Source organism: Balearica regulorum, chromosome 3, assembly GCF_011004875.1.
Source record: "Balearica regulorum gibbericeps isolate bBalReg1 chromosome 3, bBalReg1.pri, whole genome shotgun sequence".
NCBI classification, from domain to species: Eukaryota; Metazoa; Chordata; class Aves; order Gruiformes; family Gruidae; genus Balearica; species Balearica regulorum.
The window spans coordinates 71,691,909-71,836,087 of NC_046186.1; the positions used below are offsets into that span (position 1 = coordinate 71,691,909).

The following is a 144,179-nucleotide window of genomic DNA, read 5'->3' on the forward strand; positions in this document are numbered from 1 at the left end:
ACATCTAGGACATACCCTCCTGCCTCTGCCAGTGACCAGTGCACCGTGCTTCTGAGCAAGGTGACCCTCACTTTTCTGCTGTCTCTTGCCTCTTCTGCACTCCACACACACAACCGCCTGCTTCCTTTCCCCCGAGTCAGCTGTATGATCTCTTTATGACCCGTGGAGATATCTGATATCTTGCCCTGTGGCATTAGATTTGATTCTCTTTTTCATTAACTTAGCTCAGATTGCCACCAATGTTATTACTGCTTATGAACTAGCCTTTTGAAATCCAACAGTACAGTGGGTAATACAATTACATCCCTCAGCAATGAAAGCACAAGGCAACAACGCACAATGCAATAAAGTAATTCTTTCCATTTGTCCTCAGTATACCGCCCTTCAGTTGCAAGCTCCTTGTATTTATATATTACAGGGCAGAAGAAATAACCTAGCAATAGGCAACCTCATTCATTAATGCCTTTCTAAATGGAATAATCCATTTATTAGGATATGTGGTACCAGATAAACCATTATTCATGCTCAACGGGACAATAATGGTCCTAAAAATATTTTTGATTTCAGAACATAAATTTTAACCTAGAGACTAATTTACCCCCAGATTCATACCAGAAGGAGCAATTTGCTACTACTGTACCAATGTTACCAGCATGAACATGTAGGAGTGAGTTTACCCATGACAGGAGTCTGGTAGAAATTAACAGTGCTACTCATTGAAGTAAAGTTGCATGGATGAGTTTTCAGGAACTGACTAAAACTTTCAGCTCTCTAAACAGAGATCCTGAAAACATCACTGAACTTACATGAAAAACCACCAAGAGTCTGCAGATAGCACAGACCTAGAAAGTTATTTGCCCCAGCTATGGGGATGCATAAATACATAAAGGCAAAATAGTATTTTTCCATAATCATTTTTAGGTATAAACTCATTATAGGCTATTTTAAAATCTGTTTTATTCTGTGAGCTCCTCCATGGGGAAAGAGTAAGAAAAAAATAAAGGACCATTTCTGAATAGCCATGTGGAAGGTGGGAGAGCACAGCCTCATAGAGGCTATTATAACCTCTTCAGATCTGGGGTGTTTAGGGAAGAGGAAGGAGGGGTAGCAATGCACCCCTCCCAATAGCCAGCAAGTTGCGAGTAGCCTCCTCCAGCTAAAATATCACAGCAAATTAATTCTCTGCATATGGGGCCAAAGAGGGAAAGGCAGGGGCAAAATGCAGAGACAGCAATTCAAAAGGCACACTCTGCATGTCCACGCTGCCCGAGGCATGGGGCCAAAGCATGTCTATAGGTAGACCTGAACCAGCTCCATGATCAGAGCCAGATAGTTATGATGACGCCAGAGCATGAGGTACCAGCTTACCCACGACCGTAGGCAAGTGCTCAAGCGGGTCCTGGTGCCGGCACCCTGCAGCTCTCCAGCCTTCACCCCCAGGTACACAGAGCCTATACGCGCTCTGCCCAGGCTTCTGATTGCAGCACAGGCATCTGCCCAGATCTCTCTTCCTCATCAGTCCATGGCACAGGGAATGAGTGAATTTATAGCAGTGCCCCATATGATCAGACTTTTCAAATCATGATGTGAAGTCAAGTAACTGTTAGCAGTAGAGAATGATAACTAGATATCCTTTGTAGCTGACGTAAGAAACATAGCTATTGGTTTTTTTTGATGCAAAGAAGAAATACAGAGGGGAAAAAAATGGTAAAAAAAAGAGAAAAAATTACCCACCCCTCCTACTTTTCAGAGGTGGATTTTTATTTCCAGTTGCTAATATACTTTTCTTTTGTGTACTTACAGATAGGGAAATTGTCTTTCATTCCACGCTGTTATGACAGGACAGCTGAATGGCAGCATGCAGTATTTAAAATCAGCATTTCAAAGCCTCAGCTATTCCTGGAATAGCTATTCCTATTACTTCACTTCTTATTTGCACCAAATCAAAACACGGCTCGCTTATTTGAAGAGTTTCTTAGCTGATTACATCTGAGCCTCTAAAAACTTCATCTAGGAGAACAGTTTCTAGATATAAACATGAAGGAAGCCTTAAATTCCTATGTAATCATAAATAGCCATGTTCAAAGGGTTTGGGTTTCTGTGGGGGTTTGGGTTTTTTTTTTCTTTTTCTTCTTTTTTACGTGCTTTGAACGAGTTTCATCTTCCAGCCTCCTAAGGAAATCCATCACAAGGCTGAAGCCCTGTCCTTACCACAGAGGGCATCCGCATCCTCCTCTCCTCCATGGGGTGGGTCTGCCCACACATAGCTCCAAGCCCCCTCCGGCTTCTCTCCTTCACAGAGGCTACCTCCTTGTCATCTACAGTGTTGCCTGGACAGTGTATTGGCCACACAGGCTCCTCGCCCAGCCTAACAACGAGCATCTCCCCTTCTTTGGTCTCCCTAAGGGGCCTTTGCAGCACCCCAGGAATACCTCTAAGCAAAACGCTTCCTCCCTTCTGACCAGTAGCATCAGTGACCAAACATTAACCATCACCACGACTCTGGTTCAGCTGCATCAAGGATGATGCTATTCCAGTATTTCCCTCTCCCTTGCTCCAGCATTTGTTGTTTGCAAAGAGAAGCTGGGAAGGGAAGATGGCCATGCCCATGCATGCACAGGGTCTAGATCAGCACATATCCTGAGCCAGCTCTCGGGTAAACCACACAGGTATCAGACACCGTGGGAGACGTTTTCAGAGTGTCTGACAACGTGAAATACCTTGGTATCCAGGGAGGGTGGGATAGCTGGCTGGTCAGGTTGGCATGCACCACAGGGGCCCTGAGGTTGGAAAGCCTCATACCAAGGGACCCAGGATTACAGATCTCTTTCCCATTTCAAGTCACCCTTTTAAAGAGCAATCCCAAGCACACAGAGGGTTTAAAAGACCACCACAGAGAACCTGACAAAGATATTTTTGCCCTTTTCCCTAAAGCCAGAAAAGAAGTAATTTTTTCCCCAAATCACTGATCTGTGGCTTCAGGAGATGCAGATCTGTTGCCCAACTCTACTGTTACTTTTGCCCTGTGCGTAAATATTTATTTCATGATCTGTCACATCAGCTAATCAGCAAATCACTCCTCCTCGGTTGCAGTGCCACCACCTGACAGACTGCCAAGGGGTGATTAACATTTACCGTCTTCCCTTCTGGAGGAAAAAAGCTGCAGTTTTCCCCGGCTGGTCTGCAAAAAGGCAGCATTTCTCACAATGACACTTAGTTCAAAGCCCCAGCACTGTTCAAACAATTCACTTTACTAAGCTAACACTTCATTACAGACAGTCACTCTCTGAAGTGAAACTGGATATTAGTGGACTGTTTGAAAAATACGACTGTGTGGCACAATTAAACTGTTAGAGGTTTGCTACTCCACCAGCCAGTAGACTTTACATGTGGTTTCTCCAGTGAGCTTAGATCTGATTTAAGCATACAGAGCTTGCAAATAGGCTTGGCTGAGTTTTTTCCTTGGGATCTTAGGGATCTAAATTCTTTGAAAAGCTCAGACTCTAATTACATAGGCAAAATCCACTCCGCATCCTTCTGTGAAAGTCTTCTCTTTGTTGTCTGAGCAAAAAAACATAAAAGCTCAGGCCATGACAGCCATTTGAAAAGATCTACTTTCTGACTGGAAAAAAAAAAAAAAAATTCTCTCATTCCTTCTAAAATAGGAATGTGGTCCTTGACAACAGAGGAAAAGTTCACAAAGGCAAATGATGATCAGTGTTACGTGAAAGATCTGGAGGATCTCACATTCAAATCTTTGCCCCACCACAGATTAATTATGGCTGCAGCCAGTGGTACAAGGAAGAGAAGGCTCAGGCTCCACAGAGGTTATTTTACTTAAAAATTTAGGTATGGATATTCCTAAATAATATTATGCACACCATGACCGAGTAAACTCAGAGATCCAGGCATTCTGCCAGCATCCTTACCCTCACCTTGCCATGTCACTGATACAGTGACAGAACAGGCTGCTGCCCTCTCTGATGTTCCCAGGCTATCTTCCAGCAACAAGACTCCCTGTTTGCTGCACATTAAGTTCAGTTTGGGACAGCTCTGTGTTTATGTCTGATGCTCTTTTAAAGATCACTAAGGTCCTGCCCCAAGACCAAGCGTCTTCCCCCCAGTGATCAGTCATATCTTACCTTGCAATCAGTGCACTGCAGTCCATTACAGTTAATCAATGCTGGAGCATCTTCTGTGTCCAAAGAGATAAGTAAGCTCATTTTTCAATATTGACTGCAATTGTTTACTTTTCAGCGTGATTTCACTCCGAAATTAAAAAAGAATTAGCACCTATATAATGCTTTTTCTGCACTAGGGACACACACACACACACACACCCCCCCGCCCCTGCTAACCATGAGGTATTCTGTTATCATGGAACATGCTTTGCCATCAGGTACACTCACAGAGGATCCTGCTAGTCGTGGTTTTACCCCAGCTGGCAACTGAGCACCTCGCAGCCGCTCACTCACTCCCCCCCCATCGGGATCGGGGAGAGAATTGGAAAAGTTAAAGTGAGAAAACTCATGGGTTGAGGTACAGACAGTTTAACAGGTAAAGCAAAGGCCAAGCACACAAGCACAGCAAAACAAGGGATTCATTGACCATTTCCCATGGGCAGGCAGGTGTTCAGCCATCTCCAGGAAAGCAGGGCTCCGTCGTGTGTTAATGGTTACTTGGGAAGACAAACACCATCACTCCGAACGCTGCCACCCCCTCTCTCCCTTTTTCCCCAAGCTCCTTATACTCTGAGCATGACGTCACATGATATCCCTTTGGTCAGTTTGGGTCACCTGTCCTGTCTGTGTCCCCTCCCAACTCCTTGTCCACCCCCAGCCATCCCGCTGGCAGGGCAGTGCGAGAAGCAGAAAAGGCCTTGGCTCTGTGTAAGCACTGCTCAACAACAGGTCCATAGAACAAAAACATCTCTATATTATTAACACTGTTTCCAGCACAAATCCAAAACATAGCCCCACGCTAGCTACTAGGAAGAAAACTAACCCTCTCAGCTGAAACCAGGACACTGCTTCAGCCGTTTGCCAGCAGATTTTTGTAGCTTAAGAATCCAATTGCTCATTTTAGTCAGGTTCTTCTCAGTAAATGAAAAAGTACAGAGCTTTATCTATGACGCCAGGCAGGGACCCTGTCCTAGCCCTGCTGTTAATTGAGGTCACCCCTGAGTAGCTTTACCTCACACCCAGCATCAGCTGCCTTTGAGGTTGTGCTGACAGCAAAAATAGAGCTGGTATGTGACCAGCACTTGGTTATTTCCCCTTCCTCAGCCGATGCCTTATTATACAAGGCTCTGAGGGATGTGGATCTACAACTAACAATCTGTGAAAGCATATTTCCCCAGCGGTTCCTTCTGAGCAGCACGAAAGTGTCAGATGAGGACAGAAGCTGGCATTATGCTACTGGCATGACTGAATCACAAGAAGAGCTCTGTTGTTAACCATTTAACAGTCTAAACATATCGCACAGCACTGTCCCCTCTCGTTTCTGCCCAGCATTATTCCTATTAGAGAAGGTTCAGGGAGCTAATTGTCCAGCAAAACTATGTGATGGGCCTCTGAACAGACACCAGACTGACAGATCCAAGCAACAGTCCAGCTGTTCCAGCATCCTGGCGACAGTGGCACAAAATGCCTTGGATTATGCTAAATCCTCATCTGCTTCAAAACCTCGTCCTTTCATGGCTGTGATTCCTGCAGATAACTGTGATCTCTGAAAATATGTCAGTTTTCCCTTCAGAAGGTAAAAGCTTGAATCACCATGACCCTTTCATTGATGAGCTTCTTCTTGTGCCAGTAGGTGGCATAAGAAAAGGTTTCTTTTCCACATTGTTCATTACACTTGTATCAAACCCTCCTGGGGACATGCTGACAACACGCTGACACAAGCTGACAACAGCAGTCATAGCCCAGGGGAAGGCAGGAAGTTCAGGCCTCCCAGAGACAAGTTTCTCTTCCCCTATGTCGTCTTCTGGGAGCAGCTCCACTCAATTACTGCCTGCCTGCTCATCTGCTCTGTGCCCCCCCATGCTACCCTGCTTCTCTATCTTCCTCTTGCTTCAGTTCCCCACCTCTTCCCTCTCCTTTTATTCTCTGCTGTCCAATTCCATAACACATTTTCCTTTTCAGCCTCCATCATGCATCCAAATACTCTTTAACAGCACAAATATTGCCTTCTCTTCCAATTAGGACAAAAGAGTTGGAGAAATCCTAACCTGAGCTGTCTGGGTGCTGGCAGAGGAGCTCACCTTCACCCGTACCACAGATGCCCTCTAGTAAGCACCGCAGGTTCCCCAGAGCTGCACCACCTGGCAGGAGACCTCCTCCAAGCAAAAGAAGGAAGACGGCACTAATGAAATGCCTCTCCTTTCATCAGTCCCCCATTAAACCCATCCCATAACTCAAAAGGGTAAATTAATGATGACATTCAGGGTGGGTGAGGCAAACTTAAGGCAAATTCTCTTGTCACTGTTAATTTGGGGACCTCTGTTGGTTTCAGGAGGGATTATTCTAACATTTTGCTGATAAATCTGACAAGAAATGTATCACACTCTCCTTTTTCCAGCCCCCCGGTTTACAATTATGTTGGTCTCATTATTTCCACAGTATTACAGCTTAGTGCATTGCACTACCTCCAGCTACAGCAAGATTAAAGGTACTAAGAATATTAACCTTATATTTCCTTGCTCTTGTCGATTCAAATTAGCTACACAATGTCATTATGTTTTTATATAATATGGAAAAATAAGTTGTTCTTTTATTATTCCTCTTAACTGAATCCATTCCTTTTCTAGGCAGATAGTAAAATTAATGTCTGTTCTCATAATATTTTATGATCTTGAACATCAGATATTCCCTGGTCACAGAATCAATCAGGATTCATTGACTGCTCCTATTAATGGTTAACAGGGCACTGTGTTCTTCAAGCACACATTCATAATAAGGCTTTGACTGTGTGAAATCATGCTAGATAGCCAGAAAGTCATTTAAGATACGTGCAAGATCTGGTTCGCAGGAACTAAGAAACATGAATAAATTTCTTTTCTTCAATGCATTGATGTGGAAAAGCAGCCAAAGTCCCCATAGCATAACTTTAAAATATGATGTCCTGCCTTCATTGCTTTTGTATAATCCCTTTTATTATTTGGTTGCATTTCAGGTAGATAGAAAAACAGACGACCTCTCTGGTCATCCTCTGACACAAGACATGAGGAAATTTGGGGCCTGTAAATTTTCAGAGAATATTTTTAGGAAATACAGTTCTCTAAGTGGAACATTCCCATTGGCAATTTAAATGGATTCTATAAGCGATAATAGGGACATCTTCGTTTAGAGTTACATGCACTGTTGCACTTACAGTTATACAGCTGATCATGAAAAGCCCTGAACAATCTCGCTGGATGCTTTATAAACAAAAACCAACTCTTTACAGAAGCCCATACAACTGCCATTGAAATGTGGCACTAATAGGAGACATTTTATGGACATTTTATTTCTTCTACTGATAACGTTTAAGAAGCAAATTAATTTATCTATCATCTCACTTGTGAGAGCAGCATCACCAGCTCCAGTGGTAGTTAGCAGTGTAAAGCAAATAAGGTTTGGATCCCTGCACACACTGTGCTTCTCAGAATATGCGTTTCAGAAATAATTGCTCTCTTGAAAGAGTTAAGAGCCTCTGCCCCTTTCTAAATGCGGCACAGTAAAAACATTGCGCGCTCTCTCTCTCACTAACAAGTATGGTTCAGTAATTGTAAAGTAATTTTAAATTCTAATTCAAAGTAATTTGATTTGCAGGAAATGGCAGTTAATTATTCATGCAAATGCCTCTGTTAGGTGTGGCTGGACTAATACGCAATCCACGAAGTAGGTGAAAGCACACACTTCAATATGTGCCTCACACAGTCTGTGATATCTTCCATAATACTGAGTAAAACAGTTGTGAGGTTTTTTCTGCAGATCACTACCCACTGAAAGTAATTTCCATGTGGAAGTTTAAATTAGAGGTGTGGTTCAACATAAGGAGTAACTGTACTCTAGCCAGTTTTAACTACTATTTGCAGACTTGCAGCCAACATGCACCTCTGTGACAGTCCAGACCTGCTGCTCTGCATTTCACAAGGCCTGGCCCTTTCTGCCATCCCAGTTCCACCTCCAGACCATGCGAACTTCCTTCTGGTCACCGACATGTCCAAAAGTATGGGTTTATGATCCTAAGCAGGGCCCAAAAGTTCACATAAAAGGGGTCGAGTCAGACAAAAAATTGCCCTGTTTGAAAAGTTCTACCTAAAGCAATGTTTTGGCAAGAGAAACCAGAGACTTTTGCTTGAGGTGGGGCTGACCCTGCTGCACTCAGCCAGGGCTTTCCGACTCCCTCCCCGCAACACATTCCTTGCGCGTTAGCCCTCGCTCCGTCACGTCACACAAGGCTAGCGACACTTCGCTGGCACTATATGCACACTCTCCCACCTATTTTTTGCTCTACTATGGCATCAATTCCAGTAGTAAATAAGGTCCTCACTGTTCGCGGTCTATTTATCCAAGCCTAACACTTGAGCTAGGAAAATACCACTGCACCCATGGCACACGCAGGGGAGAGGGTCAGAGAGAGACCAAGCCGCAGCACAGCAGGGACTGAACACCTCTCCTCTCATGTGAACGCTCAGCCTATGCTTCCTGACTATGTTTAAGATAAAAGATGCTGCACAACATGCCTGGTAAAGCCCTTCTCTCCGAGCACACGTTTTTTTCACTTGAGAACAGTGTGATGTGTCCTCATAGATTGGCCAGAGAAGGGGCCAGGATGCCAGCAGGGTGCTGAGCTCCTGGAGAGCATCTTCTCAGCTTCGGGACGCATTGCAACATTCAGTCACAACTATGGGTGCAAGTGACATCAATTTTTAGAAAAGCGTCAGAAGAGAAAAGGGAAAGGTAGCCTGACCTTTGAACCAAGACAATTAGGGGAAGTTGTAATAAAGACTAAAATGAGGGGGGGATCTAGAGAAGCACAGTCTACTTGGGATGATCATGCCAGGAAGGGTTAGTATGGCTTTTATTAATGAGAAGGTCTGCCTTGCTTTCCCTGGAGACCTGCAAAGGGATCAACAAACCTGTGGATAAGGGTGATCTGGTTGACACAGACTGCCTTGATTTTCAAAAATGTCTGTCAAAGGCTTAAAAGAAACCAAGCATCCATGGAAGGTCCTAGCACGGTTGGGAAATACAGTAGTAGCATTTTCTCTTAGTCTGAAGACTAAGCAATGGTTCAAGAGGGGGTCTGTGATGGGACCAGTGCTGTTCAATGTATTTACAGGCAATTTAGAAAAAGGTGAAGTGAGAAAGCTTACCAAGAATACAAAGTTATTCAGGGTAGGAGGGACTAGCACCAACCGTGAAGAAGTGCAGAGGAATCATATGTGACTGAGCAAGAAAATCCCTCAAAAGTTATATAGCAAAACTGGCAAACGTTCAGAGAAAGGCAGAACAGAAGATGAAAGGCAGAGAAAGCTGCTGTACAAGGAACAAATCAGTGAGGTAGGACACAGCCGTCCATGAAAGAGGTGACTTGTGGGTACATGAAAAAAAGTCTGCAAAACTGTGACTGGGTGTAAGGAGGGGTGGGTAAAGACTGGTTGTCCACTTATCTAACAGTACCAGCACTAGGTACATCAACTGAAGCTCATAGGAGCCAAGTTCAAAACAACAAAATAAAAGGGCAGCAGGAACACCTTGACAAAGGGCGTTGCAGATGACCTAAGTTTCTGTGGCTTCACGGGAAGACTGGACATATTCTTACAGAGGGGAACTCCCCAGGGACCACATCTAGCCATAAAGTCTCTGAGCTCAAAAATGTGGAGGCTGGAGAGCATCGAGTATCACACATACTTGTTTTGCTTGGTGTCTTCCCTAGGTCTTCACTTACGGACACTGTTAGGAACAGCACTCTGGGCTAGGTGAACCTTGGGTCAGGCTGCACATCACCAATGTTACCTTCTAAAAGCACTGAAATGTCTCCTGCAACAAGCTTTCAACATCTTTATGGATTAACTCTCTTCTGGGGTTCTGTATTAAATCTGCCATTTTCCTTAGATCCTTCCCCAAATTTTCCCCAGATAATTCTATCTGAATTGCACATTTTAAAAAATTCATAGCTCTCTTCATAGCAGAGGCAAGCTTAGCTGCACCTCCCAGGTTCAGAAATAAGAGCACAAACACAGAAGAGCACAACCACAATTTTAACTTAACTCACAACTTCTAGGCTACTCTCCTGATGATTTTAAGGCTTGGCAGCAGCAACAAAGCTCTGTACGTAGTTCAGTCTAAACAAAAAAACACCTCACAACTGGAAAATCCTGGCACTGTGACATGCTGTCTCAAGGATGCAAAAATGCTCTGAGAAAGAACTGTGTGGCACACATAAGGACAAGGGAGATCTCGCAGATGTCCAAGAGATGATTTGTGAGCTCTGTTTCAGTTGTTCTCCTCAGCTAAAGGTTGAAAAGAGGAAGAAACACTATTCAAATGTGACAATATTTTACACGAGAAGTGTTCTGAGATCTGGAGAGAGAGAAAAAAAAAGAAATGAAGCAGTAGAAGTCCAGTCATGATATAGTGCTGAGCAAGGCCTGCTTGTACTTAATCTTAATGATTTTTTCCACTGAATTGCTGCCTAGATTCTCCAGCAAATGAGTATGCCAGGCAGGGGAGAAACCATACTGCAGCAAGAAAAGAAGAAAAGGAAAAAAAAGACTGTCATTTTGTATTTGCACATTTCTGATGCAAAAGGAGACATACCATAGAAGTAATCCCTTAAAGCAGAGCTCACTTGGTATTTTTGGTTCCCTTCTCACAACCTTCACAGGGAAGATAATAAACAAAACAGCACCAGGCAGAGCTTCTGCAGGAGCAGCTGTAATTGGAAGACATCTTGTTCCTGCTGAGCAGCAGCATCTCACCTTCTTCCCCTGAAAAAAAAAAAAAAAAAAAAAAGAAAGAAATTGAAAAAAAAAGAGAGTTTAAAAAATCCTGAGGCAGTTACAGGTCATGACTGTGGGACCAGGTGGCCCCTGTAACTGGATGACAACCCTGGTCACAGTCACAGGTACCAGCACGGCACGGACATGGTGGTGTCTGAGGAGCATCGCACCGAGATACAGGAGAGCTGCAGTGCCCAAGCATCCCCAGGGTGCCCTCGCACAGTCCGGTCATGCCTTCCCGGCCCTGCTTGCTGTGCTCTGTCAGCCCTCTTGCTTCCTCATGCACTTTATCAGCTCAACCAAGGGAAGGGGCTGAGGAGGACTGAAATATTATTTTGCATTCTTGACTGTTGAACCACACATTAAAACTGTCCACATTAATTAATTCCCCATCTCCCTTCCCTCACACAGCATTGACCAGCTGTCCCCCTCCCTACAAGATTGTTAATCTGTTAATCTGACAGGTTTCCTGTCAGTTGATGTCTACAGCCCCAGCAACTTCCTTGTCCCAGCACACCACCTCCACTCTGTGGCCCCCAACCACAATGATCCCCTGGAGCCTCCCCACATCCTCCCGGCAGTCTCCATGTCCCTCCATCCCATCCCATCCTGCTCCCCTCCGGCAGCCGTGAGGGGCTGAAGCCCCACGCGCTGCGCGGGGAAGTCGCTGTGCTCCTGCAGAGCCTTCTCGTTCCTCCCCTCCGACTGACCGCCTTCACAAAACTTGGAACAATCTCATGTCTTTTGAAACACTGTGCCTCCTTTGGATTTGCTCAAGTGACCAGTGGGCTCAAAAATTACCCCTGGGGGAGGAGGGATAGACAACCTGGAAAGATAGCATGGCTGCTCAAGTTTAATCTCCTAGGGAAGTTTGGCTCATGCTCTTACCCTTTAGGTCTGGAGATTTCATTCAGCTGATCATCCAATATTTAGCACTCTGTGAATTTTTTAAGGCTAGTATTCCACAAACTTGAATACTTTCTGCTTCCCTCATGCTTGAATATACTCTGACTGCTTGAGTTCAGACAAGGTTAGATTTTGGTGATGTGTTGGGTTTGCGTGGCAAGGTTTTGGTAGCAGTGGGGGCTACAGGGGTGGCTTCTGTGAGAAGCTGCTAGAAGCTTCCCCTGTGTCTGACAGAGCCAATGCCAGCCAGCTCCAAGATGGACCTGCCACTGGCCAAGGCCAAGCCAATCAGCACCTCTGTGATAACATATTTAAGAAAGAGAAAAAACAGTTAGAGAGCGCTTTTGCAGCCAGAGAGAGGAGTGAGAAGATGTAAGAAACTCTGCAGACACCAAGGTCAGTGCAGAAGGAGGGGCAGGAGGTGCTCCAGGCGCCGGAGCAGAGATCCCCCTGCAGCCCGTGGTGAAGACCATGGTGAAGCAGGCTGTCCCCCTGCAGCCCATGGAGGAAGGATGAGGGGGTGTAGAGATTCCACCTGCAGCCCATGGAGGACCCCACGCCGGAGCAGGTGGAGGCACCTGAAGGAGGCTGTGGCCCCGTGGGAAGCCCACGCTGGAGCAAGCTCCTGGCAGGACCTGTGGACCTGTGGAGAGAGGAGCCCACACCAGAGCAGGTTTGCTGGCAGGACTTGTGACCCTGTGGGGGACCCCACGCTGGAGCAGTCTGGTCCTGAAGGTCTGCACCCCATGGAAGAGACCCACGCTGGAGCAGTTTGTGAAGGACTGTAGCCCGTGGGAGAGACTCACGTTGGAGAAGGTCGTGAAGGACTGTCTCCCATGAGAGGCACCCCATGCTGGAGCAGGGGAACGATGAGAGGAGTCCTCCCCCTGAGGACGAAGAAGCGGCAGAAACACCGTGTGATGAACTGACCGTAACCCCCACTCCCCGTCCCCCTGTGCTGCTGGCGGGGGGAGGAGGTTGAAGCTGGGAGTGAAGTTGAGCCCAGAAAGATGGGAGGGGTGGGGGGAGGTGTTTTAAGATTTGGTTTTATTTCTCATTCCTCTACTCTGTTTTGCCTAGTAATAAATTAGATGAATTCCCTCTCTCAGTTCGGTCTGTTTTGCTTGTGACGATAATTAGTGAGTGATCTCTCCCTGTTCTTATCTCAACCCATAAGCTTTTCATTGTACTTTTTCTCCCCTGTCTAGAGAAGGAGGGGAGTGATAGAGCAGCTCTGGTGGGCACCTGGCCCTCAGCCAGGGTCAAGCCACCACAGGTGAGCAACAGAAAAGACAATAATTGTCCTCATTTTCCCATGTATTTTCCTTTCAAAAATCCCAGTAAAAATAGAATTCCCTCAAGGAGGCTTCAGGAAATACTTGAAGTGCTTTATTGCAAATTGAAAGGACCTACAGAAAAAAAGACAGACATTTTTCATTTAGAAAAATGACATTTAAAGAAAGAAACTTGCAAAGCTGCAAGCAATCAAGCCACATGCTCTTAAGGCCATGATTACACTGCTCCTAACTTCAACTGAAGGCCACTTTACTGAGATGCCTGATTTATTCCAATGACTACTGCTTAACTTGAGTAGTACTAGTAGAAGTCCCATATAATTGGGGACACATTTAGCTGGAGCCAATGGACTGTATAATGTTTAACCAAGTATTAAGCAAGTAAGGAAGTTTAATCTCTTTTTGATTGATAGAGGAAGCAAAGTTCCACAAAATAAGGACAGGCAAAATGCAATGAATTTCACTTTTACTCTTGATTTATTTTTAACTCATTTATTTTATTTTCATGACCTTCAGGTTTACTCCATGGGAGTAAGCCTGAAGCACAGGAGGTCAGACTAGATGGCCACATCAAGCCCTTCTGAAATTGAAGTCTGCAAAATTCCAGAAGACACAATACTTACCTCACTCAGGCAGCGTTGGGAAGGATTTGCATGCACATAAAACTCATACAACAGGCTGGAATGTCTACTCTCCAGCATGACAGTGTGAGCACCTGCCAGCTTCACCAGAAAACAGGGGCGTGCTTTGAAGAGCCCAGAGCTGTGAGCTCTGCCTCTGCCCCACAAAAACTCAATGGAGGCTAAGCGGGTTAACCGCCTCTTAAACCTCAAAAGTACCCTCTATACCCTAAAGAAACTGATTCATAACCTTGGGTAGATCAACAACAAAAGGAGGGACAAAACCCTGAGGGTAGGAGATAAAAAGAGTCAAAGGGGGCTGAGGTATAAACACATTGTCCAGTCACGGTAACAGACAGTGCAGCCAATAGACAAGACGAAGACCCAAACGAGACCCTCTTCCAGATTCAGCCCAAGAAATCAGAATGTCACTGTATGTTAAAAGCACAGCTTGCTTTTAGCAGGGAGAGAAAACACCCTGGGTTTCAATCTTTTGTGGAAAACTTCTTCACCACGCTAGCCCTCAGTCATCTAGAACACATCCACATGCCTCTCTCCCCAAATCGCGCTCTCCTGGTGCTGCAGCCGTCTCCAGCGGAGCAGGGCCCTCAGCCATTCCTGCTGGCCACGGGAAGCGGCAGAGCCAGCACCAGCCTCTGCGGCACGGCCTGCAGCAGGCAGATAGGCAACGCCACCGATTCTGTGTGGAAAGAGAGAACACAGCGAGCAGTAGCAAAGAAAGAGAGAAAGTTTACCATGAAATAGAGGAAGGGGGAAAGAACTAAAAAAAAAAAAAGCTTAACAAAGTAACCATTAATATGCTGTGCATTGCCTCTGGAAAAGGCAGTGTGAATGCGGTGTATGTAATGAGCTAGTCTGGGCTGGGACCCAGAGGAGCTTTACACAAGCATACAGGACAGGTCTGCCTGTCCAGACATCTGCAGCGGTCTCTCCCTTAAGTTGCCATTTTCATGCTCCTGAGTAATTGCACTCCTATGGATGGCTTTGTTGGAAAGGAGGAGGAAATGAGGTGACATACTGATGCTGCTGAAAGATGATATGTACACCAAGGGAACATGTCATTTTGTGTTTCTACCCCATACAGCCAGAGGATGTGAAAAGCAGTCCACAGGAGACGTTCACATTGCACTGGAGTTCTTAAGATGTGAATAGCTGATAAACGACGTAACTGTTAAGGTAAGCAAAGCTTAACCAGCTGCTGACATCAGAGTCCAGCCAGGACACACAAAATGAAGGAAACACTGGACTGATTCAAAATATGTATTTCCTTCTATGTCTGCATTAATCATAAGCACTAAGGCAAATCTCCACAAGATGGATATAATCATGGCCTTTAAGGCTCAACCAGATATCTGCACAGAGCTAAACATCAACATTAAATTCAGTGTGAGAGGTACCAGCTCCATTCCTAGGGTATAAGCTGGACTGATGAGAAGGGAAGTCAGCAAACAGCACAGGTTCACTATAACAAATGTTTTGAGAGGCACATGCATCATCAGATGTAGTCAGAGCATTCTTGAAAAATAAAATAAAAAAAAGTTGTACTGAACAAGGTGCAGAAACCTGTTGGTTTCACTAAAGTTGGGGTAAAGGACAAGAGAAACAGTTTTGCACTCCCAGGGGTTTAGAACATCCCTGCTCTGATGAATACAGAACCTTAAAAGCTCCAAATGGTATCAGAGAGCAAGGACTGGTACCTGAGTCTCCTTCATCCCTGCATAAATACACTTTGCATCCAAAAGCTGGAATTTTGGCATGAAACCATATGCAATTATGAGAATTATGAATTTTTAAACACAGTCAAAACATTATGTTTCTAAATCGATACAGAATTAAATCAGGTTTCAAAAGTTGCCTTGATACTAATTGTTGCTGCCCTAGTAGTAATGAGGAGCAGCAAACCATCTCACAGGAAGCCATGGAAAATTTGGCAGGGAAAGATGGGTGCTGTGGAGATGTCCACAAGTTATTGCTGTAAGTAATTTGAGGGGTGGCAGATGCAGGGAGGAGGGAGTTGGTCCTTTGCTACTTTTTCTGACGTTTTCCGTCTCAGCTGATGTTTCATTTCTTACGGGATTCACTCTTTTATTGCCTGATTTTAAGATTTGTTATCTTTTCTAATGATTTTTTTCAGGCTTGTTTCAGCTCTTCCTCTATCAAGTGCGCACACACGGCTGCACATGTGCCAGCCTCGCCTTCCTCCAGCACTTCAGCTCCTCTCTGCTTTCAGTACGTTTTGCTTTCTCTCCCTTGCTCCATCTCTTCTTTCCAACTTGTTTCTGTCTTTGTTCCAGTCCTCTCCCTTGACAGATTATTTTCCTCTTCTCTCCACTCACTACATTTTTCTCTCATAGCCTAAGATTTTAATTTGTTTTCCTTTTAATTTCCTAACTTTTCCTGCCTTAATGTTCCCACCTCGCACCCCCAGTATCACACACAGAGCACCACAGGAACAGCCCTTTCACCCCAATGGGCTCCCTCATGATAAAAACTTGCAAAGGTCTGGACTAACTCTATTTAAAATGTGTCTTTCAGAAGCAAGGGAGAGGGCTTTAAAAAAAAAAAAATTCCCTTGTTCCTTCATTCTCCTTAGCCTTATCATCCATCAAAGCAATCAGCCCTTTATAAAATGAGCTATGAGGGGAGCATGTTGGCAGGGAATCTGCTCTGGCTGGGAAGCTGCCAAAGGCTGCAAAAGCACCGACAAACATCACGGGAGAGAGGAGGAAGCTGTGCCCAGTGTCTCAGAAATGGGTTAGTATTACAAAAGGGAAAAAAGGCACAGAGACGTTTCAGAAAGAGTTAGTGTTGCTAATGCAAAGCGATCGCATTTTAGAAAAAGATTTAGAAATGATTGCTTTTCTCAGCAGTTCCCAGTCCAGAGCTAACACCGCTCCTCTCCCCTCCTTCCAGCCTCAAACACAATCAGCAGCTGCTGTTCAAATCCCCACAATGTCGATAGAGCAAGAACTCTGCATCAACCAAATTCTCTCCACTTGGAAAACACCCTTCTGTCAATAAGTATTTGCGAGAACAGATGTAAAGAGTCTCCTGGGGGTGACCAAATTATAATATTTAACTCCCTCTAAGTCCTTTTATACAAAATTCCACTTGGGTGTCGATCAATGTGCCACATGCTGGCATCCGGGGAGAAAGTGAGTAAAGCAAGTTAGAGAGGTGATATTTGTATGCAAGTACTACAAATCATTCAAAGCCACTTAGTTACATTTGCTGCTGGCCTGCAAGCGTACATCTGTTTCCATGGCTACTTTTTCCATTCGTGCTTCTCCTTTCTTTTCAGTAGTTTGCTGTGTCCATTCATAGTATCTTGGCTTCATCAGGCTATAAACAATTTGGCAACCCCTGCCCAGCACCTGGCAAACTGGGACTTCAGCACTGACAGAAGCCTGGGGTGCTATAACCATATAGACAACTGGTGAAATAGTATGACATTTACTAATGAAAAAGATGTATTTAAAAAATAGAACCTGAAAGTAGAACAGCATTTAACCCCACTCCCTTTCTTTTTCTTCTCCCTTTATCGGCATGAAGAAAGAGGCTCAGGTGAAGCACATTTTCAGCCTGCATCCCGAGAGTTTTCTGTATGCTTTATCCCAGCGTCAAATCAGTGTGAAGTGCTTCTCAGTCAAAATGGTCTCTCCATTATCTATAGCAATAGCAGCTGTGAATCACTCTGCCCCAGAGTGTAAGGGATTACATGAGATGAAGGTGGGGACACTTACATACTGGAGAGAAAACTCATAGTATATCTGTGGTTTTCAGCTTATCAGGAAGCTGGTTTGACAAAAGCCCAGTATCTGCAGAGGCTACCCAAAGGACTGTAAGGTTGATCTGGCTTTAAACAGGAGCAACCTAAAGGGTGATTTGGAAGGCAATAGCAGGTGAGCTTACTTTCCTGTCTACAAATAAATGCAAGAACACTCCACATGCACGCAAAACAAACCAGCAGAAAGTTCTAGGCCCTTTGCCTCCTCCAGCAGTTTGCAGAGATAATATCACTGGGTCGCTCAGGTCTAGGGCCCTGAAATAGAGCAATAACGAGAGCAGCACCTCAGGTACGGACCTCTGGATCCGCTGATGGCTAACAAACAGGATATTCCTGGTACCTCTAAGCCTATAGATGCTATGTCAGTTAATCTACATTCACATGTCACCTTCCTTTGGCACTAAATATTTTCCCTTTCCATTTCAAATTTGAAGGACAGAAGTCAAGACTCAGTATGCCACCTCTGCCAGCTCCTGCTGTGCTCATGGACCCTCCAGCCAAAGACAACAACATGAAAAGCTGCAGAAGTTCAGTACTGAGTAGATGTCCACAGGGCAGTTGCATCCCACACCTGGCTGTTTCATACAACTAGTTGTGCTCTTTGTTATAGCATAGTTATATTTGACTGGGCTTATGGTATTTCTTTCTATCCTTTAATTATTCCCAAATGATCCTTAATTTCCTGAAAACTGTCATGCTTCATATTGGCCGTCCTCTTCAGACAAATGCTTCTTCAGCATAGGGACTGTTCACCAAGTGAGAGATAACCTACTTCAAATTTCTCAATGGCAAGTCCCTAGCTGCTTAAGTCAGGAATATGGTTCTGCCCTTTTATAAAATATGCTGAATGTTTTTAAACATCTCCTAACATAAGTTTCTGAACAAATAACTTATGACACCATCTAACAACCTTCCCTTTTTACAAAGACTAACATTCATGCTGATTTGTATAATATTCAGGCTATTTTTTCCTTCAAAATTAGTTTGTATTTAAAACAGATCATTGTGTTTCTACATATTTAATGACTGTGACTCATATAACCTATTTCATCTGAGGGGGTTTTTTTGTTATTCTCATGCGATTTTGCTGCTGTTATTTTTGACTACCAAACAAGCCTAATTTTGGTGAGGAAAGAAACACTGAGTGTTCTGGACCTCACAAACATTTTAAGAAAAGTTAGTGTTCATCCAGGTATACATGAATAATTCATAGTGCAGCCTCATTTTTAGCACCATCACAAAGTCAGCCCATTAATTTGCAAATCCTTTTTTACATTATTCATTTTCATCTAATTGCAGAAAATCTTAAATAAAGTAGGGAAACATTGCAGTGCTAGGAATTGTTAGAAGTTAGAAACAAATATTTTTCATTTAGAATAAAACCAAGAACAAAGGGTCATTTTTCAGTTTGTGATGTTTGACCTCAGGACTAAACACAGCTTGACCTTCTTAGCCCAATTTTTTGTGGAAACACGGCTAGTGCAATCACCTTGTGTGTAAGTGTGTATGTGCTAGGGGTTCCTTAAACCCACAGGTCAAATTCAACCAAATTTGACAAAAGAGCAAAATGCCCTTAAGCAGGCTCAGTAATTTTCAGCTATTTCAAGTTGCATGAAAATAGATAGCCACGATAGATAGCCACAAAGAAAAAAGACGTTTTCTTGCTCTAGCTGAATATGCATTCAATTAGAAACTAGGGAAGCCCTCTAGAAGGGAGCTAAAAGATGCCCCACTTACAAGAAAAGCTTGTTCAGCTCTCTAATTTCAAAGGCTGCTGTCTAGATCAGCAAAGAACATGTATATTGACAAGCATCAACTTTGAAATATATTCACAAACATCTGGTAAAAAAAAATCAATATTGTCTGGAATAAGGCAAGCTACTACATGTAAAGGTAATGCCAATAAGAGAGACTTAGCCTAGTGATCTTCACCCTCTGATTTTAGTTGCAAGTATTTCTGTCTAAAACCAGTCAAGCAATTCATATTATTCCTCCAATATCCTGACCCACTAAAGCTGGATGTCCCAGGTAACTGCTGCTGAAGGGCAGGTCAGGCAGGCCAATGACTCCTGATAAATCTCTCTTGTTGGCCATCTACCTTAAGCCCAGATAATGCCAATTTATTGTGGCAGTTAAAAAAAAAAAAATACAAAAAAAAAAAAACCCACCAAAAACCAATGAAGCGTGGCTTTGCAACCAAAGTAGTGCTCCTATAAAATGTTTCGTGAAGATACTTGTCTCTTACAGCACTACCTCAGAATTACACTGTGTGGAGATTTGCTGCCCCCCTGCAGAAACATTTCACCAAGAAGCCCTACAGAAAACGCACAAGCAGAGTGCTGGCAAGTCTTGAAGAACTCCAAGCATTGCTTTCGAGAGAGTGGATAAATACCACTTTGACTGTTGCAATTGTTCATGACTTATTTAGCAGCATCTCAGAGGAGTCAAGACGTGTGTTCAAATCCAAACAGGGCTGTAGCCGTATGAAGCTATTTTGGCAGCCAGCCAGAGCTACCAGAAAGGATTGATATACGTGTACTCACAGGCCAGCTGTGAAAACTTGTTGAAGGTGCTGGGGTAGGTATCAACTGCATTTAATATCTGACCAAAAAAAAAAAAACCAACCCCAAACCCAATAATTTTAACAGGCGTTGAAAGCTACACTTCAGCTCTGCAATATTGTCCCCACTGGCATCAATGGCAAGATTGCAATGAGACTGAACGGGATCTTACTTTGGGCCAGCCGTGGGTAATTTTCCTCACAGGTTGCACAGTGGGGTCAGACTTAGTGTAGCCTCTGCCTGTGAAATGAGGCCAGATTTCTGTTAAGACCAAAACATTCATTATTCGTACAGATTTTGCATATCATGCTAGCTGTTAACAGTATGGATTTTGTCTCAGTTGTTCCATGAAGAGTAGCATATAATAAAAATGTATAATAAGAGTGTCTGAAATGTAAATGATCCATATGGGTGTATATCTAATAAGAAGTGGTACATTACTTGGAATCTGGCCCTGTAGGTCTCTATTTTAAAGAAACAGTGAAGCTGGGAGAACTCTAGAATGTAACAGGGTTGTTACTGGTACTGCGTTGCTGCAATGCTACAAGCACAAGGCAAATAATTTGCCTTTTATTCCTTTCAGGGAGGCTGGAGCTGAGAAGTAGCACTAAGTGCTCATAGTCCCAGGCTAAATGTCCCTTCCCTGCAACCTGGTCTCTTCCAGTTCAAAATATCTCTGGTTTCCCTCTAAGTCAATATTAAGCTCATGCTTTGAGATAGCATTTGGAAGAAGCTAAGTGCAGCTCCAGCGTTAGGATTTTGAGCGTTAGCTGCCACATTTTTTTTTAAAAAGAGGACTGTTAAAATTGATTCTCTTCCTCATTGCGCAGCTCCCACCAAGGAGCATTAGGCCTCAAGAGATATGTCTGAGGATGTTTCTAAAGTTGTACTTAAAACCCAGATTTGGGTTCTATAAGGTAGTACCAAGGCCACAGCTGTAGACATTTCCAAATAAAACTTTTCAGGATATGATTCAAACACAGAGCATGCCATCCACTTTGTCCTCCTGCTTTCTTCTCATAGACAGCAGTAGGAGTACCAAACTCTGAGACCAGCCCCAGCATGAAGAACACTGTCCACCAAAATGACTTGGAGGGCATCCAGGACATACCCTGTGTGCACACATGACAAAAACTAGGTCGCCACTGCTCCTTCCTTCCTTTTTTCTTCTGCAGGCGCTCTGCAGTGTGAGGTAAAACTCTGCAACGAGATCAGCAGGATAACAGCATTACAAAACCCATCAATAGATCAAGTGCTCAGGGACATAGAGGTCTAAAACACATTGTGAGAGCCCTTTCTTAGCCAGCAGTTCTCCATTCATCTTATCTACAGTTCAGTGAAGCAAAGTATTCAATCAGAATTAATTCTTACTATATAAAAAATGAAAGACGGTACATTTAGAAAAACCTTAGTGGAGCTTTATATCAATAACAGAGGCAAGCAACAGGAAGTTTCTCTGCGTTAGGTGCAAATAAAGGAAAAAACCCCAAACCCATCTCTAGTCCTTTTGAAAGAGCCCTTCAAACTAGCTACATTTGGGCAAAGCTGGGGTCTTGCCTCAGAATATGCTCCATTGCCACCCACGCTAGAAAAACCCTCATCAAGAGCATCTTTCCTGTTACTAATAAATGGGGCAGATGAAATATTTCTTCAAGATTTTAGTGCTTTGGGATTACTTTCTTGGGATGTGAAAATTCCCTGTGCTGAACTGCAGTTAGAAACATTCACCAAATGATTGGGGAAGGCGTACTGCTCATACAAGGGTGACTTAGGTTAGCTGTCATAAAAGTCAGATTTCTTCTTATTAGTAGAAAATGAGACACAGGGTCTGGGCTGCGCTTACTCCGCACAAATGAAGCGGGCTTTTATGCCTGAAGGTCTGAACCTCTCTGCAGTCTCCAAAGCACTGAGAGGCCCTAAGTGGACCCCACGGTATAGCTGAGGACACCGCCTCATCGTGCATCAGTGAACTCGGCCACAGCAGTCACACTGCAGCCTCAGCTGCCAGGGACCCCCCTGAAAAAGCAGCCATGCTGAGAACAGGGTTGTTCACCTAGCAATCCTGCCCTTTTCCTGGCCATCAAATTTCTCTCTGCTCAGGGCACACTAACTTCCCAAATTTTGCCCTGTGTTTTCTTAATAGACCATTGACCATTCCTCTCCTTTCAAAATCCAGCCTCTTTGATCCTGTAGATGAGTGATTTCAACAAAGCTCAGATTCCTTCCTGCACACGAGGAGAGTCAAATCCACACCTTTTACATCCCAGAAGACCATCATCGCTGCAGGGGTTTCTAGGATGACAGGATCCTAACTTTACCTTTTGGTCTAGTTTTCAGGAAGCAGTTGGATATTGACTGTGCCAGAGGCAGAGCAGGGCTGTCTTCCACCTGCCCAGGAGCTCCTTGGGTTCTCCAGCCTCGATCCACCACCTCCGTGGTGGTGAACTCAGACTTTTGAGGTGGCCTGCTCTCTGATGGAACTTGAGTAGTCATCATTCCCCACACAGTCTGGCCTCTGGGGCCTTGTCTTCACTAAGCATCGAACCTGGTAGCAGCATTTTGCATGACTTCCAACTTTTCCTTCTTGGTTAGTCTGAGGAGGAAAACCCACTCCGTGTTGGCTTAACCACATGTCTCCATGTGACGCAAGTGACAGGAGGAGAGAAGATAAAGATGAGGGATTCAAGGAGATATAAAAACACCCCTAAAAACCTTAATGCCAACTTGGGAAAGGTCAGAAATCCTATATAGAACTGAAACACAGCTGAGCAGGTAAAGCTTACATACATTTTTCTGCTCAGCTGGAAAAGAACAGAGGTCCAAATCATATTTTCTGATACAGGTATTGTACAGGGAAAAAAGCTTCTTGTACTTATTCCTCACTCCACCCTCCTTTCTGTGCGTATGTGTATTTTCTGGGAGATGTTGGGGGGATTTTTTTATTTTTCTTTTAGTCATGTAAGTAGTGTTTACTGAATTTTAGACCAGAAACCCACATCTACGGCATCCCAAGGGCAAGCTGAAAGTTGAAGCAGAATGCTTCAAAACGTGCCCCTTTTCCTCCTCCTCAACTCATCTCTGCACACACCAAACCTGTTAAAAAAAACATATTAAAAATTTTCAATGCTTGAAACTGATCAAACTTGGCACCGAGGACAAGGGGTGGTACTCAACCTTGCTTCATGGCTGTGTGGGGCAGGTCTGCAGGAAGCAGGTGACACGTTGCAGCGACCACAGTGTCCACTCTTCAGCACATCGCACAGGGTGACCCAGCCGGTGGCTACACCTGGAAGCCACAGTCCTTAGGAGAGTTACAGGCAGTCCCAGCCAAATACCAGAACTTCTGTGCTGGGTTATTCTGAAAACTCATCCTAGTCGTTTCTTCACTCTATTTGATTTGCCCTCTATAGTAAAGCCACCAAAGAAGAAAATCTTATGCAGCGATCAAAAGTGGAAGGTTCACACTTGAAATCTCTTTCAATCATCTGCAACTTCTACTTTTAAAAAAAAAATAATTTCAGATTTCTTAACAGCTGCTTGGTGCTGTTCAGTGAGCGTCCTCCATGTAAAAACAGTTGTCACCACACCAGAGGGATGTGTTGGGAATCTGTCTCTTGCCTCGCTTCAGGTCAAAACAAACCAGTGGTTAAGGTCTGAATATGCTTGGGAGGAGGGATGTGTAGTAGCGGGCTGTTTTCTGTTCAAAGATTTCTGCTTATGGTGGGAGAAACTTACTTTAAATAGTACTATTCAGTTGCCCAAATCTCTTTGAAATTTAGTAGAATTTGTTAGCATACCCTAAAAATGCCAGCCGTGGTTAAGTAAATGATATATATGCATTCTACAAGTATCTGAATCTGAGGTCAAATGTTATTTTATATACAAATCCCTCTACTATATGGCACCCAGCACGTGGAAACAAAAGTACTAGAACACTTTTTCTGATGCTAGTCAGATATACTGGAAGGCAAGAACAACACTCCACATACATACAACTTACAAGCTCTTCACACAACAATCCTCGCTTATATACTCATCGTTCAAGAACCTAGATATTGAATGCATAACATGAACATAACATTTGAAATGACTTCATATTGCATTTAAGGAAAGCACCAATTTCTCTCCCATTAGCAGTTCCCATAGTAACTAATGTTTGTGAAGGAGACAGAAATCCAATGCCACAGGAACCCAATGTTTTCACATAGGCAAAAGGGATGAAGATACAGACAATACAGCTCACTGCCAGTGAATAAAAGTTTGTCACAAGAGTTTAGCAGGGGAAAAAAACCTGGTCATATAGTTGCATAGCCAGTCCTGCAGCCAGGACAAGGTGACTCCCCCAGCAGACTTGGCAGAGCTTTGCCTGAAGGAGCCTCCAGTGCCTTTCCCACCCTTCAGGATACAGCACCCTGCTCCAGTCAGGTTTTGTGACTCCTGGCTATTGCTTTAACTGAAGTCTTGAAATGCAATAGATGACCTTATTAAAAATAGAGCAATAATAATTGCTTTAGAATATACACACTTGTGTAATACACTTCTACTATTAGCCATACTGAGAAACCCAGTGTTGTTGATGGCCTTCACTGTAGAGCCTAGTTATTCCTAGCAGAAAGCTAATCTCCATCTCAGGTCCTTGAAGCAGGCAAAGAAAGAGACTGCGCAGAAGTAGACGGAGGATTTGACCAGGATGCAACCGAATGCAGGAGCTAGTGAATCCCAGGGCACAGGTCCATGACACAACCCCATGCTCGCTTTTGAACAGGTGTATTTTTCAAGTACGCACAGAGAGCACAAGCCATCTCCAGGAAGCTTCATGCGGATCTTGCTTCCTTTCCACTTAAGCCTCGTGCTTACACATAGAGCACCTGATAGGAATTGGCTGATAAAAAGAAAACAAACTAACCTAACAGCCAAGCAAGCTGAATAACAGAGTGTCTTCGAGTGCCCTGTCAGAGAGCTGCAGCACAGGAATTGTGGAGCTCATCCCGTGGCTCCAGTCAATGGTTGTTCCACATGTCAAAACAGAAGATGCAAAAATAAGAACCTATAAATCAGGCATCTGAGCAGGGCTCTGCCACAGGCATTTTCCTGTCTTGCAGCACTGACTTCAAGAACTGCAAGAAGTTAGAAAGGGTTATCGCATAGACACTTCCATCCAAATTAATTTACTGTTTTTTTAAGAGCACTCAGCTACCATAATTAAGCTGACAGACTATTGCTAGCATTTAATTTATCTAATAATACTATTGCCTATCAAACATATTCTGCACTAAGTTCAACTTGAAGCCCGGCATACAGGTGGTCTTGGAAAATTTGGAATAACCCTTACTGTGAAGGGAACCATAGCCTCAATTATTTAGCAGTCATCGACTCAATATATAATTTGCATTACTTCAGTGCAGATATTTAAGTCTAAAGCACTGTTCTTGTGATCAAGTAAAATGCACTGAACAGGCCAACAACATGGTTGCAAAATGCTGCATCACATTTAACACAGAAACAAGTAAGATCCAGGAACTTAAACAGGAGAAGCTAAAGACCACTAACAATGTGAGACAAGCTCTGTATCATTTCCTGTGAATTAAGCTGGCAGAAGTTGCTGCAGAGGTTGGAGCACACCTCACCCGTTCACCTGTCTGAATGCGGTGAAATATATACAGAAAGCATACTGTTCCTTTATTTGGCTGCCTTATCTCTCCTGAAGAAAATGCCTCCAGACTCCTCTGCGCGTCTCAAGGTCAGTGTACAGCGAGTTCTGAATATGCATCATTCCTCCAACAAAATCACTGGCTGTCCCTGTTTCCGACACATCCACAGGCATGTGAGCGCGCACCCCCTCCCCATCCCTCTTGGGTGCCAGCAGTGCTTGCTGCTTGCCCCAGAGCTCTGCCTTACAGCACAGGCTGAGCCCCGTGCCCTGCGCCACCCCCCTTCTCTCTCGAGATTGATATCTGAACCCTAACATCCAGTTTCTTTTTAACACAAACAGAAACAAGCCTTGCACAGGAGCAGATCTGGTTAAATCACACAGGATGGCATCGGTAGCGGGAGGGATTGTGCCTGGAATTGCAATGGATTGCCCAGAAGAGCATCGCAAAGTGCCAGTCCGGTGGTTTTATGAATGCAATCCACAGAGTCCCCTGACTTCTTGCTTCTTCTAAGGCATGCTGTAAATCACTGCCATCTAGTTCAATGCACACACTGAAAGAAAAGGTCCAGCACTGCCTGAACAGCATGATACTCCCGAGGGCTAAAGGAAGATATAATGCATTCATGCAGAGAAGTATTGTAATGGGTGCTAATCAAAGCAAAACCACAGAATGGGGATACACTTGCTTGCCTGAAATCATTGAATGAACATCTTATTATAACACATAAACGGCCTGGGGTATTTCCTTAAAAAAAAAAAAAAACAAACAAAAAAACAAACAAACCAAACCAAAACAAAAAAACAACAACAAAAAAAAACCCCCAAAAAAACACCACCAAAACCCCCCAAAAACAAGTGAGAGAGAAAAAAAAGAGGCTTCAGTGCCAAAGAGCTCACAGAATGGTTTCTCAAGTCAATTTAAATCATATTTAATGATGAATGCTAGAGGGGAAAATGCCTTGACATGCCTCTTCTATAGTAACCTTAAAATGCCATCTATAAAAGAAGACCATTCATTGAGAAATAGGGTTGTGTGGAGGGAAATATGTTAAAATAATGCTGTTCAAAGTGGGGGGGTGGTCTTGTCCATTTTTAGGATGTAAGGAAGTAAACTCCCTGTTGCAAAGAACTAAGCAACACAGAAATAATTTTCATTTCCCCAAGTTCAGACATTTTGATGCCAGCTGTGATCTCTATAAGAACGTCAACCTCGGAATTCATGTCAGATGCTACTTTGCTATCCCAAGTTGCTGTATTTTAATCTCTGTTGCCTCTGACTGCCATCCTCCTCCTCCCCCTCTGCCTTGAGCCAGAAACAGTCACAAGAACTGACTCACGGAAAAGAGGTGCTCAAAGTTCCCCCTCTCTCTACAAGAGATCATACAAATTTGGCCTCTGTGCTCCCATCTTACTGGTGCAATCCACATGCTCACCCCATCCTGGTCCCACACAACAGTTCCCTGTTCTGAACAGCAGCAACCTGGATGCTCATGTTCTCTCTACAACCTGTTTTCTGCACACCCTGGGGTACAAGGATATGAGTCCTTTCCTTTTGTAACTATCTGTTATTTTGCCTTTAGATAAGGAATGCAATTGATTTGCATTTGTTAAGGAGACTAAAGATCACTACCCATCAATGTCTATTATCTATCCTTGATACTTCTCTCTACAGCAGAATCTTCACAGGTAAGCACTGATTCTTCCTTTATTACTGAAATCATTGATCAAAACTAGCAATAAGGAGGGCATCAATGTTAACGCTCTCTCCAAGACAACAGCATCTGCTGAGCTGGTTCATACTCCCTGATGAACATTACCACTGCAGCGTGAAGACTAAACAGATGCAACCATACATCTACACCAGAGCCCTTTCTCCATTCAAAGCCACTCTGCTGAATGGAGAGCCTTTTGTTGGCCTGCCTTCTGCATAGCTGTGCAATAAATGGACTGTGCAGAGAATAAAACCCCTTTCCCGCCCATGTGCATCTTTCTAAAAAGCTGCCTCACCAGGACAACAGTGGCAAGTCTGACCAGCCACTCCAAACCAAAGGGCGAAGGCTACCTACAGTGTCCCCAGAGGAGGGATTTACCAGTGGACAGGCAACTTTCCGGTGAATTTAGCATTCAGGACAGAGACAAGATTTTTCATGGCCTTCAGCAGTTCAAAAACTGCTTCTGGCTATACTATGCCCAGCTGTCTGCTTGTCCTCCCTTGGAGCTGCTGCCCCTGTGCTGGAAACCGCAGAGAGCATGAGGTGACTTAACCCTCACTCACTCTTGCAAGCAAGCTATGCCCAATCTCATGAGGACATCCTGCTAGCTTCCGAGGCAAGAAACTCCAACAGAAGGGCAAGGCAAACAGTTTAGGACTGTAATATCTTTATCTGCCTTTTGGCAAACTTATTTTGTCTTCTACAGCCTTCATCAGCACAGAGGTGCGGCTGGAAACAGCCATCCCCAGGGCTGCCAAGGTGACCAGTGATGCCAGCGTCTCAGATCTTCTCACCTGCGCTCTGCAACACCTGCACGAGCCATCCAGGCACGTAGCTGCGGTGGATGAGGCGTGGATGTGGTTTTGCTGCCTGTTGCAGCGTAGCGGCTGCCTATGCTTTCTGCTTATGGGCATCAATCGCACTCATATTTCATCCTTTAATTGGAAACACCCCATATGAGTGGTGAGACACCCTCCTATGGCTTTTTGATAGTCTACTTTAAGCAGGTGGAGCTAACATAAGTTCCCTATGTCTCACAGATGAAAACCTTTTTCGTAAGCAGAACCAAATGGCTGAACAGATTTGGAAGCAATTTTTCCAGGCAAAACTTCCAGGTTATGGTGACAGAAAGAGCTACAGATGCTTCACCACACTATCTCATGACAGAAAGTCTTATGGAAAGCTCAATACTTGCCCACAGAAAACAGAAACAAGTGGTCTCACTGCTCTGCTCCTAATAAGAGGGAGAGGTAGAATGGGCACATGCTGGTTAGTAAAGGAAAAAATATTACCTTGGGAGTAAAATGATGCACACTGGAGACCAGACAGCAGCCTTTTATCCATCTAACTTTGCCATATTTATGTCTGAGCAGAAGGAAACAGCTAAGTCAGTTACCAATGATGTAAAGATCTCTCCAACTTCACTAATTACATGAAGTTCCTCCATTAATTAGCCCAGGCAACACTGAGGGAAGCCTTATGCTTGCAGAGGGGTAACAGGACTGTGCAAGAACAGGTAATGAGAAATGCCTTGCTAATACACTTAGTGGCTTTGGAGAACAGAATACAACAGGAGTAGGCAGAAGGCATGAAGAGTAAAGTACGTGAAGGGTAGAATCCTAAAAAAGCCAAGAGGTATTCAGAAAACAGTGAAAAGTATTCCTAATTCCTTAATTATTTGATGAGGTTTTCATCAAATCAGTTGTGCTTCTCAGTGATTATTGTGTCAAGTATGAGACTGTTTTTGCAGGCTAGGAATAAAAGTGTCATGCAAACAATTTCTAAGATTTTGAATTGGCTAAAACAGAATAGCAGAGAATTTCAGAGAAAGTATCACATCAAAGAGAACACAAAATAGAGCACAGAAGGAGGAAAGCAGTTCAGAAAAGGTTTTCTATTTAGAAATACTAAATTAGAACAACATAGGATAAGAAGAAAATGGAGTCTCAGAATCACCTTGTATCTCTATCTTTTCCAGGACAGATTTGGCTAACCTGTCCTAAACACTTCCAGCAATGAAGCATCACCAGCATTGCCACTCTGGAATCTATTCCAGTCCTTCGCTGTACTTATTTTAGAAAGATTTTCCTAACGTCTAATTTGAACAGTCCCTGCTGCACTTCCAGTAGAGTCAAACCCGCTACCTCTTGCCATAGCTACCATAACTATGGAAATAGCGTATTCTCCTCCTCCTTGCGAGAACCTTTCACATATTCAAAGACTGTTCCCTTGTTCCCCTCCATCCCCCTGCTTCAGATTAACCAACCTCCTTCTTTCGTCCCAGTAGCTGATGTTTTCCATCCCTCTAATCACTCTCACAGTTGCTTCACATTCATCCTCCCAGGCAGTCCTCATTTTTCTTTAAGCTTACCACCCAAAATGAGGTGCAAAGCTCTAGCCCCAGCCTGGCCTATTCAGAAAAAGCAGCAGGTGTCTGGCTGATTCCTGGTGTTTCACTACCCTTCCCCTGCCCCACCAGCTGCAACATCAGCCTTCTTCACATGGAGCTGCGGATCCTGTTCAGCCTCTGCTCCTCTGCACCCCCAGAGCCTCTCCTGGCAGGCTGCTACCTGGGCACCTGCCTCCCTTCTCACCCCCTGCATCGACTACTGCCCGAGTTGACAGACGGCCTCGGGACAAATATTGACTGCTTCTACTTACTAACTACCTCTGGGTAGTACCTTGCATTTGTTCCCATTGAACCGTCTCCTTTATTTCCCAGCAATTTCTTCAATTTATCAAAATTACATTTTGGAGCCCAAAAGGAAGAAAACACAATATATACTACCCAAATCCCCACCTGATCTGCCTTCCACTTTGACTACAAACCTTTGACACCACCTGAGAAAATGGGTACTCAGTAAGTTTTGATCCTACGCTACAACAGCTTCATTTTGACCATTTTTCTGTAGTTTACTTATAAGAATATGGGAAATAATGTCAAATGCCAGCTCCTGCTGATTCTTTCCTACCTGTAAGACATGTTAACATTTTGTAAAAATAATTTAGCCTGGCTTAGCACACACTGTTCTTGACAAATTCATAATGGATACTACTTATATTCTTGTTATCTCAAGGGTGCCTACAAAATACTGCATAACTATTTGTTTCAGATGTTTTCAGAGAACTGAAGTAATTGGTTAAAAATAATTCTCCTCCTGCTTGCCCTTTTTTAAATTATCAGTATCACACTTGTCATTTTCCAGCTGTCCAGGATCATGACTGTCCTGTCATCTCTTCTTCTCTTCCAGGGTTCCACGGACCACATTGTTTCATGATCACCATCATATAAATTGCTCTCCAACATAAAATTCTCGACTCTTCCTACTAGTAAGAAATAAATCTTTAAGGACTTTCCCCCCAGTTGCTTTCACCACCCTGTATCAAAACTCTTCACCAGCACACTAAAACTGGATGAACTATCTGTGTCCTGTCACATTTTGCTTTCAGCAAATGCCTGGGTAATTAAACCCTCATTAACAACACATCCTGCTCCGAAGGATTCTGTGAGTCCATTTTTGCTGTGACATCTCTGCCAATCCTTAGCAGCAAGCAGATTACATTCGGTGATTTGTCAGTCCAGGGAAATTAGCTGCAAGCTCTCCAGGATCAGATCTAGTTTTTCCTCTATCCAGCGTCCAGGCAAAATGGGAGAAAGGAGAAATAAACATTTATCTGCATTTTTAAGCAGGTAGACCCTAAGAGGAGAAAGACTGCGGTGTCACATCACCAATCCACAGCAGCTCTTCACTTTGCACAGTGCCCTGAACCATAGACTTCATTCTGTTTGCAAAGATTCACAGAAGTTTAAATCTTGTGTCTGAGAGCATAAGAAATGCCCTGTTGGGTTAGAGCAATGGTCCATCTAAGGTTGGCATGCTGAATCTGGAAGATCCAAGCTACAGTGTGCCAACTAGAGCTTCCTCATCCATGTTCTCTGATGCATATATAAAACTTGAGTAGAAGAGCAAGGTGGGATCTCACTGCAGTAATGGAGACTTTCCATTAGCTGTGTTTATCCACACTTTCAGTGATCTCGTTCTTTCTTACACTAACTGGCCAAGGGTGGAAGTCAGACTCACTGCTCTGTACATCCCTGGATCCTCTCCACTCTAATTTTGTAGGTAGGAATTACATGGCCGATCCACCAGTGTGCTGCCATAGAGGCTACTTGTATCAGGGCATTGCACAGGCAAAAGTTCAGTAACCTCACCTTGGAAGAGCCTTCAGAAGTCTAGGCTAGATGCCATCTAGTCCCAGAGACTTACTAACTTACCTGCTTGGCCAAACATGATCTGGCTCCTATGACCTTCCTGCTGTGAATAAAATGTTGGGTGTAGGAATCTCCCCAGCAGCAAAGACCAAGCTGAGCTTCTCGGGTATGATGCACTGAGCACTCAGTTGCACCAAGAGCACCTTTCCCCTTTGGCCAGCAAGTGGTCCCACTGACTCCATGTCTGGCTTCCCAATTCTGATGGGTTTGAAGAACTCTTCAATAGCAGCTCAAGCGTCCTTTGCAAGGCTCTCCAAGTTTTAGGGTTTTTTTTAGTCCTCCTAATTGCCTATTTACCTGTCATAATTTATGGGCTCTCTTCATTCAGGCAGTTTTCCCATTTTTTAATATTGATCCTCTCCTTGTGATAGCCTTGACTTCTCTATTAAGGCTTGAAGGGATTTTACTGGATTTATGTTTTCTTTTTACTTGCAAGGCAAAATTTACCTAAACTTCTAATACAGTAATTCTGAGAGGCCTCCAGTTTTCTCACTTCCTAGACTACTGCTTTCAAGGTTGCTTTATTTTGGTTTTTTTGACAAATTACCTCATTTTCACAGAGTTTCCTTTCCTGAAATTGAATATTCATGTTCTGAATTCATTTGGCTTGCTTTTGCTGAAATCTAATCATGTTGAGACAGCTGTTACAGAGCAGGTCTCTCACAGCTACCTCTTGAAGTAGGTCTCATGCACCACTTGGGACCAGACACAGATCAGCACCTTCTCTTGCAGGTTGTTCTAGGAAGCAGCCACAGAGCACATCCAGATTTTTTACCTCTACACCTCACCCTGACAAGGCATCGACCCAGTGTATAAAGGGATGTTATAACTACTGACTTTACTGTCTGTCTTACAACTGCAGCTCCTCTCATCTCGTGTAGCATTTCCTGGTCATGTCATGATTATCAGTCCCTGTCCCAAGTAGGGGATCGTCAGTACGATCCTACTGTGACTCCTTGTTATTAGGGGTTCCACTGCACGCCTTTTCCTTGGAACATTTTTAGGCTGTTACACTTCATATTATCCTTCAAATACAGTGTCACTCCCCCGCCAATATGTCCTGCTTTCTCATCCTGCAAGGTTGGTAGCCTGGCAACACTATATCCCACTGATTATCCTCCTCCCACCGTGTCCCTGGGACAACTGCTTCATCGGGGTTGCCATTTGAGTGCAGGAATTCTTATTCCCCCATCCTAATTTTTTAAACACCAAGCGCTGCTGTAAAAGCATGGGTATGTTTTGCTCTAGCTCCATTGCTCAGCATTGCTGGCCAAGGGGGACTGCAGGCAGTCTCATCTTCCTTGTTTATTATAACTAGGCTATTTCCCTCCCAGCCTTTTAAGAGGTGCACAGCCTGGCCTCATTCTAACCTTGCAGTCTGCATAGGTCCCTTTTGTCCCAGAAACTTCCTCATTTCCCCAAATCCTACCTTTCTGCCCCATCACCTGCTCTGTGCATTGGGACACTGGCTCTTTGCTTGCCTCCTAAGCTCCATTCATGGCCCCGGTAGTATTTCAGACAGTGCTACTGCAGAGGTCTGGGACACCAGTCTCCTGCTTCCCAACCTGAAGACAGCCCCCAGAACATCCCTTTATCAGTACCAACAGGGACCACCACCACTAGCTTCTCCCAGCACCCCCAAGTGAAGAATTCAAACCTCTCATGAGGTTCCCTACCCTTGTGCATAGCAGGCAGGTTATGATGCAGTTCACTCAGCCATCATCTAGTTACCATTTTGCCTAATATTTGAACCTCCCTGTCCATCATCTGCCCCTTCCTAGCCTTGGAGGCCTCCTGGGTTGCAGGAGCACCCTTGGTACAGGAGCCCATTGTGACACCAGCCAGGGGGCTGGTCTTCTCTACAGGGTTAGACCCAGCGAGGGAGCTCTCTGTCACTCCCAGCTGCTCCAGCTCAGACTTTGGAGAAGGAAACTGCTCTCCCAGGGCCACGGCCTCTCCACAGTGACAAAAGCTGCCCCAGGAGGTGATCATGCATAGTGCAGCCTGTGCAATCTCGTGAGAAGCCACCCCTCTTCTTCTGGCCTTCTTCCCGCACCTTGAGCAGGAAGGTCTGCTTGCTGTTTTGAACGCTTGTAGAAATCTAGCTTCTCTCCTTTAATTAATACACTATCCCTGTACCTTACTATGCCCATAGTAAGCCAGGTAGCAACAGGCAAAATACACCAAAGCAAGTATAAGGATCCACGCTAACCTGAGAAACTCAAAGTTGAATCCTCACCGGTGTCAACAGCCTTACCCACCGCACTCCCCAGCTGTTCAGCTGCTGGTTTTACCCGCTCTGGGCCCAGGTGTTGCTACCCTTTTTCAACATCCAAGGGACCACTTTCCAGGTCTGCTCACACATCCAAGGAGCACCTACCCAGCACAGCCCCCAGTTGCTCAGCACCCTCCCAAATACCAACCCGAAGCTCACAGCCACTCCCAAAGGACACCAACCGATCACAAAAGGCAGAAATTCAACAAGATTATTTGCTTTCCAGGACCCAACCACCCTCCTCCCTTTTCTTCTTCCTGCTCCCTTCCCTAGCAAATCTGCCCCACAAATGGCCCTCTTTGCTCTCCCCTGTTCATCACCCAGGCAGGGAAGGACAGCGAGACCTCTCGCCTACGGAAACTGCAAGACAAGGATGCTAATAAAAGTGTAAGCCTTACTCATCTGTGTGGCGCTCACTTTCACACCTGCACAACTGGATACACCAGGATAGGTTGGGTCCAGTTCTGCTGTATAAATGTAGGGGGGTCCCTGAGATACCCCACTCCAGCTGCCCCTTGGTAGGGTACAGGCCACCGGTGATCTCCACGTCGCATCTGCCCGTGCTGCGAGACCTGTCAGAAACCCTGAGGCACTCAAACAGCACTAGATGGCTGGTTTTTAGGCAACTGAACTGAGCTCCTTAGGAATGTGAGATCTGCCCTGGAACAGCAGAGAAAGGATCCCAAACCAGAAACACAGAGGTGCTTTGGCACAGCTAGTTGCAGTATACAATATGTGTCACTTCCTCTGAGGAAAGTAAGGAAGAGTAAGAAAGAATTAAAGATTCTTTTTTCAGACTAGAGATATTCAACTTGATTCTATATGCAGCTGCTAAAAAAAAAAATAAAAAAAAATATTGTCCTACAATAGCAGTGAAAAAGCAGCCAGAGGTTCTGGGCTTGGTGCTTTCTCTTGGGCTGCTCTCGAGCACACACCTCCTGGCAGGAATCAGCTTTCCTAAGCAGGGCAGCAAAGCAGGGAAAAAGTCCCCAAACTCTATGTCAAGCCGAGAATGCTCTGGGGTTTGACATTAGAGTTTTGATCATCCCTTTCCAGCAGGTTTTAGTTCCCTGAGATCGAGGATGTTACATGCTACACGTTTTGTTATTAGCCACAAATTCTTTGCCATGAGGTTTGTAGTCACTTTTGCATCATATGTTGTTTTAAGCATGAAATACGGGATCTCAAACAGAATATTGGGGAGAACTATTTCTAACCTCATAATTAAATATCCTTCAAAGCTTTAACTTTCAGTATACAGTGACTGAGGGCTTTGTAGGATAACTTCCATGCTTTTGGAGGCATTCAACATCTACAGGAAAGCATCAAAAGAAGGCAATCTTGCCGAAGAACGTGTAATCTAATTTGCTTTGCCTTTTCAAGCAGCTACAGTTTCTGTATGTCCCTTCCAAATACAATATAAATTTGAAAATGCATCGGTTTTCCCCCAGCAAAAATGCTTTTCTGCATGACCAAGGACATTGTCTAGTGCCACAGTACGTTGTGCCACACTCTTGCATATTGTGTAATTCCTTTTCCATTAAACCATTGCATGTTTTTTTTTATTTGGAGTCTAGCTCCAAGGCCAGAGAGAGGTGTACACAGGTCCTGCTGGGATTTCTCCCAGAATGTCATGGCGCATTCACTTTACATTTCAGTGGTTTAAGACATCATTCACTGATGTCTTTTGCGGGTGTCTTTACAAGAAGTGTGTACTTATAGCTTGTGAAATAGCCCCTTTATGGGATATTCAGAGTTACACATTGCAAAATATAGGACAACTAAAAGTAAAACTTTTCCTTGAAATGATGTAATACCACAGAGAACAGGGCAATCCATGTTTAAGTATGGATTAATAAAAATGAACTTAAAAATGGACTAAATACATAAGTACGTCTGATTTGAACGTGACTGAGCTCACAGGTTCTCCAGGGACAAAATATAAATTGCACAGCCAGCCCTGGAAAGTTGATGTGGCTATGAAGCAATGATTCTCTGCACATCTTACTGACTCAGATTATATTCTTAGTTCTCAAGCATATCATAATTAATAAAGTAATGCACAAGGAGACTAAGTCCTCTTTGGGACTATTTTTCAGTGTCGGTCTTTTGACTTCTGTGAAATTATTCCTGATCAACATCAATTAAAAAAGAATCCAGCCAAGGGTGGGCCCTGTATTGTATGAGAACAAATGTAGCAGAGAAGAACAAATGAATTCCAGCCTCGATAGGAGACTGCCACACTAGTTATTCAATTTAAACAACACATATTCAGGCACTTAACAGAACTGGGTTTTAATTAGAGAGGTCTAGGCAATATAATTTTTGCCCTAAGCCAACATCCAAACAAGTCATTGGATACTTTTTCATCAGTCCTTCATTACACAGACATATTTTTCATTAGCAAGAACAAAGAAATGCCAGGTACTGCAGAAAAAACCCAAAATGGTGCTAGTGGTTCAGCAGCAACCTTCGCTCCACACCTGTGCTGAAATAAAGCCATGACACTGGGCCAGGAAGACCTCCTGCCCGTTGTCGTCCATGCTGAGAGAAGTTAACCCTCGTGCCTTGGGAAAACTGCAGTTTGAGTTATTAACATTCAGCCCACACAAATCCTCGCTGTTGTTACGCTTGGGCATTGCACTCCCTTCACTGCATCCCATAAACTACTGCGTAATGTTGCAGCAAAATGTTCAACAGTGCCCACATCCCCTTCAAAAATAGTTGTGTTTCAATGGCAGATGAAACAATTATTTAATATAAAAGCTTCAGCACAAAAATATATTTTTGACCTTCTCAGAGTGACGATGCACAGGATAGCAGCAATGAAATACAAAGCTGACTGGCTAAAACTCACAGGGGTTGGACTGGGTTTTACTTTTTGTTACACAAAGTAAAATAAGCCTATTTTAGCACATAGGGACACTTTCTTATTATTTTTAAACACTGAATAGCCTTGTTTCCAATCCAAAAACTAAATAAATCCTACTTTCAAGCCAAATAGATTTTATTTTTTTTTAAATCAAAAGTACAAAGGAAAAAAAGAGGGTCGTGGGTTTTTTTCTGCAAGTTACATGAAACATAGTAACCAGGAGCTGCACAGTATGAGATTAGGAAAACATACGAAGTAGTTAAAGTATGCATATAAAACTTAATTTTGCACAGCTCCACCAGGAATAAAAGCGCTACTTCAGTGAAAGATATTATTAGAATTTGTAATGCTCTTGCTGTGGAAATAGCTGTCATGTCACCCACCAGGATTACGGCCGGGTGGACAAATAAGAAGAGCAGATGATACATGAAAGCAGTAGAGATGGAAGCATTTTTCAGAATTAGACAGCAATGACAAGGGAAATGAAAATAACATGTAAGGTCTAATTGGAATTCCTTTAGTCACTTGGAAAGGATATTAAAAAGCCTCTCTCAAAAACACTCTTATCAACATTTTCTTCAGGAATTAGAGTACAGCATAATTTAGTCAGTGCATAAGCATATTAATTTTTCATTCTGCGAGCAGGTGGCAGAAAGCTTGCAGATATTAACGCCAGCCCCTGAGCTCTCGATTGAGCCATGGCAGAGCGCAAAGCCAGGGAGCAGCAGGCAGGGCTGCCCCCCGTGCCCGGCTCCCTGGGGCACCGTCCCACCACAGCCCTCGGCCACGGGTCACCCGCAGCCGTGAGCTTGCCGTACAAGCCCACCGGCCTGCTAACGCTCAGGATTGTAAGACCAGGGCTCGCCAGCAAGGGGCTGCAGGAACACGGCTGGGAGGCTGAGCTGGGGGACTAGGAAAGGGACACGTCACGAACAGGGTACTTGGATCCCATTTGTGCTTCTTCATACTGTTCAAACTGTGCAGAAAGCATCCGAAAGAAGTATTTAAGATACAATTGTGTTTTTTACTGTCTTTGAACACCCACTCAATCCCTCCACACACACACACACTGTCTCTCTCTCCCAAGACAAACCTACCCTTGGAAGCAGTGGCCACCACAACAGCAATGGAGGCTGATAATAAATGAGCTGTAGGGGGCAAAAGCTGACTTTTCCAGCCCAGTAAAGAGTTTCGTCTACAGTCCACATACTGATCATCTTCTTGGGGAGACAGCAAGGCTCAGAGGTTATGTCTATTGGAGAAGATTCTTACAAGGCAACCAGAGAAAACACTCAAGACGATCATTTGGGATCCAGTCAGGGTCCTCGTTCCACCCAGCGGCTGGACAAGGACTAGCTCTCATGGACAGGAAAAGCTGCTAATTTTCCTCAGCCCCTTACTTGGTGATGCACTTCGTGCTCAGTCTTACCCAACTGCTTCTCTGGCAGGACAGGCTCAAGTGTCAGAAATGCTCTGTTTGTAGCACGTATTTGCCATTGACTCTCCCAGCTCAGGCAGGTAGCTTAATTGTCTTTTTATCCCAATGTCTTGCGTGAACTGCCAACATCATGGTCCCAGTGAAAAGCATGTTATGTGAGTGGATAAAAGAAAAAAAAAAAAAAAAAAACCCTGCCCTTGCAAGATTCAATAATTCTTCACAACCTTAACCAAGACACAGTGACCCACATAGTGATCATTGCACTGGGACTAGCCTGCGGCTGAGCCCCAAAAGAGCAGCTGCACAAAGCCGTCGCTGAATCACAAATAGGCCCTGACCAACCTGGTCTGATGTTGAGATTAACTCTGCTTTATGCAAGTGGCTAGATTAAATGACCTCCAAGTATTCCTTCCAATACAGCTATTCAACTCTGCTCTTCCAGTAACTCCTTATTGCACCTGACCATTTCTAGCTGTCCTGCGTGAGCTGCATGTTCATCACAAAAACTTACTGAAGATACTCACCTTTTTCTAAGGTCATCCTGAGCTATAACCTCAACCCAAGGTCAGTTCTCACCTCTATTGACCTTACTGTAATTAACAGGAATCCTGACAGTCTTTGCAGCGAGACGAACTAGCGGAGGGACTGTTGAGTTCCCCACCACAGCAGTTATTGGAGGGCTCGTTTTGTTCATTTGCAAAGTGCAAAATTGGCCTCTTTTGACAGAGGAACAAGTTCTTTTCCATATCAAAGGAAAATTGACAGAACATACTAGGGGGAAGAAACCCTCCTTTATTAGCCCTCCCTGTTCTTGCTCTCAAATAAGGGAATGACAAAAAGGCTCTGTGTGCTCGTCATCCAGCCCCCAAGAAAAAGCCTTGGCAACCAGTCTAGTGAAGGTCAGAGCAGAAAGCGCTGTTTTACCAAAATTAATATTTGCTGTAAAAGTACCACATTTGCTACCTACATAACACTGGAATGAGGGCCATGCAACTTGATTTGTCATGAAAAGAGTGTTCGACACAGATGTGTGGGGTTTTCTTTTTAAAGAGAAATATTTAGACCTAGTTAATACATTACATAATAATAATTTAAAGTATAATTAAAATACTTAGTATAATTCTTTAACCAGTTTGTTGGTTTGTATGAGAAATTCGTACATTTCACTGAGTTGGCAAGTGGTAACAGCCTTAAAGTCCGCCCCTTGAACTGCTCTCTCCAGGAGATAAGATCAGATCAGCTGCATCAGACCAACAGCCACCTGGCCCAGGAACCCCTCTCCAAGCAGGCACCACAAGCAAATCTCTAGGAAAAATAGGATTAAGGCAAGCTTGTATGATTCTTCTCCTTAAGACTGTCCCACCTTTTCCCTAGTTTCAGCTCAGGCTTGTCCTGAACAAGATACGGATAAGAGTGATGAGGGTTTATATTTTTGTAGTAACCAATGACTCTAATATTCAGACTAATTATTCAGTCTCCATTGAACTTTTGGCACCCACATCATCCTGTGGTAAATACCTGGCTCTTCAGGTCAGCCACTTGTTGTTTAGAGAACCCCACGTTTTCATTTTTTCTGAATCTGGGTTGATTATCTTCATTTGATGCCTCTCAGTTCTCCTGTTAGCTGCGTTCTGTCCCTATCTACCCTTGCCATGATTTTGTAAACTTCTAGCCTATTCACCCTTACACACCTCTTCTCTAGGCTAGCATCTTCCTTCCTGTACAAAAGGCTTACCACACCTTGGAGCATCCTTGATGCACTTTTTTGAACCTTTTCCAGGTCTATCATAACCTGTTTGAGATGAGGGGAACAGAACTGCACAAAAAATTCAAGGAGGTGGTACAAAATGTATACAGTGGCACAATGTTCTGTTTTGTTCCCCACTATGTTAATAACTCCTAACATTTGGTATGTTGGTTTCTTTAACATGAGAGAGTACTGACTGCTGCCGATGTTTTCAGGTATTTGATATAACCCCAGATCAAGGCCCTGAATCATATTGTCCTGCTCCCTCAGCTCTTATCTGGGCTACTGTTTTATACATGGAGTTATAATTGTTTTGTTCTTCTGTGCATCCCTTAACATTCACCTGTACTGAATTTCATGTGTAATTTTTTTGCTCCGTCACCCCGTCTTGCGAGGTTTTTCTACACGTCTCCACGGCTGGTCCTGCTCCCTACTAATTTGGACAATTTAACGCCATCAGCAAATTTTGGCAGCTCACAGCTGACCCCCCCTTTTCCAGGTCACACATAAATCTGCTAAACTGCACAGACCCCCTGGATCTCCTCTGGTGATTTTTCTCCGCTGCAAGAACCGTGTATTTTCTCCTGCCCTGGTTCCCGACTTTAAACCCACATAAAGACTTCCTCTCCCATCGGATGGCCAAGAGTGACATTCTGGGAGGCAGGGAGCAAACAACCCCTACTCTGTGCTAAGCTTCGGGTCTACAGCTCGTTCGGCTGGGCTCTGTGTCTCTCACCCATTACATTCGAAACAACATCTCTGAATTCCTGTAACTACATCAGTAACGTAATTCTGCCCCGCCGACGGGAGATATATAGGTACGCTGCTGGTTTGCCGACAGCCATTCCTCACGTACGCAACTGCCTGCTAAATTAAAAGGGGGTCTACAAATATACCAGTGCGCTTTTAGCAAGATGCTGTTCTGCTGGTTTTGAGGCAAACCAGAGCCTAGTGAGAGAGACTGCTGCAGAGATCCTTCCTGCTTAGACCTGACTGCCTGACACCAAGCACTACACGGGTGATTGAAACTTGAGAGAAAAAAAAAAAAAAAAAAAAAAAAAAGACATCACTTCTGCCAGTTGTTTTCATTTACTATACAGTCTTTATGATGCAACCACATTTTTTTTCTGTAGGATTCTTCCCTTATTTACTGCACAGAACAGTTTGGTTTCACTTAGTGGTTACTCAATATTTTGGTTTTCCCGTTATTTTTCTGTATGAGGCTCAATTTAATCCCTGCTCTTGGAGAAAGAATTAGTCACTTCCTCCAGTGTTTTTCAAGGCTGTCATCTGAGCATGTCAGAAACATTCAGATGTCAAATGGGGAAAAATATATGCAAACCTTGCCAGAATTTAGACATGCAGCTGACTGCTGCCACTCGGAAGAGAAGCACAACTGAGAGCCAAACCTGGTTTGCTTCTTTTATCATTTGCAGCACCAGGGAAGATGAGACGTTTTGCCCAAGGCTTTCCCACACGCCTCCTGACAGCGGAGGAAGAGTAAAAGAAAAAAAATTGGGTTGTCATTATGGGCTTAGGAGTAAAGGTTGCTTTGGTGGACAGTGCTTTGGGTCCTCTACCCGTGACCTAACACCCGACCTCTTTCGCCTCTCAAAGCTAAACTGCAGAGACACTAAAGCTTCTCAAATAAAGAGTCACTGGACCTTTTTCCAGCACAGTCACAGCACTGTCTTCCGCTGCAGCATCACGGCACCGAGGAGCTGTTGGTTGAGAGGCAGGCCATCCCCCACTCCCAGCAGGGCTATCGGCAAAGCCACGTTAAGTCAGTCACGGCTTTGTCTAGCTCAGTCCCGAAAACCTCCAGATCCCCTCTGGGTACCTTTTCTTATGCAGCACCGCTCTCCTTTTTCCTCAGGTCCAAGCTGAAGACCCCACGGTGCAGTCTGTGGGCATTGCCCCTTGATATATTGGCTGGCGCTACTGGGGGGGAATGGGCTCTGTCATATTTGCGACTATTTCTCAAGCACTTGAGCACCTCGGCCTTTTCTGTGTCAGCCATCGCCAGGCTGCCTCCCTCATCCGTGAGCAGATCCATATTTACCCTGAATTTCTTTTAGCAGGATTCCTTTCTTGTTTTCCTTAAAGTCAGTCTCAAGTCTTTGTTCCAGCTGGGCTTTTGTCTTCTTGACTTTGTCCTTAGGCGCACGAGTGAGGCTTTTATACTCCTCTTCTATTGTCTGTCCCCACTTCCATCTCCTGCATGCACCCAGTCTCGTCCCAGTTGTCCTGAAACACTGTTTTTCAAAGACATTCAGCCTGAGGCAGACAGCTGGTATGGAAAATTACAGTCCAGTCATAGTTTCTTAGTTATAAGTAACTGAAACAAGGATCTTATAATGAGCAGGGTCAGGAAATTTTAATAATTAGTAAGTCTAGCCTTCCCACCTATAATTATTTACTGTCACATACTACAGCCAGCACTCACTATGCTCTTGCCAGAGCCATGTAATACTTTTAAGCAACCTTGAAGTATATTTGTGCTACCTAAATAAATACAATATTGATTTATCCTAGTATATGAGTGCACACTTGCTCTGTTTAATGTTATTTTATCATCTTCCACTATTTCTGCAGCCCTAGCCATTTTTACTTTATTTCCATGATTTTAATCTTCTTCTCCCCCAGCCACACCTCATTTTATGTACTCTGGCTCTTGCTGAGTTTTCTTTTTGGATTTTTATTATATCTAATATCACTCACCTGTAATCTGTTCCACTTTTTTCTCATTTGACCTCAAGCTGTTCCCTGCCTCTCGAGCTCCCTCTCCCTTTATTTCCCCTCCTCTACCTCACACACATGCTGCTCCCCTGCCCCTCTCTGTCACACACAATCAGTTCCTATCTTCTTCAGCTCAGACACAGCTCTTCTAGCTTGACACAAGCTCTCGTGTCCATCATACCCATTTTATTCAGCGTTGCCTGTTACCTTCCCTCCTGCCATGGGCGGAGACCAGGCTCAAGTGCAGCATTTCCCCGGGGCACGTTCGCTCCCTCGCCCTCTGCGCTAACCTCATCCCTCGTCCCCACGGCCAGCAGCTGTCCCGGCAGCCTGCACTTGGCAGTCCAGCCCCACGTGCAGACGTGTCCTCAGCCCACCCACAGACCCATCAGCCTTTTGGGCCCTCTGGGAGAGCCGTTCCTGCCCTTTGGCTTCAGTGTCAGGGGGCAGACAGGAGATGCTCCTAGACAGAGCTGCTCCTGCATCCAGGCCTGAGCTGGGTCTTCGGTTTGGGTTTTGGTTTTTTTTTTTTCTTCTCCTTGGCAGGGATACATGATTAGTGTTTTACCTGCTACACAAGTCATCAGCCTTTCCTGGAGAACTGAGGTCAGTAAGTCATACCCACTCCATCCCACCAGCCGCTGTGAAGCGGCACGGACATCTGCCCCTCGCTGTTTCTGCATGCCACCAGCAACAGCAGGAGGGACATCGTGCCGAGCTCCTGTGGTGGCAGCCAGGGAGAACAATAAACCCAGCAAACTCAAAGCCCCTGCCTCATGCTTTCTGCATGATCTTGGGCAAGTCGTTGAGCTGCTTGCAACCCCTAACGAGAACAGCGCTTTCCTGAACCTACTTACTTTCCCACTGGCCTTTGAGATACCCTGAAAATATATAGAGCACCATGAATATTGATAAGATAAACAGGACTTTGGAATAAGGAATCAAGAAAGCTGCTGGGGAATGTTTTCTATTTTCTTTGCCTGGGGGAAGTGTGATTGCTATCCATTCGCTTTGGCAACATCCACCCACGCAGAAGGGAAAATAGAGGGAAGCTGGCAGAGCAAGAGCTCCAGCTCAGGTCTACAAGGACATAGCACAGCGAGATTTTACCACAGCAGATGCATCTCTAGAAAGGAAAGCGCCTGGTTCCCATCGTGGCTGACCAAAAAGATAAATCCAGGAACTGCCGAGCAGCTGAGTCTACAGGATTGTTGTTCTAACACCACCATCCATTGAAGCGATTAGTCAGCCCCACACTGAAATCCAGATCAGCCAGATGGTCTCCTATCGCTGTGCAGATCACTTGGTACGAGGCAAAAGGCCTTTCCTGTCTTCTGAAGTGTTGCCTAATTTGTTTTTAGCTGTTTAAAAATTAAGTGCATCCTCAACCCTTTAGCTACTCTTGCTTGTTTGCTTCATTCTGCTACTAAGTACTGAATATTTTAAAAGGTCTTACGAGGTACCATCTAACTGCAGATTCAGTTGTTCCTGTGCTGCACATTAATAATTTAAAAATCCCCTGGAATAAAATGAAGCCTGGAATAGTGCATTGGTATAACCTTTATATTACACCTCTGTGCGCAGCCACACAGAAGACTACAGCCAGGGGCTTCTGCGACCATGGTGAGACGGCTTGACACGTAAAGACCTCCCCGTTCACACCTCCCTCCTCTCCCTCTCACACCTTCTGTCCCTGCCAGACCTGCACCTGTGACTCTGAAAATGAGCTGCCCCCTTTTCCCTTCAGCTCTCCCCCTTCCTTCTCATCTTCACACACCCGGGAAGGCTGCTTGTCACTCTGGGAACGCAGCGGCAGACAGGCAGTCGTGCCACCTCTGGGTAAGTGATGCTTTATCATGGTGCCACAGGCTGACCAGCATCAGATGTGCGGGCATCTCCCGAGCGTTGAAGGGGTAAGAGACAGAGTTACCGCAGAGTACAAGCTGTAGATTGACCTTCCCCACTCCTGCAGAAAATTTCCTTTTTTTTAAGGGAATGCTCATCAATGTTTCAGCTTTCATTGCTAATAACTGTCTTGTTTGCTCTTTCACCAGCTCTCCTTCCACAGGCATCCTCACAGCTGTCGATAGGTACCACAGGCGCCCTTGCAAGGGAGCCAGATTTCCCAGACAGCCCCGCTAGCAGTGCAGAGGTTTCACCAAGCCCCACAGCAGCAGGTCGTGCCTCCCTGCCAGCTTCTACAAGGGATCAGGGCAGGCATGCAAAAAGGAGCTTTCTGTAATTATTTGACCTGTCAGCTTGCTTCTACATTTTCAGTGGTGTTTGCACGTACAAGCTGACTAGGAAAGCATGGAGCCATCAGGCCAAAAATAAATTAAAAAAAACAAAACAAAAAACCCACAGAAGCCATTTTGTGTACCCACAACTAAGGTCACAAAGGCAGACGGAGGGTGTTGGGACTCTGCAAATACAACTATTTGAACCAGACAACAAAAGCGTCATCAAATTCAAGTTTCTGGCCACTTTTTTTTTGTTTAAATCTACAAGAGCATAAGACTATAATGTAAGTAAAAAAGTGGGAAATAAAAGGAAGGAGAAAGCCAGAAAATTTATACTGACTTAAGTGGAAACACCAACTTTGCCTCAAGTAACCTGGCATCGGGAGGCACTGCTGGGTAACAACGCTACAAACAACACAGGCAGGACTTTAAAAATAGTAACACGGGAATTATTAGCACACTAGTTTGCTATTCCCCTTCAGCTTCATAACCCAAGAGGGCTCTGCTTCTGTTGAGCAAAATGCAAGGCACGTACCGTGGGTAGCATTAGCCTTGTAAGTACAGCACTTCCCATGTTGTTAAAAATAACCTTTCTTGTCTCTGTACCCGGGACTTTGGGGTTGGTTTTGGTTTCCACTTTAAAATATCAATACAGTTTTGAGGCAAGCTAAGAAAAATTACTTTACCAAGGTGAAAGTATATGGGTGAGTTATGCATCCTGTTTATCATGTTTGATACAAGACAGTCAAGTGGCTCGCATCACCACGCTGCTTTCCTGCCTCAGCTGCATTTATCCTGACAACACCCCCATAACACAACCAGCCCTGGACCGTTACTGCAAGGGGGGCTGATGCACAGAAGCAACTTTCTGACGGCCATGCAGGAGGCTGCTAGCAGAACAGCAAGCTTAAATTCCAGTTTGCAGAGATGAGAAGATCCCTTACTGACCATTTTTTCTCCATTGCAGCCAAGCTCATTTATATTGCAACTGCCCTCCTTTCAAAAAACAGGTGAAATCCCCAGAACGACACCCAGGTACATCACAGAAGTGATAGCTTGGGAGATCCCTGCAATCTCTCAGGGGGATGCCATGCAGCCTCTCGGCTGTGAGCACCAGCTCTCAGCTCAACCCAAGACCCGTGCACCTTCCTCACGCTGTTGAACAGCGCCGAGATGCTACAGCTGAACAGAGAGCCTGGGGAGGAGGAGGAGGTTCGGAGACAGGTCAAGCTGCCCTCCCCCCGGGGCAGAGAAGGGCTGCCAAAGCAGGAGGAGTTGGTGTGTGGATGAGGAAGGGCAAAGGCAGCCACCAGAGCCTGGGGGCCATTGGGACAGGCATAATGGAGTACCCCAACAGGGCAAGCACAGTGGGAGCAATTTGGGGCTTGCTCTATAACCAGGTCAGGAATATTTTATTTGGCCTTTCTACTGAGCTAGATCAAGCCCTGGGCCAGCGTAGGCTGGCAGCATCTGAAAGCAGAAGTGCCAAAGCAGTGTTACGTAGCCAGGACAGCCACCTTAAAAAAAAAAAAAAAAAAAAAAAAAAAAGAGGGCAATGCATGAAACTAAAAATGGATTAAGCACCCAAGAAACACTACACTTGCTACTTCCTTCCCAGAGCAGCTGTAGTGCTTTAATAGTGCATTTGAATCATCCAGTTCTTTTCAGGCTGCCCAGCGGGCTGGAAACCTTGCAGTCAGGCACTCAGGTTTCTGACCCAGCTGGGAGGGAAGAAGAAAGAGCCCCCCCAGTGTTTTCTGCCATCTCCCAGCCAGGCAAAAACAGCGGGGACACAAAAACAAGAGTTAATGGCTTCATATATGAAACCCTTTAACAACACTCAGAGTTCAACATTCCTTATTTCATTCAAGTCCATTAAAGCAACTCACACAGCAACTCATCTATTGCACTTGTCAGCAAACATTGTTTGAAGCTGACCTTCACTCAGGCCACAGCATCCCAAGATCCAATAACAACCTCCAAGCCTCACCCTGAGCTCAGAAATGCACCATTTGGCTTGAGGATTTCAAGCTCTGTTTGCTGACGGTGAACATTGCATACCGGAGCCCTTCTCTTTATTCTTAGCTAGTTACCAGTGACTGCTTTTGCTTGGTTCATTGATTTATTCCCTTCCTCAGCCTGCTGCAGATGACCTTGCTCTGCTCCACACGGCAGGAAGGCCATGCTTTGCAGCAAAGAATCGCATATGCCCTGAATTGAGGCACGCCAAAACGCCTCTCCCCCCCCTTCAAATAGCAGAAAGTGCTGCATACGCATTAGGGACAAAGAAGGAAGCAGTGGTCTGTGTTAAATGAACATTTTACATAATGTCACCTGCTGCATTTTAAAGAGTTGTCAGGGTAACAGAAGGTGGTTCAGGAGGTTTTGGGTTGTTTTGTTTTTTTAAAAAAAAAAATTAACCCATTATTTTTACAGGACAAAAAAGCCTACTGCCTGCTATAGAAATCAGATGTTAACATTATCCTGTCAGAAAAAGGCAGTTTATAGAACCATAAAGCTTGGGTTTCTATTATTTTTTATTTACTGCTACAGCAGCAAGCAGCCCCAGGTGTACACTATTCCTTCATCTTGTCAATATCCGGAAGATTTTTGAGAATGGCCAGTGAGTTTGGGAGCCTCAAATTCATAGCACTCCAGGTAAGAAACATTGTGAAAAGAGTACTTTTTTTTTTTTAAAAGGCCCTTTTAAAGTGCCCATGTTGGAACACTGATAAATCAAGGCCCTTTAAATCAGTAGTTAATTATGAATGTCTCGGCCATTAGCCTTAACAAGCTTTCGGCAGAATAAGCAGTGTGTGTTGTTAGGAAGAGGAAAATCCTCAGTTAGGCCAGGAGAGCTTCCAGCTAGACTATTTAGACTACAGAAACTTTATATTTTCCTATAGAGTATTCCTCTATGGCATTAAAAAAAAAGGTGTGTATCTAATGGTCTGGAGGGATGAAGATTTTTCCATTAATAATAATCAATACCTCAATCCTATTTAAACCTTTGAAATAGACCCAAACAACAACAGTCCCTCAGAGGATTCCCATTTGTTACATCTGCCATAGCTCTCCCTCACTAGTGATCTTATACTACACAGTTCATATTAATTTTAATTTTTTGAAAGGTATTTTTAAAGACACTACATTATTTATGACTCCTGCCAGTGAGCAGCTGAGAAGTGATGGAGAAAGAGATAGAGAAACATGACCATTTAGATGTTCACCTTAAACAGTAAACCACATTAATCCTCAGAAATTAGAGATCAGTGTGATGCTTCTGCCTCTGATGTGTTCAGCCTAGACAGGGTGATTGGTGCCAGAAGGCAGGTCCAGCTGGGAGGAAAAGATGTTAGAAAGCCACTGAATCAGCCAAGAGACTCCCTGCAGATTTACTTCATTTTTCCAAGGTACTGCCAGCTTCCTGTAGTCTCCTCCTGGATGCTTTTGACATGTCAGCTGCTAAAAGGATCGACTCCTCTCTTTTAGGAAACTAGAAATAAGGGAGTAAGGAAGGAAAAAATACTGAAACACCATTAGATACTAGCAGCATCTTGTTTAGGAAACTGCTGTCCTGAGAAGCTCTGCTGTCAAAGCTGTGAAGGGCACTGGGATTTGAGATGAAGGCTTTTCCTTTCCTGCTTCAGAGAGAATCACCACAACCTGCTTTGACAATGTGACCTAATATTAGATGCAGGAGAGTTCACATGTTTGTTTTCCTACAGGCAACAGACTGTCTAGTGCACCGGGCTTTCAGTATATTGTCTGTTAAGAGCTCCGTGAAGAGGGGAAGTGCGGCTCCTTGCTTTTTGACGCTGCTGTTGACAAAGCACCGGTGACATGCCCGTCTGAGAGGTGTACAAGGAGGGAGCACTACCCGCATCTGGGCTTTCAGCCGTGGGACTTGCTGACACCACTTTAGGCAGCCTCTGCGTGAGTGTGTGAGGATCTGATGCTTTACCTGAGTCTCAACAGGAACAAGCAGGCAGGTTGTGCTCACTGGAGCCCTTCTCTTTCCCTAAGCAGGGATGGATAGTACACTGTCATGATCCAAGTAGGGATTAACAGCCAGTTTCTGTCATGGCAGCGGGTTAATGCAAAATGCTGTCTTATACCCTCTTGTGGAAAGTATTTCTCCAAGATCTAAAAAGCAGAAGACAATCAGACAACAAAATGGGAGCCAGCAAAAAGATATTTAGGTCAGAACAGGATGGATGGGACAGAAACCTCAGGCTGACAAGCTGAGTGGACATCAGAACAACAGACGAAGACGACTACTCCTATTTAATTAATGCCAAGAAGTAGGGGAAAAATATTTTTTAATATTTATTTTGCATATAAGTGTTCGCTCATTTGCTATCCTTAGGTAAGGGTCTTCAAGTCTCCTGTGCACTCCCATGGAAATGAGTTACAAGCACTTACCTCTGCTTGGCTCCTAGTTGCCCGACACGTGACAAAGTGGGACCACCTGCCCTTCCGCACAGCCCTGTTCCTCCTCTGGGAACCCTTCCGATTCCCTGCGTTACCGTAAGGGGAGTGTGGAGTGTCCCCATGCACTGGAGAATTAGTTACAGTTTCTTTTAATAACTTCCAGTGGCAGTCACGCCCTTGTTTTATAAAATAATCCATGTTCAAAGCTCTGCACAGAAAGCAACCACTGGTTATCTGTCTTCCCTCAACAGTATAACAGTTCCAGATTGTGTGGGAAAGATGTGTGGGTAACTGAACCACACACCTAATCTGCCATTTAAAGAAAAAGGATATCATGAAAATGTTGTCATTTTAGTTTGCTCCCCCTAGCCTACAAACACGTGGCATAGAAAGCTGTGGATGGCTTTACACAGCTCTGAAACCTCCTGCCAAATTTTCAGCAACTACCACGATTCATTTATTAGAGTTGTTTGCTCTCAGTAAGTGACCCTTTTAACAATGAGAAGAACTCAAAGACTTCCCTGATTTGCACACAGTCCAGCATTTGACAGCCTTTTCCTGTCCCCAAAGGGCAAAATTTGGAGGTATAATTGGTTGGGGTGTTAGCTAGGCTCCACTGCAACATACTTTCAACCTAAACACCTTTTAAAAACCAGCTTGCTTCTCTGTCTTCAACTATTTATATAAAAATTAAGCTGTTTGTCTCTAGCACCCACCCAAGAACTGTTTCTTCCACCAGGGTCCCTATGTACTGCAACAAAGCATAGAAGTGATATATGAAAGCCCCCTATCACTAATCCAATTTAAAGGAAGGTTGCTTTCTAGTTAATGAGTAGCCTGCATTTACCTTGTTAGAGGGTAAACTAGCCAACTGACACCAGCATATTTTAATTTTGTCTAGCTTGTCTACCTCATGGGTTTCTGTGCACAAGCAGAGCTGGGGTCCTTACCAGCACATGGGGAGCTCCACAGGCTACGTGGGATGCTCCAAGAAGGGCACCTTAGCAGAACAGGAGCACGGTCGGCTTCAGAATCTACAAGTGCCATTTTCCCGATTGCCCTGACCTTAATGTTTTTAGTCACAAGACCAGCAATCTTCCTAGGATTTCTGTTCCTGAAACTGCTGGAGATGGGAAAGGAAGTTTCAGTCCAACAACAGAGCGAACCATTTGCGCATGACCCCTGAGAAAGAATCTCAAGAAACAATCCAATATGCATTATAAAAGATTCAGGACTCCAGAGTACCTACATTACTGACCTCATGATTTTTGAGCATTTGAGACTAGCAAGGTGCAGACAGGGAGGAAACATTGAGAGAAGTGGAAGGTCAGCATATTCTTGTACCATACCTGCTGTTTGACCTGGGTTCCCAGCCCGGATGCATATTTGACAGCTGCTCCTCAATTTCTAGTTAACAAGAGTCAGTGGTTGGATACAAAAGCTCTGAAGACTCCCAATTTTAGGTTTTTTTAAGCCAACCTTGTACATGACCCTGATCTGAGATATTTGAACCAACTCCCAAATTTTTAAGCACTTTAAGGTGCTTCATGTCTGGAAAAATAAATCCACTCTCCCAGGGAAGATTCTGCTTTTATGAAAAAGAGAAGATGTGAAACTCAAGACTGGGGCTGGGCATGATAGCCTAACTTTCTTCAGCAAAGAAAACATGCAATACTGTGGGTTAATCTGATTTACTTGATCTCTCTTGAATCCCTGCCTAGTTATCTTTGCTGGTGCTGCAGGGGTGGCATAATTTTGACATACTTGAATTTCTGTTGGGATGACAGCACTAGAGAGGAATTCTGAGGGAGGGGGAACAGTTGTTAGAGCAGATACTAACTGCAACCATAAATAAAAACTGTAAGAAATACAAGTACTAAATGAATTAGGAAGCAGCTAACAAGATCAGAACTGAAAAAGTCATACTAATTTCAGGAAGCGCTCAGATTTTCATATGTGAGAGGTAACCAGCAGGGGGAAAAGTTAAACAATTATCACTACACTCAACCCTAGCATTAAAACATCTAATTTTTGAAGAGTTGACATATATTTTTAAACACATTGTCCTTGTGCCAAGGACAGAAAATCCAGTCTCAGAGTGATTAAGTGCTGAGCTGAATGTACAGCTTCATAGACAAAGAAATAATCAATACAGTATGCTAAGTGGCAGCTCTTGACCAAAGCACATCAGAGGACAAAAGAAAGAGCAAGCACTTGAGGCAGACTTAAAATTCCAAGGATTTACCATTATAAAACACGCACTACTGTGGTACATTGTTGATATGGAAACAGAAACACCTTCAAGACAAGTATAACGAGAGGAATCTTTCAAGCAAGTTATAGCCTTTTTCCAACATGGGATCATGTTGTGCTTGTTTTAAGTCTAAACCAGCACCAGAAAAGTTCCCCAAAGGAATATGTTAAAGCATTTCTGATGACTGTGAAAGCTGTATTAAAAGGACAGCTGGAGTTCAGGAAGCATGAATTAAATGTGTCCAGAAAAAACATCATTAAACAGCTTCATTTTCTCTCAAAAACAGATGTTGTCAGTTGGTAATAGCATATATACAGCTATACCTATTTGAAAGACTTGCTTTTTAGATACATATATCAGAGGAACAGAGGTATTTTTGTATTTGGGTTGGCAACAAACTCTTGCCTCTCCCAAACAAAACCCATGCTTTTCCTAATTTCAAGGCTGAAAAGCTGCAGTATTCCTTACTGACAGTGGCAGCAGAGACTACACACATCACAACCACTGCAAAGTGGAAAAGGGTGATGACGCATCCTACCAATGCTGTGCCTGACACACTGCCTCATTAGCAGCCCAAACATTGGATTTGGGGTTCAGCGAGTTGCTGGTACATGATTACACAAGTGTGCTTATTTCTACATTAGTCCTGAAGAGCTAGTACTCACCTCTCCACAGGGCTACTGCTCGGACCCAGTGGAGCCTGATGGAAGGAAGTTAATCTCTGACCAGTGCTGAGCTCAGGAGACATGCATGGAGGGTTTTTTTGGTGGTTGTTTTGTTTTATTTTTTCCCCAGAGGACACAAAAGTAGTCTCCATTTGGCAAGTTTGTGCAAGAGAACTTGTTTGATTAGCTCCAGGAGCTTTGTTCTCTCCTTATAGTATGTGGCTGAGTTGCATTCACATACTGATGAAGACTTACTTGGGAAAGTGAACTAAAGAAATAAGGCAAAAAGTGAGTAAGCTCCCATAGTATGAGGCCATAATTCAGAAGACACTGAAATTTACAGCACCCTTTCTAGTCTTTTGGATTGATTTGGTCTTGGCAGGAAAGCCTCTGTGGCAGAAATAGCACCAGATGACATATTCCCATTTCCACTGAGTAGTAAAAGGTCCTTAAGAGAAATAATCAAGCTGTTAAACTTGAAGGAATAGGGAAAATTAACACAGAGTGTAGACAAATGCACCATGACAGTACAGGAGGCAATGGGTGCTAAAACCAGTTCAGTAACTACTGCTTTGGTAGGCTTGAAATTAAGACTGGAGAGACACAACAGAAAACATGCAGTTCATTGAGGATCGTTAGTTGCAAGAACCAGGTACAAAACTGCCTGAGGGCCCGCTTTAGCACAGGTTGAGTTCAACTCCAGATTTGGTACGGTGTGGTAGTCAAAGACGACACATGCTCCTTTACATTTCTACAGACATTAGGCATTGCACTGGCCCCCTCTGCCCACAATGTTGTCCAGGTACACTGGAAGCAACCCACAAGTCCCCTCTATTGTGGCAACTCTTAGGACATACCTGAAGCCTACCTATCTAGCCCGCTACAGTGGTAGCTCACACTAGGTCAGTTCTAGTGCCTTTGTCTCAAGCACCATCATGGCACAGTCTGTGATCTTGACACGGCTCTGACTCGGTATGGGTTGCTGGAGAAGTCCGAGGCATCCGTTGAAGCCTTTTCACTGGTGTTATGAGGCTTCCTGCTACTCACTGCAGTAGTAGAGGCTGCACAAACAAACAAAGGCAGGCCCTGATCCAGAGCCAGGTTCGGAGTGAGCTCTAGGGAGACCTGCCTGCAGGGTCTGCACAGCCACCACTGTCACAAATTGGCTTCTCTTACTAGGAGACAGCAGATACCAATGGGAGTTTCCATATATTATCCCTATTGGGATTCCCTCTTTGCTGTAGGTAAGTATATTAAATAAAGGTTATTCCAACCTAGTTTTGCCTCAGGTCAAGCAACATGAAGGGACACACTGATCCTCGGTAGGCACAATCCTGTCGTAGACCTGCGTGCTCCAATTCTTCGTATATCTGACAGTACTCACAGCTCCAATTGCCACAAGCCCCAGTATGACTATGTAGGTCCCCCTACACGAGGGGACACCGACCCATCCACAAAGCCAGGGCAAGAGCTAAAGCCTTGCTGACACTGATGGAGGATCCTCCTTTAGGAGGCAAGAAAGCTCCTTGTGCTCTTGTCCCCCTCTGCCCCTTAGAAGGGGTGGTCAGACAAGTCTCTGTCCTTGAAGTGGATCAGCTCCTACATTTTTTGGTAATTTGCTTCAAGTCCAACCCAGTATTATACAGTTAGTCAGACTGAAATCTCCACTAAGGGCTAACTCAGGATATTTTTTATTTTGACCTTAGAAGAAAAAAGTTCAACTGAAATACCAATGCAGTGGGAGAAGACATTTGAATTTACTACCAAACAAAACCTGTTAACTGCCTTACTTTTAGTCTCAGATACAGTTTAAAAAATAACTTTTCAAATAGCTCAGTTTCTTTAGTTTTAAACAGCCAATGCCAATTTTTGCTGGAAAGCAGAGAAGTCTGCAAGTAGTATAAGCTAATAGCTCAGAGAATTTGATCATCAGTTCTACCAAAAAAATAAAGCAAAAAAATTCCATCAGCACTAGGTAAGATTACTATAAATAGCAATTTCAAAACTTCAGAAGCACTCTGTATTTACACTTATAGCAGAGTCCTACAATTTTGCAGCACTAGGTACTTTCTAGGCATGTTTTCTCTTCTTCAATTTCTTTCTAGCTTTCAGTAGCAACTTTAATTACATTCACACTTACTTTCTGATTACTGCCAGAAAAAAAAGAAGTAAAATGGAAGTAAAGTAAAAACTAGTAGAGTTGTATATTATATATGTAGCTGGTACCGGTAATCTGATTTGACCACTACATAAGCATATAATAACATGGCCACAGTACATAAACATACAAATCATTTTCTTACACAATTCTAAAAAAAAACCCCAAAATAATATTGAAGCAGATGTCTAGAGTTTGCAGGCTTTTGACTGTCTTGACTGAATAACTCATCTAACAACAGCTTATCTAGAAAAGCATCCAATTTCAATTTGGAGATACTAAGTCAGTGATCTCACCTCTTCCCTCAGTAGCAGGCTCAAAGGGCTCCTCACTGTCACCATTGAGATGTTCTGTCTTCCTCCACAATCAAGTTTCCTTCCTTTATCTTCCAGGCATTCCTCCTCCTTATTTTTTTCTCCAATATAAGAAAACTCTTACATTTCTCATTTTCCTCCCATACAGAAATATATGCAAAGCAAGACTCTTCTCAGTTTTTTTAACAGCTAAACTTCTAACAGGTAATTTTCTTAGTGGGTTTTTTTTTCCTAGACTTCCCAGCACTTGATTTCTTTTCTGACTCCCTCCCTAAATCTCAGCATACTTTACAAAGCATTGCATGCAAAGCAGTACCTGCTTAACATCTGTGCATGATGCTGGCAATAACAAACCTTATGTAGCCAAGAATCAATTAATCCTTTTGTTACAGCACTTCACCAAGAGTTTAAGTTCAACTGTTTGTTCAGAATGAAACCTGTATCTTCTAGTTTCCAAGCAACAGGCTCGCTGTTAATGTGGCTCACATTATTTTATTTTTTTTTTACCCTGGAGGTGCATGCTTACGTTAAAGCTGTCTTAAATCAGCAAAACCATCATAGAAATAGATTGCTGAGTACTTCCAATTTCACATGCGCTATTATACCTGCACCAAGGTAAAGTGCTAAAGACTCTTACTAACACTCAATGTCAAGGAGTTTGAAGTCCACAAAAGGAACAGATATTTTGCTCCTGCTTTTCTTGGTCATGCTCTCTGAGAATAGGGAAAGCTTCCCTCCCACATTTTCACCAGATGTTCCCTGCATGAATGGCAACTTTAGGAATAAAACCCACCATAGGACTAATGGGGGGAAGGGGCAAACACAAGGCTGGCAGAAGAACAGCTCATCTCCTTTCTTCTGTACCATAGGAATATACTATCCTGTCATTGCAGCCTCACAAGGCATGCTAAATATGATTACAAGCACTTTCCTCTTCTTTCTTTCTTAGCCAACTGGAAGAGCAACCATGGGAGACATCACATTGTCAGCTCCTGCAGTAAAACATGCAAAGGCTAATTATGCCATGAAGCAGACCCCAGAAACACGTGCTCTTGCAGGCAATCTTTGTAGACTGAAAAGGCGCTTCAATACCAAAACCCTCAGCTTCACTACATATTTATAAGAGGGAACTTCAGTTCCTTTCATTAGCCACTTAAACAGCCCAGAGGAAGCTCTCACTGCAGCCAGACTTAGCCCTTCTCATGAAAGCTGTCCAGCCAATGCAGTGAAGAGCCTGGACTGTGAGATTTAAAGTTGTTTCAGTAACAGTGTGCTATTGATATGCCCCTTGAATATTGCCTAAAGCCAAGGACACCCACACAGTCTAAAGACATAAAGCACAATGAAATCTCAAGTGAATGGGTCAATTCTCCCCTCACATCAAGGCCAAGAGTATCTCCATTAAGTAAAAAGTAGCAAGAATGAGACCCTGTAAGTCTCCAGGAAAATCAGGCCAGCTATAAACAGCTATTTTTGGTTTTGCTCACTCACATTTGTAAGATAACAAAACATGTAGAGATGGAAGAGAAGCAGCCCTTCACAGAAGTGACTGTCCCATCCATGCAAGACAAGAAAATAGTAATGACTGTCCCAAACTTCATTGTTTCTGGGTGTATCACCAAACCAACTGGTTTTAGAAGGGGTAGACTGCTATTTTCCACAGCTACTTCAGTGCAAGAGGAACCAGACAAAAGTTCCATCTGAATGTGATAAAACTTCTTCACCTTGAGGGTGACACAGCACTGGAACAGGCTGCCCAGAGAGGTCAGGGAGTCTGCTCCTCTGAAGATACTCAAAATCCACCTGGACCCATTCCTGTACAACCTGTTCTAGCTGATCCTGATCTAGCAGGGGGGCTGGACTAGGTGACCTCCAGAGGTCCCTTCCAACCTCTGCTGTTCTGTGACACAAATGTGTGATGCAAACAGTTGGGCAGGCATTTTTTAGCCAAGTAACATGAGGGAAAAAATATTTGTGGAGTAGTATTTTGCTGTAGGAGGTGAAAGAACTGGTGCAGTCGCCATTACTTGACAGTTCTGATTTTGCACACTATTATTGTAAAGGAAGAGAAAAAATTTGAAAGCATGAGTGAAGTCATAAAATGCATCTGTGGATATGGAAATTACTAGAACCTTTAATATTCAGACTTGGGATTATTTCTAAGTCACCTGCAAAATGTAGGCAGCTATAACCACCTCAGAAGATGAAAAGGTGTATTGTGTGCTCTCAGTTGTTTAAGCCCATGTGTTAAAGGCACATGAATAAATTTACGAGTCAGGGAAGAGTACCCATGAGGAGACAGCATTTCAGACACCAGCTCCAAACTAAGTATTGCTAACAAGTCTCAAATCAAAAGGTTTTTTTTCCATTTCAGACATAGTAAATTTGGTGCTCACAAAAGGCTCTCAGTTGTTTACAAACCAACAGGCTTTTCTGAAAAAGGCCTGCAAAAGTACTTGGCAAGAAGTTTGCTCGTAACTAAGACTTCTTTATTAACACCACTGATTTCTGCATCCAGAGTGAAAAATCTAACAAAAGGCCCCTTACCTCAGGAGTTAAGGAAGCTTTTCCTGTAACTCTTTCTCCTTCAAAGGGCAATGTTGATATAAACTTGGTATTTGGATCTAGCTACATCAGATCCTCTGCAAGGATCACAGACCAAGGTGAGACAATCTCCTTGTGGCAAGAGAGGTCATTCACATGGGCCTCCTTCAGAACTGAGGACATCTCACAATTAACACTGACATTAGCAGGAGATCCCAACACAAAAACATACGAAGTCACAAGCTCCTCGCGATTTCCCTGGAGTGCAGGTTTCACTTCACAATTCTAAAAAATTTTGCTGGAAGACTCCTTAGGAAACCAGAGCTGAAGTGCAGCTTCAGCAAGGTACAAGACTGAAACTTAAGATGTTGTAGGCAAAACCACCAAATCTTTTCTTAGGGCTGCTGGAATTTCTTGAGAAGAATTCAGAGGTACAGATGGGAAGAAAGGCCTCCTGCTGAAAGACACCCTTCTGCCACACCTTCAGGAGACAACTGAGAGCCACTCAGTTTAAACCCTCCCCTACTCTCACCTCTGGCAGAAAGAAAAAGTGAAGCAGCAGCAGCAGCATTTATCAGAAAGAATTTCCAGGCTTTTTTTTTTCCCCCTCTCCTTTTTAAATCCCCCATGGTACAGTGAAGGCAGGCCTCATCTGCAGAAGACTTTCAAAAGTGAGGCTGTGCACCAAGTTACACGAGTTTGACTGAGTGATTCTGGGCACATTAAAAGCCAATTAGGGTCTACAGCTGGGTTCCCACATACTTACCACCTCCCAGGCTTCTCTTTCTGACCAGCAAGTCCATTTATGAACCTACTCAGCAACAGCAGTCTTGTAAAGTGTACATGTAACAAGTCACAAGTTGTTCCATTTATTTGAGTAAATATCTGGTAAATAAAATCGGTAAACATTACAAAATTAAATACATTAAAAAAGCTTGCCAGTACACAAAATTCACAAACATGTACTTCTTTTGAAAAATAAAATATGTTCAGAGCACCCTTGATATAAAATGCCTGACTAGTGTAACCTACCAGTATATGGTAGCTTATTGAACATTGTAGTTAGGACATTTTCCAGGAGGGAGCAGGGATCTCTCTTCTGTTCTTGCTTTTACAAGTAAGAGAGCCCAAGTTAAGAAGTCTCCCCACTTCTCAGGGCAGAGCCATAAACAAAGACTATAATACTCTTTGCCTACCTTAATAGGAGAGGAAACTGCATTCAATTAAGACCACATCACTAAATGCAATACAGTGCTTGCAATTCATTTTGGTAGCACTGCCTTTCCTCCACTGTGAGGCAGCTTTTAAATGGTGACGGACATTTCTCTAGATATCACTACAGGCCCTTATTCAGTATAGGTTAGCGGAGTTCCAAGACACCATAGGTGGAGAGGAAATGATCTGGCAAAGCATCGAAGTCAATCAAATAACTTTGAGTCTACACATGAAGCCCTTAAAATTCCCAATTCTCATATGCTGCAGTCTAAACAAGGAGATATGATGAAATTCCTCACTGGGCTGCTTTAAGGGTATTTAGAAAAATGGCAGCACTCATTTTAGTAATCTAAATTGGTACCTTCTGGTAGCAAATTTGCAATAACCACCATTTAAATAATTTACTGTAACAAACTTTTCCTTCCATTCATGTGAAACAGTATTCACAACCCACTTTATAATTTATGTACAGACAAGCACAAGAAACTTGACATCCATGAATTAAATGTACAATCAACTTAAAAAACGTTATCCAACTAGTTGCAAGGAGAAGTCTCCTAGCTCTGTAAATTTACAAGATCTTCTGGTTCACCATGTAGACTTGCTGCTCCTCATCACTAACTCTTGGATTCTTCACTTGCTTCAGTAATCCTGAAGTGAAAGTTGAGCAGCATCCAAATTGTTGATATTCTTGATAAAAAAAATTGACACTTAAAAAAGAACCCTTAAAACACACAAAAGAAATTTCCTCGAGTCAAAACTGAATGAAATCAAAAAAGTTGTGGAGAAAGACAACTATTTTAATAAAGGTCTTGTATTCAAAGTCCCATTTCCCTTGCCAAGTCTTTACAGAGTGCTACTACTTCAAGTTATTTATATACTCTTCTTTTGAGGGGGACTGAGTTTCCTCATTCCTCTTATCCGAGTTAGCAGCTCTTTGATAAATTCCTAGGAAAAAAGATTAGAAAATATGAGTAATTTTTATGATCCCATAATACCACAATTTTGAGTTTAAAAAAAAATCAAAGCAAACTATACATTTTTATTTAAGCTTTTACAGCTAAGCTGGAATTTCTCTGGCCTGATCTCCAGAAGCCTTTTATGGATACTCTCATCACACAGCGAAGGTGTGAACAACTAGCTTTTCCTCTGCATGAGCGTTCAGGTTCAGTTGCTAGCAGTCTTCCAGGCTTTTACTACACAGGGCCTTCTACCAACTGTTGAATCAAGCAGTATCTGTGGCTGGATACAATGCAAATAGTCAAAGACTACTTTCACAGATTAAGCCTTCACAGAAATCAGCACTCCTGCCAAAAGAAGTGTTTCTCTCACCGCTCTCCACACCAGCACTAGCATTTCGTTTGGCTGCATACTCAGCTGGAACAGAAAGCTGATCTGGCTAAAAACTCAGCTGTTTTTTCTCTTGCCCTGCTACTTTCCAAGCTGGCTCAGCTCTCCAACCAGGCTCACCACTCAGTCTCACATCGCTACTCATGACAGTCTGAAGCAAGGCAGGAACAAGGAGCCAGAGTAGCACTGCTGGCTTATGCTGGGTGAAGCTGGTTGCTGAGCTCAGTGAATGGTACTATTATGAAAAAAATACATTCATGGACCAGGTCTTTATTCACAGTAATATTTCCCCCAGCTTCAGCAGATTTTCTCTTTTTAAATTGTGGGAGAACAGAAGCTTACAGAGTTACACCATTATCTTAAATCCTTTTGGTATACAATTTCATGTAACTGCAAATGCATTAAAAGCTAAATCACCCCTTACTACCACCTTGGGAGAATAATGTTTACCCTTAAGTACTATATATACACCTACAAAGAGGTTCTTATCATGAAATCATTTAGCTATAAACATGAAATGTAATTATGGATTTAGTCAGGTTGATGTGAAAGGACAAAAAGTATGACATCCTAGCTGAATGCTTGAGGCTAAAGATTCCAGTGAACAAGATCACCACTTGAATGACACAGTACCTTTCCAAAAAGTCCCATTGAAACATGTATTATCCAGGAAAGTCTCTCTAAACATGTATTTTAACTTGAGAAAGATGTCAGGTTTTTCTAGTGGGACCAGAACCCTGGCAGGTATCACCCCAACAGAGCAACTTCCTTTCCTGACAGTTTATGCACATCTATACATCCACATAGGCACAAGCTACTGCAACAATATCTGCTCTAAACTTGTCAGGAGTACAGTACTAATCCATTCAAAGGTCAGAAAAAAAGAGGGAGACAGGTTTACTCTAAACATTCAACAGCTTTCAATGCACTATGCATTGGTCCTGTGTTACCCTTTCATCATTGTAAAGACTTGATAATGCCAAACTAATGTTGCATGGTGCCATTTGCAATGTAGGAATACACTTCAGAATTTTTTACTAGCAAACTTAAAGCCTTGCAGTGAAATCATTATAGAAATAAACTCTCCAAAGTGATCTTAAAAGATTTTTACTTGGGCTTGATGGAATTAATATTGCCTTTAAACAGCTCTTTCCATAAAAAGCTATACTCCTGTGCCAAAAGGTCAGATTAAGACAGTTTTGGGCAGGAATGGGCTGAAGTTCAGTTCTTCCTTTTCAATGACTTCACTAGTTTTCTGTTAAAGCCACAAATACTCTACACCCCCTTCACCCACTATCAAGGCAACAACAAGACACTGCAATTGGAAACTGTCAACTGCTTCACAGAAGTTGAAAGTAAGAGCATTACAAGGAAGGGACATCTGCAGAGTGCATAGGGAAATCTATGGACATTATTCTGACTGTACCCATTTGGGATATCCCTGTTTGCAAGGCACTTCTGCCCTTTCTCTGTCCATTTTCTCCCACAAGTCAGAAGAATTTGGAGCAAGTTTCCCTTGGTTATGAAACATTGCCAGGGGTTAGTTGCTTTTCAATACAACATTACAGCAAGGGAGGGAAGTTCCTCCCTTTATACTCTGAAGTGGTACCACAAGCACCTTCTTTTGCAGAACAAGGTATTTGCTAGACGTTTTTAATATTAACACCACCTAGGAACTTCAGTGCTGCCAAAATAAACCAAACTGTTGGGGGAACCCCCTAACAAGATCTGAGGTAGTTGAGGCTATTCTTAAGGAAGGGCAAAGGAGCTGTATTTCATTTGAAGTACATGTAACAATTGAAAAATGCTTTACCCTCAGGAACTATTTTTCTTGAAATAAGGGTCTGCAGTAGCAAACAGCAAAACCCAACAGGAGCATTTTGTATGTGGCAGACATTTCACATAAAGCAATAGTGCTGTTGTGCAGATTCCATGGGTGTGCAAATCAGAGCACTGGTTCAGTACATTTCTGATTTAATTATCATTTTGCATCTGATGCTTGCATGGAGCTGGCTGTCATTAACACAGTTGTGCTCCAGTGCTTGTGCCTTTCTTGTTTTGCAGCTCCCCATCAAGGAAAGGCGGCATTCTAGAAAAGATGCACATTTTCCCTCTTGGAGGCAGGAAATGAGACTTCTCAGTATTTCAATAAGCCTCCACTTCAACTAACCAGCTCAGCTTTATGACATACAGTAATAGCCATTTGTTTTCTTTAAACATCACTCAAAAACTGCAGTTTTAGTCCTTGTGGACATTTGAGTCAAGGCTTAATAGAAAGCTTAATATCAACATCTACCTCAACATCACACAAAAGTCATTTTACACAGAGCATTTTCTTGAAATCCCCTCTAGGAAATATGCTGAAGTTTAGCATCATGCTTTTAAAAGCTGATCAGGTAACAATCTATGTTAAAAGTAGTTCTGTGAGACAGGTTGGATTATCTAATTATGTAATACTTAATTCACAGAGTTGGAAAACATTTAACAATAATTCAGCTAAAGATTCAAGAACTTATGAATTATTCCTTAGAGGGCTACAGCCAGAAATACACAGGTGACATCTACTTTTAACAGAGGAAAAATCTCACACCAGTACTTTGGGCCTTGATAAATACAAAAGGCAAAAATGTATACAAACTCAGTTTAAATTCTTTTTACAGATTTTTTTGTAAGGAGATCACCTTTACATACAGTTTTGTTACAAGCATTGAGAGTCCTGTTAATTTCTAATACAGAATCATTGTTCCTAGAAGACATCCTTTTAATTCTAAAGGCAATTTAAATAAGACAGAAACTAAACCTATAGTTCATTTGAACTCATCTATATTCAGCCGTAGGCATTTGTCTTCTCCCTTCCCTAATGCTTTCCAGTGAAACAAAGGCATTCAGTTCAGCAAAAGCATTACATCTAATGCAGAATGAAAAAAAAATACAGACAACAAAGGTGAAATGATAATTCAAGAAAGGAGAGGAAATCACTTCACCTCTCTGCTTTAGAGGTGTGATTCATTGTTTTAATGAGGTCATTTGACAGGCAATGAATTCCAGACTTCCTATTCAAGTCTTCCAATTAATTCTGGAGACTAATTAGACTGTCTCTCCAGATTGCTCTTCCACAAACAGTACATATGTGATAGGACTAGTTCTTAAACCAAAATGTAGCGTTTCTAGTCGTCCTGCTTCACTAGAGCATGAAATGAATCCTAACCCAGCTTTCTTCCACAGCTTTACTTCCCTGCAGCCAAGTTAAAAAAAAAAAAAAAAATCAACATTTCCTTGACTGTTTGCCCAAGGCTATTTCCTGGGGAGAGCCTGATTAGTTGGATGTGAAAAGTAAAGTCAGCCTGGATAGCAATTCCCATAGTTAATTGGGGAAGAAACTAAACAATAGCTCAAAAGTGTCATCTGAATAGTTAAAAAAAATAAAAAAAAAAATAAGAGGGAACCCTACTGGCAAACACCTTCCCTTCCCCACAGGCTCAAGCCTGAGGCCGATTGTATCTGTAGAAGTGAACTGATGAGGCACAGATGCTTTGTGAGAAGGGGACCAGAAGATGCCTTCTATTAGCAAGAACTGATGCAGCATCTCTGCAGCCTCATGGAGCAATCCCATCAGCACGTCCTCTTCAGTGAGGCCCCAGCACCATTGGAGCCCAGGAGAGGACAACATGCAGCAATTTAGCTGCTTGGCAAGCCCTATACAAGGCAATGACTAAATACCATAAAAGCTATGGTCAAGATATGCAGTCCATTTATTCTCCAGCTCAGCAGCACGTAAACAAACACAGCTTATTCTTGTCAAATTACTGTTTGCTCCTCTATTCTTATAATATTGCTATGGGTATTTGTAAGTTGTTTTCATGGAGTATTTGTTGAAATGACAACATGAAAGCTTAATTCCCTCCATCACTATAGTACAATATAGGGCAGATCTCAGCAGGCATATAAACAGTTTTAGTTCACTGAATTCAGAGTGGTCAAATGGATGAACAAGAAATGATGTTTTTCTAGACATGCCTCTGTCTGCACTACTTTTAAATATGCATGTTTAACTTTTTCCTCTACAAAATCATAGAACCATAGAATAGTTTGGGTTGGAAGGGACCTCAAAGATCATCTAGTGCCAACCCCCCTGCCACAGACAGGGACACCCTCCACTAGACCACGTTGCCCAAAGCCCCATCCAACCTGGCCTTGAACACTGCCAGGGACAGGGCAGCCACAACCTCTGGGCAACCTGTTCCAGCGCCTCACCACCCTCACAGTGAAGAATTTCTTCCTAATATCTAATATAAGTCTCCCCTCCTTCAGCTTAAAGCCATTACCCCTTGTCCTGTCACTACACTCCCTCATAAACAGTCCCTCTCCAGCTCTCTTGTAGGCCCCCTTTAGGTACTGGAAGGCTGCTGTAAGGTCTCCCTGGAACCTTCTCTTCTCCAGGCTGAACAATCCCAACTCCCTCAGCCTGTCCTCATAGGAGAGGTGCTCCAGCCCTCTGATCGTCTTCATGGCCCTCCTCTGGACTTGCTCCAACAGCTCCATGTCTATCTTGTACTGGGGACCCCAGCCAGAGCTGGATGCAGTACTCCAGGTGGGGTCTCAAGAGCAGAACAGAGGGGGAGAATCACCTCCCTTGACCTGCTGGTCATGCTGTTTTTGATGTGTGCCAGGACACGGTTGGCTTTCTGGGCTGCAAGTGCACATTGCCGAGTCACACTGAGCTTCTCGTCCACCAACACTGCCAAGTCCTCCTCCTCAGGGCTCCTCAATCCATTCCCTGCCCAGCCTGTAGTTGGGCTTGGAATTACCCTGACCCATGTGCAGGACCTTGCACTTGGCCTTGTTGAACTTCATGCAGTTCACACAGGCCCACCTCTCCAGCCTGTCAAGGTCCCTCTGGATGGCATCTCTTCCCTCCAGCATGTCGACTGCACCACACAGCTTGGTGTGATCTGCAAACTTGCTGAGGGTGCGCTCAATCCCACTGTCCATGTCGCTGACAAAGATGTTGAACAGTGCCAGTCCCAGTACTGACCCCTGAGGAACACCACTCATCGCCGTTCTCCACTTGGAAATTGAGCTGTTGACCACAACCCTTTGAGTGTGACCATCCAGCTAATTCCTTATCCATCGAGTGGTCCATCCATCAAGTCCATGACTCTCTAACTTAGAGACAAGGATGTCAAGTGGGACAGTGTCAAATGCTTTGCATATGTCCAGGTAGAAGACATCAGTCACTCTTCCCTTATCCACTGATGCTGTAACCCCATCATAGAAGGTCACCAAGTTTGTCAGGCACAATTTGCCCTTAGTGAAGCTGTGTTGGCTGTCACCAATCACCTCCTTGTTTTCCAGGTGCCCGAGCATAGTTTCCAGGAGGATCTGCTCCATGACCGTGCCAGGCACAGAGGTGAGACTGACCAGTCTATAGTTCCCTGGGTCTTCCCTTTTTCCCTTTTTAAAAATGGGGGTTATGTTTCCCCATTTCCAGTCAGCAGGAACTTCACTGGACTGCCACTACTTCTCAAATATGATTGAGAGTGGCTTGGCCACTTCATCCGCCAGTTCCCTCAGAACATGCATATGCATCTCATCACGTCCCATGGACTTATGCACCTTCAGGTTCCTTAGATATTCTCAAACCTGACCTTCTACAGTGGGCAGTTCTTCATTCTCCCAGTCCCTGCCTTCGTCTTCTACGACCTAGGCAGAGTGGGTCAAGCACTTGGGCAGTCCTATTTGATTTCAAGTTCTGTGGCTTAATAATTTACCACCTATCAGCAGAGCTACAGTCAATGTCTACGAGCTTCTAGACTCTCCCAGATGTAAGGCAGTACATTATACTGAGGCTTTAGGACACATCTTTAGTTACTATTGCTTTGAATGGGTATCCTATATATTGCTGCCTTGTGGTTATATTAAAAAAACAACTAGTAACATGAATTTGAAAGAATTCATAACACAGTAGGACCAAAAAACCTCTGATCCTTCCAAATTTCAGAAGTTCCATTTCAGAAGCGTTGAGTCATCCATTCATATCTGCATACTAAGTACATTATCTGAAGACATACTCAAGATAGTTTTTAGTTTAAAAAACCACAGTGCTTGGACCACTCTAAAAAGCTGCGTCACAAGCCTGTCATTTGCTCCAACTATGAATTAAACTTGGAGAAACTTATACTTAAGCAAATGCATCTCTACCTTTCTCAAAATTGTTAAAAGCTGCTGAAATACTCTAGTCACTGAAGTAGCTGAATAGTCAGTGACTAAATCTCTGCCCAAACTCTCCAGAGAATATGCACAGCAGTTTAATATAGTTTGGAAATCATACTGAAAACTTATTAAACATGGCCAGCAAAATGACTGTCTTTTATGATGCAACTTCATCTCCTTTTTCTCCAATTTTGCACTGAGTGAAGAATTATACTAACAGGATAGTCTAGATAGATTTAATCCTGCCTGCCTGAGTGGGAGAGATCTCGAGCCCATTCACCTGAAACTTGGTATAATTTTATGGGAAAAGAAAGAGGCAAAGAAACCCCAAATCTAATTTATCTAGTTCTCTTCAAAGATTAGTTATCCACAGACATTGTGCAGCTCAACCGCATCCTTCAGAGTCAGTAAACGTAAAATTGCCCACTCGTTGGATTTCTCTCCCATAGTAGTTTAAGATTCTCCTTGTTGTTTCTCCTGTCATCACTTTGGCAGTCCCACTGGCAGAAGTTCTAATTCACATCAGCCACAAATATTTCAGATTTTCTCCAAGGCCCAGTCTAAATGAGTGGCCTTGCTGCTACCAATAGCAGACATATACCACCACAGATTTAGCAAGCCTCCTTCAAAGTATGTTTTCACCAAACCTCATTGATTTCTTGCCCACAACAGTCTTCCTATTCTAAATAATAGACTAAACTTAGACTCTAAATAAGAGTCTATTGGCAAGTATCAAAACCCTATCATGAAGATTACAGATTATATTTAAATTTGTCACATTCATTGTTAACTCAAAATTCCTGTGACATACACTAAGATTTTCCATTCTATAGACAGAACCGAGATAGCAACTTGACAAAGGTCTGAGTGGGATTTCCACTGGAGATGCATGGCACTGAGTGAAGCAGTGGCTGCTCTGGCATATGGGTGATGCAGGAGGATTGCGGCTGCTCTCTGCTCCTTTTTAATCACAAAAACAGATCCAAGATTTGGTTAGGGCTCTGATTTTGTAGATAGCATACCCTTTAAATTTGTGCAGTCCTAAAAATGAACTGCTGTTCTCTCACGTCAAGCCTTGTCTTATGTCAAGGTTACATGACATGTACTGGTTTTGAACTAGGTACGATAATAACAGGAGAGAAGAGGAAGCAAAGAAAGTATAAACTGTCTGAAGAATACTTCTAGCACTTTAATTTTGCATGGTGGGAAGACCACCATCATGTGTCAAAGCATTGTCCACATTTGAGATCCCAAAGCCTACACCTTGAGTCAGGCAGCTACTCCTCTTCAAGTGCAACCTAACTACACCAAGCAAGGAGATCGTGGCTCAAGTAAAAGGACGCGAAGTATAAATACAAGTCACATATTGCAGTGATTAACACCAATAAAGCCATAAATTTGTTAACTAGCAAACTTTAAAGTATCTTAGCCACTTTTTTTTTTTAAAATTATGTTTCTACACCAAGTTGGCAGATTGTGCCCAGAAATTATTTTTAGTTTCTGGCACATTTTACAAACTTAACTTTTAATGACAGAATGACACAGTCCCATAGCATATGAATCTTGATTAGCAAATCAACATTTTAATTTAAGGATCATTAATGTAAACTTAAATAGCACCTAAAAGTCATACTGACCGTGTGCGTTTTCCTGATTAAACTTTAGTTGCCTTGTTGGGTAAACTATTCAACTCTTTACAAGAAGGTTCCCACGTTAAGCATATTTCCATGCAAATTCAAACAGCTGTAACTGCTACCTTATAAAAGCTTTTAAAATTTCAGAGCACATTCAACAGTGTACCTATATTTCCCTTAGAAGAAAGCTTTCATAGCAGTTCCTCATAAGTTACTGTCAGCTACTATCTTTGGCCAATTTATTAGAGAGGCTAAGAATTCCTTCAATCTTTGAAGTGACCTGGATAGCTCTGCTGCTTCTGATGAAAAGTCAATCCAGAATACATGCAAAAAATCCCTCAGTCTTTCCTTAACCTTTAGTCTAAGTGAAAGACACTAAGCAAAACTGACTTAAGATATACATTTGGGTGTTTTGTTTGCTTGTTTTAGACAGATGGGATAAGAGCTTCAAGCTATTGAGCTTTCTGCCTGTACTGTTTTTCCTTATGTTCTGAATAGTGGAGACATATTACATAAATTTTTCCCCAGTTAAGGATTACTGTCTTTTGCAAACTGTATAACTCTTGATGCTAAAATCCCTAGTGCACTGGATTGACTGTATTTCATTGGTCAGGAGAAATTCCATCAGTTCACATCCATTCTCCACAAATCTTCTAGAAATCCTTTCACAAACCAATTACCTCAATAGTTTTGAATGGTTTGCATATATGAAAGGATTGCAGATTTTCTAGACGAGGTGTAGATCCTCATATAGCAAGTTTAAACCAACTTAAAGGCTCTTCCTACTCCACACGCTGCAGGTTAAAAGTCATTGTTTTTAAGTGGCCTAAGTTAGCGTCACGTGGTACTACTGGGCTTATGCTACAGATGAAGAAAAGCTGCTGTTGTGAAAACAATCCTGGGAAATTACTCCCATTTTGGCAACTATCCTCACAGAAGAGCAAATTAAGTACCTCTCTCAACTTGGCTATCTCAAAAGATTGTCAAGGAAGATAGGTATTCTCTCAGATAAAGGAGGTGCCTCCATTCCATCAGCAGAGGACTGAAGAGGCAAGTCACAAGTTAAGTATTAAAATCTCACCTTGATCCAAGCACCTTGAGGGCAGTCAAGGCACATGTGTCCAGGATGTTGGTTCCTGTGAACTGCCATGCCAACTTCGCTTACCTGCATGGCACAAGTATTTTGTGTAGTTCTATGACCAAGGTTTCCAGTGGAAAACTGACTAACATGCAAAAAAGTCATGTAGGCTTATCAGAGCTCTGCAATTTGTCCTTGCATTAAGTGTCAAGCCTCAGAACTAAGAAAAATTATTCTCATTACATGTTCAATGAAGGAGGAAGAATGGTAGTGATTTGATTCTCTGCCTTCCTCATCTACCTTCAGATAACACAGAAGTAAGAGGTCAGCATATAAGAGGCTGCTAAACTCTTGACAACCCATTCCTCCCACCCACTCATGGCCCTCACTTTCATTCACTAGCCTGTGAGAAGAACCATGTCAGGTTCCCTATGCCATATCAGCCTTCACACCTATCTTACAAAGAACAACTAAGATTCAACAGCACTTGCTGAGAGAAGGCTGGAGGAGGGTGACAGGGGTCATCGGTTGTGTAGTATTACTACAGTGAGACATCTGAAGACTTGATTTTTTGGCCTGGCATATCCGTTTTGGGTGATTGTGTTCTGCTGTAACTATATCAAGGTACCACAGAGACCAAGCTATACAAGTGTAACCATGCGAGTCTCTCTGGCTCAGTTCCCTGCACTGTCAAAAAGTTAGTACCAGCAACTGTAATAGCAATTCTGGAGAACTTCCCCAATCTAGCACAGGAATCAATAAAAATGGAAGAGCCCTGAAGAAAGTATCCGATGGACTGGGAAGTGTCTATTTAATCGTATCAGTGGTTCTTCCTGACAGCTTGGCTATCTTTAAGCCCCAGTATTTAAGTGGCTACAGCTACAGATGTTACAGAGGATCTGAGCTATATCCAACCTTGTTTCAAACCAAACATCTGGCTTCTAGTCACACAAAGCTGAAAGGTACCTGACTAGGGGAATTGTATAAGCCACCCACTCCACTAAATACTGCACAGCAGCTGCTGGTGGGAAAGCACTGACTATAATTGAGCCAAGAAACTGACCCACAACCTACACTTTTTTTTTTACAGTGAGTCCAAGTTTTTGTTACAATATTTCTTCTTCCTAGTTAACACACATTACTACAAGAATTAGATTATATTGGCACTGGACACATTAATGGATATTCAAGTTGAAAGTTGAGTACTTTTAACTAAATCCTACTAGTTCAGGTTATCCACAGTTGTATTCAAGTCCATTCACAAAAACAATTACCTGAGCTCCATATCAACGTAACAGTTCCCAGAATAAAAAAAATTACTGTCAGAGATAAAATTATATGGCTTCATATTAAAGAGCATACAGTCCATCTCACAAGTTTAAGTTTCATGGGTTTTCATCCTCTTATGAGATTTGTGTTTAGTTCTCTTGTAACATGACAGCTCTAAGCATTAAAGTCAATAAAGACATTACAGAAGACTATATTGATATTTCAGCTGGAATGATGAGCAGCTCCTCCATAGGGCCCAATCCTGTTCCTATTGTAGTCAAGTGACAGGCACAAACTTTCCCAGGATATAAAGCCTCAAGCCCATCAGCTCCCTATTAGTATTCCTATATTTACTTTATCATAAGTATTAAAAAAGTTACTTTAGCTTGAACATAGCTACACTTTCCACAGGTGAATAGTATTTAAGAAAAGTCTTTTTACCTCTGTTGGTTTGTAGCAATCTACAAGAGTTTCCTAGAAGCAAAAAACATGAAAGTGTCAGTTCCAATAACAGAACAACAGTGAACATAAACAATTCTACAGTATGAAACCTGGCAAGGGAGTGGGGAAAGGATCAAGAACCAGGAATCACTGCACGAAAATGCTACCGAAAATTGAGCATTGTAGCAAGTCACCTTTGCTCCCTAGGTGGATCAGAATAATTTGCAACAGGAGATAAATGATGGCTCCTTCCTCCCAGTTGGAAGTTATAAAAATTCTTCTCTACAAGAAAAACTGAGGAGAGGAAAATCCAATAACATTTCTTCCAGCAACACACATTTGAAAGGTAGCTTTCTGTGAGGGCACCACAGTCTTTGTAATGCAGAAATACAGATGTTAACTAGGTTGGGCATTCCTAGCAGGGCAGCTGCAGCAGCTAGTTTAAGCAGAAGCAGCAAAGCTATTTACAAATACTGAGTAAACAGCTTGGGGCCACGCCCCATGCTAGGGCAGTGGGTACTGAGAAAGGGGTGCCCATAGATGCATCACATCTGATTGCAGTGCCTAAGCACCAAATTAGTCACCTCCCAGAAGTAAGCTGAGGTACAAACTACTGCTCTGGGATAGGTTTCTTTAACGCATATGAAAAGATTATAAACAGAGACCCTCATAGTGGTTTTAAATCTTGATTTAGATGTATGTATCTCTATTAAGACAATGATGTTTCTTTTCTTCTCCCCCTCATTCTTCCATTCATTAACTTGTACCTCAAGCAGGATTCAGAGAATTAGAGAGCTGGTTTGAATTGTACGATTTCAGTAGACAACTTCTGATTTTCCCTACTAATTCCCATTGCTGATCATCTTATCCTTTCTTCAAGCTTCTAGACAAGTTACTCCAAGTAACTCAATGGGTTCCAATTTCTAGCTACTATAGGCAGGGAAACAAAGTTTCCAGTATCTTAAAGACAAGGGAGGATTTCTGATCTGTATACAGACACATGCATATTTCTGCTGCCACAGTGAATCACAAACTATCTGATCATCATAACAGACTCTCAGCCACATATTTTTTTCTATGTGGCTGTTTTGGGGTTTTTCTTATGTTTTCTGTTATTTTATATACATGTGAAAATAAGAATGAGTAGAAAAAAAAATCAGGGCTCTGTAATCTGTCTCAGTATATCTCCCTATATTACTAGATTCTTCGAACTTTTATTTACTCCTGTTAACATCTACCTTCCAGAAATTTGTTATCCTAAAGGATTTTGATTACCTTTGTACAGTCCAATAGATTATGCTAAACTTAGACCTAGGAACTTCTCAGTTTTAATTCTATGCTTACAGTGGATTCAATCAAACAAAATACAGACTCAGATGCATTAACTCAGCCACGTTCCAATTTAAAATTAGAAAATAATACTACCTGTAATTTGAGAGCTCTCTCCTCTTCATTGGCTGCATCAAGGAGGTCATCAATGTCAATTTCTACATCCGGCATCTCTTCTTCCTGAGAAGCAAAAATTCCCTCTTAGTCCATAGAGATATTCTTTAACTAACCTCAAAAGCAGCCTAGTGATAGCTCAGTAACCCCGTCTGCCTGGAGTCAGACAAGAAGGAAATCAGTAAGGGACGGTGGCTTGATTCCTTGCTCCCAGGCCAGCAGAAGGCCAAGCCCCAGCCACGCAAGAGATGACAGCTTTTAAGCAACCCTTCCCTCACAGCCAGGAGTTGTGCTGCTGGGCATGGGTTAATAACACAAGTCATGCTATTCTCACAGTACTGGGCAAGAGGATGAAGAGCTCAGGGACATCTAAGTAGATAAAAGCTGCAGTAAGCCATGAAATTGCTTTGAAAACATTCTTGACTGGACTGCTTATTTTGTTACACTATGGAAGATATCCCTTGCTCAAAGTTGGCTTACAAGGATGACATACATGCCCCTTCAGAAGAGCTTAGATTTCTAGTGCCTACAGGGAAGCATGAAGTCCAAGGTACAGATTATTTTAGGGATTTTTTTTTTAAAAACCTCCTCTACCCATACACTTCTCCCTTTGCATCACCAGCACATCAGACACGTTGTTCCCCAAGTCAGAGCAACAGTCCACACATTCTGAAGAACCCCTGACCTCTAAAATCCCAACGAGAATTCATTGTTCAGGGATATCACTGTTTATTGCATTTACAGTTATGCAAAAAAACCCTAAAATATTCTGTTGGGGTCATTTTTTGCTTTTTCTCCTCATAAAAATGGTAGAGCAGCACCTGACTGCACACACAAAACACTCTGGTCTCAGCCTCTCCCCACACCAAGTCCCACTCCAACAGTGGCCTCAGTGCCACAGACACGTGGCTCCTCTGTTGCCCCTGCTCCAACCAAGGCACGGCGTGGGCACTGAGAGTCTGCCCTCTCCCACAAGTTCTGTCATTGACCAGCTCACTGGTGCTGCATCACCTTGGCATCTCCCAAATTAAAGCAGGGACCTGAAAGCCTCTGAAGGGGAGGGTGGATTTGGGAGTCAGGAGGAAGCAACAAGACCACCACCCCCAGCAGCTAACTTGTACCTCCCACTGACACCGTTCAAGATCCTTTAAGAAGTATTTTGACAAAAATGTGGTAGGTTCCAGCAATTTGCAAAAAAAGTTTCAACAATTGTGAAATAGTTTAACAGCTCCAATAGCAACCACCACAAGTAACACCAGAATTACTCTTCTAGTAGATAAGAGAGTCCAAATATTAGCAAGGAAGATAACAAATTAGCTCAAGTTAATCTAATGAAAGTTAAATACTAACATATCAAACAACTACTTATATCAGAAGCTCCAGCTAAAATGCTGGCTGATCAACATTTATTTGGGTGTGAGGAAGAAGTACAGAATTAGGATGATTAATTTCCCCATTCCCCACCTCTGAAGGAAAGCATGCAGGAACACGATAGCACAGCAGTGCAGGCTGTTAGATCCGATGAATAAGAATATACATCCTTTGTCCAATTAGCAGGCTCACTCTCTCAGCATGCATTTTAGTCAGAAAGGAAGTGTGGGCATTTTCTGAGATGAATCATAAAAATACTAGTAGCTAATACAATCTGGCAATAAGGGAGTTTCTAACAATGCTAGAGACTTAGCAATTTAAACAACCAGGGAGGAGAAAAATAAGTCTTCCACAGACTATATTCAGTAAAAGCCATCAGAATTGGAAAGGATAAAGATTAATCCATAACAGTGGTACACTTACCTAGCAGCTTAGTATCCTAACTCTACACTAATTTGCATATCACACTAAGAACCACAAATTCCCCAAATAGACAGTAAACCTCCTGAACATTCTATCTAAGCAGCTCATTGTAAATACTGTTAAGATAGGGTGCCTGGAGTTATCATTAATACTGTGAACTTATCAATATATGCACCCATGGACCTGCATAAATGCCAATTGTGCATCTGTGTGCTCAGAAGTGCTGTTTGGCACACTGAATATTTTGTCAGATACACATTTTGAATTCTTGCCTGTCAGAGGGGCATTCTGGCAAACTGAAATGACATCGAAAGATGACAGTGAGGGAGAATTCCCTAGAAGGTATATAATGCTTTTTTGTGATCACACTTCATTGAAGCAGAGTGCTCCCTATAGGTTAGTTTTACTCTGATTGGTACGAGCCATGTAGGAGAAATCCTTGCTTCTATCCCTCTTCACTCTTATCTTCACATTAACTTTCTCCTTACATCTTCAAGGTTCACATTGCCATCAGTCCAGAGGGCAACTGTACCAGTAATTCACTGAAGCTTTGGTATAAGGGTTAATACAGCTCCTCTACATCAACAAAAGCCATAACAAAAAATGAATTAGGAATACTTCAGAAACAAGAGACTATAGTTGTGTCTGACATACTGGTATTCAATTAAGTTACACATGATCTTTTACAGAAAATGTATCTTCTTCACAGCAGATTTGAACACCACAAGTAGAGAGGTGAAGCCCAAAAAGGTAACTCTTGCTCTTATTTTTAGCTGAATGAACATAATCAAAGCATTTTTCCCCCCATCAGAACTACTATGCCTGCATGATCAAGAGTTTTATGTTAAGCATGAAAAGCACATGCTTAGGTCAGGAACCTGGCCACTCCACAACAGCTGTAATGACAGAGAGAAGGAAGAAACAGTCACATCTTCTGCTTGCCTGATTTTATCAGTGAGGTAAGTGTGGCCAATCCTACAATTAGGCAGCTAGATCCCAGTTAGGCTGGGGCAAGCCTAACAGGGGCTGTGCATAGCTGAAGGGTGGTATTTCAAGGGTCTTGTTAGCACCATGAGGCTGTGCAAGAAAACCAAAGCACTGCCATCTTCTGCTCCAGTGAGAGAGACACAAGGTGTTGCAAATGGCAGATGATAGGGGGGAAAAAAGCAACGACAAGAAGCTTGCTAACAGGCAACAGCCTCCAGAAAAGCTAATATAGAAGAGGTGTGGGGGTTGCAGGTGCAAGCACCCATCAGTTGAAACAGAGGGAGGGGAGGATGGACACTCTCATTAAAAGCATCCTCTCCAGTCTGCATTAACAATATAGGCAGGACATGAGGCGATTTCTGCTCAAGTATTCAAAAGTCAAAAAATATCACCACAGTTAACTCTTATTTAACGCAACCTAAGTTCAACCTCGCATTGAAGACAGCCCCATGGTTATTTAGGTTGCATTAATTCTTTGCAGGTTACTGGCAAAAGACCTTGGAGCACAGACATGTATTCAGTAGCAAATAGCTGTAGCCATTTAAGACATTACAACCTCTCCAACTGTTTGCTATTTAGCCTCGGGCAGAGGTGATCACTGCCCCAACAGGGAAGGAACAGAAACAGGTGAGCACCCCTTAGTGAGGCCAGGGAAAGGTCTGACAGCCTCTGAAGTCATCTCCCACAGCAGTTTAAGTCAAAGGGCCAGATTTTGCAGGGGCAGCTGAAGGACATTTGCACACTCTAGTCTGCTGAGCCTGACAACTGCACCTCCAGCACAGCAAGAGCAGGTCTGACATTGTGACCTGTACTTACTAATTAAACATTTATCTGAGGCTTTAAAATTTAAGGGCAATAGTTGCCCTATAGATAAACTTCCCCCTTATAAATCCAACTCTCAAACTAACCTGCTATTCCTCATCCTCACTGCCCATTCAGTGTGCATCATCTCATTGGCAGAGCTGGGAAATAATGTTTGGGTTTTACTTTAGATTTTTAAGTTTGAGAGAGAAAGAAATAAAGTGCAGCAGGAGAAGTTAAAGACATCAATTGTATAGTGAGTTTGGAAGCAACCTGGAAGGACAGCAAGAGAAAGATGAAGGAAAAGGAGGGAAAGATCACCACACAGTTCAGATGTATGAAAGTTTCAGACTATATAAATCAGGGATTTCTCTCAAAGTCCTGGAAGATGGCCAGTGTAAGTGATCTAAACCAAACTAGAAAATAGGACCAGTTCTTCTAGAAGTACCCATTTAATATATGGAAAGATTTTATTTTTTTTTTAAGAGACATCTGCTGGACATCTAATACAGTTAGCTCTGAATAAGATATGGATGGCACTGCCCCAATGTGAGACAATGGTTTAAGTGTCAGTATGATAAGAGTGCCATAAATTATCAGGACTAGAAGTCATTGGCTGCATATGTAACCTGGTGACATTATGAATGGATTGCACTTAGTACAGGTAAAAGAATACTACCAAATAGTCATTTGTGTGAAACAGAGGAAAAATTCATGTGTTCCTCATTTCAAAGCATTCCGTTGGTTTGGGGGACTTATGGGTCAGGGCAGAAGCAGATAAAAATTAGAATAAAAGAATAGTTTTAGTGATCTAAATTATGACTCCATAATCAAAAGAAAGCTTTTTTTGATTTAAAGCTAATCCTAGTTAAGTAGGGAGTCAAAATACAACAGCTAAAATAAAGCTGTTTGCAACACAAAAAGGCTGCTTGCATCTATTGATTAGTATGAGGAACAGAAGATCAGGGAAGGACATCAAAGACAGCAACAAGAGACTCAGAAGTACCAGGGCTGGGAACACTTGCAGTAGGAACAAGAATCCTCAGTGGTACAACCCAATTACTAAATGACCACAAGTTTTCTCCAATCTTAAAGTATTAAGAGTAGTAATGACATAGCAGCCATGATGATGTGATGTTACACATGCAAAAAAAGAAATTATCTGTCATTTCTCTTCGTTTGGGTGAAGTGGTTCATGCAACAGTGAATATTAATTTGGACAGCTGATCATCACAGAATCGTTAGGGTTGGAAGGGACCTCAAAGATCATCAAGTTCCAACCCCCCTGCCATGGGCAGGGACACCCTCCACTAGACCACATTGCCCAAAGCCTCATCCAACCTGGCCTTGAACACTGCCAGGGATGGGGCCTCCACAACCTCTTGCAGTGCCCCACCACTCCAACAGCAAAGAATTTCTTTCTAACATCTAATCTAAATCGACCCTCCTTCAGCTTAAACCCATTACCCCTTGTCCTGTCACTACACTCCCTCATGAACAGTCCCTCACCAGCTTTCCTGTAGGCCCCTTCAGAAACTGGTAAGCCACAATTAGATCTCCCTGGAACCTTCTTTTCTCCAGGCTGAACAATCCCAACTCTCTCAGCCTGTCCTCATAGGAGAGGTGCTCCAGCCCTCTGATCAGCTTCGTGGCCCTCCTCTGGGCTCATTCCAACAGCTCCATGTCTCTCCTGTACTGGGGACCCCAGAGCTGGACGCAGTACTCCAGGTGCGGTCTCCTGAGACTGGAGTAGAGGGGCAGGATCACCTCCCTCCACCTGCTGGTCATGCCTCTTGTGATGCAGCCCAGGACACGGTTGGCTTTCCGGGCTGCGAGCGCACATTGCTGGGTCATGTTGAGCTTCTCATCAATCAATACCCCCAAGTCCTTCTCCTCAGGGCTGCTTTCAATCCATTCCTCACCCAGCCTGTAGTTGGGCTTGGGATTGTGCTGACCCACGTGCAGGACCTTGCACTTGGCCTTGTTGAACTTCATGCAGTTCACACAGGCCCACCTCTCCAGCCTGTCAAGATCCCTCTGGATGGCATCTCTTCCCTCCAGCATGTCGACCGCACCACACAGCTTGGTGTGATCTGCAAACTTGCTGAGGGTGCACTCGATCCCACTGTCCATGTCGCTGACAAAGATGCTGAACAGTGCCGGTCCCAGTACTGACCCCTGAGGAACACCACTCGTCACTGTTCTCCACTTGGAAATTGAGCCATTGACCACAACTCTGAGTACAACCATCCAGCCAATTCCTTATCCATCGAGTGGTCCATCCATCGAATCCAGGATGTCAAGTGGGACAGTGTCAAATGCCTTGCACAAGTCCAGGCAGATGACGTCACTTGCTCTTCCCTTATCCACTGATGCTGTAACCCCATCATAGAAGGTCACCAAGTTTGTCAGGCACAATTTGGCCCTAGTGAAGCTGTGTTGGCTGTCACCAATCACCTCCTTGTTTTCCATGTGCCTGAGCATAGTCTCCAGGAGGGTCTGCTCCATGATCTTGCCAGGCACAGAGGTGAGACTGACTGGCCTGTAGTTCCCTGGGTCTTCCTTTTTACCCTTCTTAAAAATGGGGGTAAAGTTCCCCCTCTTCCAATCGACGGGAACTTCGCCAGACTGCCAGGACTTCTCAAATATGATGGCGAGTGGCCTGGCCACTTCATCCGCCAGTTCCCTCAAGACCCACGGGTGCAACTCATCAGGTCCCATGGACTTGTGCACCTTCAGGTTCCTGAGATATTCTTGAACCTGATCTTCTCCTACAGTGGGCGGTTCTGCATTCTCCCAGTCCCTGCCCTCTGTGACCTGGGCAGCATGGCTCAAGGATTTGCCAGTGAAGACTGAGGCAAAGAAGTCATTGACTACCTCAGCCTTCTCCATATCCTGGGTAACCAGTTCACCCATTTCATTACGGAGGGGACCCACATTTTTCCTCGTCCTCCTCTTATCACTAACATACCTATAGAAGCTTTTCTTGTTGTCCTTGACATCCCTGGCCAGACTAATTTCTATCAGGGCTTTAGCTTTCCTAACCTGCTCCCTGGCTGCTCAGACAGTTTTTCTGTATTCTTCCCAGGCTACCTGTCCTTGCTTCCACCCTCTGTAGGCTTCCTTTTTTTGTTTGACTTTGCCCAGGAGTTCCTTGTTCATCCACGGGGGCCTCTTGGTGGATCTGCTTGACTTCCTCTTTGTTGGGATGCATTGCTCCTGAGCTTGCAGGAGGTGACCCTTGAATATTAACCAGCTGTCTTGGGCCCCTCTACCTTCCAGGGCTTTGTCCCACGGTATTCTACCAAGCAGATCTCTGAAGAGGCCAAAGTCTGCTCTGCTGAAGTCCAGGGTAGTGGGCTTATTGTGTGCCTTCCTCACTACCCTGAGGATCCTGAATTCCACCATTTCGTGGTCACTGCAACCAACTACCCTTGTAGCTTCACGTCCCCTGCTAGGCCCTCCTTATTGGTGAGAATAAGGTCCAGCATGGCACCTCTCCTCGTGGGCTCCTCTATCACTTGGAGGAGAAAATTATCACCGACACATTCCAGGAACTTCCTGGATTGCTTACACTCAGCTGCGTTGTCTCTCCAAATCAGTGAACATATTAAAGATGCTGCTCCCAGTATGATACAATCCTTATCATGCAGTTACATACTATTTTCTCCTCCATCAGACACTTATTTCATTAGGAACCAGTCAGTTGAATATGAAGCCTCAAAGGAAAGAGTGCAAGACCCCACACCCCTAAGCACATGCCATCCAGTCTTGGCTCCAGCCAAGAGTTAGAAAACTCTTGTTGCAGCCCAGCTATTCTAACCAGAGCAGCAGCCCCTTCTACCAACACCAAGTCTACCTTTCTTCATCACTCTTGTTCAGTGCAGAGAAATTAAAGGCAAAGTTACCAGATTTGTCCACTCAAAATGAGTCAGTGATCCTACTGTTTCTGAATAATCATAATTTATCTGTGGCTTTGTCCCTATTTACAGAAGCCTTTTCCTGTGCTGAGCCCATCTTCCAGCCTGACCTCATGTGGATCAAGTTATATAACCCAGAAAGGGATGGACATGAAGTGTCCACCTGTCAGAATGGTTCACACAAGTTGTCCAGTATCTCATGGTAACACCATGTGCAACTATACCTACATAACATGATATGAATAGCTAGATAAAAGTCAAGGACACAGCAGTTCATCTATATCATCTAGATCTGGTCACTCTGACCACTGGAGCTAGCAAGGGACTGGGCCCATAGCCTTGCAGACACACCACTAGAGGGAGGTAACACTTTACGAACACACCAAGGGCCCCTGAAGTTAAGAGCATGGAAAAGGCTCCTGAGACCTAGATTCAGTCAGTTCTCAGGTCTGGAGAACAGTATAACTTTTGTCCTCAAGTACCCATTTCCCTCTACTCCTGTTCTTAAAAATGTAGTTCTCTGCTTGGTTCCTGCCAAATCCCACCTTCTCCACTCCTATTTTTTTGGGTATTGCTTCTACCTCCTTCCTATGTAGCCTTATTCCTCAGCTGACAGCCAGAGGAAGGACTACTGCAAGCAGAGAAAGGAGCGACTCTCGGCTCCCAGGCACTGTGACCAGGGCTCCCTGCCAAGACAAACTGCAAGAGCCCAGGCTCTACTAGATCCCTATAGAGGAAGCTTGTTCACATAAGACAATCTTTGAGCTTATTGCCAAACTTTAACAAGTCTGGGCACATGACAAGCACAAGTAAAAGAGGGGACATGCTTGATTAAACTGAGAACACTTTCATAAACTGGCCACAGACATCTCCAACACAAAGCAAGCCTGCTCCCTCCTAAATTTCCAGTGTCAGACATATTAGTTTCAGCTAAGCTGTTGAAAGTTCTCATAAAATGTGGAAAAACACCTTCCTCCTGATTTTAGTCTCAACATGAGAAATAATAACTCTTACTTAAAAGTCTTTCCAAGATATTCCAGCTGAGGCAGGCACCTATTGCGAATCTCTTAAACTCAGATTATTTCAATTTGGACAAATTAACAACTGGAAAACACATATTTAAAATGTTAAAGTCAACAGCAGTGCCAAGAACAATGCTTATAGGGCTCTGCATGGAGGAATACACACCCTGCTGTGAAGCAGAGGGGGAAGCTTACCTAGGAATCATCAGTGGCTGGCAATAAAGAAGATTTAACGAAGCTGTGGGGAAAGGATATTAAGCTAGATGAGAAAGATGGACAGACACACAATGACAGTGTCTGCACAGGCAGGTACAGATGAACCTTAGCTTGCTCAGCCAGCATGCACAAACTGCATGGTCCAGAAACTATAGATGCATTAGTGCAGCTTTCAGACCAAGAGAATAAACCCTCTTGGCAGAGCATTTATACTCAGGTGCCATAGTTATTAGCACAGCAATCAGATTTCCAGACCAAAGCTTACCCACATCCACCTGGCTCAGAGAAGAAAGAGCTAGCTAAAGCCTGTCTGCATCTGCCAATTCACCCTACATTGGTTTGTAGATAAGTGGGCAAATAGCCTGAAGCCTCTATTAGGAAGAGCACACCTTACTCCAAGGAAATCCCAAAGAGGAGACCTGTGGAGATTCATGTCTGAAACGAGGGAACAGGGAGCACTCTCAGGCTCCCAGGTCTAAAGTGTACCCTAATAGCATCCCAGATCATGTCAGTATGCAACTTAGTGTTGTTGTTGTGTGTGTTGTCCCCAACCAGACACACACCATGACAAAAAGCACAAGATTACAAGTTAAAAGGGATAACACCATGCTCCTTGGACAACTGGAAGAGCAATGCCCATCCCACTGTCTAGCCAGCCTTCAGTGAAGCAGTGTAGTTAGGAATTTTTCCTTCTCCTTCATTCCTTTATCCCAACATGAGTAAACACGTGCTTTTAACATGTGCACTTCAAAACTGAAACAGCTTTGCAGAAATAACCTTATTTAAATGAAGTCAGTAAAGTCTGGATGGACAACACTGACTGGATTGAGGCTATGACAGTGACTAGATCCCTTTACATTTCCCAGGCTAGTACTTTCTATATAAAACATACCCTCAATATATCACTATGTCCATACACATCACTAAGCAGCTGATCAACAAGTGACTTGTGAAAACATGAGTCCTGTGAGCTGAAACTTCAAAGAGCAGGGCGCTCGCTCTTGACCACCAATGAGCAACAGAAAAAAAAACAAAAGACTGAAGCTCCTTCTTTAGCTTTAGATCAACAGCTCATTCATTATTCCTGGTGAAGAACTACGTAGCTTTCACAGTATTATCAACTGCAACTATCTGAAAAAAGCATAGGGCTACAAAACTGTACTGTCACAAGGTGACAGTAACCTGTTGGTCTAACACACTAATCTGAGCAAACAAGAGTATGATCTCCAATTGACAGCAATATGGAGTCAAAGGGAAAACAAGCCTAGGGGTGAGAAGGACTTATTCGCGTTTCACATAAGCCATTTGCAAGCGTTTTGGTGAAAAATATAGGGGTTTTTTGTATAGGCTTGGTAAGATGTCCTAAAGTTAACCCTAGTTAAAAAAAACTAGCCCATGGTACATCTGAAGCAAATGGTTTCCTTGACCAAAGATTAAAAAACTAAACAGGGAAGAGGGATCCTGTGAGAATGTCTCCTCAATGGCTGGGACTCTTACAAGTTTTGAATATTCAGGATCACTTATTTCTTTCTGAATGCTATGAAAGGGGGTGACATTAGCCAAGAGAGACAAAGACACACAGTTGAAGTATAAGGGCAGCCTCTAAGTAGCTTGGCCTCCTCCATACCCACCACCATCCCATTATCATTTCCTGTTATACAGGTAGCAGACCAGTTTGAGCAATATGACCCTTACAGGCAAGGGAGGGACCCAAAGGTTGGATTTAACCAGCCTCCACAATGACAAGTTTAGAGATCTTTAAAGTGTAAAGGGATGCAATCACACAGGGACACGCTCCCTCTGTGAGTTACATTACTGGCAACATAACTTGTCAACCAATACTCTTCCAAGCCGCCTGGAAAGCATAAATTGAGGGTCACAGGTTTGGGGGTTTGGTTTTGGGTGGTGGGAGGAAGGGATTCAGGACAGAATTATATCAAGCAGGACAATCCCTGTATAAGGATATCACCCTGGATAGACACTAATCCTGTATGTTAGTGTTACTTATCAATAATCAAGAACAGCTCAAACTTTCTTACTTAGAAATTACTTTAAAAATAGTGCAAAAAATTTAAAATAACTTCTGGGAATAAGTTTAAGGGTATCTTAATGCCCATGTATGTGCCAGGAGTTGTACAGCTGTAGCTTCAGAATTCAAATGGAAATGAAAAATATACTAACAGAGCAATGACTATACAGCACACCAAAACACTTAAAATTCTAGTTGTGAACCTCATTACTGCAATTAACAACAACTGATATTTTCAATAAGCAGGGGAGGAGCACCCACTCAAGTCAAGTTCTTCCATCTCATCACCCAAGCTGGCTCTTTCTCTTCCCTCAGTCACTGTAGACCATTGTTTGTTTCAAGCTGGCACTGCCACAGAGCATCTCCTCTTGGCTCTCAAGCGACTGCAGAGCAGATGAAGCGGACAGATGCTATTCCAGTTACAAGTTCCATTCAAAAAGTCAGCCCTTCTAAAGCAGTAAAACGCAGACGAAATTTTTATTATAAAATAGCGTGCATATACACCAAACCAGCAACAGCACAATCCCAGCACTTTGGTGATACAAAAAGTAACTCTGTTGTGCCCTTACTTCAGTTGGGGTGGCTCTGTCAGCATGGAGGGATCAGAGTTATAGGCAGAGATAAGAATATCATCCCTCAATGCAATTCTTGTGAAAGCTCCCTTTATGGGCAAGCCTTTGTGAAAGAGGATAGGGAAAGGACCTCCACATCCAGAGCAAGGGTCTCCACTCAGCTTCCCTGAATATCTTTACCCACCCGCAGAACACAAGCCTGCCCACACTGACACTTAACACAGAGGCAGCTGCTGTCTTTGCAGATGACATTGCCATTTTGCCTTTCCTTCAATTAGAAGGCTGGAGGGCAGAAAGACAATGGCAACACACCATGATTTCCCCTGGACAAACTCTTTAGAGCTACAGGCTGCCCAAATGCTAAATTTAAAGTCAGCTACTTAAGTCCTACATTGGAACATGGTTAGCATGTATAACATTTTACCCTGTGTAAGGGGTAGGGGAAAGGTAAGATGGCCAACTGTGTCAAAAGTCAGCTGGAAGAGCAGAAAGGTAAGTTTAAAACAGTGACACAGGTACTAGTACTGCCAAACCATTCATATGTGAACTTACTCAGGGAAAGGGAGGCAGGGCCAATTTCAGAGGACAACTCAATATGTAGAGGCTATGCAACTAAAGGTTTTTTGAATTGGAGCAATAGAAAAGTCTAGACTGCTTTCCTGCTACTGTGTTCTGATGCACTGCTGACCAATGCTGCACATCACATCTAAACTACCTTAGTGCCACACAGTTACGCCAGCACAAGACTTGGAATAAAACATGGTACCACTTAGCATACAACAAAAGAGCAAGTAGCTGAAAAAGCTGTTCACGTATTTACTTGAAGCCAGCTCTTTAGAACAGTAGTAGCTTGTAACAGGCAAAACATCAAAATTTCCATGAGCTATTTCACTGTAGATCCTGGCCTACCTGCACCCAAAAGTGATGGCAACAGGATTTTCAAATGGAGGTTAAGGGCTCTCTTTAATCAGTAAAGGCTAATCAGCCACTGAAATTCACTGTATACTTTTCCATCAATGCAATCACTACTATCAGAGATGTGTCTGTGTTTATATAGATCATAGAAGAACGCCATGGTGACCTCAGTCACATGCTCTAACACTGGCTCTGCAGAAGAAACCTTAGTCCTCTTTCCACAGTTCTCTGTTCTGCTTGCTAGCAGGGTCACAAAGCTGCTATTGAAAGAATAATGTGTTAAGAGCTAAACTGGAGTTTTACTGCGCTTCAAACTCTGCCAATTCAGCTGGGGCTGGGCTTGCCTAGCAGACACACTACCTACTGTTGGTCACCACCACACCCATCAAGTTCTCTTGGCTGCAAGGAACTTTCCATGCTCTTTCAGAAGGCCTTATCTTTTTACTTAGACACCCTTATAGCCAGCATCTGCTGACAGCCATGTTTCACTGGCTACATTCTCCCATCAGCAGGGAGATAACTGTACCTATGGATGCAGTCTGCAACTCCATAAACAGCACTGGAGGCTTGTGGAGGCACCTCAGCCAATAAATAACAGATCCTTTTACTTTTTTCTCCCCATCTCTGTTCAAGAATTTTTTCCCCTTTCAGCCTTTTTTTAATTATATGAAACCTAAGGAAGTAATTTCCAAAGAATCAATATGAGCAACTTTTCTTATAATTAGCTGCTAAATGGGCTTTTGCAAAAAAGTTAGAAAAAAAAATTACACACACACACTACTTAGGGTCTTGAGGTTTTTTGGTTTTAGGTTTTTTAATTAATTTCTTGGTATCCTGTGTATTAACAAGCTTTCAAAAGAGCTTATTATATAGGTGACTGAAAATACCTAGCCTGGGCACTGGACTTGCTATTTTTAGTTTGGCATTTATCTGTTACTTGAATGGGTGACTGAAACACTAGTCAGGGGTCACAAACTTGCAGTGCTGACTCTGGTCTGTCCATACACAGTAGTTCTTGTATGAGCAGCTGTTTAGGAAGCACTTGCCCAGATCTCCTGCCACAAAGTATCCAACAGTAAGAAACCAAAATAGGCTCTGACTTGGAACAGAACAGCTTCTAGGAATCCCATGCTGGCCAAAAACCACAGTTTGGCAAGCCTTGCTTGGTTCGTGTCCCCATCATTCATTCAAATACTTCCATTGGTTCATTTGGGAAATGGAAGTGGAGTCAGATATAGCCTGTTATTTACTCTTATTTTTCCATCTGGGTATTTGATAACATCAGAAAAATTGTGACAGCCCTTAAAAATCAGATGTTTTTAACTATCACACTGATGCAGCTGCCTAGTACAACAGAAACATGGCCACTTCTCTTGAATATGCAGAATACCTCTTTCTGCTTTCCTCTCCTGGCTGAGAAATCCTTGCCTAGTCTACAAGGAAAAGTCATCAGGACAATGCAGACACAGCTGCTAAATTAGAAATGGGCATCTTCCCCAATATTTCTCTCCAAAATAGCACAAGCCAGTAAGAAATACACAAGAAAGTCTCCCTTTCTCTGCCACTTGACAGTTTTAGAAATGTCTTGTCTGAAAAGTTTGTGTCAATGGAAGATAGAGCAAATGAGTAAGTGCTGGAAGGTGAAAGCTGAACATTAAGTTCAGACTATATTCTCTGCCATTGGTATGGGTGTATTAATTCCTTTCAAAATGAGGATTTTTCAATGGAAACATTCAGCTCTTTCTTGCATTGAAGCATTGTTTTCCCAGCTGGTTTGTTAACTAGAATTTCTGTCTTGCAGTATCACCCCTCCTTCAGACTTGCAAAAGCATTGTTTCACTACCTGACATGTGTTCACAGGTCCTATATGTCATCTCAATCCATTTTCGTTAACATCTAATTGCCAGTAAGTTTTAGCCCACTTTTTTCCAAAATCCTTTTATTATATCCAAATGTAGCACATTTGAAAGGAATTTAGGCTTTAGGCTTCATTTTAAGATACATCCATTTAAAAGATCTTATAAGCCTGGCAAAAATATCTTCCCATTCATTTAGTTTCAAGTATACACATTCACTCTTTCAAGTCTTTGAGAAAGAGGTTGTAAGGAGGCACTGTATTTCCACATTAAGAGCACATCCTTGTAAACAGAGCATTGAATGCAAGAGAAGAGTTCATTGCAAAGAAGTCCAAAGCGCCCCTACAAGAAAAACTTCCAGCAAACTGTTCTGGTCCCCAACTCCTTCCACATTCTTCCGCTCATTTCACTATGAAGCCCCCTACATCCCTGTGGGCACGTTTACATATCCCAGGAGAAGCAAACCTTTGCTCACTGCCAAAGAACTGCACTCTAAACAGCCCCCCAACTTTATAAAGGGTGTTGCCATCTTGAAAACAAAAACTGAGCAAGTATCATTTGACAGAGTCTGCAGATGACCTGCAACAACTCTTTTTAAGAACAGATACCAGCCTAAGTGCCTTCTAAGGTAGCCTGCAGCATCAGGATCTCTCATTTCAGCTCCCAGGATCCTTAAACAGTACACTTTTTCAACTGAATTCTCACTTTGCTGTGGTCAGCCTAAAATTTGTTCTCCTTCTCCTGCTTGAACTGCAAGATTGACATCTGCTTAAGAAAGATAAAATATAGGTTAAAATATTTTCCTCCATTTTTCAGAGACACAAACATGCAAAGTTGGGACTTGTCAGCAATCTCTAATCATCTGCATTGTTGGAAGGAAATGGTCACAGGCTAAAGAAAAATGTGTGTTTCTTTTCCCAGTGGCATTCCAGAAGAATTAAGCACTATGGATGATAGGGATTTTTTTTTTTTTTTTTTTTTTTTTTAAGAGGAATAAAAGCTTTGTGGTTCCACAACCAGAGAGTCATTTAAGGCATACTGGAGGAGAAAAGTATAACATGAGGCAAGATATTTGTTGTTTTGGCTTGGTATAAAAATAAAAAAAGGAAGTAATTCTGAAGCATCTAATTTACTCACAGCTTTACTTTTTAAATGCTAAAGAGCACGCCATCTTCCAGGACATGCTATCTTGCCAGCAGCAAACACGTGGCAGACCTTTTCACATCATATAATGAAAACTTGTGGTAGACTACATGATCATGATAGTGTTAGGAGGCTTAAAACAGAATGGGCTTAAAGCACTGAGGTGTCCCTCTGCTCCTCAGATACACAAACAGGCGATATTTTCCAGCATGACCATAAAAATTCCAGATGCTCAAGCAACAGCTGCTAGCCCTCACAAATCACTGTAGCTGAAAGATGATGCAGGCAAACACAGCAAGTCCAGGACTGTTGAGGGCCCTTAAATGGGATGAACTTACAGACTGGCAATATCAAGAACAGAAAAACTGCAACTGGGCTGAACTGAAGGGAAAGAACCCCAACAGGCCACTGAAGGATGAACACTAACTTTTCCCCCCTTAACAGCATAGCTCCCATGTACATCATGCTAAAGAAAACAGTTGCTTAAACATGTTTCCTATGACTGAACTATAGCTCTGGGAAAGGACTATTTTTGAAAAGCTACATCAAGCCTAGCCCTTCATTACTGGGTTGGAGCCCTGGCAGAAGGGCTATAACCGTTTGCGAGTTAACAAAGGAGTGATAGACTACTCTTAAATATGTTAATTAACACAGTAGGCAAACAAAAAGGTAGGGAGGGGAAGAAAGTTTTAAAAGGACTGTAATTTTCTCAAGTATCCCTTAAATGCTGGAAGGAGCCACCTTCAATTACCAGGAATACCAAAGCTTCCCAGAAAGGAGAGAACTCGCATGCATACTCAAGATCCCATTTCTTAAATAGTTTCCTAGTTCTGTAGGACAGCATACACCAGGACTACCTGGGATCCAAAGCACTTTGGTGTAAATCAGGGATCCTCTGCAAGTCCTGGAAGTCCAGAACACAATCAGATCAATGCTTCTGGTTCACATTGAGTTTCCAGAGGCCAAAACAAGGAGGTGTTAGCAGGGACTTTGTAGCCGACTAGACACAGCTTTTCAGACAGAACCCAAATGAGTACAACAGTCTTTCAGCTTTCTTCTGAAGTTACCTACCTACTATGCAAAGCACTTCCAGCAGCTCAGGTATATTAGAAATACAGCCAAACAGTAGCTTCATTCAGTTTGATGTTATACTGAATTGCAATACTATTTCATATTACACCATCCAGCAGCATACTATATATGCAGCATACATATATATATACACACTAGCCCTTCAGAACCATGTTAATAGGCCACAAATATGCACCTACATACACATGTATGAACAGTTACCTGTTGTTAGAGAAAGTTACCAGAAGAAAAAATCCATACACAGATTTCTGCAATGAAAGCAGAGGTAGCAAGGCCTTGAAGAAGCACGGCTTGCCTTAGCACAGCAGAGCATATTAACAAGCCATTTGTTCATTATAACAAGCTCAACTGGATTCAGCTTCTAGCTGCAGAGATACTACCTACAGCATGTCCCTTGATCAAGCAGACAGTTGTTGGATATTGCCAAAGTCTTGCCACATCCCTTTCAGAGAACATGTTATATGAATCTGCCACCAGCACAGTCTGGATTAAAAAAAAAACCTGCTTTCCCAGGAGGCTGTGCCTTTGAGCAGAATTAGTCACACTAACAAGCAGCCTAGAGTCAGGTTCCTCCAGCTAGATATATGCAGACATAACCAATGCTATTTGCTTAAAGCTCTCAACTTCTGCTCTCACCTTGGAGAAAGACACATTGTATTTCCAGGAACACAAACACTGAAGAATATTAAATCTGTTCTCAGAATAGATACTGTCTCTTGAAAAAGAGAGAACAACAAATTTCTCTCTGGTCCTTTGCAAACAAGAGAACTGCCCTTTCAGTCTCTCCCTACCCTCCCTCCCCCCCGCTATGTTTCTCCCTTCAAACAGAGAAATTATCAAACAGCTGTTGCTTTTGCCAGCTTTGCAAGAGGCAAAGAGCAGCAGTCAGAAGTGGCAGCAGGGGAACAAGACTGTAATATACTCCAGGTCCCATCTGTTGAGAATGGGTAACAGAAGACAGAGGGCAAGGAGACAAATGGGGACTCCAACACATAGTCGAACAGCTTTCTCATCACCTATCTCATGTTCTTTGGCTCAATAGCCAGTCACTCTAGCAAAGGAAAGGACAACACTCTTCAAGTTAAATGTACAACATCAATTTAGTATCCCAATAGTGTTCACAAGCAAGTCATTTAATTAATACACTGTGCAGCCAGTATTTTGGCTTAGTTGTTACTCTGCCATGTGGCAAACTAGACAAAGCAGATGGTCAATAAGCTCTGTTAAACTGTCAGGGCCAGCAATTATGAAGAGACACAAAATAGCTCTCTTGCTAGTTCCAAAATTTTTAAGCTAAGTCTCAGCAACCTCAGTTCAGTTCCTCCTCCTCGAAAAGCTGGCATCAGAAGAATCAAGATTAAACTAATAACTTTCCCAAGGCTCCAAACATGAATTTTAGGGCACATCAGGTCCCATCCTAAAAGATGCTCAAGTTCATTAAAAGGTGCAAGACTGAGAATAGCCAGTGTTATCTACACAACACTAAGAAACCCCTGACTTGTAAAATCAGTTATTTTGCATCTTAAAAAAAATACTAAGTAGGCATAGCACTTAAGTCAGAAGAGCTAGGATTGAAGTCGAATATTAACTCCTTGGCCTTTGAATTCCATATAGGGAAACCAGCACAGCATAAGATTTATTAACTGATTCATCCTTTTAAGTAAGACAAGTTTCAAAATACTTTCTGCTCTTCACCAAAAAAGTTGTTGTCACACTTAAAGACTGAAACAATCTCAGACACTTTACCTCACATGTACCTCCAGATAATACTTTGATCCTCACAACAAAAGACAGACACTCTGAACAAATAACCAGAGTTGAAGTCTGGTTCAGCAAACAGTATGAGCTTTGTCAGGTTAGAGGAGAAGGTTTCCGACAGGGCACACAGCTACACCTCGGTTTGTTCTGCTAAAATTCACCTCTGCCCATCTCAGTATGAAGATATGAAGTACGATGACCATCTCACCAAGAGATATTCATTCATGGAGGGGCCTTGTTCTGAGGTATATCCAGAGACAAGTGTTCACATCGACAAAAACATGCCTCTGCCTCCCCTACCACCTCCCACGACAGCAGGCTTTCCTTCAAGGCCCTCAGGTGGTACAGTTTAACTTCTGTGTTTTGCCCAAGGAAAAGCACACCATGCTGTTTTAGAGCAGAGCACTGTTATGACAGCCCTAATCCCAGCTGCAGCAAACTCAGCCAGTAAAACATGACATACATGCAGCCCTGGGGCTCCACAGAGCTCTTCTGAAACGAAGCATCAGATAAGGAGACTGGTATTTTTCTAGTGCCCAAGCAAGGTATGTTGCAGTTTACCTGAAGATGGGAAGTTCTGCACTCACAATTAAGAGCAGCTGAGCCTCTATAGCAGGAGACTAAGAAAAACAAACTTTTATTAGTCTCTAGTACAACAGACAAACATCTTAAAGCCAACCAAGTAATGAAAGTGGTTGCTTAGCATAAGGTAAAAGTGAAGTTTTATCATATTTTAAGGCAAACTTTGACCAATTGAAGGCTCATCTACATCCATAGGCTTCGGTCCCACCTACACAGGGTATCATATTGACTACAGTATTTTGCTCCTAGGGCCATAAGGAACCCAGGTAATGCTACGTGTACTGCTCCCTGGCCACATAATGGCTAAGTACAAGATAGGCCTTCTGCTTTAGCACTACATCTTGCTAAAGTAGCTAAAGTTTACTTAGAATTTAAAAATTTTGAGTCCAGTTCTCCATAAGCCCTCATGAGGGGAGATTAGAAGCTTAAACTTGTCTTTCAGGCCCTAGAACACATGGAATAGGGTCTTAAAAATACTATAGCTGGAAGTTGGTTTGATGATGCCATTTCTTACTGCATTTTAACATTTATATTTACAGCAATTGAAAGGCTCCCTTATCAGACAAACTGCAAACTTTAGAGTGTCTTGAGAGGGTGGCCAATGAGCTGATGCCCCCATCTCTGCAAGCTCATGAAAGGCAAGTTCTTGAAGCGTCCTTCTAGAAAGCCACTTTTGCATTCACAAGCAAAATGTCATCAGTTAAACCTCCTGCCACCCAGAACCTTTCCATGGTCCAAAATGGCCCCCACCTTTAGCATGCTACTTTGAGGCCAGCCACCTCAGATGAGACCTTTGGACTACCAACAGTTTTTGGATGGACCCTATACCAGCTCACTTGGGTCCATTACAGTCATGATCATCAGACCCCTCAGCACCACATTTTTTCAGGCCATACTATCTCTCCTTTGTGTTTGCAACTAAGTAGCTATCACAGTAGGGCTCTCATCTTAGTTATTTGGTCTAGCAAAAGTTTCTGCAACAGCTGCCAGAGTGATTTTTAATCATAAGTTTGCTGGCATCATTCAGAAGCTGCTGGCAAGAGAAATTAAGGAGTCAAGAGACAGATCAACATTGTTTGTCTAAGTTCTCATGATTTGTGTCATACAGGCTCAAAATTTCTATGTCTGAACTCAGCCAATACAATATATTTGCAACAAGGAGCCAGACCAGCTTCAACAAGCATCATGTGAGGCTGTAACAGCATGGGTTTCCTTCTTCTGGATAAGATTGGCTTGTTTCTAGCCTCTGGCAGACTTTCAAGGAACCATTCAAAGAATTTACTTGGATTCACACTTCAGCTACTCATTCCTGTGAGTTTCAATTTCCTTTCACTACCTTCTACCTTGGAAGCACTTGGAGGTTAGCCTGCTCCTTCCTTCATCTTCCCTGCTTTCAAACACATATTGATTGCATGACAACCAGAATTCACATGCATGAAGCCACTTAGTATGTAAACAGTCACACCTAACTCAAGAGCAGGCATTTCCCAAATGAGACCTTTATCTGTTCTAAATTATTTGTGTTGGGTAACATTTTAAATCAAAGCTCAAAAAAAGACTTTTCTTTACCAAGACCCAGGACTCACAAGTTGGGATTTCTCTCACTTGTCTTTATGTCTTCCATCCATCTACAGTAAACAGTAGACTACAGAGGTAGCATCAAGCAGTTATAGCATAGAGGTCTGTCTCATGCCAGATGAATCTTACTAATGATATCTCTCACACCTGCATGGAAGACCTGTATCCTCCTGTTATGGGAATAGCTGAAGTTCACTGCTATTTTTGATCCTGAAGGCAACATATAGCATTATCCTAGTGCAGGAGAGCTGGAGCCAATGCCCTTCTTCAGATCTTGATAGTTAATCAGTATACCTTGGTAAAGGCTGAGTCAGGACATGAGACTAAGGACAGACTGTCTTAAAGTCTGGCTGATTGTGTTACTCATACAGCCTCACCCAGAGACATTGTACAAGTCACAATTAATGTAATTTAGTTTTTCCATCTGTTACACTGTATTTTAAGACTAAATTTTACTACCAGATCAAAAGAAACATATCAAAAGTTCTAAAGATGGGCACTACCAGCTGGCTACTTTGATCACCCAACAAATGTTAATTTCAGTGCCAAAAAATAAAACAAACTCTAGCCTGCCTCAAGTTAAACATTTAACTTGGACAGATTTTAATTAATTCACTCAATATAGTGCAGTAGTCTTTTCCGTAGAAAATTATTTTCTACTTCCAGATACCAAGAAGAGGAAGTAATACAATTCGAGCATCCTTTCTGCTCCAGTTCTTAAACAGAATTTAACTTTTTCTCATTAACACACCTTAGTCAAAGAGCTGATGTTTTGCATTCTTCTCACATTACTCCACCTTTGAAATCAAAGATAGGATTGGAAACGCAGGAGAAGAAAGCTTCAAGCAGTTAAGTGTTACAACTTAAAATAAAATGGTATATGTAAAGGACAGCAGTGTTCTCACTGACACACTGTACTTAGCATACACATTCAAATCCAGAGTCTTTGGGTGGCAGTGAAGTATCTATAAGAAATAATATCATCATCCCATAGGACATAGATAATGAACTAACTCCAAGGAATCCAAAATAAAGTCCTTCAGTGGAGGTCCTTCTCAAAGTGATCCAGGCCTGCAACACACTTGCATATAAATCAAATACTTGCAGCAGCCCATTTCCATTCTAGGGACAAAGTGATAGCCATAAGTAATCACACACTTTCTGCCAACAGAAACCCCACTGAGTCTGACCTCATAGCCACAGTACAGAACCGATGCCACCAAAAGACATCCAGAAACTCCTGCGCATCTTTAAAGTACCAGTTGTGTGCTAGTCTATATTTAATATACTTTGAATTCAAAGTTCCTTTGAACTATAATACTGTGTTAGTTGATCAAGTTATTTTTCTTAACTGGCTACTTTTCTTACAGACATCCACAGTCTAAGATCTAGATGTGACCCTTGTAGAGATCAGCCTGGACACAGACATATTCATGCGGAAAACTACAGTCTTTGCTCTTCCAGACTCTCACCATCCTGTTCCTATTTCCACCTAGAGATTTTCCCAAATGGGAGATATTCCAAGGACACCAGAGACAATCAATTCTTCAGACATGAAGCTGCAGGAACATGCATGCAGAAGCAGGTGGAAGGAAGGGAATAAGATCAAAGTCAGGCACTCCCTTTCTCTCCCTGGGAAAAAAAGATAACAGGAATCTCCATGCTGCTCCTGTCTCATTTCTGTTGTTTCCCACTTAAAAAGATTTCAGTCATCAAAATAGTTTTCAGCACAAACTACATCCAATGCATCCCAAAACATATGACTTCCATAACACTTCTTGTAGATGGAACGAGAGTGTTCACCTAGCTCCCAGAGTAATGTATAGAACTACTAGGGTCGGGGGTGGTGGTGTGGTATTTTGAGGTGCAGTGTTTTGTTCTTTTCTTTGTTATTTTACACTGTAGCACACTAAAGAGCAATGACTCCCTTTGCCAGTGAAATGGCACATCAACAAAGTAAACTCAGGGTATGACTAGTAGCTTGAAAATAAGTTTAACATCAAAGTCTGAATTATTACTAACAGGTAATTTTCTTTAGGACAATGTCCATTTTAAAGTGAACATTGTCTCCAATAAACTAAAAAAATAAAAATACAGCACTATGATCTGCTGTGAGTAGCAGATTTATATCTGGTCTGTCAGAGACCAACACAGGAGCTACTCAAAAGAGGGCAACCACATTTGTGGTTGGATTCCTTATGCCTGTTCTTACACAGAGCAAGAACAATGACATGGATTAGGGAGCACCAGAGCTAAAGCAGCATGGGTTTACTGTGATTCGTGTCTTGATTCTCAGGTGCCCAAATAAAGCTCTTCCCTTATTAAGAATATATAGGAAGCTGTAACAGCTTACCTGTGTGGATTCACTACCATCTAATAAAGGACGAAGATCTTCCCCTTCAGTGGAGATACTCAGGGGTCTAAAGTTTTGTGGCAATAGGCAGCCAAATTCTACAGTTATCATGCTATGTTATCATCATCTCTCTGGCCAGTTTCAAGCAGTGTTATAAAAGCTAGCACAGCAGGAGACACACATGGATTTTTCTGCCAAGCATTTTTAGCTTCCAGCCTGGTTTTGGCTGAAATAGAGTTAATTTTCTTTCTAAGAGCTGGTATAGTGCTTAATAATGGAAGCAAATACACTCAGTACCTTTAAAATACAACCAATCCTGTTCTAGTGGCAGTCCAAACTGATGTTGGCTAGAGAGGTAGATTTCAGGATTTGTATTTGAACAGGTTCAGCAAGCTGTTCTGAGCTTGAAAAAAGTGTTTATGCCCATAAAAATAAAGAGCTGAGCAGGAGCAGGTAAGTACCATGTAGCACCAGCTCAAAAGACTTTATGCAGTGGAAAAGGATCCTCTTAAAATTGGTAGTGGTAAATCAGTTCTCAGGTAGCCCCCAAACCTCTTTCCCAAATTAAGTCTGAGCTTCAGAGGACTCCCCATGCAGCATCACGATTGCATGCAATTCTTCTTTGTCCAACCTATATTACCAGATTTGTTTGAAACTCTCAAGTTCTCTCTTTTTAGGCATTCTAAAACATGTTAGCATTATCACATTAGCCACAAGCTGCAAGGGATGCACATTGCTCTAATATTTTCTCTTTATCAACAAACAAGGAAACAAAACAAGGAAAGAGTCAGCATAATCAACTTGACAGGTGGATTTTGAAAATCACTTCAGGCTACAGCTAATAATAGAATACCCAGTTTCAAATTAAAAGTTTGGATGAGTAGTCCGACACCCTCAAATGCTAAAGAAACACTAGTGCCTTTTCCAGAGCTGGTCAGGGAGAGTAAGCAAGCTAAAATACAGGAGCAGCATGAGAATGTTCTCATGTGGTAATTGGCCTGATTCCAACCTCCTGGATAGACTTTTTTCCCCCAACTAAGGGGAGCTGGGCTACACACCTTTGCAACCTCCAAAGGCAAGCTCTGCTCCAGAGCAAACCGAAGTCAAAGCATTCTGAACCTGGCTCAGAAAGGCACTGGCTGGCACAGAGCCATGCCAGTCAGTACAAGGTAGCATCATCAGCTCCTTCCCACCAGCCTTCACTTGGTGCTAGCCATCTTAATCATTCAAATGGACAGTGACAGTAGAGTTTAAAGTTCACCTCATCACTTTCAGGATGCCTCCAGAATGAGCACATATTCCTCAAGGAACAGCAGCAACCACACTTTCCACTCCTGCATATCCCTGTATACTGAACTTCACTGTCAGAGCAACAGCTTAAGAAATGTCCGACTCCCCCCTGTGACAGAGACCTCTTCAATGGCCCAAGCTCTCTATCTGCTGGCTCAAAGACCAACATAAAAGATTGGGGGAGGGAGAACTGTTTTCTGAAAATAAAGAAAAAAACATTGAAATGTTTCTAAAGTAGCTACATCTGGGCACTGTTTGAGGACCCCACTTTCTCATTATTGCCCAAAGCTACCAAATAGCTACTTTTAATCCTCCCCAAATTGTTCCAAACCCAGATGCTTTTGAAGAAGGAAGATGGAGCAACGCCCTCAAACATATCTTCACAGCTTGTAGAAGGAATATGTAAAGGATACTGTACCCATATTCCTTCCACAGGCAAACAGCTTAGATAAAACAAAGGGTCCAGTTCTGCACAAATGGTCAAGACCCTAATAAATCCTACATTCATAGTAAGCAGTGCCACCTTCCATAACAACAGTTCACAAGATAAATCTACTAAATGTGGAATGCGTGCAGCAGCTATTGCCTGGTCATTTCAGCATAGGAGAATACAGGCATCCTGGGAGCAATTAATGACCAGCAAAGAATCTAACCCAAGCTTTTTAACTGGCCTATGGAAGAGAGTTAGAAGAAGGTGGCAGAATCCATTGCCACTCACTGAAATTGAGCATATCTAGTATTCCTTTGTTTAAAATCCCCATTACCTGCAAGCAGGAGATGAGCTGTGCCAGGAATACCCTTATGCATATTCCACTAAGAGTGCTGAAGGTCCTTCATATAATGCCCTTGGCATCTACCCTTAAATAAAGACAAGCCAAGTCACAAGACACTTTGTAACACAAAAATATTCAAAACCAAAATACACAAACTTGCAACACCATTTTCCAATCCAAAGGGATTAAACAATTATGTACTTAATTAGAAAAATTAGGACATCAGTTTCACCTTGTTTCTACACAGACCAGAACTCATTTCCTGCTGTGGATTCAGATGTAGCTCTAGATGACTACTTATGCAAAGATAGTAGAGACAGTAGGTTAATTTTTAAGTTCCTACATGTTGTTGTTCTTAAATAAAGAAAAAGTAGACACAAAGAACTACTTTTTATAATTTGAAGAGAAGCCAAGATGTACGCACTCAAATAGGGAATATTCATGTGAAATCCTGAATTACTTCAGACAGAGCCAAAGGAGAAATAATAGCTGGTTGAGCTTCCAATCTACCCGGAAGATTCCAAATATACAGAGAAATAAGTGAGGGTAAATTAAAGTTGCAGTTAAAAATTACTCATCCCTTGGTAAACGTGGCTTGGTGGCTTATGTTATATACAAGTTCAACCTGGCAATCTGGCTCAGGTGATGAGTTGTTTTGAACACTGAGCCAAAAGTTTTATATCAAAGCATCTTCACATTGCCCTAGCAGCCAAGGCAGTGGTATCTATCTTGTTTGACTTTTTATTCATAAGAAACTACTCTAGCCTTCATTTAACCCTTTGTTTCATAGCAAGTCAGCTTTGGCCTTTACTCATGCATTGCTCCTAATGAGCTCCTACTCACACAAGTAGTCCACCGCGCACTCAGCGCTCCACTCCCAGCTGCCCTGGCCTATTTGGAGCTACAGGCAAAAACCCCACTGCTGCTTACTCTGTGGGCTGGTACTCTTCCACCTTTTGATGATTACAGCCCTTTGATTACAGCCCTAAAGCTATTTCAGTCATTTGATGCTTTCCCACAATATCTTCCTCCCTCCCCCCCTCAAATCATGCCCCAAGGACAGACAAGTTCCCACAATTCACTGGGAAATAAAAAGCAGCTCAGTTTACTGCAGGAAAAAAATAAAACTATGGAAATAAGACACCAGCAGTCCTAGCAACAGGCATATAGGACTGAAGTACCTAGATACAGTGATCCATGTTGCTTACAAGTGCACTGGGCCTGAGAGCCCAGGTTAGTCCATCTGCCCTGCATCTGGCTGTGTCTTACATGCAAGGCTATCTTGCACGCATTGGAAACATGCCAACTGAACACCAAACTCATCCATACACTACAAGACTACTACCCAGGGCTTGCAGAAGTTTACAATTCACAAGGAAGTGTGTTCTCAGAGAGTGAAGTTTGGGAAACAGGAATTAAAGATAGTGAATGAAGGTAGTCCTGCAATTAAACTAGATGAATGAGTTCAACAACCTTACAGTAGAGTCTTACCATGAAGTATGTATGTGACATTGAGCAAGTCATAATGTGATTGTTTCCACCTCTGACGTGGAGGAAATACTTAGCTAGCCCTTAGTTCTGAAGCTTTGTTCATTAACCTTTGAGCACATGAGACTGACTGTGCTTCAGAATTAAAGCAATGTAAATATTTATTCTTCCTGTTTCCCAGGTAAAATTCTGGGAGTGAGAGCCAAGTTAAAACTAATCTCAGTTTTAAAAAATCTGTCTTCCAGTTGCTCAACTGTCCTCAATTGCACAGCCTCAATGTTACATTAAAAGGCTTCTTCCTTTTTAATTGCATATAGTTTTCTTGAGATGTGTGTTTAATACTGACAGTTAAATGGATCATTAGGATTGGAAACGTTCATCTCTTTGGAGAGGAATAGGATGGAGCAGGGTAAGTTTCTGTTTTCAAAGCTGCCATTACCCCACTGATACTTTTCTTCAAGGCACCAGCAGCAGCCAAGACTAGCTTATATTGCTGAAAAGAAACTATTACCCAATGAGTTTAATCCTTTTTCCCTTACCTACATCAATCTTTGCAGAAATCTTTGCAGGTCAGGTAGTACTCTGAATGTTATGAAGATACAAATGGAAAAAGTCATCAGCTCCTGCACTTCTTTTTGTCATGTGTCACCTGCCACTATGCTTCCATGACAAAGTGATAGGAGGGGGTTGCATCATCAATTTCTGGAGGAATACTGGATGAGAAATACTACTCAGGCTCTTATCTTTCTTCTTAACACCTCCACTCAGGGCTGCAGTCAGGGCCCCCAGCAACACCCCTCTCCAGGTGCTTCCTTCTGCCCCTCCACACAGTAGTCATGGGCTCTGGGCTTCACTTGCCTTCTCTTCACCCTTCCCCTACTCTGCCTTGTACAGCTATTTCATTCTCAGCACCAAGAGCATGTGGTAAGCCAAATCTTTCAACATATCAAATGGTTGTGATACGAGGAAATTAAGATGAGAAACATCATTCCAGAAACTGACATTTAAATGCATTTCATGGCTGAACAAGAGCACTTCAAAAAGAGTCTTTCCACAAAAACTAGATTAATGGTGTGACACATACCACCTCATCAGAGCCCACATGGCCACTCTGGCTATAACAACACAGCTGGGTCTGCACAGACATCTTCAAATGCTCAGTCTCCAACACACATGTTAACATACCTCACACCCCCATGTTACAGCCTGTCCTCCATGCCTGGACCTCTCCCCACAAGGCCAAACTTCCCACATTTGTCCCCAATGGTCTTAAGAATCACCCAGGACTAAAGGCTCTTATAAGAATGTATCCTAAAGTGAGCTCCACTCACAGGTGAGCCAGTCCCAGAAGCCAAACTCACTTGGGTGCCAGGGCCCCAGGGGCACCACCAGCCCTGACTGGCCCTGCCTGGCCCCCCAGGGCTCCCCCATGGCCCAGCAGCCCACGTCAGCCCCCAGGGCCGTCAGCCCCTGCCCCAGCAGGGCACATCTCCAGCTCCCACAGCCCTGCCTGCCACAGGCCCCACCAAGCCAGGCCTGTGGCCCAGCCCATCCCCAGTGAGATGCCCAATGCCCAGGGCTGCCCCAGTGCCCCCGGCTGCCTGCTGGGACAGGCCCTGGCTGCCCAGCCACCTGCCCAGTACAGGGGCAACATGAGCACACTGGACAACTGGCAGCAGGGCCCAGGGCCACACACTGTGCCTGAGCCCCCACAGGCCCCACACAGCACCACAAGGCCACCACATAAAACGGATGGTGCAAAGCAAGATCTCCCACCAAATACCATTTTTGCAGCCAGCAGCAGAGGCATCTCCAGCTGAGCTCAAGCAAGAAACACCTCCTGCCCAGCACTGGGAGCCAGTCAGGCTGCTGGCCTCTCTCAAGGGTGCTCAGGTTTTCCTTCCTTCGCTGCCAGCCAGCCTTATCAGCAGTACCACTGCTCTGCAGCCATGCTTTGACCAGAAGTCAACTTCAGCATCACTGCTGCTCTGCACCGAGCACTACAAGATTTGAGGGGAGGGATTGTAAATTAACAAAGAGATCATACTCCTTTTCTCCCAGCTTCTACTCCATGCCTCATTTCCTGCAGCATCTCAAACACTGTCAGAGTAATGCCAAACGAGCATGTCTTTGCATATATTATCCCCCCTCCTGTAACACACACACAGACACACTCTGCTTGCTATTCTTCCCCTTCTCCTTAGTGTACAGGAAGCAGACTCCTTGGCTACAGCAGCAGCAGAGCTGCAAGCCAACTGCTCTGCGCACAGCTCCTCTGCAAGCCAGTCTTCGCTAACTCATGGATGGCTTCCCTTCTATTTGCCTTGTCTATGTATTTTGTCTTTTGGGGCAAGAAACTCCCAGGCTAGGTTTTAATGCAGCTTTCTTCATGTTGATTTGATAACTGACCACTTGGAAAGCAAAAAAAGAAAGAAATCAGAAACCCAGATGACTGTTAAACAATTGTAGAGGATGGAGTCAACATGAAAAACAAGCTAGTGTGGGAGGACAGAGTCAGACATACTCTAACTTCACTACTCTTACACTTAACACTGCAGCTGTGAAAATCAGATGGGAAGAAATTTGCTTTTTCAAGGCATAGCCAGCCTGTCTGCTGCAGTGTTTCAAAAGCACATCCCTAGTGCTCCTGTTCAGCACTGTGGAAATAATTGCAGGTATAGTTCAGGTTTTGCCTTTTTGTAAAGATTTTTTTAAGAGTCAAAAGGATGAGAAAATAGTGGTAGTCTAGAACAACACAAGATGGCATAATGTGACAGGGTGAGCAGATCACTTTGAGACTAATGTTGAAAGACCATAATTTTCTAACATTAACTGTTTGTACCATAGCTGGAACACTAAAATTAAATAAGTGTTAAGCTGGGCTCAGTGAGTGGAAAAATGCTTCTATTAAAAATTTGCCTCATAACATGCCTCTAAGAGGCACAGAGTACAGAAAATCAGCTCAAAACTGTCTATTATTTCATTTTTACTATAGCCTGTACCTCAGACATTTCGACCTGGTGGTTCCTGTTCCATGAGAAACTCCTTCTGGCCATCAACAATTTGTCTTACTGAACACCTGTCAACCCAGAAAAGTCTGAAGAAAAGCCATTTACAAAGACCATTTCACTCGTGACAGGCTTAGAGTGAGGTGACAACTGCACAAGTGTACCAGAACTGAAGACTCTTGACCAGATCTGATGCACAAGTTACAAAAAGCATTGGACAAATTCTTTAGAAGCATTTGAGTACATCATGTGCCTTCAGAGTTAAATGTACAGACATCCTCACTTAATTGTAGAAACACCAGCAGCTGTTGATAGTGATCATAATATTTCTCCCTCTAATCCCCTTCCAGTGGGCTCTCCAATACTGACATTACTTTAAACATTATTCAAAACAGTTTTCCTGAAATACAGAATTCCCACACCCACTTGTCCCAAAAGCAACCTTTAGAGCAAGAGAAAAACTACTGTAAATCTCAGTCCCTACAACCCTTGACTTCTGAAGTTCTCTCTTCCACTATTGTGAATATTTCCGTGAGTCTTTAACAAAGAAGAGAAAGACAGAAAACAACAAGCTGGATCAGGGACTTTGGGGGCACAGGAAAAAAGCAGGCTCCTAAATACTTACTTACATTTATCAAATTTACAAAATACTGCCCATATTCCTGCGCTAGAAGCAAGCCAGCACAGTTTGGGTAAGGAGACATATACCCCCATACCATCAGAAGGACATGCTAGTGAAAGAAATAACATGAAAAAAGACAAAGCAGGCAGCCTGCCATACACTTTATATGTGCATTCCACCATCTCTACCTCACTTCTGCCTCTCCAGGTCCACTCAACTTCCCATTTTCTCCTTTGGTTCTTCAATCTCTCCCTACCTGGCCCTGATAACCCAACACTTCCCATTAGTTCAGAGGCAGTGGATACCCTTCTACTGCCTATTACAGAGATGGACAGAAGCAAGCTCTAGAGGAGAGAAGAGTATTTGTTCTCCATTAGTCAGAGACACAGTGTTTAGGACAGCACAGAACTTGATCTCTACTTGATGGCAGTGGAGAAATAGGTGGAAGAAGGATACCCCCATCTCCTCAAAGCCCTATCAACAGCTGCAGCCTTCACACTTTCTAGGACAAGGGTTCCCAAAAAGAGTTCCTAACCTCTCCATCCTCTCAAGCACTTAAATTTCAGAGCAGGTCCCAAGGCAGGAGATGTGCCCTTGTGGTACATATCTTAAGAGGGTAAGTTACCCTAGAGCAACAGGCAATAAAAGCATGAATGTAGCCAGCAGGTGGAGGTGTGGGCAAGACAAGGTGGAACAGCAAGTTCTCTGGGATTCCTGCAATTGCTACTAAATTATGGAGAACAAGCATCACAAGAAATACAAAATCAAATGCCATGAGATTCTGAATTTGGAGACCTCTACACCTCATGGTGCCCACAACTTTGATAAGAAAAGTCAATCCTCTGTTATGATGGCTGCACCTCTATCAGCTTTATCACAACACAGAATACAATCAATCGGTGAGAAGATGTGATTACAGGGAAAAGATTTTTGGACACCAAAATACCTGCTTCTCCCCAAAAAACCCCTGCAAATAATAATACAGCACATCAGGCATTCCATCCAGCCACAAGGTTAATTTTAAAAATCCAAATAACACTTCTGCTCATTATGCAGAGAAAGTAAAGAATCCTGTACTCTGCAACTGCAGTGTCACTATTAAGCACAGAGAAAGAACTGACATCCAGTCACCGTAAGGTTTAGACTTCATTTAGCCTTCTTTAGTGCTAACACTGGTATTTTACTGTTTTCATAACTGAACTGTCAAAACAACATCAGCTTATCCAAAAATATCCATAACAAGCTGGTTAAGGAATTGTTGTCTAATTTGTGCATTTCTACAGAAGTCGAAAGGAATCACTAGACTGTGAAATTGCTAAATGAAGAAGAGGCATTGATCACAAACTACACTGAGCAGAAGAAAGAGAAGCATTCAGCACTTCCTAACCATACCCATGACACAGATCCAATCTCAGCAAGACATTTGTTAAAAATCAAGTGCTATCTCCAAAGCAAATGCCTTGTGTTCTCGATATAAAAATAGGACATGCTAAGTCTATGCTTGGTTGTCATTTCTGTTAAACAAAACACTCCAAAGCAGATAGGAAGGACACGTCATGTTTTCTGTCATCATCCACTTTCACACAGGGCAGAAATAGTTTGGTATTAGCAAATACATGTATGCTAGATTACTGTCACATAGTCATCCTTGAGAGGCACAGTAAGTTAAGCCATAAGGAGCTTTCTAAATGGTAGTACTTGGAGGATTGCACCAGTGGAATGACTTTCCACATAGCAGTCATAGCATATCCCTACCTCTGCCTAATGCACAGTAGCAGGTCACTCTCCACCTCCAAATAACAGAAGCCCAGCTGACTGCTTCCTTGCAATTTGTTCATAATTCTGCATCTGGGAAGCATGCAATAGTTTGATAACAGCTAAGCCCGTACTGTGCTGTTGCATCACATGGATGGCAATGGTGAACCAGAGAAGCTGAAGAGAGGACTTCTTGTCTAAGAAAAGTAGTGTTTGTGAGAGCAAGCTGCACTACATAGAAGCAAAGTTTGAGTGTGCTCTGAGCTAGACAACACAGGAGGATCATGCAGGGCATTTCCTAGTTGTAGTTACTGCACCTCATCCCTGCATTTCCATGCTAATATGGCTTTACTTGGAAAGCACACACCACGCTTGGAACTGACTTTCTAGCCTCTGGAAAGATCCATTTCCCTTTCAGAAAGGAATAAAACTCATACATCTTTGGCTTATGACTTAAGTGCCAACCTAGCACTTCAGAGTCTTGAGATTTACCAGTTTTCTCCTTCACTCACACCATGGCACTGCCACACTCTCCTAACGTGATACCAGACAACTAGGACCACTCCATGCCATGTCAGATTTGACACATTGACTACTTTAAGAGTGGAGGTGAGAAAGACCCAAGGAATACATTAAGAAAACATTTCAACCAAACAGGATCAACACCATGTCCTCTGCACTCTGGGAATATAGGCTAAACAGCAGTGCAATTAAGTAGGTTTGCCTCTTGGGGCACTTCAAGGATTAATTACTCCATCAGATCACTTGGAAGAACACATGGAAAGAGCACATGAAATAATGAGGCCTCTAAATGGCTCTTTTCACCTCGGCTTCAGCAGCCCTGTAAAAATAACATTACTCTCCAGTATTGATTTTCTCTATGCTGAGCAGCTGTTGTGTAAATTGACTTCTGCAATAAAAGTCATACTGTATGGGTACATCAAGCATCTGACACACTTATGGTCTTCTCACCACATTTTTATCTTACCAGCCAATTAAAGTGTTATTAGTTGGAATAAGAGACAGTTTTCAAATGCCAATATTTCTTCAGCCAGAAGTATTAGGTCCAGTCAGATTTGACATGGGAGACAGGAAGTCTGACTTCTGGGGCAGGGGAGGAGGAATGTTTTATTCAGTGGTACCAAAACAAGCGCTCTCACATCCCGCAGAATCTAGAAGCAACTTAGTAATCTTGAAGAAATTTAGTTGGTAAGAGATCTGGAGAGCTTTCCATAGTCTGTAGCAAGTCACTGCTTCAAGTGGTGCCTGGGCATAGCAGTACGCTCTACACAGTGACAACTGCTAGACTTCTCCCTCCCACAAAACATGAACTTTGAGCAGCAGGCAGGGGACTGGCAGCCAATGCATTTTGGCCCTGGTCCACTGGTGTCAAAAAACATCAAGCAGGAGTTCTAACACGCTTTAAAGCAGACACTCCTCTTCCCCAGGGGCTAGAGACACCACTTCGCTCCCCAGGCAAGTCCCCAGACAAGTCCCCAGACTGCCAAAGATAGAAGAGTGCCTGAGGGATCTTTAAAATGAGTTTGCTAAACAGCTTCAGATCTAGGAAGTGGGATAATCTGCTGTGGCTATCCCACCCAGGACAACAAACCCTGGGAAGAGGGAGCTAAAGGCTGTATGGGACCTCTGACTCCAGTGCTGCTTCTCATCATCAGTTCCCCAAAATGTATTTTGGCATGCAGTCTTGCCTCCTTCCACTTGCTACATCCACTGCAAACTACTACCCCAGAGTAAGAGCTAGCAATTTTAATATCAGAATATGTAATGACTACATTTAAGTTGAAATCTGATATAAACTTTAAAAAATTAACAAGAAATGTTCAGAGAGCTAGTGAAAGAAAAGACAAACTGGGGAGATTGCTTAGGTGTTTTCTTTTACAGAAATAGTCCTGGAAGTCTGTGCTGCAAGCAACCCAAGACAAGACAGCCTCCAGATTATAGAGTGAAGGGTTGACCTTGCTTCCTCATATAAATGCATTCTTTGGTTATCAGAATTACTTCAAGACACTAAAACAAATCTTGTGTGAGAGTTTGGTCTTGGTAAACAAATAGCAGCTGGATACCTATAAGCAAGTCAATTAAATCTTTAGCTAAACAGGCTAGTAAACTAGTACTACACTGACAGCTGAAGAGCTGAGATGTTTCTGGCTACCAGTGAGCTGGTTGTCAGCAGCCCTCCTCCCCACATTACTTTCTGCACTCAAAGGGTGCACAGTGTTCAGTATTATGAGGAGGAATTCAACCACAATCCAAATTTAGGGAGTTTTGTTAATTTTCTTAGAAAGAAGACTAAGCAGTTTTGCCTCAGTGCACCTAAAATGGACATACACAGTTTGACAGTAAGCCTAAAATAGTATGATTACTACCAGCATAACAAAAACAAAGAGAGACCTAAGAATTTATTCTAGAACATCTGGACTTCTCTTCTGACAAAAAAATGCCATATGTGCTTCAAGTATTATCTTTTCAAATGTAAAGCAACCAATTGGAAAAGTTAGAGCACTCTTTATGATTAAGTAAATGTGTCAACATGTTATATGTCAGTAACCTGAAGTAGAACAAATCATTTGTACCATGCTAGAGTTAATTTAGATATCTACTTCAAAGAAGTTACCATTCAAGTGCTAAAATAAGTTAGGATCTTGAACAGCTAACATCATATTTTTTCCAAGTACTGCTAAATTAATTCTATTAAATATTAGTGGGCACATTTCTCCCAGAGTCTGCAGACATCTAATCAAAAGACAGATTTTGTTATAAGGTAGTAAGTGACCTACAGCAGAATCACCATCTTGATACTTCTGCCCCCTACTGTGGTCATCACTTGGGCCTGATGATTCCCAGAGTAAGGACAGACAGTAAAGTGCATTTACTATATATTTAAACTTCACCCCAGAGTGAAAGTCCAGGCAAGTTCATCCCAAGGAAGCACTGGACTTTTGTCTATGTCTTTCTATATTTTATGAAGGGGGTGGGAGAGAGCTTAGTGTCTAAAAGGTTTAAAAGATATATTTAAATCTATAAAATAATGTGGAAAGAAACATCATATAACTGAGTTACTCCATTAAAAAATTATATCAAATGCAAAGAGCTTATCTGCAAATGAGAAAGCAGACCCTGTGACCTAGGAGATCCTTCCCAATTCTGTGTTCTGGAAAGTAATCCTATTAAGACAGTCTGATAAGAAGATTTTCATTAGGCATTGATTGTGCCATCATTTGCATTTATGAAGTCCAACACACAGGACCAAAGCATGCGATGCCCTTGTTGGCAGTACACTCAGAATGGTGAGCTCTTCTCAGTCACCACTGGAGTGTTCCCTGTAGACCAGCACCACCGCTGAAGCTAGCCATTTACGTACTTACCATTATGCTGCTTTAAATTAATGCTATCTTTTGTACTAGCTTTGCTCCACATGCAGAACAGTATTAGATTTAATTAATTATTAGAATGCTGGTGGCTTAATTAAAGACGCATAGTACATGTTATGATTTTTCTCTAGGTTTATATCCACATAGATCTGTGCTACTGATAAATATCACAAGGATTGAAAAGATACAAGATGCCTTCTGGGGCTGTGATCTGTGTGTTCCCTGAAAATACTTTAAGATACCATGTTGAACTGGTTCCTAGAATAGATATCACACTCCTTGGGGGGGGGAGGTAACAGTTCTGCTATTCAAATGTGATGCTCAGAATTAAATACTTATCACTTCAAAGAAGAAGATTTGATTTGTTTCAGTGTGTACCTCTGCTTAAATAATCCCTCGTTCCAAGATCTTTAACAAGCTAAATTTATTCTACCTTTGAAATAGTCATACTGCTGCTGTATGGACTGCATCCAATTCAGATTTTATCCCCCTCTCCTTCTCCAATGTTAATAACTTCTAGAAATCTTGACTTCTATAATTCCACATGTCACACAGGGAGATAGCCAAAGAAACTGCCAATGTTTTACAACATACAGCCAGAAGTTGCAGTGACACAGATGGATGGCCATGTCTAACCTACTCAATTTGTTCTGTCAAACAGAAGTTTCTGGAGTTAGATGGAGGTGAAGGAAATAAAGAGGGAAGGGAAAACTAAGAACTTAGGTTTCTTATACTGCAGGCAAGACATAAGGCTGCTGGAAGAATGGATTCATATTGCTGCTGCTTTATCACCTGTGGTGACAGAAGAGAAGGTGACCATAATTCAGACTAAACCAGGTTAGAGATGGGATAGCATATTTTTTCACCAGCACCTCCTGTACCCCAAGAACTGCTTCACACAGATTATGTACAATAATATGCACTACAAAATGGTTCAGGGTGGGTTTGGTTGAATCTGGGGCCAGAAACGGTGTCTTAAGTGGCTGGGCATAAGCTAGTCTAAAGGGAGAGCTACAAGAATGCAAACAGGAGTTCAGCCAGTCTTTGTAAGGTGTAGGTCAGAATTAGGTGACAACCCTAAACTATCACACTACTTGTGAAACAAAGTCTTACCTCAAGACTTACCACATCTTTTTATTTAGATATAATACCTATTTAGAAACATTCTCTATGCCTTAAGAAAAGGCAGATGTGCTACGAAATACATATTTTCCTTATTTAAACAGGGTTATTTTTGTTTCAGGCATTTGCTTCTGTAGCACAGTTTAGATCAGCTGATGAAAGCTACGAGAATAATGGCAGAGACCCCACTCGGTCACATACAGAGGTACAAGGGACCAACAGTGCAGTGTCTTCAAAGTGCAACATAACCAGCCCTCAGCTATCTGTGGATAGATCAGTCATGTTGGAGTTTAATTGTGCTACAAGTACAGACACATCCAAGCTAGGCTCAAGTCCAAAGGCAATGTAGAGGAGCGTGTGGTGAACATGAGTGGGAGAAAGGGGTCGATTAATAACCAATTCCCCCTCTCCTCCCTTCAGCTGTATGCTCACTGCACGTTTTGCAGCATAGTTTACAATTATTGGTTTTGAATCTACACTTTTTCTGTTGTATCCATGTTCTCCCACCCCCCTCCCCACCCTTGTTACCCCAGCTAATCAAGCACTGACTCTGTGTAAAGCAATTTGCCGAAAGGCAGAAGAGGCTTTGTAGCCACAACGGTTGGAAGCTACTGTTTCTAAGAAGCGCAATTATAAAAATTTAAGTGATGTAAGCAATCAATTATTTCTTTGCCTTGTTATAAAACAACCACACCTACCGCTTCAAAAGAGACCAGTTGAATCTTGAACTGAGAGGAAAAGGACAAAATATTTGCTATGGAATAGCTGATGGAAAATGAAGATTTACATTGTGAAGCCTCTAGATTAGAAATCAAGAATGTTGCTGCTACTTATGATAAAACAATGAACTATGACCAGTGCAGACATCCAGACCATACAAAGCTCAAGTAGCAGAAAAATAATTCTCCTGAACTCCTTTGAGAGGTAGTTCAAGTTTTACATGTAAATAGGAGGAAAAGTAGCTGAATGGTGGTACATTTCTTACCAGATTAGGGTCTTTAGAACCTAGGGTCAGAATTTAAGCAGCACATTTAGAGACAAAAGGCTCCAGCCTCACCGCCATCAGGTGCTGGCACCTTCATAGGTGCTGGCACTCCTCCTCTGAAAGCAACAGCATGCATTTTACAAGGGTTGTTTTACAGCACCGTCCATTTTACAGGCAATTTTGGGCTTCCTGTTTTCTATTCTTGGGATTCAAACGCCTTTCTATGGTTGCAACACGATGTAAGAAGTCTTTGCTACACAGCAACCCTTCAGCTGGCGCAGGTCTGTTGAGCAGCATCCCTGCCCTCAAGAGAGGGCTCCAAAGTTCATGCTATACAACGTGGAGATCCGACATCAGTAATGGTAGTCCAAAAGAAATAACCAAAATACATCTTTAAACAATTTGATGGACCTCTAAGTACTTCACTCTAAGGCATCTAGACTGTAATACTTTATTTCCTGAAGAAAGAAATCCTTTATTACACCTCCTACTGACTTACATCCTTTTCAGGAGTGACACTCTCCAATTCTCAGACTTCTCTGTCTCCTTCCACTTTTTGTCCATTTAGAAAGGAGTCCACACACAATTACCATTTGTGAGATCTTAGTCCAAGCTAGAGGAAGTCTGTTCAAAGAGTCAGTCAGCAAAAGTTAGTTTCTGTAGCGTTTTACTGAGTGGATTTCCTTACCAAAACCTTTCTGAGAAATGAATAATGAATTTCAAACATTACCTCACCAGAGCCTGAGGAATAAGTAGTACCTGATCATATCATCAGGTCCACATCACTACATGGCAGCCTGACCAGGCTGTTTTGGAAAGGATAGGATGTTTAGGGTGTGGGCGAAGTGTTTGGCCCTGAAGTCCTTCCACCATTTTATTCAGCACTCTTCCAAACCCAGAGCAAAACAGATCACCGGTAACCATGGCAACTGTGTCCGACACACAGGATCTGCAGGGTGCACAGAGGCACTGACCCATGAGAAAGTGGGCTGGAGGGAGTCCACACTGTGCAGAAGGTCAGTGCCCCATATAGATATAGTTCCAAATAGTAGAACCAGCTGCAAGTAAGTCCATCAAATCGCAAGAGATGCCTCTTTGGATGCAAATACACAGAGGAACTGATACCCATACAGCATGTAGCTATTCAGCAGATGCAGCACTGCTCTTGGTAGACCACCCATACCCATCAGTCTGCAACTAGATTCAGTACTAAAAAATATTTTGGAAATATACACAAGGCAGCTAATTTGTTCAGAGCTCAAGGTTAAGTGATTAGAACCCTTCTTGCAGAAATCCATCCTTTTCAGAAAGCCTGACAGAAGACAGACAGCTCACCTTCCCCACAACTGTCACTCCACCACTTTACCAGCACCTTTACCACTGCAGCCAAAATATTTGTGCAGCAGGAAAGGGAGTGCTCGGAAGCTTTTACTTTTGTGATCTCTCTCTCCAGCCTAGATAAGGGCCTTCCTTTTGTCTTCTACTGTCTAGCACCAAGCAGTTCAAATTCAAGTGTGTACAGACCAACAGACTCTGATGCTATATTAGGGACAAGCTGTCACTGTTAGCAAATCCCAGCAGCTTCAGGAAGATGGCCAAAGACAGTGTTCTCCCGCACTGCAATCACAGAGTACCCAGGGGAACCAAGCTCAATCCATGTAAGACCGAGTTAAATTGCTCCCTTCCCTCCCAAACTCTTTTTTTTTTTTTTTTAAAGTAATGGCCACAGATTGGCCTGCCAACATGAAATCCCTTATCCATTTCAGAGCTTCATGCCGCTCTTGTCATTGCAGTACCCATATGTAGGATTCTTTTCCACCTCCTGATATGACAATTCTCAATCTGGCATGGCTTCGTACTCATAAAGGAAATGCTTGAGGGGCTTTTATGGGCAACTCTTCCAGTTATATTTTTCTGGCACACTGAGCTTTTAAACCAAATTCCAGGGTATTTTGCCCTGGAATGGAAAACAGATAAGCTTGGACAGAATTCCCTGTTACTTCCAGACCAACATTGTACCTTCTGCCTAGCACCAATTTCCATAAATGAGTAGACATGCTCTAATAAAATAGTTGATTATCCAACTAAGCTCAGCAATATCTCATGTAAGAAGGCAAGTCTTACATTCAGCATTTAGAGTACAAAATCTAAGGACTCGCTTGATTTGTACATGCGTGTCTCTACATTAAAAATACTCTGCAACAAACCCACAGCACAAGCAAAAAATCTTCCTTCATTCTTTACTAATGCTGAGCAAAATCTGTGTGCCCTCAATACACTCATTCCCCTCAGCACTGTGCACTCTATAGCAAATGCTGTAATTGTGAGTAGATGGGACCCCTGAGCACACTAAGTCACCTGTAAAGTTGAATGGTTTCTGGGGACAAATCCAGTGGCCTTTTTTTTTTAATATAAAGTTGTACAAGTTTGGCAGGTGCATACAACATAGATCATACATCTGGAAAACTAGACTGTCATCACTTTCATGCTGAACTACAAGTTACAAACCATTAGGGAAATGAATAGTGATGATGTAAGTTGTTCTGTGCAGCACTGTTTAGCAATTCTTAACCAATAATGGATTTAGCCCAAAACATGAAGCATCTGTTAAGAAACTATTTTTAGAAACAAGATACCTAGCAAAGGTCAACACTAAAGTCAGTTCAAGTCCTGCAATTAAGGCACAGCATTTTTAATATACTAATCTGTGACCACATCTTTAGTTTCAGCATTCACAGAAACCAAAACAAACAGGTTATAAAACACCTTTTTTTTGTTTTGTTTTAAACAGAGCAGCTCCAGTAGCTAACAGCTTGACACTCACCTGAAGCACTTGACCTGAGTACATTAGCCTGACAGGTTCTGGTGCCAAACAAATCCTCCTTAAGAGTCTCTGGTTCTGCTAAGTTTTTCTACCTTGGAAACCCTTTACCATTCAGACTGGTTTTTATTCCTAAAGTCTGCATCATGTGGAAGTAACCTTTCTAAAGCTGATCTTTGTATCATGGATCCGTGGTCAGCAATAAAAATAGTCTCAAAGAGCCTTTTCTAAACCACTTCCCCTCAACTCCATTATCCTGCTTGGCATCTAATTTTTAAAACCAAAACTGTACTGCTAAAGACAAGATCCACTAGAAAAAGAACACAAACAAACCTGTCTCCTTATTTCCCAACCTTGTCTCCTAACCTTTGTCACCAAGCCAAGACAAGCTTATAGCTGACTTAACTTGCAAGTACTTGAGAGACTACGAATACATGTTTAGCCTTGAATAAAGGGAGTCTTTCTGCAAGTGTCCACTTACTAATGAATCTCAGCATAACAGAAAACATTACTTAAATGGAAAACAGCGGGCAGGCATGTCATTTACACAGTCTCAGAGAAACACCCAGGTCTTCTTGCAGACTTTCAGTGCACTGCATTGCAAGCACCCTCTGCTTCTTTCTGCTTTTCCCAGGAATGGAGGGCATTGCTCCTTAGAAACAGAGCTCCTCATCAGAACAGTGATGAAACACTGACACTGGCTAGATCTTCCAGGATTAACAATTCTATGGCTATTTCTGATATTCTGGAAAATTTCAGGTTGTTTCAGAGCTTAAGCATCATCACATCAGGAAGTTATGGTAGATCTTCCACAGAAGTTAAAGCAAGCAATTCCCAACCCCCCTCAACCTGCCTTCTGACAGGGTCATTAACTGTCTGCATGGGTGATTAAGTTTCAGCCTGAGAGCTACATCTGTAAGCCTAAAAGTAATTCAAGCAGATTCAAGCAAAGCATCTTGCATTATATTGCTATTGTCTTTAATCATTACACTCATCATGCATCTTCAACTTTATTCTGATAGCATATTAATTGCTTGACCTTTTCACTACTGTTATCTGTGCTGACACTGGATAGAGTTCATGCATAACAGCATAGAAGATGGCTTAAACATTTTGCCCTCAATCTTCAAAGCCAAGCCCATTTTCATTTGTGGTATCAAACCATTTTTCCCCACTAAAAGTCACTTTAGAAACCAAATCATCAAAAAAAGTTTTTTATGCAGCCATATATGGTCCTTATCTTAATGGGGAGCCCTCCTTCTAATGCAGGCCTCCTATTTCACTCAGGAGCAGCAACCACAATAAGGAAAAGAAAGATTTTTTTTCTCCAGCAAGCCAGTTATTTGAGTACTGTGAAGAGCAGCAATAATTTCTCTTGACCATGGTTTGGTCCCAAGTATGACATCCTTTCTTACATACAGAACAACTACACCTGTGCCTCAAAAGCACACAGCCCAAACACCATACCAGATGTTTTTGAGTAACGAGTCAAACCAGAGGCAATAGATCCAGTAGGCCAGCTACTAACTACATTATCAGCTTATGCAGACACAAAGTCACCAGCTCATCCAAACAGTTGTAAGTACTTCTGACCTCCAAGAAATCCTTGCAGCCTACAGGGCCTAACAAATCGTGACACAAGTCACACCAAGATGAAGAATAACAACTGCTGATTTTTAACGAGAGTTTCCGTTTATATCTTTCCTTCCCTTAGTTCATGGATGTGAATAGTTAAGGTTTAACTTGTCACATGCACATTTTTTTATGAGGGCAAGTCCTTCTGACAAGTTTGCTGATAAACTGGTTTTGAGAAGAAAGGAAGTTTCTTTAAACATTTGTATTATATACATGCTAGATATTCAGGCCTGGTTATTTAGACCCTCACATCCACTCAAGACATCCATGCCTTGGGGACTGTCAGGCTCTTGCCTTCCTAGCTCCAGAATACCTGGGAGCCTTGGGGTGACATGTTGGCTTCAGACATGCTAGCTACAAAATTCACATTTGGCTTCAACAAATCTCACTTCGGAAGTCTCTAGTAAAAGTGAATTAGACTACTAATGGGAAAAGTATATGTGAACCTCAGTTTAGACTTAACATTTTGATCTTTTATAAGAGTAAATACTCGAGGTGGCAGGGAGGTAGGATCCCTTGGGGACTAGAAGGTCTACACTTGTAATGAAGCTTTGACAAAAGAAAGTGCTGGTACTTCCTTTACTTACAACACTGTCATCTCTATATGGAAGATTACTATTCCTCTGAATAATCTTGAAAAATCTTCCTGTTCACTTGTTCTTTACAGAAGAAAATTCACTCTGGCAACACTCTTGGCCCAGGGTAACAGACAAAAATGGTTTGAGATCTACAAGTTAGATACAACACACCCGACACCCCCCACAGTATTTTCAATCCTCATCCTAATGATCTTCTAACTAACTGCTCATCGAGATCGCCTAGCCTAGTATCTACCCCACTCCCGGAGGCCGGGTAATAAAAAACCCCGGGTCTAGCAGGGACCGTACCCGCACCGGAGTCCTTCCTCCACAACAGCCGCCTCCGCACAGCTCCCTCCTCCTCATCCTCCTTCCTCCCGCCCCCCCGCCCCAACACACGGCTCTTCCCTCCGGCCCGGCAGACGCCCCGCCAGCTCACGTCTAACGGGGACCGGCACCCCCCCAGCTCGGGGAAGGCGCCTCCGCGCCCCGACCCGCCCTGGAAGGCTGCAGGGACAGCGGCTCCCAGCCAAACACCGCCCCGGGGCGCACAGCCGCGGGAGCCCGGCACCGTCCGGCACCCCCGGACTCGCCCCAGCCGCCGGGACACCCCGGGAGGAGAGGGGCCACTCCGTGCGCGGCCGTCTGATAGCCGCCGCCGTCCCGAAAGGGCGGTCCCCTCCCATTCACCTCGGGGAGCGGGGGGGGACGGGGGGACGCGGGACACCTTCTTCCCTTCCCGGCGGGACAGGGGACACCTTCCCCCCACCCCTCCCCGCGGCGGAGCACCGCGGAGTCGCGGGGCGGCGGCAGGGAGGGTGCGGCGGACCGGGAATGTCATTTGGAGGTGGCGGCGACAGCTCTCCCCTGCCCGCAGCTGAAACGCGACTCGGGGCGGGAGGAAGATACCGGGGACGAGGGAGGCAGCGGCGGGGAGACTGTGACGGCCGCGCCGGGGACCCCGCCACCCCGGCCCCAGTCCCGCACCTCGCAGCCGTAGAGCTGCCCCAGCTGCTCCACGATCCACTCCTCCAGCACCAGCCGCTTCCGCAGCTCCTTCCGATCGTATTTCACCGTCACTTTTCCCTGCTGGTGGCGCCGCTGCTGGACCTGCACCACGGCCGCCGCCGCCGACACCGAGTCCTCCCGGGAGGAGCCGCCGGAGGAGCCGCCGCTCCCGCCGCCGCCGCGGGGGCTCTGGAAGAAAACGCGGTTCCCGCCGCCGCCGCCCGCTGCTGCTGCCGCCGCCGCCTCGCTGCCCCCGGTCGCCACCGACATGCTCCGCTCCGCCGCGGCTCCCGCCGAGCCGAAAGGCGCCCGCCGCTACCGCCGGGCCGCCGCAGCCGCCGGTTGCGCGTGTGCCTCGCTCCCCCGCACCTGCCGTTTAAAGCCTCTCATGGCACAGCGGCGCAGCCGGCCCCGCCGCCGGGAGGGCTGGGCCCAAACCGGCGGGGGGCGGGGACAGCTGAGGGGCGGCACGGCACGGCACGGCACGGCACGGCACGCCCGCAGCTGTCGCCCCGGCCCGCTGAGCCTCTCCGCGCTGGTACCGAGTCCCGGCCCGGCAGCGGAGCGGAGCGTGGAGCACCCCGAGGGAGCCGCGGTGCCGGCGGCAGAGCCTCTGGGCCGCCCCGGGGCCAGCACGGCGCGGGCGGCTGCTCCTCGCTGTCATCAGAGCCGGAGCGGTGTGTGCCCGCGGCACGGCGCTCCCCGGAGCCTGCCCAGGGACTTCGGGTGCTGGGTGGTTTGTCGCGCTTTTTTTTTTTAAGGAATGCAGTATTGCCCCGTCGTGCACGCTGCGTTTATAAATATTGTATATCTGCAGCATTAAAACCCCGATACTGTACATCTGCAGCATTAAAACGCCGAATGCGATCGTTTTCTTCTCTCGAGGGAAGGGAAATTAATTATTTCAGGGCAGTGAACCCAAACAGCAAATATTTGGAGCTATCACCAGTTAGTGCAACAATTAGCCATTTGAGATGGCTGACTTTCGAAAAAGTCACCAGTTAGCATCACTGTTTTCAGCAGCTTGGAGTGAAATCACCAATGGTCCATCACACACCCCAAAATACGCCTATGACTGCAACTGAGCAAAGAGGTTTGCCTGTGACAAGGGGCAAAAGCCAACCTCCTGTGCATGCAGGTCTGGGACTGGAAGTGCCCGGTGTCCCAAAGCTCAGGTACGGTGGTGGTGGTGGTGGGGACCGTCCCCTGTACACGCTGACCTGGGGCAGGATGTCTTGAGTCAGCAAGGGGCAGAGGGGAAGGGGGCATGGATTGCCGGCCATAATTACCTGGGTATATCGGCTTCAGTCAAATCCTTGCTGCCGTTTGGTATGCCCAGATGGCAGCGGTGGCATTTCAGCCTCTTCTGCTCTCTGCATTTGACACACCACTGAACAAGAGGCTAGCATGAAGCATTTGAGCCTCATCAAGGTATTTAGGTAAAACTCAGCTTGTGCTGCTCCAGAGAACATAACCCAATATGATCAAGAGATAAAATCTTATTATTGGTCTTAAATGCTATGATAGCTGTTAGATTTTCATCTAAAAAAGTGCCAGTTCTTCAAAGCAAAGCATATAAAGTTAAGCTCCTTATCTGCGCGTAGGGACCACATGATTTTCAGAGATAGCGAGCAACTGCAACTAGGCATCGGTGCTGAGCACATTTGAAGCTGGGGCTGCAGGCAGAGCTGGAGAGAAAGTCACATCCCACAGGTCTAGGAGCCTATCCCATCCACTGGGAAGTCTTTGCTGCCATTACCCAAGCAAATCTCAACTTACAGCTGCAGCTGTGTAGTACTGCCTGCCTGGCTTTTATAAATTTGGGCTTGGGTAAATACAGTAGGAAAATACCATCATCAACAACTTGTTCTTAGAGAAACCAAAAAGACGCAGAGGAGTTTTTGAAAGAGGGGAGCGGCTGTCTTTTAAACTTTTGTGTTTGGAGTGGCCTATAATTTGGGTCTTCAGCTCTACATGTTGTGTTGGAAGTCTGGTGCTGACGTTCTCAACCACAAAACTTGAAAGTTTCCTGCTTAGAGCAGGAACATTTTCATCTTTATAGACCGGTTTTGTTTTCGGTTGCTGGAGAAAAAATTGATTAATGCAAAAGAAGGTAAATATTGCACAAGAGGCCTTTTAAAGCCATATTAAGCATCCTACTTGCTGTTCCATGGGATATAAAGGACAACTGCCCAAACTGTCACCATAATAGGATATTTTCTGGAGCCAAAAGAACGCTGAGGTGTTCCAAACTGGACCTAAGCTGGCTGGAAAATACTGAGATTTTTGTTTCCTGCTGTAGCAAATATCAGGTGTACAGATGGCCAAAATATTCTTATTGCCTCTGAGTGTAAGAATCCAGAAAGTCTCAGCTGAAGGACTTTTTCGATACTGTTATTAATAGGATACTATAATCACTGCAGACATTTAAACGCTGGCACCCGCTATTCAAATAGCACTTCCGCAACACTCTTAAAGTAGAAAATGAGGTAGTGGTGATTAAAAAGCATGTCCTCAGAGGTTATCATTTCAAAGTTACAATTCTAACATAATGCACAGTGGTTGGTAAACGTGGGTGGATGAGAAACTGGTAGAACTGCCAGCATTGTCACAAGGCAGTTTTATGTGCCATTGGTTTTTCATTCAGTTTTTAAAGCACATGCATTCCTCAGGAAGCCAGGGCAAAAAGTGCTGCCAAGAATCTTTCCTGCAATGATTTTGCTTCATTTGAAAGAAAGATCTAGTTGTTTAAAAGTCAAAGTTGAGCAAAAACGTTTAGATCTGCTAACATCCTGGGAATGAGCAATGCAGCCCTGCGTGGGCACAATCTCTACTCCGGAGTGTCAGGAGGTGTATGAGAGCATTTCTTGGAATGAGAAGTTTCCTCGCAAACGCTTCTCCATACCACAACAGAACCATTAATGGTTACACCCATAACAAAGACAAGAGTTAATGTGGCAGAGGGAGGAACAATCCTTCCCAACCCTTCAGCCCCACTTTCAGACCTACCTCGAGGAATGAATTCAGGGCATAAGAGATCAGGCTTCATAGGCGAGGGTCTTCCAGCACCTAAATCAAAATCACAGTGCTGGATTTCATCCAAAGCTAATGATTGATCAATAAAACCAAAGGGGAGGTAAAATACACCACCACTGAAATATTGTGCTCTCTCAGTGTGATCATTCTGTCTCACAAGAACATTGTATCAGGTGACATGGTAAGTAAAGAACGAAAACATGAATTAGTAAACATCTACGGCAGAGGAACACTTGCATCCCCTGCACTTCCCTATGTTTCTTTCCCAGACAATAGATGTGGGAACATCCTGTGAATGTAAGAAACATGAAGCTGTATCCACTTCCCATGCACATGTTGCATGGTCCTAACCTGTTTTCCAGTCAAAGAAAATATTAACGCATATCTGGACTCATTTTTCAGGAGGCTTATGCAGTGACCCTTGAGGGTTCAAGGCCCTGAGCATTAATTGCCTGTTCACCTTTAGTAACCCTGTTTGACAGCAGGTATATTCTCCTCCTAAACAATTGACACTCCCATCAGTGCCAGCCACAAATGTCAGTGTTGACTCATTTCTGTGGCTAAAAGGTTCTTCTCCAGGCAAGCTTGCTATTTAGGAAACAAAGTTTAGGCATGTTATCTTCAGTGACAGTCTAAATCCTCATTTTCCTACACTGTCAAATATTACACTGGCCAAACCCAGTGTATGCCGCTCTTATGCCGCTCTCCACAAGTTGTCCTTCCCCAGAGGCTGCTCAAAGGAAGGACCCTTGCAGCTTGTCTCCTCTCCATGGCTTTCCACTGTTTCATAGCAGCTTCTCTTAGATGTTTCCATGCTCTTTTCTGAACAATTTTGGAAATAAGAAATGCTGGACTCTGAAATAAACCAGAAAGAACTGAATGAAATTTCATTCAGTTCAGTACCTGTTATTTTCCTGAGGCACTTGCTCTTTCAGGGATTCACGTGTATGCAATTTTGATGGTTTCTGCTTCATGTGATGATGTGCTCAGGAAGAAATGAGAATCAAGTGGAAGACTCATAGGCTGGCCATTAGTTGCACATTTTCAGCTACCCAGAATTGTTTAAAACTGCAAAGTACACACCAGTTGGTGATTTTATTTCCTTACTAAAATGCACTTTAGCCTTTACGTGTTCTCAGAATCATAGGAGCTGTTTCATGCTTGTATTCCTTGGCTTGCTAACAAAATACTCGAGTTAGGAGTTGCCAGGGAATCTCCTACGTGTGTAATGATAGACTCCATTACTTTTGCAATGCTAGACAGTCTTTGTCTACTGGCTGCCCTGCCTTTTAAGAGCTCTGCGTGGCATCTTCTCGGTGAGCTGTGAGACGTCGCTGCAGGCACACTAGCAAATTTCACTGTCTCAGGGCTTCTCTTTCGCACAATTGTTGGAAACTTCCATCAACTAGATAATCTGTCTTGTGCCTGGTGACTGCATCTGAGGAGTGTGATGACACTGTCCTCAGTTATTTAATGTTCTTTTTGTGTGAGAAAAGTATTTCATCAATGAGGAACCTTGACACCCCGCTCAGCTCGGAGGAGCTTTCACCCCTGTGGTGTGGGTACTGGGGTCACGCTTGTGCATTGCCTTGTCTGAATCAGTGTTGCCATCCTCCCCATCAATAAGCAAAAGCAGTTCAGGGGGATACTGCCATAGTTCATAACCCACAGCAGAATGAAGCTTTGCTTTCATCACAGCAGTAGCCCGTGTGTGTGTCAGACAGTGTAGAAGTGCCATTTTTTTGCCTCCTATTTGAATTTAGCTTGGGGCTATGAGCTGTTAATGGGTTCTGTGTCTCTAAGTGATCTTCTACTTTGCATGTCCTAATTAATGCCCCTCCCTCTGACTGGTAACTTCCTTGTCTCCCCAGACCTATTATGATTTTGTTTTCATTTTCAATCGCTTTTCATCTGTTTGTGATATTGATGTTCCCTATTCCAAAGATGCTGTGTTTGTGTCAACCTATCATTCCCAGCACTGCCAACTGTTTGTTCTTGCAGCCATCCTTTTGATGCTCCAAACCCCCACTTTTTTTAGTTTGTTTTGCCTTTACTAAAAAGCTTCTCAGAGTCTGGTTCTTACAAATGTTTGTTACTGATGGCTGCTTTTTCCTCTTTGTCCTCTCTCGTAAAGGAGAGACTACTGGCTCATTGCTCAACCCTCCACTGTAATACCTGCGGTCAAAGCAGTAATTCTAATACCAGTTATATAAAATAATGACACAGAGCAAATATTTGTTACATTGGAGTGTTTTCTCTGGTCCCTCTTGCTTATGATATAATCTGTTTATAGCTTGACACTCTCTGATAATGAAACTTTGGAAGACTTGTGTTTCAAGAGGAGATCGTTGGGTGCTCATGAGTTGCACAGGCCAAGCTACATTCAGACACAAGGTAAATGTTACATGAGAGGGAGAAAATGTAGAAGGAAAAATAAATTTTTATGCACGCACCCATTGTTTCCTACAAAGAAAGTGTGCACAATGACAACCTTTTTCTGTCTCAGGATGTGACTTTAGCCTCATTTCTCCCCTATATCAATAGTGGCTGGAGATAGCGATGCTCTGAAGTCTGCCAGCAGTAACCAGTCTTCTGCGGTGGAATTCCTCCAAACGCTTGCCTTACACATGTAGTGTAGGACCACACAATACATCTGTGTAGCTGCTTCCAGACAAGAAGGCTAATTAGGACCCCTATATACTAGCTGCCCATAGGAGCCTCCTCTCCTTCCCCCAGTCCTGCCTATGGCTGCCCAGCTGGTGTCCTCAGGGAGAAACCTGCGCTTTGGCTCCTCCTGAGTGCACGTCTCTGTAGTTTGCGTGGCACCCAGGCGCCGTTCCGGTCTGGCTCTCCCAGCTGCTCTTGCAGCGGCAGTGGTGTGAGAGGATGCCAGGTCCTTAGAGCAGGAGGTCTCTCTGGAAGGGCTGAGGTTTGCAAAGGTAGGCAGTCTGGGTGCCTGCTACTGGGTCTCAGAAAACAGCCAGAAGTTCAGAGAACTCCCAAGTATCAAGTACAACATCTCTGAGCATCTCTGGCACATGCTGTTCTGTCATGTTAGGATACACAGGCTGTGCTGTCATGGTACTTCGTGTTGAGGATAGGTAGCAACTAAAGAAGAAATAGGTAACCTCTGTTTACTTGCACTTGCCCTCAGTAACATCGGCAATTCATGTTACAAATAACCTATGATTGTTCATCTGAGCACTACCACCCAAGCTGTCACTTTTATTTAGAAAGATGTGGACAGCCTTCCTTTTTTCTGGAAGAGATTAGTGGGGAGGTAGGGAATCAATAAAGGAAAAGATCTGAAAGAAAACCAAGAGCAAAATAGACCATGAAGCAGGGCTGGACAATTAACATCCCACAGCCCCTAGTAATATTGATTGTTGTTTTGCCCTTGAATCTCACTCTGCTTACATAGAAGTATTAACCCTTTGGTAAAATACAAAGGGAGAAAATGAGTGACACAGATAAAGTATTTGTATTAGTCCATAAAAAGAGACAAACAAAAACATTAAAAGAAAGTATGGCTTAGAGAGCAAGACACTCACAATGTCTAGATTAATAATATTCTGGATCAGTTGTTTCCTGGACTGGTACCTGTCACCTCTGCTCCACAGTCCATTTCACTTACACTCAAGAAATAATGAAGAATGATAAGAAGTTATTCTGCATAGCTTGGCCAGCCTGTAGAGGAGGGACATAATGTGTTTTACCTATTTTGCTTGGCAGTTAGTGGTGAATGATAGCACTCAGGTGCTTGGATCTGGGAAAAAAACTTGAAAAAACTGAAAGCTGAACACAAAGCAATCACTTAGCAATTTGGGTGCCAATAGTCCTGCTTTGCCTCATGTCCTTTCATCCCTGTGCCTCAAAGGATTCTGCAGAAGGCTGTCTAAAAACCAGCATGGACGTGTAGCTAAAACCTGGTGCTGTGCTTGGTTGTTGTACAAGAAAGATATGCTAAACTTCCCAAGTCCTTGGTTACCTCCTTTGGGAAAGCAGGAATGATACTGGGCTGTTTAGCACAGAAAGAGCCTGTGGTCTCTCTGGCTATAGAAAGAGACGTCAAGAACACAGAACTGTTAAAAGCATTAAGTAATTGATGCCATCCCAATGCATGTTCTTTCAAGGTAAAAGCTATTTTGATGAAGGAAGCATAAACAATCAAGAGGGCAAGTTGGTGAAAGCTATCTGCTATGGTTTGAAGAGAGAACGAAATGAGGAGCAAAAGTAGAACAAGCTTTACTACTCAGGTGCCTTCTTGGAAGATTTTTACAAGAGTGCTGAACACCCTTTTCAAACCTTAAGGATATTCCAAGTTGCCACTCAAAATCTAGTAAATGAAGAACATGGAGGATGCATTGAAGAAAGGAGATCGGCAAAATATAGAGCAGCAAAACAACTAGTTCATCAGTTTTATATGTACATCACAGGATGCAATTCAATAAAAGAAATACAAATGCTCCATATTCATCTGGAGTAGTCAGCTGCACAAATACATGACTGGAGAATGTGAGTTGGACAACAAGGGCCAAGCGGATCTGGATCACGGACTTAACACGAGTCAGAAACCTGCTGTGGTGAAAAAAGCTACATCACAGTGGGATGTATAAAGAAGAGTATCATTCATATGAGACATGAAATAACTTTACTGTGCACAATTCCGTGGGTAAGACCCCTGTAAAGAGTGTGAGACCCCAGAAAAGATGGGATGAATTTGGCAGAAATCAGAGAAAAGCAACTGGAATTATGATGTCTAAAATACATACTCTTTCTGTAATAACCTACAGGGAAAGGCTAAAGGAACCAGAAATATTTAGTTTATAAAATGCAGAAGTGTTGATAAAGATGAGGGCAATAAGGTGCTCTCGATCTCATGTGGTGAGCACAGGGAATAATGAGCTTAAACTGAAGCAAACGAGATTTTGATTAAAAGTGATGAAAACAATTCCAACAGTAGGGATAGAGAAATGGCAAATTATGCTGCCTCAGGAGGCTGTGGAATCCACCTCTTCAGAGGTTTTTCAGAAAGAAAAAGGCAAATATTCATTGTTTATTTCTTTCTCTGCAGGGAGAGTTTATCCAGCCCGGAGGCAAAGAGATGAACCAGGAGCTTCTCAGGCTACACCTACCCCATAAGCTCTCCAGGGCAAGGAGCAGGCTCAAGCACCGGTACCCAACTACTTGCTAAGCTACCAGTGGTGTCCCCTTGGAGCTTGGCCCTGCACTGGTCACTGTCCTTGGGACCTAATCTCCAAAGATTGTCCCCAACAGCCATTATGGACAAGGCAGGGGGACATTCAGGGGAAAAGTATTCAACTGCACCATGGTATTTGCTCTCAGGGCAAAATAAGAGGTCATAGCCCTGTTTTTCGTAAAGACATAGCCTAAAAGTACCCTCCAATCCTAATTTCTGTTGTTATTTCTGTACCAAGCTATTTTTAACAAGGAGAATCCAAAAGCCCTCTCTAAATATGTGCAATTTAAATGAATAAGCTTTTATGTGTAAAACAACCACCCAGCTCTGGGGCATTCATGAAATTCTGCTGCACTTAGCAGCTCTGTATGAATATGAAAAGAAATATTCCATGTGTAAACATAAGATGTACATAAATACAAAATAGTGATAATAATTCATTGCAATATTACCAAGATGAAAGTCCCCTTATCCTAAGTACTTTTACAATCTGTAGCAAGAGACACTCCCTGTCCCAAACTTTGCACAGTATGATTTGAGACAACAGAGCAGAGGTTAAAAACACAGAGGCATTTGATTACATAAAGGACATTTTTTTTAAGTGTAAAAATGAGATTGTCTGTAGTAATTTTCAGTGTAAGGCACAATTTAGCATTTCCTCCTCCACTTAAGCTTAAGTCATTTTCCAGGAGGTTCAGCTCAGTAAGGTTTGTACAACGGTATGACTGCTCCAAACCTTAATTTTCTTGTACAAAAATACGTATTAGTTAGTCTGTTAAATGCCTGTCTAGATTGCCTCCATTTAACAAGCTTCAAAGAATTGGATAGTACAGAGATGATTTAGGAGCTTTTACTTACAGGTATTGTCCTATATTTAGCATTCTAATTGTAATGGGAGGAGAGTGAAACACTGTCAGGTTCAATAAACCTGTTACTCTTTTTAACTGTAGTCAACTTCACAGCTATTCTGTCATTCAGGCCTTGCAGCTTCTAAGCACCACTGAGAGTTTGGGTATCAGGACTTCACAAAACTGTTTCCTAAAGTGAATTTCAGAGAAGTGTTGCAAAATGGGCCCATATATTTCTTGCAGTAGTGAAAATACCATCTACATCAGGGTTATTTTCTTTTCCTTTCAAATCCCAATAAGAAAAACACCACAGGCATCAGCTAGTTAGTAACCTCTTAGTGCACTGACCTGTTTGATGTTCACAGGAGGGTTAGTCAATATATTAGCTTTAGATAGGGTACCATTAGTAATTTATGCATGAATTTTATTACATAGCTCAATCTCCATCTGCCCCACAGCCTGTAAATGCCCCTCCATCACACACCACTACATAAAAAGTTGAGTTATGAAAAAAGAAAGTTATTCATGCTATTTATATTTTGGTGCTATGCAATGTGAAAGGCATGGTATTGAGGTATGTTTGTAATATTTTGCAATTAAAAGGTGGTAGTATGTTACCAGTTTTAAATAGGGTATCCTAGCTAATGTTAAATTAATCATTAATCATTTAGGGCATTTCTAATGATTCCTATTCCTAAGCCTCTCTGTATTGATTCTCAAAAACTCACTAGATTGACCTCAAAAAGAACCCTTGGCATCTGAAGAAATCAAATGTAGATATATGCTGGCTTCTGTGGGTTAGTACATTAGTAATTCATCTTTGAAGAACAGACAATAAAACGTCCCTGGTATGTTGTAAATGGGAAGAGATTGCAATCTGCCGTGGATCATCCTGAGAACGGGAGAAAGAACTTAATGAATCAAAGAAAAACCAGGCAGAAATTGAATTTGATAAGATACACCTGCTAAATTATGTGCTTTCTGATGAGGAGGCTGGATCTAAAGCAGCTGTTCTAGAAAATGTAAGACAACTGAAAAAAACTAGAGAGGCAGATCATATGAAAAGGATGGAACCAATGTTTGGTGCTACACACAATGGTCCTTCAGCTCAGGCATGCTGTTACTGAATTATCTATCTATGCCTATTTTTTTGATATATAAGTGCACTTTGCACTCATATTTTTTCTAGCAACAGTGTGTTTATATTCATCCATCTAAATTATTCCTGGAATGATGCGTAGTACAGCTCTGTAGCACTAGGAAATGAGGCAATTATAGGTAGAGTTAATAAATCCACTTTGACTGCCCTCCCCTCTCAGAGCTGACTCCCAAGTCCGTGGTTAGGTAGCTACATTTTCTACACAGTGCAGGAGGCAGCTCAGAAGAGCAATCCAAAAACCTGCTTTTGCAGAAGGTGCCTGAGTTCAGTCCGAAGCGGTGAGCCTTCGTCAGAATTGCCTTGGCTGATTCCGAACAAGAGCTAGAAGTGGCGTAGCAGCGCCATGGCAGCACTTCATTTGGGTTTATAGACCCTGCTTCTCACAGCGTGACTTCGGTAGAGGCTGTGGGGGCTGCACTGGTGGGCACTGGGGTGGCTAGAGCAGTCTCCTGGGAGGATGTATTTTTTTAGGGTGACTCTGAAGTGATCCTAGAATCAACCTCTCCAGCTTTCTGCATGAGTTGTCTAAACTATGAGGTTGTTATTTAGATGGTGGAAAACAAACATTTACTCACTATATCTCCTTAGCAGTTGGTAACCCCCATCACACCCTAAAACACTTCTTTCTGCCAGCAATTGTCTTGAGCAATACTATTAAACAGTCTTTCTATAGGTCTTAAAGTGAATAGAAGCGTTGCACTCTTTCATGGCTGGAGCCAGTGTCTCCTGCCAGGCTTTCTCAGTTCTCCTCCCTAGGATTTTGGGCCCCAGGATTTGGCCAGAGGGTTTTGGCCTATGGTCTGTCAGTGAAAACAAAAAAGATGCTTCCATGAAAAGACATGTACCTGACTTCACCTCTAGTCTGACGTACCTCCTAGCAGAATCACATCCTTGCATCATCCAAAAGAAGGCAGCACAGTGCTTGTCTGAGTTACATTTTTAGGAATCTCTTTAAAAAAAAAAAAAAAAAAGAAAAAGAAAAAACAGATGTTCCTTATTGGCTGAAAGGAGGTGGAGAAATTCATTCTGAATTTATTCTGAATTATGAATACATTAGACTGTGCAATATTATTATCATAAGAGCTATGATATTAATGGCAGTAACTATTTTACCATTAAGTAATTCAGCAATAACCAGCTGTTTGTTTACTAGTGTTTTTAGCCGCCTGATCTCCATCTTTCCTATATTGGCTATGGAACTTGTGAATCCTCTAGGTTCATAGGTTAACACTACATGATGTTTCTTTTTATGTCAAAGCATTTACAGCATATTGATCAAAATTAATAGAAGGTTTTAAATAAGCCCCTCTCCTCATAGCACAGCTGGGTGGTTTATCTCTACTTTTCTTATAAATACTGTCATTAAATGTTGTTCCTCATAGCAGGGTCTTCTATATTATCAGTAATGTCAACTGAAGTGTTTTCTCCTTTAGTGTTCCCATTAGCCACAACGAATCTTTCTCTTGCTGCCTGTGCACGCTCTGACTGCCATTTCAACACTGACTTATGACTGAGAAGAGATTAAGACTTTGACTTTACAGGTTATAATCCTCTGCCTGCAACGGGAATGTCTGCTGCCTGCAGAGCAAAGCAGTGCTCTGCTATCTTACCACTGCCAGTCCGTGCCTAAGGAGGCAGGATGGCCCCGTCTGATGTAATTCAGCTTGTCCTGATTTGATGGTGGGGGAGAAATACACACATATCTAATTGAAGCATGGGAATTATTTTATTGGATTACTAATGCACTTGGAAAATCTATGGTAACATTTATTAAATAAGTGGTCGGTCACATGCGTAACCTGGCTTACACAGGACGAAGGTTGGAAACTGCATCCTGTGAAGTGGTTGGAGCTTTTCTTGATTGCTAAACAGGCCGCATTTTTCATGTTCTTTCCAAATCATCCTTATGATTCACAACTATTTTCTCTCTCTTTCTGAAGCCTGATATTATTGCACAAATGCTAAGAACAGCGCCTGTTCTACAGAGCACTGCCAGTGCTTTAATATGTATTTCAGTATATTGCATACATTGAAAAAAACTTACCTTAAATAAAATGTAGCAATACAGTTACGCAAAACAGACCTCTTTTGTATGTTCTTATGTGCCTAGTTTGCTACCATCTGCTTTGCACATAATACTCATGCTTGTGGAGCAGCTTCCAGGATTTTGGCATTTCTATTGCAGCTGCCATGCTTCGTCCTTGTTACAGTGCTAAGCTTTTCTTTAATTTGAAAAACAACATGCACAGGTTATACACTAGCTGACAAAGCTGAAACAGCGTAATTGAAGAATAATGATTTCCTTAGGAAGCAGCTTAAAAAGCCTGCTAGGGCTACATCATATCAAGTTGGCAGATACTAATCCTCAATTTATATTTAACTGTCATTAATTGCCATACTGAGGTAACGTATGCATCCAATTTAGAAAGATGCCAGAAAAGTCCTGAGGGTCATTATAAAAGCCCGGTTTTCATTAATATGCTTAGGCGTGTGGGACTGTACGCTGTGTTTTGCTTCCCAGAGGATATAGGAGGGAGGAAGACCAAAGTAGATTTATGGCGCTGGTGCAACAGGGGGACCCTGCCTGGTGTCAGGGGACTCCCTGAAGCCACTGCACGACCCAGGCCACGCTGGGTACAGGGCATGGGCCATGTCATCTCTCAGTACAACATCTACGAACCTGCATCTCTGGTCCAGGTTGGTGTCAGTTCAGTAAATACAGCAAAGTATTATTATCATTATTACTATTATTACTATTATTATGGTCATTATTTTCTAATTTTACCTGCTGAGTGGGGAAAAATACTGATTTCATAATTTCTGTGATTATTCCTATGACTTTTTCTCCCACGCTCCTTTCCCCACATTGAGTTTTGTTTGTGTGTTTCTGAGCCTTTTGCAGTGATGAGCCACTTCAGAGAACTACAGAGCTATCTTTATTTAGCAGGGGACTTTGAATTAGGCAATTAAACTGGGCTGCTGCAGTTTGCCTTGCAGACTGGCATTTTCTCTTGCGGGTTTTTTTTCTGTTTGTTTTTGGTTTTTTTTCAACCTTCATGTTGATTTTGTGGCTGAAGTTCTGCAGCGTTCATCCATGTCTGTGCTTGTCATTTACCTTTGCATCTAACAATTCTGTGTCCTGGAAAGTTTTTTTCCTGGTCTTTCTCTCAGCAGAGGGGACCTTACTGCACAGAGGGAAAGGCTGCATCATCACCCCGTTGATCTGGAGGTCTCCCCAAGCTGGGCCTGGGGAGAATGGGGCAAAAAGTTGAGCTAAAAATGGATGAAAGGGGAAAAAAAAGCAAACCCCAAACTACAAATAGGGCCTGAAATTTGGGAAATAATCCCAGGGAGGCGCTGTTTATAACTCCTTCCTGACTTGTTTCTGGATATGCCCAAAAGGTCCCGCTCTCCCAGCACAGACACGGGAAGGCTCAGAGCAGAACCATGCTGGGGCACCGGTTAGGGCAGGTCACATTGGTGGTGTCTGCGGAGCCACGTGGCAGCTTCGGATGTGCAAAGCACGGCTATTTCACCGTGATGCTGCATCCGTACCCTCTGTATGCTGGCATGCCTGGAGCCCACAGAGGCCTGAGCAGGCCACCACACGGCTGGTAGAAGTCTTCCCGCTGCCTGTTTTTCAGATGTCCATCCTAACCCCACTCCTCGTCTCCACGCCCAGCATAGAGCCTCAGAATGAAAGGCAGTCCCATCAAAGTCAAAAGCAAACTTCCGTTTGAGCAGATGAAGTTGAGCCAGTGCCTGGAGCCACACAGTGGGTCTCCTCATTCTCAAAGCAATGTCCCAGCCTTAGCACCTGGAAAAAAGACAGCAAATGTGCAACTTTTGAGCAGCATGAAGGCTTAGAAGCAGAAGAAAACCATTTTTCTTTTTGATGTCGTGCGTCTTAGGGGGAAGGGAAGCTGGCTTGTGATGTCTGAATACCTGGGCAGTGCCTAAGGGCCACTCGCACAACGGGCTGGCCCTAATCTAAGTCCATGCCTCCAGGTCCTCGGCTGCATGTTCTCACTGCTGCTGGCGCCAATGTGAGCACTTCTGCAGCTGCACAGTCACCCAGAGCCAGCACCTGATCCACCAGAAAACATCCCATCCTTGGGTGTGGCAGGGGAGGAGGAAGGACCTGATCCCAATACAGCTGATGAGGCCGTATGAATACCCAGGAGGCAGCAAGTAGAGATATTTGGGCAGGGGACAGGAAAAGGTGAGATAGCTCATTTTGGAAGCAGCTAGTGCTTAAGCCAATGTAAAATGATGGTTAAGTCAAGTCAGGTACTCAGGTTGCAAAGTGTGTGCACCCCTTGTGTTTTCAGAGCATAGTCCTGGACCTCACAAAAATTATGTTCTAGATCAGACTGTAATATATCATTAGTCAGCACAGTATCAATTCTAGTACTCACATACAACATTCACTATGAAATTCATAAGGGTAATGACGCACTCAAATGAATTGCCCCAAGGAAGTGGAACATCTCCCTTTGTGGCTGTTTAAGAACAGGACAAACATGAACAAGGTGCCTCCCTGCTTCCCAGATCCCCTTTTCTGTGATTCCACAAAAAAAAATATTGCCAAGTTATTCCAAAACAATTTCAAAACCCAAATGCATTCAAATATGTCAACATGTGTCTCAGCTGAAGAAAGCATCAAAACCATCACTATGTTCTTCAATAGCTACAGCTTCACCCCCATGCTTCACTGGGGACATCCCGCCTGTTTGAGGCCTCGCCAGCAGTGAGCACCACGTAGAGTCAAACCAGCTACCTAGTCCAAGAGCCTGTAAAATCCTTGAAATCGTTGCTCTTTCCTCTCTTGAACACTTAACATTTGCAGAAATCTGTAACAGAGACCCCAGTTCAAGGACAGCTTTAGGGTAAATACAGGTTAACAGCTTTTTTTTTTTTGGTGGGTAAGTTCATCACAACTCCTCCATTTGTGGCAGTACGGTCCCTTGGTGAGGCCTTTGGCAGTCCGTCACTCACGTCTTCCCTTGCGTGCCATGACCTCTGACAACCACTGGAAAGAGACGTTTGAATTTCTGTAACACTTGTTCACGTCCCAGGTCCACTTCATTTGCTCTCATTAAGACAGAACAGTTCGATTTAGAGCGAATTTAGCCTTTATACCCAGCTAAGTTGAGGAAGTATCAGGTCTTTATTGATCGTCCTTTTGAGATTTTTTTCCCCCATTTATTTAATTGGGAACCATTCACATGCGTAGGGCTTTTCTTACATTTACTGGGCACCAGAAATCAATCAGAGTGCGGGAAACAAAAATCTTGACGGTTCATCAATATTTCAGGCCCCATCGACAACACGCTCAATTTTATCCAGAAAGGGATTGGAAATTTTGCTCAATTTGCGGCTTTGGAGCGGAGCCAGACCCGTTCAGCAAAACCAAAGCCTTGAGTAGGTTACGGTGCCAGATGCTCCCGCTGCCCCTCGCAGCCCCACGTACAACGCCACGATCTGCGGCCACGGAGGGCTGTAGAGCAACGGGGGTTTCACACGATTTCTTTGCTTCTCCCGTACTTAATGTGGCAAAGGGCCCTGCCAGTGTGGCAGGACGGTGGGAGCAGGCGATTTCAGACTCTTTCAGAGACTTTGAGCCAAAGCTCTTGCCCTTCTGCCCTCACCCTGCTTACAGATGGCACTGTCCATTGGGGGAGCAAAAATTCACAGTCTTTACTGGGAATCCCTCCTTTTCTCAGGGCTGGCTTTTATGTTACTGATTTATTTTCTACCTCAATGACAACCAAACATTATCCAGAAAAATGGACTTCATTTTCAGAAAAGATGAAGGCAGCAGTAAGTCAGGCATAACAGACTCAAAGACATTTAGAAAGATAGGAAAACTTATTTCTTCACAAGAGTGCTACAGTTTTCAGTTCTTTCTTTATTCTTTTCTTTGCAAGATTATTGCAGCTTTATCTTTGCTTAATAAATGGTGGGCATTTCTGTGGCTTGGACTACAGTAGCATTTTGAGGACCTCTAAGGGAGACCTCAACAGGATCATATCTTGTCCTTATATTTTCTTCTCTGCAGAAGTTTAATTTTCTAGAACTAAGCTCCCCAGTTTCTCTCTGTATTTTCTGAGTGAGTGTTTCATTTGAGGCTCAACAATTTTCTACCCATTGAAAGTGCACCAGGTTGACTAATGGAACAAACATAATGATTCTGGAAAAGTATTTCCAAGGCATGTATATTCTTGTTCGGCTCACAGTGTTTCAGTGGGAGAGTTACTATGCTTAGATGAACACGTTATGTACCAGTTAGTCAGGTACCCTGATGATTACACGTAGCTTTTAAAAGGAACATCATGCCTTTTTGTGCTGTTTTGACTTGCTTTTATGTACTTTTTTGGCACCTTGCTCTTTCTACATTTTTTTCCCAAACTGCACCATTGTTTTCAAGAGTCTTAGGAAATTAGATACGAATGTTTTGATTTTATTCTTCCTGTTCAATAATTATGCACTTCCCTTTCTATTTTTGCTTTCCTCCCATTCCAATGTTTTGCCATTTTAATGTACAGCAACACGAAAATACATCTTGCAATTACTGAAAACGCAGTTCAGGGCTACAGTTTCCAGAGATTAAAAAAAAAAAAAAAAAAGAATAACCCACAAAGAAATGGAGGTTTGATTTTTACTTTCTGGCAGGCAAAGCAACACACAGAGTCAAGCGTATAGTTAGAATCTAGCTAAGATGGTAAGCCACAGCCTTCAAGAAGAGTCTGTGTGTACTTGTACTGCCCAGCAAAAGCCCGGGGAGGGAGGCTTCCCGAGGTGACCGCAGGGAAACCCTGGACTCTGTTGCGCTGTTACAGGCAGGACACAACATACTTTTTTTTTTTTTTCCACCGTGGCCATTTTACATGGGTGGGCAGGAGCGTGCTCTGCTCCCTCACTTTCTACACGCCTAGTGTGATTTTCTCTGCCTGCAGCTGCAGTGGGGAGCGCCTCTGTCAGCTGTGGGAGGTGGGTTTGGCAGCAACCCCCCCACCCTGGCTCCCACCATCCCCCCTTGCTCAGGTGCAGCCTGGCCTCTGACACCAGGAAGGCTGCAGGTGTTAGGAAAGCCTTTTGCGCTTTTTTGCTCTCCTTGGGATAAACAAGGATCCTGAACTGTGGGCAGGCTGCCCAGAGAGGCAGGCAGGCTTGGGAAAGAGGACTAGGGCTTTGTCTTTAACACTTCCCAACAAAAAAAGATGTTTTCTTTACTTTGGAGCAAATAATGGGAATGCGATAAATTTGCAGGAGAGATTGGGCATGGCAGTTTTACTGCAAGAAAAACTCAGTGGGGTAAAGCACTAAACTCTGCATCTTCCGCTGCTCTCCAAACACCCTTTCAGGCTAAACTCATTTATTCAGCACTAAAGCTGCAGGCTGTTATCTACACATTGGTTTTGGTTTTTTAACCTCAGGAGACTTCATACATGTGAGGTATCCCAAGGTGTAAAATATACCACTTTTAAGAAAAAAAAAGCCACCCAACAAACAAGCAAAAAACCCCCCCAAAAAACCCAACAAGCCCTGTGTTGGACTGGATGTTGCTCATTTTAAACTCTTCCATCCCAGATTACTCTTGTTTTCAATAAGGACTGTATGCCAAAAAGCACTCCTTCCCTCCTTTAGATCATGGAACACCAAGGAGTAAGTGTAAGTCAAGATTTGGGAAAAACTAGCAGTTAGCCAGGAACATCACAGGATAAAAGTAGCAGGAAGATGCTGAAGGAGATGCTTCTTGAGGGCCAGAGAAAAGCCTGGGGCTGTGGAGAGGGCCTAAGCTTCTCCATTTGCAATAGCACTGGTGGATCAAGGCAATTATAGGAGAGGACAAAGAGAAAGACTCACCAGGGAATGCTGAATGTATTTTACGTGACGTACATTACGTGACATATGCAGGTAGTTACACAGACTTTTGAGGGTTAACTCCACACCCTGAAATTCCCTTGTAATAACAGTAACTATCACACACAGATAAAATCTGCGGTGCTACATCATTCTTTCCATCCCCTCGGGAACAGAGTATGAAAGCTGTCAGGGCTGGCATCCATGCAGCCCAAAGGCTGGTTCCCCCTTCCGCATCCCCAGGTTCATCATGTGCACACCTCCCTAATGGACTAGAATTGGCTTAATTTGATCTTGACGAAATAAAATTAAGTAAGTGCAAAACCGCTGAAGTTATTATACAGAATGTCTTTCTGAATCATATTTAGCTTCATGCCATGCCAGGAGATAATCTCCAGCTAAATCCAGCCCCAACTGAAAAGAAATATGGAACAAATCCAGCTCAGTATACTTCAGACCTCAACAGCGCAGTAACTACAACTACTAACCACTCTTTTAAAACCTCCTCCTTTCCCAAGCCATTTTGGAAAGCTAATCTGGAAGATCACCCTCAAAACTGATTTCAACTTCCAGGTGCAGTTGACTTATTAAATTTAAAATAATACCTTTTTTCAGAGGTGTCTCATCTCCCATAGGTTTAGATTGTCTAAACATGGCTCTCCTGCTATGTTTAGAGTGCCTGTTCTACTGCTTTCCCAGTTTTTTCAAGTTGATCATACAGAGATGGAAAACAGTCTTGTCTTTGTTGTAGAACAACGAGATATAAGGGTATTCAACTGACAGCAGTGGTGATTAAATTGTGATTAAAATAAATTCACATTCAGATGTCAGATCAATCCCAAGTAAGTGTAAAATCATTACAACTCTGTTGAATTCATTGAATTTCTGCCCATTCTCATCAGCTGAGGCTCTGACTAGAGCTGGACTCTTCTGAGTAATCTTCAGCTCTCTATTATTAAAAAAATTAGTAATTTGCTTTTCCAAACATCTTGCAATGTTTCTATCCATTCATTTAAGTAGAGTTCCTCTTCAATGTTTCTCGTAGCTTGAACACGAAGCAGGGATCCTGCACCAATTCTTGCTGAATCAGGGCTCAGTGCATATACTACCAATCACTTTTCTCACAAGGGTGCTTAAAATAGCAGCTTCAGCCCATCCTAGCTCACTGGGAAATCTGTCAGCAAATTTCATGTTTCTATTATTACCAGACCAATTTTAGAACCAGAAAAAAAATCATAGCAGTGATAAAACTCCAGAGCGTTTTAAAAGAATCCAGGTGGAGATGGGTCATCACTGCAAATCCTTTCACAACAAAGTGCTGAAATTTTAGGGTGAAATCACTTTTAACATGTTCATATCATCTCGAATTGGCTTTCCACAAGCATTTTGGTGATTAAAATGTTGATTGACAGCAGTGTTTACACTTCATTTCTTATGAAGCTGCATATGCAAGCATTCATGGTTAATGAGCTTTGCATTAGCATTAGCAATTACTCTTGCTAGAAATGTTTGCACATTTCTGAATCTAGGAGAGCAGGTAGGAGTCTGCCTAGGTCCTTCCCTATTGCGGGCAATATTGACATGTGTGCTTACATCCCTGTGGTGGGTTGACCCTGGCTGAGGGCCAGGTGCCCACCAGAGCCGCTCTATCACTCCCCTCTTTCATTAGACAGGGGAGAAAAGGTACAATGAAAAAATACGTACGGGTCAAGATAAGGACAGGGAGAGATCATTCTCTAATTATCATCACGAGCAAAACAGACCGAACTTAGAGAGGGAATTCATCTTATTTATTACTAAGCAAAACAGAGTAGAGGAATGAGAAATAAAACTAAACCTTAAAAACACCTCCCCCCACCCCTCCCATCTTCCCGGGCTCAACCTCACTCCCGGCTTCAAAACCTCCGCCCCCCCCAGCGGCACAGGGGGACGGGGAGTGGGGGTTACGGTCAGTTCATCATGCGGTGTTTCTGCCGCTTCTTCATCCTCAGGGGGAGGACTCCTCTCATCATTCCCCTGCTCCAGCATGGAGTCCCTCTCACGGGAGACAGTCCTTCACGGCCTTCTCCAACGTGAGTCTCCTCCACGGGGTGCAGACCTTCAGGAGCAAACTGCTCCAGCGTGGGTCCCCCACGGGGTCACAAGTCCTGTCAGCAAACCTGCTCTGGCGTGGGCTCCTCTCTCCACGAATCCACAGGTCCTGCCAGGAGCTTGCTCCAGCGCGGGCTTCCCACGGGGCCACAGCCTCCTTCAGGTGTCTCCACCTGCTCCGGCGTGGGGTCCTCCACGGGCTGCAGGTGGAATCTCTACACCCCCTCATCCTCCCTCCATGGGCTGCAGGGGAACAGCCTGCTTCACCATGGTCTTCACCACGGGCTGCAGGGGGATCTTGCTCCGGCGCCTGGAGCACCTCCTCCCCCTCCTTCTTCACTGACCTTGGTGTCTGCAGATGTTCTTACATCTTCTCCCTCCTCTCTCTGGCTGCAAAAGCACTCTCTAACTGTTTTTGTCTTTCTTAAATATGTTATCACAGAGGCGCTGATTGGCTTGGCCTTGGCCAGCGGCGGGTCCGTCTTGGAGCCGGCTGGCATTGGCTCTATCAGACACAGGGGTAGCTTCTAGTAGCTTCTCACAGAAGCCACCCCTGTAGCCCCCCCGCTACCAAAACCTTGCCACGCAAAACCAACACAATCCCAAAGACTTCCTCCAGGCACCCTTCTAAATTCATCTATTGACACGCAGGACCCCAGAACTGCAGCTCTAATGAGACTTGGGGAGGTGGAGACTGGGTGCTGACTTACTGACTAGCGAGCTTAAATAGCTGACACCTTGCTATTGCCCAGAAACTTTAAAAAAACATAGACACGAGTGGTTGAAAAATTTCTAATAATACGTCCTGAGAGAAATCACGAGTGCTTGTATGTGTCCTATAATGAAGGGGCAGCCATTATTTAGTCACTTCTGTCAAACATCACTTTAAAATCAGACCAGTCTAGCACTTGGGTTTTTTTTTTTTTTCATGTCATCAAGCCCTTTTAGACCAGACTGCAGGCACTCTGGTTAATCACAGGAGATAAAGGAGTTCTGACAAGTTCCTAAAAGAGAAAAGTTGAGGAAATTCCTCAACATCTATGAGCCCTATGTAGTAGTGAAAAATTAGGTAACTCCTAATGCCTTGACTGGTTGTTGTGTTGAAGGGAAAGTCTGATTTCAAAGCACACACCCACCTCCTGGCATAGTTTTCTGCGCTCTGTAGTCCTATTTTGACCATGTTCTGAAGGGTTTCTTAAAGTCCTCCCAGTGCAGCACAACACTGACATGGTCACAGTGCTGCTGCTGAACTGATTCTTGAGAGGGCAGTGGGAAACCAGCCAATATCTGAAGAAATTTTAAATAATATGGAGAATTGGTTGATTTCAGCTGGGAACTGAAGTAAAACATAAAATTAAACTCTAATAACTTGTCGCGCCTGTGAAATTTGAAGGCTGAACCATGCATTGCAGATATGTCATTATGAAATATGACTTCATGGCTCTTCATGGATGTGTCCCTCAGGGGACCAAACACATCTCTGCATAGATTGCTTCACATTTGGCTGACTTTGAGCAAACCTATAAAATCTATTACTGTTACTATAGTCAGTGTAAGAAATACAGATCATGAAGAATGTATTTAAATCTTTATTATCCTCATCTTTTTTTCAGGCGATCAAGGAGGAAGATGATAAAGAGCAGGGTGTTTTACACTTACGGGCAGGTTTTTGGTGTAATTTTGTGTTCTAATCCTAGGGATAGGCATCAGGACACAGATTTATACATCATAATTTTTTAGTACTAATAATAAACATGCATAAATTATTTTTAAAATGCAACAGTAATTGGGAACCTGAACACTGCATGCTGTTATAAAACAAACAGCCTCTCCTAGGCCATAAAAAAACTTCCCTTACCCATATGCTTGTTCAAAGAAAATGGAATTTATAGTCTCTAGGTATTGCTTTGAAAAATTGATGTCAGTAAAGGAGTAAGACCTGAAGATAGGAAGGATTCAGAAAGAAAACTGAAGAAAAAAACCCCAACCTAACAATTCTGGCTGGAATCTGAATGCTCTGCTAATAAGCAAAAGAATCGCTAACTGGTGCTGCTGACTCGTGCTGTTCCTGCTGCATCTGCCACCATATTATTATTATTTTGCCTCAAGCATTGCTGTGGAGCTCACTTTAGCTAATGATCATGCAACTAACAGTCTGTCAGCCTTAGTATCTGTGGGAAACAAAATGGAATTTGTCCCTACACTATTAGCCATGCTTTCTAAACACACTTCCTTTGGCCATATGTATTGAACGTTATATTTAACGGCTGCTCTACTATATGCCTACTGGATATGTGCAATAAAGATAAATATTATAGGGCAGTAGGTAGAAGTCTACATAAACTTATTTGGCATAGCCTTGAAATACAAAACCACTTAGATCATTGCTCAGTTGTTGGAGTAAATGCAAGAGATGAGAAGCAGCAGGTCAGTGGACTGGCGGCCAATAACAATGCCAATGTATTGTAAGACTCAGCTTTTGCCTGAGGTCATCTAATTACATGTATTGTAACTGCAATGAGATGTAAACCAAGGACAATTAAAGCTTCCATTTTGAGGAGGTAAAAAAGTCTAATTCCAATGTGAATCAAAGGGGAGTACAAGCAGCTGGGGTAAAATCAGAAAGGGTTCCTGATCTGTGAGACATTTAAACACAGAGAGGGATTAATCTCTTTAGCAATAGCCACCCTAACCGCCACTGCCCCCAAAGCGATGGGTACCGAGCTGTGTCAGGAGACAAGCTGGCTGCCCGCTGTACCTGCAGCGACCCGGGAAGGCTCAGAAGCCCGAGTCCTCACTCTGCTCTGCTGTGTTTGCTACGGTGCTGCTGAGATGACCCATTTCTTATGGCAGTAAAATAATCTGTGAACTGTCAGGAAAGCATGAGAGAAGGGAACTGGGAAAAGCAAGCAGTGGATTCCTTTCAGGCAAACTATTGCTGCGTCAGAGTCTGTCCCTCTAGACTGTTTGCCTGTTCCACAAATAGCTTCACATTAAAGAAATCAGGGAAAGTGAAATGACTACATCTTGCTTTTACCACTATTTTTCCCTTTCTGAACACCATTATCACTTTCGGTCTCTCTGGTCACTTGTTTAATTCCTCAAATTTCACCCCTTTGATGAAGAAGAGGAGAAGTACTTGTTCTTTACTTGTTCTTTCCAAGTATTCAGTGACAGAGACAGGAATCTACCCTCCTGACTCAGACTCAGGAAAGCTTGAGTCTAGGACCTGTTAACACACATCCAAACGAAGTGCAAGGAAGCATTCGAACACATAGGGATCTCCACTTATTCTAAAACATGGCTCAAAGAGTAGATGCTCACTGCAAGGTAGTGTAAGGCTTATTCTCTACACCACAGCTCTGTTACTTTCCAGCAACCAAGGTTGGGGTCCTGAGTATTTAGATATTCCCACTTTGAAGAAAGGGCTGAAAGTACAGCCAATGCACTGATACCTGTTTTAGTTTTGTTTAGAATAAGACTAAAGGATTTAATGCTTCATGTAGGGCGTAATCGCCAGAAGTGCTCTGAAAGGGTAGTGTACTAAATAAGTAGGCATATAAGTTCTCCAAGTCCTTTAATTAGCTTCATTTTCTTTTCCACATCAGATTCTACTTCCTTCTTACCACATGCTGCCACGTTTTGCTCAGTACCAGCTTTCCACCAAAGCCAGTTTGTACCTTTCACCTTTTCTATACACATCATCCATTCCCATACATCTCCTCAGTTGCTGACGTTTTTGTTTAACTGGAAGATCTCAGTTGTGTATCTACACTCCCTTAAAAAAATCACCTTAAAAAAAACAACAAAGAAGATTCCTACAGAACCTTCCTTTGCTGTCCTACCTATATTTTGTTATGTATTCTATATTATGCCATGGAGGTATGAATTTTACTGATGTAGCTTCAGGGTTGAATATCTCAGGAATAAAGACAGTCTCATAGAGACGGGAGTGGTCTATGTGAGCACTCTTTGAAGTACTGTGTACAGCTCTGCGTATCACGTGCTTTAGGAGAGATGGAGATCATCTGAAGTCAGTCAAGGGAAGGCAAGAGCAGGAGTTATTAGAAAAATGGGAAAATGGGGGTGGTTAGGCTAGAAAATGGGGGATGTGAGAAGTATTTCAATATTTAAAACATTCTTGCAAAATAACCTGAATGAATTAATTTCCATGTGACTGAAGACAGGGGAAAAATGTAATGGGTTTATGCTACAGCATGAGAGATTGTCCTGGTTTCAGCTGGGATAGAGTTAATTTTCTTCCTAGCAGTGGGTATAGTGCTGTGTTTTGGATTTAGGATGAAAAAAATGTTGATAACACACGGATGTTTTAGTTGTTGCTAAGCAGTGTTTACAATTAAGTGAAGAACTTTTCAGCTTCCCAGGCTCTGCCAGCGAGGAGGCAGGAGCCTTCCACAGGGGTGCACAAGAAGCTGGGAGGGGGCACAGCTGGGACAGCTGAGGGCTATTCCATACTACATGACATCATGCTCACTATATAAGCTGGGGGGAGTTGGGCAGGGAGGACCGCAGCTCAGGAACTAGCTGGCATTGGTCTCTGTGGGTGGTGAGCAATTGTGCTGTGCATCATTTGTTTTGTATATTCTTTTAGCATTATTATCATTATTATTATTATCATCATCATCATCATCATTATTCTCTTCCTTTTCTGTTCCAGTAAACTGTTTTTATCTCAACCCACAAGTTTTACTTTTTTTGATTCTCTCCTCCATCCCACTGTAGGGGGTGAGTGAGTGAATGGCCGTGTGGTTGTTTTAGCTGCCTGGCAGGTTAAACCACAACAGAGGTTTAAGATGAGCTTTAAGAAAACTTTTCTAATGGTTAATGGTAGTTAAATACTAGAGTATCCACTGGGGAGGGAGTGGAGTACTTAGCTGAAGTAACACGAGATAAATCCACTGCTTTTACAGTGGTCTTGACATAAGATTATTAAAAGTTTAAATGTGTGTCTCTAGAACATCCATCTCTTGCCACTCAGAAAGGCAACTGGCCATAGATGGCAACTTCCTAGGGAGAAGCTGGAGCACAGTGAAATGTTGCTGCTGCAGTCTGTTTAACTCCAACACGCGTGGCTTTCTGTCCATTTACTGGTTGATAAAAATTCTGTGCAACAAAACTATGACCCTTCACTCTTTCTCTTAAGTGGATAAACAATCATTCCAGTATTCAGGTGGCAAGTGACTCGTTCAGGTTAGTAAATGATGCTAATTATGCTGTGGTTTTGAAGACTTGAAACCATAAATTCGCACTACTATGCTTGACACACCACAACAGAGGCTTGAGGAATTTAAAACAGGAACAAAAAGCAAGTTTTTGCTTTATAAATCACAAGAAAAATCAGCAGGGTCTTCAGAAGTCCTTCTGGGTTTTCAGAGAAGTTATCTCAAGGTAGATCTTTATCTTCAAGAGTTTCATAAAAATTGAAATAAGAAAAAAGTTGAATGTAATAAGCAATCTGGCAGAGCACCTGATAGTTATAGTGCCTGAATGCTTTCCTTGGTCCCAAAACACCTGTGTTAACTTCATAGAAGTCTGATACACTAGAGTCTTTTATTCACTGAAAAGGTCCTTTAGTTTAAGCAACACGTTAGGTTACAAGTGTCACCTGGAGGTAAAAACATTCAGCATCTCTACACTAGAGATCTCAGAATAGCAAAAGGCATAGGACCCAATCCTGGAACAGTGGAAACCAGGATGGGGGCATTTTGATCAATGAGTGAAGGTCCTGGAGAAAGCTTAATTGTGTACAAGCTTTATCAGGCATGGAAGATATTCATTTTAAACAGTAAATGGTAAACTAAAACCAAGACTAAATATAGGGCCTCATAAATAACTACATTTGCAACTTTATATTTACATTATAAAAAATAAATGATTGCTAAATTGCGTCCCTCTTTGTTACCATACAAATATGAGTGAATAATTTAATATTCTCACTGGTGGTTAGGTTCTACACACACACACACTTTTATTGTAGCAAGAATTGCTGTTTTCACTTCCATCAATTGTTAGGATTATAAATGTTTGCACTTATTACATCCTTTCCTCTGGAAAATTAGCTGGAAGTGGCAGACATACACATTCTGACACTGAGCAAAATCTGCTTAAGCTTAGCAAAGCATCTCCATTGTACAGGAAAGAATATATGTGTACATATTAGGACAAGACTAATGTGGAAAAATCCATTTGCATTTTACAGGCATGGTGTGTACTGCTTAGGAAAAAGGGGAAATTTAAGTCTGCCCAATATTTTTGTCTTTATGGTAACTGCTGTATGGGTAGTTCTTCCAAGCATAAAACAAATGGGGCTTATAGTGGAATAGGACACTTAGACCATGAAAGAACATTAGAATCTTTCTCTCTATTTCAATTTTTTTGAAAAAAATAAAGTTTAAAACAAAGAGCTCCTACCTGAAGTTTCAAATGTAAAGCAAAAAGCACTTAAGCGTTAATTGTGGGTGCAGATAAGAATATTGACTAATGTTGTAAATGAAAGAGTTACATTTTCTCCTGCTCAGAAGTAAGTAGGTATATTCTTTCTGACATTTTCTAGCCATCTCACTGGTCCGTGCTATTCTCTGACTTATAATCAGCATAATTTATGGAGCAATCGATATCTCCATTTTTATGGCAAAATGACATCTTGTGTCTAAATGAGAGATCTCAAAGCATCTGTATCAGCATGACAATAATCAAATTGATTGGTTGCTCTGTATCACGAATCAGGAACACATCACAGAAATAGAGAGGGACGGTCACACACGGGTGTAATCTGCTAGTCAGGGAATAGCCATAGTAACAAGCCTCTGTGAATATATACACTGTTCAATTTTCTGCTTCCAAGGACCCAGTTAGTTTAGTATACTTAGATGCTGAGCATTTCCACTTGTCAGTCAAGCTACCATCTGCTCTCACTCACTCTAACCCCTTCCAGGTTGCCTATGAACTACCACATATCTTCAAATCCCTTCTACTTCAAAGAGTTGGAGACAATCTCTGATCCTTTCATTCCTGCGTTGAGCATGTCCCAGCTCCACATTATGCAGGCTGAGAAGTGCTGGCCTGTTATAAGGTTATGTCTACATCATATTTCGAAGACAGATGCAAGTTTGCTTCAAGCTGGTAGGAAACGAGCCAGTTCGGATGCAGAAGCCATGTGACTGCATTATCAGCACAATGCCGAGCTTGATGCAATAAGCCTGACAGAGAAACAGAATATATTAGCTGAGCTTCAGTCAGTGCAGAGCACAGGCAAAGCAAGCTTACATCTGTCTGCAATCTGTCAGGCAGCTCCATATTGTGCCTGAATCGCATAATTCCCCCTTCAGTCTTATTAGCCCACACACAAACTGAAGAAGGGACAGAAAGCTATTCTGCCCGCTTCCTACAGATGAATTTGCTGATACTGGGCTTCTGTCAGAGACGGCACACCTGCGTGGATGGAGTTCAGCTATGCTCTGCTGTGCCGCCATTTCTATCACAGGTACCAGGTCTACATTTGCCAGAAACCCTTTATACTCCACATCTACATTTACATTTGTTCAGTTTACGACCAAGAGATTATTTTCTGCACTGCTACCTGTTTCCACCCACTGAGAATCAGCTTGCAGAACCCTGAAACATTTATTACAAAAAATAATTTGCAATTGTCTTTCCACTTTTGGTCTGTCCAAAAGCACAAGACTGCTGATAATGTAAGACTTGCAAAAGCACTGCTTGCTTTCAATGTTACATCTATTGAACATAAAGGCTGCACACTCTTTTATGAGGCCAGCTGCTAGATGCTCTGGCATTGAGGGCCCTTCTTTAATAAAACTTTGAGGACACCTGGCTTAGAGTTCTGTGCACACAGGCATTTTCTCTTTTTTTTTGCCCCCAAAGAATCCCAGATATATAAAAATGTCTTCCTCAAGGAGACACAAACCTGCTGCCCACAGCATTGTGGATCAGCTCCCTGAAGTGGCTGCCTAATGCTCAGGCTGCAGCACTGATCATAAGACAGCATTGATCCCTTTTTGCAGGTTGTTCTCCAACATGTCTGTAAATTCCTCTCTCAAATCATGGAATTCATGCTGGAGAGATACTCACCATCCATGCTGCTTTCTTCTCTAGGAAGTGAGGGTGTTATTCAACAGAAGGTGTCTAGCTTCTCAATGGGGCAATAGAGATTACTAAATCTAAAGTGGCATCCAAATTCAATGAAATTAAGAAAATGAGAGATGTGAACAGGTTTCCAAGAACAAGTACCCATTGCAAAATCTAATGTTCAGGTTTTCCCCCCTCCCCATGCTCCCAGAAACGTCCAGCGGCAGTTGGTCCAGGCTAGAGCAAACCCTAGGACGATCTCCAGGCTAAAGGAGAGTGCAACAGGACCAGCAGTATCCAGTTCTCTTTTGTGAATCCTGACCTTGTTTACCCCTGCAACACAGGATTCATCACCTCTCTTGCAGGCACATGCATCTGGCTTGACTGAATTTCCACTGTGTCAATCTGTTTCTCAAATCCTTTCAGCCAGCGAGGAACACTGGTGATACCTGAGCAGGAATAGACAAAGCTGACAAAAAATGCTCAGGGCCATTTTGCAGTGGGAAATTATTTCATACTGTGTTTCGCTCAGACAGGTCTGACAAAAAGTCCACCCCAAGAAACTTCTCTGCCTGCTGTCTTACACAGCTTGCTATCTAACGAAAGGGCCACAGATACTTTAAGTGTGAAATAATTG

The 144,179-nt window shown here is 43.1% G+C and overlaps 1 protein-coding gene across 1 annotated transcript; it reads right to left on the reverse strand.

Moving 5' to 3' along the window:
* Nucleotides 1-58,344: 58,344 nt before the first annotated feature.
* Nucleotides 58,345-115,678, reverse strand: PPP1R14C (protein phosphatase 1 regulatory inhibitor subunit 14C). Its single transcript, XM_075748419.1, has 4 exons — nt 115,216-115,678; nt 72,124-72,207; nt 70,699-70,731; nt 58,345-59,661 (listed from the first exon to the last, which is right to left on the reverse strand). The coding sequence occupies exons 1-4, from the start codon at nt 115,504-115,506 to the stop codon at nt 59,587-59,589; spliced, it is 483 nt and encodes a 160-aa protein (XP_075604534.1). The 5' UTR covers nt 115,507-115,678; the 3' UTR covers nt 58,345-59,586.
* Nucleotides 115,679-144,179: the final 28,501 nt, after the last annotated feature.

Excerpts from the sequence above, each read along its gene's own strand:
- PPP1R14C (XM_075748419.1), bottom strand. The coding sequence starts at position 115,506 with ATGTCGGTGGCGACCGGGGGCAGCGAGGCGGCGGCGGCAGCAGCAGCG. Across the intron at positions 72,208-115,215 it reads GGCAGCTCTACGGCTGCGAG|GAAGAAGAGATGCCGGATGT; the intron begins GTGCGGGACTGG and ends TTTGCTTCTCAG. Across the intron at positions 70,732-72,123 it reads AGAGAGCTCTCAAATTACAG|GAAACTCTTGTAGATTGCTA; the intron begins GTAGTATTATTT and ends TTTTGCTTCTAG.